General features: G+C 42.2%; 6 protein-coding genes across 8 annotated transcripts; 3 read left to right on the top strand and 3 right to left on the bottom strand.

Annotated features, from left to right (window-relative positions):
• Positions 1-8278: 8278 nt before the first annotated feature.
• LOC112254159 (beta-1,3-galactosyltransferase 6) lies at positions 8279-10531 on the top strand. Of its 2 annotated transcripts, none has more exons than XM_024426441.2 (3): positions 8279-8603; positions 8948-9488; positions 9665-10531. In XM_024426441.2, the coding sequence occupies exons 1-3, from the start codon at positions 8596-8598 to the stop codon at positions 10142-10144; spliced, it is 1029 nt and encodes a 342-aa protein (XP_024282209.1). In that variant the 5' UTR covers positions 8279-8595; the 3' UTR covers positions 10145-10531. The 2 variants fall into 2 exon arrangements, with proteins under 2 accessions (XP_024282209.1, XP_024282210.1); XM_024426442.2 differs by having other exon boundaries at positions 8280-8652.
• A 4385-nt stretch (positions 10532-14916) lies between these two features.
• On the bottom strand, positions 14917-17433 carry LOC112254158 (protein kish-B). Its single transcript, XM_024426440.2, has 3 exons — positions 17297-17433; positions 16528-16659; positions 14917-16212 (listed from the first exon to the last, which is right to left on the bottom strand). Exons 1-3 carry the CDS (start codon positions 17304-17306, stop codon positions 16130-16132), a joined length of 225 nt encoding a protein of 74 aa, XP_024282208.1. The 5' UTR covers positions 17307-17433; the 3' UTR covers positions 14917-16129.
• Positions 17434-19611: 2178 nt separating this feature from the next.
• On the top strand, positions 19612-65432 carry LOC112254157 (mitogen-activated protein kinase 14A). 2 transcript variants are annotated; one of them, XM_024426439.2, is made up of 12 exons: positions 19612-20165; positions 38658-38787; positions 42520-42578; positions 48037-48148; positions 48258-48287; positions 48755-48802; positions 57238-57352; positions 62227-62298; positions 63190-63269; positions 64361-64409; positions 64530-64703; positions 64846-65432. In XM_024426439.2, the coding sequence occupies exons 1-12, from the start codon at positions 20047-20049 to the stop codon at positions 64911-64913; spliced, it is 1056 nt and encodes a 351-aa protein (XP_024282207.1). In that variant the 5' UTR covers positions 19612-20046; the 3' UTR covers positions 64914-65432. The 2 variants fall into 2 exon arrangements, with proteins under 2 accessions (XP_024282207.1, XP_024282206.1); XM_024426438.2 differs by having other exon boundaries at positions 19614-20165; positions 64331-64409.
• A 15729-nt stretch (positions 65433-81161) lies between these two features.
• LOC112254155 (dnaJ homolog subfamily C member 16) lies at positions 81162-105624 on the top strand. Its single transcript, XM_024426436.2, has 16 exons — positions 81162-81280; positions 81957-82182; positions 86553-86619; positions 86952-87094; positions 87461-87639; positions 88060-88244; positions 91166-91270; positions 91358-91516; positions 91669-91799; positions 92857-93034; positions 93147-93329; positions 94036-94112; positions 100569-100649; positions 102672-102755; positions 102854-103024; positions 103294-105624. Exons 2-16 carry the CDS (start codon positions 82001-82003, stop codon positions 103859-103861), a joined length of 2493 nt encoding a protein of 830 aa, XP_024282204.1. The 5' UTR covers positions 81162-81280; positions 81957-82000; the 3' UTR covers positions 103862-105624.
• Positions 105553-111685, bottom strand: LOC112254156 (cytidine deaminase). The gene is made up of 4 exons (XM_024426437.2): positions 111392-111685; positions 110320-110431; positions 106274-106331; positions 105553-106089 (listed from the first exon to the last, which is right to left on the bottom strand). Exons 1-4 carry the CDS (start codon positions 111579-111581, stop codon positions 105949-105951), a joined length of 501 nt encoding a protein of 166 aa, XP_024282205.1. The 5' UTR covers positions 111582-111685; the 3' UTR covers positions 105553-105948.
• Positions 111686-113385: 1700 nt separating this feature from the next.
• Positions 113386-118714, bottom strand: LOC112255230 (trypsin-like). Its single transcript, XM_042325013.1, has 5 exons — positions 118660-118714; positions 118233-118383; positions 117694-117835; positions 117300-117599; positions 113386-114099 (listed from the first exon to the last, which is right to left on the bottom strand). Exons 1-5 carry the CDS (start codon positions 118712-118714, stop codon positions 113947-113949), a joined length of 801 nt encoding a protein of 266 aa, XP_042180947.1. The 3' UTR covers positions 113386-113946.
• Positions 118715-129729: the final 11015 nt, after the last annotated feature.

Genomic DNA, 129729 nt, shown 5'->3' with positions numbered 1-129729 from the left:
TGGTTAGCTTCTGGCTAGCTTCTGGTTAGCTTCTGGCTAGCTTCTGGTTAGCTTCTGGCTAGCTTCTGGTTAGCTTCTTGCTAGCTTCTGGCTAGCTTCTATTGTGGATTTCAGATTTGAGGTAAATAATACTTTTTTTAAATGATGATGCGGGTTGCAGGAGAGTGTTTTGAAGTTGAGTTTTTTTAAATATATAAACGATATGCGAAGAAATATGTAAATATATATACACGGGACACGACAAGACAAAGAAAAAGAACGTCTGACTGCTATGCTATTATGGTAAGAAGCAATACATTTGGGCAAGATAACTCACACCGGAATCTGCCCGAGACCCAAGTAATATATACACTTGGGCTAGATAACTCTCACCGGAATCGGCCCGAACTCACACCAGAATCGGCCCAAGCATCCTAGCCATAATTAATACTGCCAACATGACTTCGGCCAAGTCTGTCTCTCAGCCAAATGCCCTGACTCTCAGCCGGAATCCGGCCCAGATCCACTGTGTTAGCTGGGTCGGCTTTTGTGCGGCTGCTCAGCAATGGAAACTCGTTTCATGAAGCTCCCGACGACAAGTTATTGTGCTGACGTGGCTTCCAGAGTCAGTTTGTAACTCGGTAGTGAGTGTTAAAGCCAAGGACAGATGATTTTTACATGCTACATGCTTCAGCACTCGGCGGTCCCGTTCTGTGAGCTTGTGTGGCCTAACACTTCGCGGCTGAGCCGCTGTTGCTCCAAGACTTCTCCATTTCACAATAACAGCACTTACAGTTGACCGGTGCAGCTCTAGCAGGCCAGACATTTCATGAACTAACTTGTTGGAAAGGTGGCATCCCATGACGGTGCCATGTTGAAAGTCATTGAGCTTTTCAGTAAGGCCATTCTACAGCCAATGTTTGTTTGTGGTTGCATGGTTGTTAGCTCGATTTTACACACCTGTCAGCAACGGGTGTGGCTGAAATGGACGAATCCACACAAGGGAGGCCCACATACTTATGCATATATACTGTATATATCATTACCTGCTCACTGGCTCTGACCACTTTACCTAGAAAGAGGGGGTAGATTTCATCTTTCTCTTTAGTGATAGCCTTTAGTTCCTGTCTCATGATGAGTAGGTCCGCTGCATTCTGATGGGCTAGATCTCTTTCCTGCGCTGATTTCTTCTTGGTGGTTGGTGGAATGGGGAACAAACAAAAAGCTAAACATGCATATAAACTTCGGACAGACTCCGGGATTGAAGATTATGAAAGGTTGAATCAGGTGTGGTAGAGCAGGGCTGGATCGAAAGCAGGCACCCATTAGCTTGAGGAAGCTGTCAAAGTTCTTTGAGGTATTCCTTCATCTGGACCTCCCTCTCCTTCAGTTCTTTATCTCTGACACGCTGGGCCATCAGGGTCACGTTAAAGTCCTGGCAGAGACGGACAGACAGAGACAGACAGGAGAAGAGGGCAGAAGTCAGAGGTTTACAGGCCAGAGATTCAGACGTTATGGGGTAAGAACTATTATGTGTGTGCCTGCATGCGGGTGTGTGTGTCACCTCTTGAAGGGCCTCCATGACCTTGTGTATGTTCAGCTCCTGTCTTCCTAATAAGGCGAGGGAGCCAAGACATCAGTGGACGGGGCACGGGGCCGCCTTCCTGGTGGACAACAATAACAGGTCAGTGTGATTTATTTTTGACATTTACAACCTTGTTCAGTTTTTATGGGTAAGGAGCCCATCCCAAAGTAAAATGATCATCATGGAAGTCATGAGGTTATTTGTGACCTTACAGCAGTTTTATTTGAAGTTTGTTCCCAAAGTATGTTTTGAAGTCATCTGTCAGATCTTCTGCTGCCTTCTTATCGTCCATGTCTGACAGTCAGTCTGGCTGTGTCAGCTACTGGTAGCAACAAGACACCTACTGTGGACTACTCCTGTCACATCACTACATGCAATATCTAATGGGTGGTTTTGGCCATACCTGGTCAGGAAATACTTAGCAGCGGTGTCCTAGCAACCAACTAAAAGGGGCTATTCCTTTTCCATAGAGATAGAGCGGGAGTAGAAATTCTCTGTGGTTTCTTACCCACAAAACTAGTAAAGAACCAGAACAGAGTCGGGGGAGTTCTATAGAAATAGAATGAATAAAAAGGTTGTCTACATTCAAGTCAATGGTGGCATATTGGATGGACTGGCAGCCATTGTTGCTGATGTTGGAGAATTTTATCTCCCTCACCAACTTTAAACATCTACTATCTGAGCAGCTAACCGATCGCTGCAGCTGTACATAGCCAATCGGTAAATAGCCCACCCAATTTACCTACCTCATCCCCATACTGTTTTTATTTATTTACTTTTCTGCTCTTTTGCACACTAGTATCTCTACCTGCACATGACCATTTGATCATTTCACTCCAGTGTTAATCTGCTAAATTGTAATTATTCGCCTACCTCCTCATGCCTTTTGCACACAATGTATATAGACTCTTTTTTTTCCTACTGTGTTATTGACTTGTTTATTGTTTACTCCATGTGTAACTCTGTGTTGTTGTCTGTTCACACTGCTATGCTTTATCTTGGCCAGGTCGCAGTTGTAAATGAGAACTTGTTCTCAACTAGCCAACCTGGTTAAATAAAGGTGAAATAAAAAAAAATTGAGGGTGCCCATCCCAGGAAGTAAAAGCAGGAAGTGTACACTTCAATCTGTGCTGTGATTTGTTGAATCAACTCAACTGACATTACAAAGAAAATACATTCCATTGCATGAGACACATCAGATAGCAACATTTGAACGAACATTCTACGTTACCGTGGCGATCCAGCATCAGTTGATAGAACATTCCAAAATACCAATGGAAAGGATTGCGTCACAATACCAGGCAGCCATTGCGAGTGTACCAGTCATATTTCCAGGGTTAGAGCTTCCAAGACCGTTCTATTGATTCTATTTCTATGGTTCCACATTCTATTCCCACACAGTACATTTTCCATATAGAATTTAGAATCATTGCTGTAGCTTCAGTTTAGTTGTAATTATACGCTCACTCTAATTCTATCCACTGGGTGGCACAAAATGTGCCTGCAAAGACATACTGTCTTTGTATTCTCTTTATTGCCTTTCAGAAGTACTATCTCTCAGCATTTTAAACAACATTGAGTTCTAAATCAACTAAATCACAAGGATCACTATTGCTCTTAAGACAAAATCATCCTCTTCAGCTTCGGGTGTTGAACCATATAGTCGTTGAACATCTCAATGTCTCTCCAAGATGAAAGAAAACAACATCCATCTTGAATAACTTGCTACAGCGTGACCACTATTATTGAAAGTGTTTTATCTTCCAAATCAGAAGGTCTGTCACGTTGTCTACCCTGCTCTATCCCTATTTGTAGCAGATACAACCAGCAAGGATGTCAAAACTTTTCTAGATTTTATAAATCTGTAATATCAAACATAAAGAGCTGATTGTGGGCTTGACGTGTTAGATTTAATTTATATCAACACCTTTAAAATAAACAGGATAAAAAGATGCATGCTTTGCTCTTAATCTACATGGTACTTCATTTCTTGACATATTTTTAAGAAATTGTGTAGTCTTCAATTTTTGTGGAAGTGCAACTATTCTCCAGTAAAATATATCTAACGAGCCCTTTCAGCCTGTCCACAACTTCTCCCCCAGCAAAACACTTCTGCAGAACAAAGATATTCTCTAAATGGTTTGAAAAAATACATTTGTGCTTGATTTACTAGTTTATAAAGGGAATATACACTTATAGAAAGTTCTTAGAAACATAACTTCCTAATACATTAGAGCATGTAATTATATATGCAAAGCAACATTTACTCAATTCATGAAATCTCATATGTGTATCGGAGAACATTTCAAGAGATGTACAACTTGTTAGAAGGTTGTCCACTGCTACATAAAAAATATAATACTAAATTAATAAGGGAACTTTTTCATTTCAAGAACAAGATCTCTCCCAGAAGGAAATTAATCTGGAATTAATATATTAATTCTTACAAAATATAATCTTACAAAATATACCTATTCTACTTATCTAAATTCATGGACTTAGAGGATAAATGCGTATTTTGTGATAAAGAGGAAACTATTATTCACATTTATGAGTGCGACTGAAGTTATTTTGGAGGGAGATACGCTATACAAAAAAATAAATGCAACATGTCAAGTTTTAGTCCCATGTTTCATAAGCTGAAATATAAGATCCCAGAAACGGTCCACACGCACACAAAAAACGTATTTAAAACGTTGTGCACACACATCCCTGTCAGTGAGCATGCTTGGCTCATGTCTGTTATATTTCCATGTAGGCTATGTAACTATTTGTAGAAATCTTCCCATTATTGAAATTGGTGAAATTATTTCACTGAGCTTTAATTTGTATTACTCTTTTATTCACTTAGTTACTTACTTTTTCTATTGTTGTTGCATTGTCGAGAGGTTAACCTGCAAGTAAGCATTTCATTGCAGTGTACTCCATGCATATCATGTGTACACTGAGTATACAAAGAATACAGAACACCTGCTTTTTCCATGACATAGATAGACCAGGTGAATCCAGGTGAAAGCTATGATCCCTTGTTGATGTCACTTGTTAAATCCACGTCAATAAGTGTAGATGAAGGGGAGGAGACAGGATTTTTAAACCTTGAGACAATTGACACATGGATTGTATATCTTACCATTCAGGGGTTGAATGGGCAAGACAAAACATGTAAGTGCCTTTGAACGGGGTAGGATAGTAGGTGCCAGGCACACCGGATTGTGTCAAGAACTGCAACACAGCTGGGTTTTTCACACTCAACAGTTTCTCGTGTGCATCAAGAATGGTCAGACACCCAATGGACATCCAGCCAACTTGACACAACTGTGGGAAGCATTGTAGTGAACATGGGTCAGCATCCCTGTGGAATGCGTTCAACACCTTGTAGAGTCCAATGTTAGGAAGGTGTTCCTAATGTTTGGTATACTCTGTGTATATGACAAATAAACAAACTTGAACTTAAAAGGGAAGGAGGAGGGAAGCCAGAAAGAGAGGGGAAAAGATGGTGAGCTTTGTGGTTAGATTGTAGGTGAACAAAGCATTGAAAATACATAGGCCCTTAAGTTATGTGTCCTCAAAATGTAAAAATCACACATTAGCTGATAGAACTGACAAAATTAATAATAGAGGTCTTATAACTGATTTCATTCTATAGGTTTTTTTTGGCTCATGTCTCTTTATAGTCATATAGCCTAGGGACTATGTGGCTTCTTATCTGTCATGTTTGGAGTTGTGTTGCTCTGTTATGCGGACACTTGATTTTTCTTTACAGTTGATATGATTGTGGACTACAGGAAAAGGAGGACCGAGCGAACGGCCCACTACATCATTGGGGCTAAGGTGCCTGTCATCCAGGACCTCTACACCAGGCGGTGTCAGATGAAGGCCCTAAAAATTGTCAAAGACCCCAGCCACCCAAGTCATAGACTGTTCTCTCTGCTACTGCAAGGCAAGCGGTACCGGAGCGCCAAGTCTAGGTCCAAGAGGCATCTCAACAGCTTTTACCCCCAAACCATAAGACTCCTGAACCTCTAATCAAATGACTACCCAGACTATTTGCATAATAAATCAGAGACTTCTACAGATGCACAATCGAGAGCATCCTGTCGGGCTGTATCACCGCCTGGTACGGCAACTGCTCCACCCACAACCGTAAGGCTCTCTAGAGGGTAGTGAGGTCTGCACAACGCATTACTAGGGGAAAACTAACTGCCCTCCAGGCAGTGGTGTAAAGTACTTAAGTAAAAATACTTCAAAGTACTACTTAAGTAGTTTTTAAGGGGTATCTGTACTTTACTATTTATATTTTTTACTACTTTTACTTTTACTTCACTACATTCCTAAAAAAAAAGTATGTACTTTTTACTCCATCCATTTTCCCTGTCACCCAAATGTACTACTTTTCACTACAGGAAAAAGTTACAATTCACACACTTATCAAGAGAATGTCCCCGGTCATCCCTACTGCCTCTGATCTGGTGGACTCACTAAACATAAATGCTTCCTTTGTAAACTATGTCTGAGTGTTGGAGTTAGCCCTAGCTGTCAAAAAAAGTAATAAAAAATGAATTTGTGCTGTCTGGTTTGCTAAATATAAGGAATTTGATGTATAGCATTTACTTTTACTTTGTACTTTTACTTATGTCATGCAATAAAATGCAAATTAATTACTTAAAAATCATACAATGTGATTTTCTGGATTTTTGTTTTAGATTCTGTCTCTCACAGTTGAAGTGTACATATGATAAAAATTACAGACCTCTACATGCTTTGCAAGTAAGAAAACCTGCAAAATCGGCAGTGTATCAAATACTTGTTCTCCCCACTGTATGTTAACCGGGTGCTTTCTTGCCTAGTCTTAGCTACAGTAGACTACTGATGTTTTACAAACAAAAATACTAGCTAGCTCAATTAGCTACCAAATATGACATAGCTAGCTACCTCTACCCTAAGAGTTAGCTGACGGTAACGGAGAAACTGACGGTAACGGAGAAACAACTATGACCAGTCCAAAAATGAAGGTAGCTACAATGTCACAAACCAATTAACGACTGCTACAAAATACACTACAAATACAATAGCTACAATTACCTAGTTTGAACTTTTTGGTGTCTTCTACGGCTGGCCTCGACTGTTAACCAACGACCGTTGGAAAGTCAAGCAGCGAGGCCGGCTTGAGCTACAAGGCAGACGGCTCGAGCAGCACAGGCCACCACTGCTGGATCGTGTGTTTTTGGTTCCTTTATAGATAATGCTAGCTCCCTATTAAGGATACTTCAAGCATTGATGTTGGCAATAGACAATTTTGAAAATTACAATCACAGATTTGTAAAACAATGAGGTCTCAATCTTGAATTAAACTTAGTCTATGTTCCGGTTCAGCAAAAATGTGGCATGCAACCTTGGGTTATGACAAACACTATGACAAAGTTACACAGTTGGTGATACAATTCATAACTTACCTAGTTAAATAATAAATGTGACATTAATATTCTGTTCGTGGCCCCAGGGATTGAACCCACAATCATGGTCCTTATTTAGTTGATATATTTAACTAGGAAATTCAGTTAAGAACAAATTCTTATTTACAATGACAGCCTACCCCGGCCAAACCTGGATGACAGTGGGCCAATTGTGCACCGCCCTATGGGACTCCCAATCACAGCCGGATGTGATGCAGCCTGAATTTGAACCAGGGGCTTAATTACGCATCTTGCACTGAGATGCAGTGCCTTAGACCACTGCGCCACTCAGGAGCCCAATAGGCTATAGACTAAATATGTAACAGTTTAATAGGCTATTGCAATAATTCAACATGCATGGTTGTAGGCTGCATCACTCCTTCAGCCTAGGTAGCCGATTATCTAATGGAAAATATAGGCCTATGCGTTCCTCCAGGCTGTGCTCTGTGGTCCCAGGCATGCTCCACTATTGATATCATTAGGCCTACGGTTTTAGAAAATACAATTATTCTACCTTCTAGGCTACAACAACACAGTGCAATGAAGAATGTATTATTGTTAGTACACAATTATTGTCTTGGGTAAACTGCAGTGATGTAGACTAATTTGGATAAGAGCTCAAATGTCCTTTTGAATTTAATGCCGAAATAAAGCCCTGATTGTACAACCATTGGAACAGATACAATTTTGTGGTGTTTCCCCCCCAAAAATCTGGAGTAAAATCGAATTAATTTATATCATAGATTCTCTAGTGTCCTTCTCCATCTAATAGCCTAATGGACTGAATTTTAGCTTGCAAATTACCTTGCAAATTCGAGGTGAAATTATTACATTCATTTGTTTTTTATTCTTCCATCACCTTCCGAAGAAAAACCTCAGATGTCCCTACTTCTGAAAAAGTTAATCGGGCCAGATATGCTGAAGTTGAGTCGAGTACCATTAGCCTGAACCCGAGAGTAATATGATTCTGCCGGACTCGGGAAGAGTATGAAGCCCCCTGTGTACGAGTCGATGTCGAGTTCCCCGACTCTCAAATAGAATAGGCCCGAACCCACCATGTTGACTGGAAAATGTTCTAATTTCTCAATGTTCATTTCTGTTGAAATTCTGCTCTTTTTTTCCCCGTGGGAGGATGCCCCCGGACCCCCCTACTGGCTTTGGCCCTATATTTGCTTCTAATCCTAGAATTAGCCATGCTGGCAATTCATATCTAGTGATTTTTATATATATTTTTATTTTTATTATGTTTCATAAGAAGAAAGGATATTTGTAGTGATATCCTATGTTTATTTGCTATTGTATTGTAATTTGATATTTAAAAAAAAAATGATAATTTGACTGCGTGTGAACAGGGGCGAAATGAACGTAAAGGCTACACACAATGATTTGCTCGTTTGTTTCAGTTAACGATTTTATTCATTTCCACCGACCAAAGAGCTCAGGGAGTTATACTGAACCAAATGGCTCGCGTTGTATGTTAGCAAGCGAATTGTGAGCAGCAAATCATTGTTCCTCGATAGCTGTTGAGCTAGCCAGTCTGCTAACGTTTCGCATTTGTGTTAGCTACAGACAGAAGCAATGCCCAGGTAACTGTCATCAATGCATTCGACACCTAGCGTTGTGTGACACTGTCAGGTACTGTAGCCCATATTCCCTCCTTTGCTTTGTTCCTTGTTTTGATTTTGATTGAATAAGCATGCTTTCTCTCGGGCGCTTGGAATTAGATTGGTCAGGTAATGTTAGCCAGGTTGCAAGCTGTTGGTGGTCTGGTTAGCACAGATTAATAGCTAGCTGTTCAATACAGTTGCTCAACTCTAGAATGTCTACTTCTTTAGCTACTTTCTCTGGGAGACATTCATTGACTGCTGTTGTTCACAGACATGTTGTTTACAGATCTCTCTCTCCCCCTGTCTCTCTCTCCCCTTCTCAGTCTCCCCACCATGAAACTGGTTCGCCTCCTGTGTCGTCACAAGACGGCTCTGGCAATTGCAGGAGTCTGCCTATTTGCTGTAGTCGTCCTCTTCCTCGCCAAGTGTACCTCCGAGACCCTGAAACAGGGCCAGGTTGACCCTCCAGGCCTAGCACCCCACGCTGCCCACTCCCGGCCCAGAGCAGAGCCCCCCTCACGCCCCAAAGACCTCTCAGCCTTCCTTGTGGTCCTCATCACTACAGGACCCAAGTACACAGAGCGACGGAGCATTATCCGCAGCACATGGCTGACTAAGAAGGACCCGGAGGTTCTAGCTATGTTTGTGGTGGGAACAGAGGGTCTACCGGCCGAGGATATGCAGAACCTCAACACAGAGCAGGGCCGACACAAAGACCTGCTCTTACTCCCCGAGCTGCGGGACTCGTATGAGAACCTGACCCTGAAGCTGCTGCACATGTACACCTGGCTGGATCACAATGTAGACTTTAAGTTTGTTTTAAAAGCAGATGACGACACCTTCGCTCGCCTGGACCTGCTGAAGGTGTGTATTTTGATATGGGATGCGTCCCTGGTGTTGGTACGCAGCCCTGGGGTGTTGTATGTTATGTGATTTTCTTTACAGTTTTGCCTTTTTTTAAACGTTTCTATATTGTGTGATATGGATAGAAACACATTTCTGTGCAAACACACAATAACATAATCTCTTCTCATCTAAAGGAGGAGCTGAAGACTAAAGAACCCAGCCGGCTGTACTGGGGGTTCTTCTCAGGCTGCGGTCGTGTCAAAACTGCAGAGAAGTGGATGGAGTCTGCTTGGGAGCTGTGTGACTACTACCTACCCTACGCCCTGGGTGGAGGCTATCTGCTCTCCTGCGACCTAATCCACTACGTGCGCATCAACGCTGCCTTCCTCAAGGTGTGGCAGAGCGAGGACGTGTCGCTCGGGGCTTGGCTGGCCCCCGTGGACGTCAAACGGACGCACGACCCACGCTTCGACACGGAGTTCAAGTCAAGGGGCTGTAGTAATAAGTACCTGGTGACCCACAAGCAGAGCCTGGAGGATATGTTAGAGAAACAGCAGACACTGCAGAGAGATGGGAGGTTGTGTAAAGAAGAGGTTAAACTCAGACTGAGTTATGTATACGACTGGAGCGTCCCGCCATCCCAGTGCTGCCAGAGGAAGGATGGAGTACCCTGATAACCCCTGACCCTATCCATCCTCACCAATGTTTCCCCAGGCAGTATGGTGTTCTCCCTCAGCCTTGCTCTGCCGTCGTCCCCCACCTCCCCTCTTGTTCTGTTGCCCCTCCTCAACTAAAACATTTGTTGCCTTCAGTTGACATCCATAGAAGGTGTATGTTATGGCAGCCCGCCTATGAAAATACCTGAGGAAAACACTGTTCCCTTTATATGTTTACTTGTTTATTTATTCTGGAGCCCTCACGGACTAAACTGAAGCAAACTGGTACCACAGAATAGGACAGGAGTCGATGTATTTATTATTAACAGCATGTTGGGAGTGAGTGTACTTAAAGGAACTGGTATTCAGCTTACTGGTAGGACAATAAAGAGACCCAAGATTGTTTATTTTTTACATATCCATAATCAACGTTTCAGTGAAAGTGCCGATTTTATCCATTTTTAGCTAATTTTCCACCGCAGTCCCTGGGCAGGTTATTCAAAACAATAACAATACAGACAATCATTGAGCAGTAAACACATGCAGAGCAACATAGGACAAGCAACACATAGCATGCAGACAGAGCAATAGCACAAAAAGCAACAAAATACATAATAGCAACAAAGTGTTTTCACACCTCAAAAGCTACAAATAACATGGAAAGCAGCCATACACAGCTAGTGATTATGTTCACAAGTGTGATTGGCCTTGAGCAATGTCTTCATGTTTTTTGTGTGAAGTTGCGATAGGTGCAGTTGTGTGTGTCTGATGGCAGTGTATTCCAGACATGGGAAGCTCTCACAGAAAAAGCAGATTGACGAAAGGTGTTTTTCCTTCAACTGTAGTCACCTCTCATGGCAGACCTTGTGGATCTTCTGCCATGGGTTTGGGTTTTCTGAATTAACAAAAGTCCTGAGTGGAGGGGGAGCCAGGCCATTTAGGATCTTGAATACAAGACGTGTCGTTGTATTGCACAAGATTTTTCCAACTCAGGAGCTCATGCTTTCTGAGGATATGACAGTGATGATGGCTATTGGGCTTCCTATGAAGCACTTTGAGAGGCTGTTTGTAGATAGACAATGGGTTTTAATGTTGTACAGCAAGCTTGGGCCCAACTAGTCAAGCAGTATGTTAAGTGGGGGAGTATCATAGTACAGTTTTGCTACCTCAGTAGTCACAATTTCATATGAATCGGAAAATAGCTAGGTTGAGTTACCTTTTTCACCTGCTTTTTAAAAGAGAGTTTGGAATCAAGTATGATGCCAATGTACTTAATCGGACACCACTTGGAGCTTCTCCCGACACATAGATCTGGTTCAGTAGCATCAGTTGCCCTCTTTGTGAAGAACATGCAGACTGTTTTTTTTCTTCACATTGAGATGCAAACATGAGTCACTGAGTAACCTGGACCATTACAGTAGTAAGTTCTTGTGCAGCTTGTTGTTTGCAGGCACATATCACTATATCATCTGCATACATTTGAACTTCAGACCAAGTACAGACAGAAGGCAGATCATTAATGTACATCATAATGTGGGCGACAGCTCATTGACACACTTCGTTCTGTCTTCAAGGTATAATTTCATCCACCTCATTCTTGTCTATATTTACAAATTCCTGGGTCTGTCTTTGAGTGAAAGTGGACCTATTGGTGAATGTGATGAAAGTGATTATCTTGATATGAATATGGTGCTTGTTACCTATTGATGAGGAACAATGGCCCAGAATTATACATTCAGAGCTTGATGGTGTTTTTTATTTTTTTATTTTAATTTGACCTTTATTTTACTAGGCAAGTCAGTTAAGAACAAATTCTTATTTCAATGACGGCCTAGGAACAGTGGGTTAACTGCCTGTTCAGGGGCAGAATGACAGATTTTGTACCTTGTCAGCTCGGGGATTTGAACTTGCAACCTTTCGGTTACTAGTCCAATGCTCTAACCACTAGGCTACCCTGCCGCCCCGGAGTTGTATTGATGTTAAAAATGTATAATGTTGGCCTCTCTCCTCCCCTGATTATTGAGAGCCTGTTCTGTTCTGCTGGGAGATTTAACCCACCTGCTGTCTGTGTTTGGTAGACGTATTTGCAAAGCCCAGTGATGCCCAACAGAGCTGTGTGTGTTTTCAGCTGAGCTTCTGTATTGGCAATTTTCCAGCTGGCATTTGGTTACTTTTCAACAAACGAAAAAATAACTGCTTCCATTAAAGATGTTGAAAGAAATTGTATGACTGTCCTCTCCTCATCGTTTGTTTAAAACATTTTGACCTATTGAGAATTTCATTAAAATGCTTTTGAAAAGTGTATTTTTGTAATAAAATCTTTATTAAGCAGTTATTTGTTGGAATAAAATGCCATCTACCTTTGTTACTAAGACAAAAGCCAACAGACAGCAGGCTGTTTTGGCACAGTTTTCCGGAACTGAGATGGTACTCATATCAATATGTATACACCTATACTTATTGGTACTGTATATCTGTAATTTAGGAATAAATAGTATTATTCTACTACTCTAAGCTATATAACAACATTGTCTCAGCGGGCCTAATATGACAATTAAATCTGGTCTCCCATTATAACCTGGTCGTGTTGACTGTTAACTGTTTCCACCATCTGTGACTGAGCATCAGCTCGCACTGGTGGTCACGGTGTAGGGGAGATTCCAGGACGGGATTGGTCGGATTCCAGGATGGATGAGGTCATGGATAATGTCATCGTGGCCCTTGACAGACAGAGACGATTAAATGGGCCTTTTCGACAGACGTAGCTCCCCGACAGAGGAAGAGGAGATTGTTACATTTTTTATAGGGCTGTCAAACGATAAATGCAATCGGATTAATCGCAGGATTTGCTGTTATTAATCCCGATTTATTGCAAATTCAGAATTTGCTTAAAAGTAAGCTGTAATTTAAGATTGAAAATCATTGCAATCATTTGTCTTGATTTGGTCCAAAATCAGGTACATTGATAAAGCACACTTTATTTAACCTCAACGTCAACTGTTTTTAGCTCTAAATGATGTTTAGTGTATTTAAAATGCTTTCAGACAATACGATTATTCACGGCAAAAAAATATGTTGCACTAAAATGACATAAAAGGTTAACTCAAGTTGACTGGTTAACTCTGACAGCCCTATTTTTTTGTTAACCATAATTGCCTTAGTATTTACTGAAGATTACAAAGTAAATGGTTTTTATGTAGTAATTGCTGGGGAAAGGAATAGGACACTTCATTGAGGTATTGTACGAGTCATCTTTAATGTAATAAATGATTGTTTTCCATTACTATTCATGCTCTTTGGCAAGATTAAATGTTATTGCCAACAAAATGCACAATAAAGAACTCACCTCTTCTGTGGCTTCTGATATCCATTTCCTGTAAACACCTGTTGAGAGTGGAAGATAAGCAATATATAGGAATTCACACAACAGTAGGGAAATCACAATAACTCTCGCAGTAATGTCAAAACATTTATCTTATAGTGAAGTCAACTTTATAACTCTCCTTGAAACACACTCACTGTATCATGATAAACCCCCACTTCACAAAAAAAAAAACTGCCTTACCTGTGCAAGGATAGTCACAGTAACAGCTGAACTGCTGCTCTGAAGAAAGAGGGAAGCTTGTGCTCTCTCGGGATGAATCTTGATTGAGGGAGAAGCTCTCGCACACACACAGACATGCACGCCAAAGTAAAATCTTGGTCTTGTTTCCAGGTCAAGCTATCCCATCACTCGGAGTTGAATCAGCAGCGGTGTAAGTGAATGTGGTGTTATGTTGAACAGGTGCATCTTACAGCTCTATGCAGGTCAAATCTGATTCCCTGTCTAATTGTCGCTCCCTCCCACTCTCCCTCCGGCAGGAGAAACTGGTGTCACAGCTGCTCAGCTCAAGAGAGAGCGGGGGAGGGTGAGAGCAGATGGGGAAATATCCACCTGAGAACGCAGACAGCAGTTAACATCTATTTCAAGAGGGTTAACCAAATATGGATATTGAGATTCTTGGAGAAACCCTGGCCTACATAAGGTAATATTCCCGCGTTTGCGGAGACTGCATTCACGGTAAACGCTGCATATGTCAGCTCAATCGTAAATTACCTTTAAATTGCAAACGCACAATAACGCGCAATTTCGGCGATACGGATTGAATCAAGCCCTAGGTTTGTTTCGTTTGAGGAGTGTGAACATAATTCTGTAAAACAATCAGAAATAAACAAAGATCTTTCATTGGACCTTTTTTTGAAATCCCAGTCAATGGATCATCAACACCAGTTAACATAATAATTTCTAAAGTATACAAAACATAATGGTGAAAACAATGAAAAGGGATATTGTCAGTCTATTCTACCCTCATCCACAATTTAACCCACCATTATCATACAAGAGTGCTTTAAGGGTTGCTATCTCTCCAACAAAGGGCTCCCGAGTGACGCAGCGGTCTAAGGCACTGCATCCGAGTACTAGAGGCGTCACCCTAGTTTGAATCCAGGCTGTATCACAAACAGCCGTGATTGGGTGTCCCATAGGGCGGCGCACAATTGGCCCAGCGTCGTCCGGGTTTGGCCGGTGTAGACCGTCATTGTAAATAAGAATTGGTTCTTAACTGACTTGCTTAGTTAAATAAAGGTTTAAAAAAAAAATATATATATACACATGTCTACTACTTACTGTAGATTAAGACAACGCCACAATGTACATGTTATTGAGCTGTGGTCATGAGTTGCACACTTTCATTGACAGAGGTTCTCATTGCATCTTTCACTAAAATGTAACATACTGCACTGTTAATTTGTTTTAAGTCATTTTTTAAAATTTATTTTCCCCAAAGATGACGAGCGCTATTGTCACACAACATACAGCAGGCCAGTCACAAAGCACTGGTGCAGAAATCTGTCGTGGTTTTTCCAAACAGGGAAATCATACATAAATTACAGAGCAAAAAAAGGAAGAACAGAGGTTGAAAGAAAATAAGAGGTTAAGCTGGACACCAAGACATTTCTCCTATATTAGTTTTGTTTGTGAAAATTTGGCAAGGAACCAAGAGTTTACCTGAACATGTGACCTTATAGCTTTTAACTATGGCCCAGGGTTATTCCTGGTTGTTGAAAAATGATAGTGACAATAATCATGACAACGTACAACCACTTTAACGTTAAAAAATACCTTTGAATAAACAAAGAGATATTTAGACTTAACAACAATGCATGTGATGCTCTTCTCTAAGGTGCTCTACAGAAAACAGCTTTTTCAAATCTATTATACTGACTTTCCCCCCTAAATATATACAACCGAAGGCTGACTTTAAACAGGAATTAATATTTTCCACATTATTTTAGGCTATTCCTTTATACCAGTCCTTTCCCCAGAATAAACCGTTGAGAATGGTAATTAGATGATACTAAAAATAATAAAAAACCTATTTCTGCTAACAACAGTATTAAATAAAGATACTACTCAACACATGAGCGTGCTGAGTACATCAGCATGCTGACACTACTTAGCATGCTGACATCTCTATCAATGTGATCCCTAATCCATTCCAGGTGGACCACGTTTTTGTTTCAGCCCAGAGCTAACACACCCGATTCAACTAATCAATGGCTTGGTGACTGGTTGAGCAATTGAACAGTAGAATCAGATGTGTTAGTGTTGAGCTAGAACAAAGAATGTGCACCTCAAGAATAGAAACACTGTTCTATAAGATCTGTACAGGAAACTCAGGGTAAACTGGATGACAGTTGTGTCATGCAGGGATGGATGATGTCAGGTTCAGAAGAGTGCAGTGAGCTACAGGGATCTTATTTACCTAATGTGGGGCACTATTGGCTTATCCTTATCCTTTACAGGTCCTGGGTGAATAAATTGGGAGTGTTGGGCACACATTGTCCAAACAGTGTCCATGGGTGGCAAACCAGCACAGGCCAATCCAGCCCAGCCAAGCCTGGCCTTGTCCGGTCCACTCCAGTCCATCCTAGTCCAGTCTGGTCCAACCCAGCCTGACACTGTCACTTTAAGGAGACCAGGTACAATGCCATCGTCAGACAGGTTATCGCCACAGCATGGTGGAGTCTAGTCCCAATCACTGCAGCTGAGAGACGAAAGAGAGAGAGAGAGAAAGAGAGAGAGCGAGAGCAAAAGAGACAAAGGAAGACAGAAGGGAGACAGAGAATGGGGGTGCAAGACAGAGAGAGATGGAGGGATACAGAGAGGGGAGGGATGGACAGATAGGGGAGGAAATAGAATGGGGGAATGAGGGAGAGAAAAAACAGTACCTCTCTGCTTCAGACTATGATGAAACTGTAGCATAGCTTTTTGGCTGTAGTTAGAAACACAAACCCAGTATTTATATCCCATTCTTCTATTACATAGATGGAAATTACTACTTGCTTGATTGATGGCTTACCTTTATAGAACACTCCCCACACACCTTTCTTTTCTGAGAGTAGCCAGCTGTTGAGGCGAGGCACCTTCTTGAGGTATGCACATGTACAGATGAACAGAATCCCAAATACCACAATCCCATCCAACGAGTACACTGAGGAGAGGAGAAAAAAACATCATTTGGTCTGAAGATGACATCTGGAGATATGGATGGTGGTTCAATTTTCGATGATGAACTACCATTGCCTTGGATATTTGAATATTTTATTGACAACAATAGATTGACAGATTGTATCTTGTTGAAGCTAGCACACAATCACTTCTTGATGTCTACAGCAATGGTAAAATACCATTGCCAGTGAAACCAGTTTGACAGCTAGGCTACACTTGATACCTGTGTGATTAGCGTGCTAGATACCTAGCTATGTCAACATCAATTACAAAAGCAGGGTTGATGCCAGTAATTTATAAACGTCCCACCAAACATGTCACAACATAGATAGCTAGCTACTAGATGGACGTATTAGAATGCAAATTGACGATGCACTTTTCAGTTCAGAAATCAAAATGTTAGCAAATTGATGTTGGCTAGCTACAGTACGGTCTGTAGCCACGTCTACAGAACCATATGGTAGCTAGCTAGCAAAGTAGCTGGCACAATTATAATTAATCGAATCACAAAGGGAGAGCTAGCTAACTAAAGCTATAGTATATCGCTAACGTCTGCTTCTTTACTTTGAAAACAGTGCATCTCCTGTAAGATGACCTATAAAACGTCACATCAAACTTACCATTTGTCATGTTTGCAGTTTTCTGTTGTCCAAGACTGTGTTGAAATCTCAGTTATTTTCAAAGGTCCATGTTGTTGTCAAATGTTGTCCTCCTTCCCTGTGTTAGTCAGCAGCCAGCATGACCAATCGAGCGACAACTAATGGATGTAAAACAAATGACATATCCGGGTTCATCAGGACAGAGCAATGGAACTCAGATATTGTGAGTAACAAAGTCAAACCAAAGATGGTTTAGAAACTCTGTGGACAAACTGGGTTAGTAATGTATTTTTCTTAAATGTTTAAATGTTTGTATTTTTAATCTACGGTCTCCTCCACATGAAAGGGACAATTCACACCAAAATCAAAGTTGGTCAGGTGATCTTTGTCCCAGCCAATTGTGTATCAAGGAGAGATACAGTATATTGAAAAATCTTGGAGGGTTATGGAGCTTCACAGTGGAGTGTCTGTAAGAACACTAGGATCTCAGTTCTCAGTTGACTAACTATTGTTGCACCCATAAAAATCTGTCAATTTAAGCTAGAGATATCTGTTTTGTTGCATGGGCTGCGTCTCAATCCACTTAATCAGCCTATGTCGGCCTTCCACATATGTGGTGGATGTTTTGGCCTACTAACTAATATGACCCCTCTATGGAAAGATGAGACTCTCACAAAGCCCAGTAAGGACTGGCATGAAGGTAACCTGGTACCGGTTTAAAAAATGAATGGAAGTATGGAGGTTAAATATCTGTTAAAAAAACTAAAATATTTCCTCATCTTTCTTATATCTCCTAGATATAGGACAGACACTTCCAAACCTTATTCCTTATGATACATTTTTTTTCTCTGTTTTTCCATATCTTAGCTTAGTAGAACCCATAAAGATGGATGGATGATTTTTAAGCAATAATGCATCCAGGTGAAACAGGGGATGAACTTCAGAAGGTAAGGACTATGATCTATATTACACATTCAACATGTTCAAACACTACATGCTTCCAGTCTATGAGGTTGCCAGACTGATTGATTGGAAGTAGTGATGTGCAGTTCGCAAACGATTTGTTATTTTTGAACTACTCTTTTTACTCACTCGAGAGTCGTGATGCGTTTTTCTGAGTGACTTGTTATTTTTTGTCGTTAGTTTGACCTTGTGGTTGCAATGAATTCAACAGCAGCATTAATATGCTCTCCTCCGGCTCAGTGGCTCAGGATACAGCACTTGCTCTGACCCACTGTCTATCCGACCAACTATGCGCACAGAAAAATAAATCATGCTGCAGGCAACGTAGAGAAGAAAAAGACATGTTTAGAACTGATAATTGATCGCATTTTGCAATAATTAATGCAATGAATTGATTTATCGATGGACACAGCTTTGTAGAAAGCTATCTTATCAAGATAGTAAGGCCATCATACCACTGTGATATGTTAAATAGCCCAACGGGTCAACCACTATTGCATACATGATTCTTTTTCAAAATTTCGACACAGTTTCGAAACCTGTCTTTGATTTCAACATGTAGCCTACAATAAAAGGCAAAGGATATTAGGAATTACTACATATTTCAGTGGGATTTCCCTGTTGGCCAAACTCAAATCACGTGAGATGTGTGAATAAGGACGGGGTAGCACTTCAGGGGCTTATTAAAACCGATTCTGTTACAAAACGTTTCTTAAACGGAAGCAACCTGAAAAAAACGGGTAGGGCCCTACCTGAGTTTGTTCAATAGAAAAACATATATATTTTTTCAACTGTTTGGACTAAGGATTACACCCAGCTCACGGTCCCTCTCAACACAGTCAAGGGGCGCGTTTGAGTGGCTGAAGCAAACGACAGTAGACAAATGTCGAGGAGTAAAGTTGGGGAAGGTGCAGCGGTGACAGCCGCAGTCAGACACTAATGTGGTTTTTCAACATGGCAGTGTTGCAATTGTTTATAAAAGTGTTTTACATTGTACAGTCAATTAGTGAGAGAGAAACCCAAATATCACCGTTATTTGTATATATCCACTGTTCGACATGAATGGCAGCAACGTTGGTTAATTAATAATGCAGGGGTGGCTACAGGATGAAGTTGGTGAAGAGCATAGAGATAGAGGACTTATCTTTATATTTGTATATATTTACTTTTTGTATATATACTTTAAAATGGCAGAAGCATGGTGGAAGCCCTCAATGTAGGCCGTCATTGTAAATACGAATTTGTTCTGACTTGCCTCGTTAAATAAAGGTTCAATAAAACAAAATTGGGGCTGACAATGCCAAAGGGTCCCTTTGGCCACTAGAGGACTCTATTATTCTCTATGGTGAAGAGCAACTGCAAAAACATGCAGTTGACTGCAGTCAAAACGTCATGACCTTTGATCGCATAATTTTTGTGAAGTTCATGTTGTCCACATGTAGGCGCAAATCGGACAGTTTTTAACCACTTAATGCAATGCATTTTGAAAGTCGATTTGACAAAAGTGATCCGCTGAACGTACCCATGAACAGGATCGCAATCTGCAGAGAGGAGAAATCAATCATAGCTCACTGTGTTTCAGGCTCTGCTGTTCAGTCATAGCTCACTGTGTTCAGGCTCTGCTATTCTCATGTAGTGCACCGGATAAAGTTTGCACGGTCCGGAATGCGCGAGACCAAATTCGTCTATTGGTTGGGACAACAATAGTTATCGTTGTATTGAGTTTTAGGCACCACCAGCATCTCTAGTACCACGCAAACGAGGAAACCGAAGTTACGACGGGCTTGTTTGTCTGCATTCTGCAGGGAATGTTTCACAAGGAGAGACCCACTTTCTACCGACAGGAGCTCAACAAGACGATATGGGAGGTCCCGGAGCGGTACCAGACCCTGTCCCCGGTCGGCTCGGGAGCCTACGGGTCCGTCTGGTAGGTACCTTTCCAGTAAATCAACTATATCTACGAGAACTAGAGCCTGCTTAGTGAACTCTGCTCCGTCCTACGAAATATATTCCATCCATATTACAAGTATATAAACTAGAGCTACTATAGAGTTACCCCGTTCATAGACTCTAAATGCTTATGTCCCTATTGACGGTATAAATATTTTGACGAAGGTTTGCTTTCCCTTGCGGTACGGTTTTGGAGAGATAAGGAACATCATTTTCATATCAGTTAAAAAAAAAAGGTTAAATTACTACGCACTCGAGCCTTTTAGGGGCGTAAGTAAGATTGTGTTGGGGGCTCCCACCTTGTAGCAAAACATTTTTAGTGACCCCCCCTGTCAGTAGAGAGAAATTGAATTTTTAAAGTTAATTTCCTGCAATTCTACACATTTTACCATGACTTACAGTGCCTTGCAAAAGTATTCATCCATCTGGGCGTTTTTCCTATTTTGTTGCATGACAACCTCTAATTTAAATATATTTTTATTTGGATTTCATGTAATGGACATACACAAGAGTCCAAATTGGTGAAGTGAAATTTAAAAAATAACACGGTACACAGCGTTGTACGAGATCTTCAGTTTCTTGGCAATTTCTCACTTGGAATATCCTTCATTTCTCAGAACAAGAATAGACTGACAAGTTTCAGAAGAAAGGCCTTTGTTTCTGGCCATTTTGAGCCTGTAATCGAATCCACAAATGCTGATGATCCAGATACTCAACTAGTCTAAAGAAGGCCAGTTTTATTGCATCTTTAATCAGAACAACAGTTTTCAGCTGTGCTAACATAATTGCAAAAGGGTTTTCTAATGATCAATTAGCCTTTTGAAATGATAAACTTGGATTAGCTAACACAACGTGCGATTGGAACACAGGAGTGATGGTTGCTGATAATGGGCCTCTGTATGCCTAAATAGATATTCCATTAAAAAAAATCTTTCTTTCCAGATACAATAGTAATTCACAACATTTAGCAATATCTACACTGTATTTCTGATCTATTTGATGTTTTTTAATGGACAAAAAAATTGCTTTTCTTTCAAAAACAAGGACATATCTAAAGTGACCCCAAACTTTTGAACAGTAGTGTGTGTACATGCATACATACATAAACTCAGGGGAAAAAAGAAACGCCCCTTTTTCAGGACCCTGTCTTTCAAAGATAATTCGTAAAAAGTGTAAAGGGTTTAAACACTGTTCCCCATACTTGTTCAATGAACCATAAACAACGGTCATTAAGACACTAAAAGCTTACAGACGGTAGGCAATTAAGGTCACAGTTATGAAAACTTAGGACACTAAAGAGGCCTTTCTACAGATTCTGTAAAAACACCAAAAGAAAGATGCCCAGGTCACTGCTCATCTGCGTGAATGTGCCTTAGGCATGCTGAAGGAGGCATGAGGACTGCAGATGTGGCCAGGGAAATAAATTGCAATGTCCTTATTGTGAGACGCCTAAGACAGCGCTACATGGAGACAGCTGATCGACCTCGCAGTGGCAGACCACATGTAACACCACCTGCACAGGATCGGTACATCCGAACAGCACACCTGCGGGCGAGACAGGTACAGGATGGCAACAACAACTGCCCGAGTTACACCAGGAATGCACAATCCTTCCATCAGTGCTCAGACGTTCCGCAACAGGCTGAGAGAGGCTGGACTGAGGGCTTGTAGGCCTGTTGTAAGGCAGGTCCTCACCAGACATCACCGGCAACAACGTCACCTATGGGCACAAACCCACCGTCGCTGGACCAGACAGGACTGGCAAAAAGTGCTCTTTACTGACGTGCCGCGGTTTTGTTTCACCAGGGGTGATGGTCGGATTTGCGTTTATCGTCAAAGAAATGAGCGTTACACCGAGGCCTGTACTCTGGAGCGGGATCGATTTGGATGTGGAGGGTCCGTCATGGTCTGGGGCGGTGTGTCACAGCATCATCGGAATGAACTTGTTGTCATTGCAGGCAATCTCAATGCTATGCGTTGCAAGAAAGACGTCCTCCTCCCTCATGTGGTACCCTTCCTGCAGGCTCATCCTGACATGACCCTCCAGCATGACAACGCCGCCAGCCATACTGCTCGTTCTGCGTGTGATTTCCTGCAAGACCATGTTCTGCCATGGCCAGCGAAGAGCCCGGATCTCAATCCCATTGAGCACGTCTGGGACCTGTTGGATCGGAGGGTGAGGTCTTGGGCCATTCTCCCCCAGAAATGTCCGGGAACTTTCAGGTGCCTTGGTGGAAGAGCGGCAAAGGAAGAACTGGCAAATCTGGTGTCGTCCACGAGGAGGAGATGCACTGCACTATCTAATGCAGCTGGTGGCCACACCAGATACTGACTGTTACTTTTAATTTGCCCCCCCCCCCTTTGTTCAGGGACACATTATTCCATTTCTGTTAGTCACATGTCTGTGGAACTTGTTCAGTTTATGGCTGTTGTTGAATCTTGTTATGTAAATACAAATATTTACACATGTTCAGTTTGGTGAAAAATAAACTCAGTTGACATGGAGAGGACATTTCTCTTTTTGCTGAGTTTACATGCACAGTACCAGTCAAAAGTTTGGACACACCTACTCATTCAAGTGTTTTTCTTTATTTTTTTGACTATTTTCTGCATTGTAGAATGATAGTGAAGACATCAACTATTAAATAACACATGGAATCATGTAGTAACCAAAAAAGGTTAAACAAGTCAAAAAATATATTTTAAACTTGAGATTCTTCAAAGAAGCCACCCTTTGCCTTGATGACAGCATTGCACACTCTTGTTCGAGCTAGAAACACAAGCATTTCGCTACACCCGCGATACACATGTTTAGCAGATGTTATGTGACAAATAAAATTGTATTCAATTTTTTTATGACCTATTGCAGGGTGTAGCAATCTGCAATGTTTCAAATCACAAAATCAGGCCAGGGGATAATTTGCTTCTCAGCATTTTACGATAGCTGCCTACGAAGTGTCAGTCAGTGTAAAAATGAAGTTACTGTAACCAGATTGCTGTGCTACGTACTCTTCTGAGTGACTTGGGTCTGACTGTCTTTCAAACATCAGATTATCTTTGTTTTTGTGCAGATAGAAAAGAAAATGTGCCTACCTGGATGGTTTTCCTGGTGAACATCATCCTGTATACAAAAATAGATTAGCTAGCTTTTTCATTTACGAGAATTTAACAGTCTAGACGAAAGACTTCAGTCGCCTATTCACTACTGCCTCTCAACTAAACAGCACATATACAACAACGTTAATGCATCATCTGTCAGTTGTAGAAACCCGACTGTGTATGGTTCTTGTGCCTATCCCAAATGAAAATGTGACGTCTTTGGCATGCATGGTCATGATTAGGCTACTGAATGAAAAACATTTTATGCATGATGATAACAATGTAGGCTAGGCATACGGGGTGGGTATTCCAATGGCCCCACATGATGTTGCTTGAACTTGGCTGAATCATTATGCTTACATCTGAATGTAATCAGAAAGTGACTAAAACTGTACGGAAGTTTCTAGTTACATCACCTTGTGCCCAATAGCCCCTTGCTCCCTTTACATCCCTGCATGTTCTAGTAGCGCACTCTAACCCAGGCCAGCAGGCAGTGTGACGGATAGAAAGTCACGTGGTTGCCGGGCAGAAAGCAGCCCCACCTCCCCAGGCAGAGTAATGAGCGTTCTATTCTATAGGCATCTGCTGCCCTACCGGTGATGAGCCTGGAATGATGTCATCTTTTCCCATTGTGTGTGTACACTGATGAGTCATAACGGCGAGATTAGGTAGCCTAGTCTCTTCAGCTCTGTTTCGATTGAGTCATCCTGCTGTAGTCTCCTCAAGGTCCCTTTGACAAGAAGACTTCATTATAATGTAATTATAACACAGCCGCGCCTGTCCTGTGAGAATAGTTATTCTTCTGAACATGTTAAGTGTGTGTCTCACTGTTAAGTTGTTTTGTACAGTAGCAGCTGTTGATGCATCATTTTGCTTTCAGTTGGAAAGTGATGAATTGATCCTTTTGTCACTAGATGGCCATGCTAGAAAGGACAAAGGTGACAATGGCAATATCATCAGCAGTGGTGGGGAAAGTACCCAATTGTCTTACTTGGAAGTCACCCAGTAAAATACTACTTGAGTAAATGTCTACAAGTATAAATAATTTCAAATTCCTTATATTAAGCAAACCAGACAGCATCGTTGTTTTTGATTTTTTTTTTAACGGATAGCAAAGGGCAAACTCCAACACTTGACAAGATTTACAATTGAAGAATTTGTGTTTAGTGAGTCTGCCAGATCAGAGGAAATAGGGATGACCAAGGTTGTTCTCTTGATAAGTGCATGAATTTGACCATTTTCCTTTCCTGCTAGCCATACAAAATGTAATGAGTACTTTTGGGTGTCAGGGAAAATTGTGTAAAAAGTACCTTATTTTGTTTAGTAATGTAGTATTAGTAATGTAGTAAAGTAAAGGTTACCCCAAAAAAATACTTAAGTAAAAAATACTTTAAAGTATTACTTAAGTACTTTATACCACTGATCATCAGAAAGTGAGCAGAAAATATATGAGCTATTTGTACTTTAATTTGCGTTTAGGGTTAGTGGTAAGGGTAGCGGTAAGGGTTAATGTTAAGTTAGTGTCGGCGGTTGAAAGCTCTGAACTTCTGTCTCTGTATTATAGCCAAATATTGATGAGCTGCTGCGTCTCACTGGTCTCCTAGACAGTGCAGTTGCAGTAAATTGTGGGACACTGCACTAGGCTAAATTAGACTTATAGTGCTGGCAGGCGTGAGCTAAAACGTTGTCATAGGACTTCAGTGCTCTCAGAGCCTCAGAGTATACTCTATAGGCCTAAGTACTGTACCTTCTTGGGCGATGCAGTGAAACATACTTTGAGAGTGCGTTGACATTGTTGAGAGAAAAGCAACGTTGAGAGAGCGTGGCAGTGCAGTACTCTATAATGGGAGAGTAGGGTGGTATTCATAGACTAGATATGTGCCTAAATGGCACTATAGATGGTGCACTACTTTTGACCAGAGTCACATGGTCAAGTAGTGCGCTATGTAGGGAATAGGGTGCCATTTGGGACACAGTCCGTCCTTCCAGTTGTCTTGGCTATTCCATGAGTCAGTTCCTGTAGTCCTGTATGCAGTCAGTCAGTTGGTTGCCCGGGCCAGTCAGGCCAATCAGACCGTTGTTCAGGGAAGTCAGTCAATCAGTGGCTGCGTTTCTTGGTTTTATTTTTTGCAGTCCCGCTACTCAGATCTCACATCGCCCGGAGAAATGTCTAGCATATCATGTTAAAGTGGTTCCTGATACGGCGAATGGATCTTATCATATGCCCAGCAGGACTGCAAAGAAAGACAAGCTTGGATGCCAACCTTTTAGTCAGTCGGTTTCGAGTTAATGTATGTATTTGTTCCTGCCACCAGGCGGTCCCTCCCTCCCAGTCCTCAGTGTGAACTCTGCCTAATAAAGGATTGTAAGCACCATGTTTGGGATTCTAGATTCTACCCCATCTGTCATTCCAAGCCTTTTTGAGAAAACCACTCCCATCACAGACCTCACTCTATTCCTGCTCTGTTCCTAGAATTGGTTCTTAGAATGGAAGCCATCCAGGAGTTCCATGCTAAGAGTGTTTATGCAAAGAGTGTTCCGAGTTATTAATAATATATATTGGTAAGACTTTACTTTAAGACATTTTAAGAGGTGGGTTGTAAATGTTTTATTGAAGGTAGTTCATAGACAGTTAATAATTGGTTAAATATGAAGTTTATAAAAACAAATGTGTAAACAGATATGGCCTCAGCCTCATTAGAGTAGATTGCTGGTGTTGGTACAGTCGGGAGTGCTATGGTATCCAGTGCCCTCAGAGCCAGCCACTAAGCTAAGCTTACACAAACACAAATGCATTTAGAATACATAACAAAACAATGGTACTAAGATGACCACTGAAAAGTTTGCCTTCTTTGATAAGGCAATATGTAGTTGTGGTAACAAGTTTACTCTGAGGGGAAACCAGCTTCTATACTTATCTGACTTCGTAGGAACTTGCTTCCTTATTCCTTGGTGTTTAGAGGGCAAACTCTACACATAGTAGTTTAGTTTATCAGGATCCCATTTAGCTACTGCACATGCAGCAGCTACTCTTATGGTCCACATAAAATGTACAAATACATTACAGAACAGTAATAGACAAGAACAACGTAAGATAATAATACATTAAATAATTATACCATTTTTAAAAAGTGTATATATAGGGAAGACAAAATATTTACACACTTCATTTATACAGTACCAGTCAAGTTTGGACACACCTACTCATTCAAGGGTTTTGATTTGTTTAACACTTTTTGGTTACTACTTGATTCCATATGTGTTATTTCATAGTTTGATATATTCACTATTATTCTACAATGTAGAAAATAAAGAAAAACCCTTGAATGAGTAGGTGTGTAAACATTTGACTGGTACTGTACATATTCTTATATACAGTACAGTTAAATTAGGTCTTTAGAAAGAGGAGAGGCACTGTGATACAATATATTTTTGTTTTTTAAGCTAAACTAGCTGTTTTCCTGAGTAACCACTGGTGTCAGAGCATTCCACGATGACATGACTATATATAATGTGACGCATTAAATCTGTTTTTGGTTTGGGTACTGTGAAGAAACCGATAGTGGCGGGTCTAGTGGGGTATGTATGCCTGAAGTGTATGCAAATAGACTATACAACTGGTTAGGCATTTTCAACACACAAATGTTCCTTAAAAATACTAGAAGGGAAGCAGTCAATTTCTCCTCGACCATGAAAGACTATCATGCATGTTGTTGATGTTAGTTCTGTGTGTGTGGTTAAGGGCAAGGCGTGTTGCTTTGTTTTGAGCCCGCTGTGGCTTTCTTTGGTCTTACTTTGCTGCACCTGATCATATTACCGGACATTAATCACGTTGTGATCAAAGCCTGAACAACTAGTACAGGTGTGTTAAAAAAAAAACCCACATAACTAAATTTTATAACAGGCATGCCTCTCCCCATCTTCACAACAACTTTGTCAATATGACTTGACCATATTAACTGAACAGCCAGTGTTACTTCTAGGTGTTCAGATTCTTCAACTTGTTCCATGGTCACACCTTTTATACACAACTCCAGTTGAGGTTTAGGTCTAAGAGTTATGCTTTGAGCCAAATGTAATGCTTTTAGTTTTAAATGTATTTAAGGCCAGTTTATTGTTCATTGCTCATTCTAACACTGACTGTAACTCCTTGCTAAGAGTTTCAGTGAGCTCACTGGCTCTAAGTGCTGATGTGTAGTGTGCAATCATCAGCATATATAGTCATTTTAGCATGTAAGACAAGTGGCAAATAATTTGTAAATATAGAGAAGAGTAATGGCCCAAGGCAATTGCCCTGGGGAATACCGTACTGTACATTTCTGATGTTAGAGAAGCTTCCATTAAAGAATACTCTCTGAGTTCAATTGGATAAATAACTCTCCAACCATGTGATGACGGGTGACGTAATGCCATAAGTATTTTTTTCAATAATAAGTGCTGATCAATAGTCTCAAAAGCTGCACTAAAATCTAACAATACAGCTCCAACTATCATCTGATTATCCATTTATTTTAGCCAATCATCAGTCATCTAAGTCAGTGCAGTACAAGTTGAGTGCCCTTCCCTATATGCATGCTGAAAGTCAGTAACTAACTTGTTCTTTAAAAAATGCCCTTGTATTTGTTCAAACACAATTCTCTCCATCAGTTTACTAAGAAAAGTCAGCTTTACTGATTGAGCTGCTGTTAGAGCCAGCAGAGGGTGCTTTACTATTTTTAGGTAGTGGAATTACTTTCGCTTCCTTCCGCTCCTGTGGACACACACAATCCTTTAGGCTTTGGTTAAATATATGGCAAATGGGGTGGCAATACAGTCCGCTACCATTCTCAATAACTTCCCAACTAGGTTGTCTATACCAGGTGGCTTATCATTATTGATGGATAACAACTGTTTTTCCACCTCTTCCACCCAAATTCAATACGGCAATCCTTCCCTTTCATTATTAGATCTTAAATAATCAAATATAATGGTTCATTGGTCAATGTTGTCATTTCACTTCTGTTTGTCCACTTAACCAGTGAAATATTAATTCAAATGATTGGATATGTCAATAGGTTTTGTTATAAAAGACCCATCAACTTCAATGAACGATGGAGATTAAATGATTTTCTGCCCATAGTATAAGGTGCTCAAGTTTTCCCATTTATATTGTTTTGGTTATTATTATTATATGTATATTTTTTTTGTCACAATTTTTCAATTGACAAAATGTCAAACAATCAGCTGAGCAGCCTGAATTTTTTTGCCACTTTGCTCTTTTTTTCCTTCATCCTTTGAACCATGCAATTTTTAAATTCATCATCGATCCAGGGGGGCTCTAACAGTTCTCAGTGAGTTTTTTTTAGCAGCTGCATGTTTGTCAACATTTTGTCAAGAATAATTTTACAAATACTTAAAGTGCTGCATTGTTGGTCTGAATAATGTGGGAGGGGCACATCTCCACATGGCAACAGGGTGGACATAGTGATTTTGGTGTTAGGGATCTCCCTGCTGCTCTCTGGCTGCCACTTGCTGCATTGCAGGAGCTACACACCCTCTCATTGCCATCAAATCAGTAGTACCTGTGTGAATTATAATATGTTTAGTAGGTCTGTTTTAGGCTAGTGCTGTTTATTAATACTGGTATTTTAGTACCGTATTGTACTAAATACCTGTATTTATGCACGGACCAGTTTGGGTTTTTACTTGACCTTATATAACAGTATTTCAATGTTTGATTTGTTAAATATGTTAAACCACTCCGCCGCATGTAAATGTCAGTTTTTATGCTACTTGACTCGTCTCTCTTCTTCCACACACAAGGAGAGCAGTTTTTCTGCTCGACCAGGAGTCACAACCACTTGCAATCTGCATGGTCAATTCTGAAGATGCAACAAGGTGTTGGTAACACGGATGCTGCTTTCCATTTTGCTTCTTAATATAAATCCACAAGAGGTCTATAATTACAATATTAGTTTTTGTATCTTACTGTCTGCAAACAGCTAGTTTGTCTTTTCTCAGTTAAGTTGTGGCTAAAATAAATTGTGTTAGCCGTTAATGCTAACCGCTAGTTAGCTAGCTAAATGTACTTAGTCAGAGCAAACATACTCAGCAAAAAAAACAATATCGCTTTTTCAGGACCCTGTCTTTTAAAGATAATTTGTAAAAATCCAAATAACTTCACAGATCGTCAGTGTCAAGGGTTTAAACACTGTTCCCACGGTCATTAAGACACTTTATTTTACCTTTATTTAACTAGGCAAGTCAGTTAAGAACAAATTCTTATTTTCAATGACGGCCTAGGAACAGTGGGTTAACTGCCTGTTCAGGGGCAGAACGACAGATTTGTACCTTGTCAGCTCGGGGGTTTGAACTTGCAACCTTGCGGTTACTAGTCCAACGCTCTAACCACTAGGCTACCCTGCTGCCACACTAACAGCCTACAGACGGTAAGCAATTAAGGTCACAGTTATGAAAACTAAGGACACTAAAGAGGCCTTTCTACTGACTCTGAAAAACACCAAAAGAAAGATGCCCAGGGTCACTGCGCATCTGCGTGAACGTGCCTTAGGAGGCATGAGGACTGCAGATGTGGCCAGGGCAATAAATTGCAATGTCTGTACTGAGACGCCTAAGACAGCACTACAGGGAGACAGGACGGACAGCTGATCGCCCTCGCAGTGGCAGGCCATGTGTAACAACACCTGCACAGGATCGGTACATCCGAACAGCACACCTGCGGGACAGGTACAGGATGGCAACAACAACAACTGCCCGAGTTACACCAGGAACGAACAATCCCTCCATCAGTCATCAGACTGTCCACACTAGGCTAAGAGAGGCTGGACTGAGGGTTTGTAGGCCTGTTGTAAGGCAGGTCCTCACCAGACATCACTGGCAACAATGTCGCCTATGGGCACAAACCCACCGTCGCTGGACCAGACAGGACTGGCAAAAAGTGCTCTTTACTGACGAGTCACGTTTTTTTCTCACCAGGGGTGATCGTCAGCTTTGCGTTTATCGTCTAAGAAATTAGCGTTACACCGAGGCCTGTACTCTGGAGCGGGATCGATTTTGAGGTGGAGGGTCCGTCATGGTCTGGGGCAGTGTGTCAGAGCATCATCAGACTGAGCTTGCTGTCAGTGCAGGCAATCTCAACGCTGTGCATTACAGGGAAGACATCCTCCTCCATGTGGTACCCTTCCTGCAGGCTCATCCTGACATGACCCTCCAGCATGACAATGCCACCAGCCATACTGCTCGTTCTGTACGTGATTTCCTGCAAGACAGGGATGTCAGTGTTCTGCCATGGCCAGTGAAGAGCCCGGATCTCAATCCCATTGAGCACGTCTGGGACCTGTTGAATCGGAGGGTGAGGGCTAGGGCCATTTCCCCCCAGAAATGTCCAGAAACTTGCAGGTGCCTTGGTGGAAGAGTGGGGTAACATCTCACAGCAAGAACTGGCAAATCTGGTGCAGTCCATGAGGAGGAGACGCACTGCAGTACTTAATGCAGCTGGTGACAACACCAGATACTGACTGTTACTTTTGATTTTGATCCCCCCCCTTTTGTTCAGGGACACATTATTCCATTTCTGTTAGTCACATGTCTGTGGAACCTGTTCAGTTTATTTCTCAGTTGTTGAATCTTATGTTCATACAAATATTTACACATGTTAAGTTTGCTGAAGATAAACGCAACTGACAGTGAGAGGACATTTCTTTTTTTGCTGAGTTTAGCTAGCTAATACAGCCTGACACCAGTTCTGGTCTAGGCCTAGATCAGCATGTTGTTTGTGCAATGGTATATTCTAAATCAGAGAACAATTAGGTGAGCATTAATATTTTAGCTACATCCAAGCTAGCTAAATGAGAGGATAAAAAAATGAGAGAAATATTGTGATATGATATTTTGGTCACATTGCTCAGTCCTACTTTAAGCTACATGGTATATGTAATGTATAGGGAAATGTTTGTCGGGAAATGCCATAGCAGTCACTGCAGCAATAGGCTATGTCACTGATAAACATTGTGTGTGTGTGTGTGTGTGTGTGTGTGTGACTCAGATAGGGCTAGGCAGAGAAGGGCAGGGAATGTTCAACACCCACTGCTCTCCATGTTCTTTGTTCTGTATCAGGGTGTGGACATGGCATGTGCTGCTGAGGAATCACTGTAGTATGGATGTGTCACTGCGTGCGTGTGGATGTGTCACAGCCAAGCCATTTTACTGTTATACATGTGGACACAGCAGCTCAAGGACTACCACTTGATGAAGCTGACTCACTATCATACACATCATCCCCTTAGCTCCATACAGACAGACAGTAACATGAGGTGAGTCCTAAGTCATGCATTGCTGTCAATGGGAGACTAATTATATGACTTGAAGGACAACTCCACCACTTATAACATTTGGGTTGTTATTATGAAGGATTTAGTGTCCTACACAGTTTGTGTAATTTTATGATTTCATGTCTATTGACTGTTTAGTGATTTGTGAAACTGCAAATTGCTTCTCTGTTGCGTTTTCAAGTAGGATCCCTGTGATGACTAATACAAAAAAATACAGCGGTCTATATTTTTTTTATTTGACCTTTATTTAACTAGGCAAGTCAGTTAAGAACAAATTCTTATTTTCAATGATGGCCTAGGAACAGTGGGTTAACTGCCTGTTCAGGGGCAGAACAACAGATTTGTACCTTGTCAGCTCAGGGATTTGAACTTGCAACCTTCTGGTTGCTAGTCCAACACTCTAACCACTAGGCTACCCTGCCGCCTGTAGATGGTTTTTATCATATTGGAACTCCGTGCTAGATGCATAGCATTTGTTAAGTATTCAGTCCCCTTGACTTTTTCCTTATTGTGTTACGTTACCACAGTATTCTCAAACGGATTCCATAGTTTTTTTCCCTCCTCAATCTACACACAATTCCCCATAATGCCAAAGCAAAACCAGGTTTTAGAAATGTGTGCAAATGTATAAAAATAAAAAAAATAAAAAACTGATTTCACATTTGCATAAGTATTCAGACCCTTTACTCAGTACTTTGTTGAAGCACATTTGGCAGCGATTACTGCCTCACCCAAAAAGAGTTATGACACTAAAAGCTTGGCACACCTGTATTTGGGGAGTTTCTCACATTCTTCTCTGCAGATCCTCTCAAGCTCTGTCAGGTTGGATGGGGAGCATCGGTGCACAGCTATTTTCAGGTCTCTCCAGAAACGTTTGATTGGGTTCAAGTTGGGTTGGGCCACTCAGAGACTTGTCCCAAAGCCACTCCTGCATTGTCTTGGCTGTGTGCTATGGGTTGTTGTCCTGTTGGAAGTTGAACCTTCGCCCAGCCTGAGGTTCTGAGCGCTCTGGAGCAGGTTTTCATCAAGGATCTCCCTGTACTTTGCTCTGTTCATCTTTCCCTCAATCCTGACTAGTCTCCCAGTCCATACCGCTGCAAAACATCCCCACGGCGTGATGCTGCCACCATCGTGCTTCACCGTAGGGATGGTGCCAGGTTTTCTCCAGACGTGACGCTTCGCATTCAGGCCAAAAAGTTAAATCTTGGTTTCATCAGACCAGAGAATCTTGGTCTGAGAGTCTTCAGGTGCCTTTTGGCAAACTCCAAGCAGTCTTTTACTGATGAGCAGCTTCCGTCTGGCCACTCTACAATAAAGGCCTGATTGGTGGAGTGCTGCAGAGATGGTTGTCCTTCTGGAATGTTCTCCCATCTCCACAGAGGAACACTGGAGCTTTATCAGAGAGACCGTCAGGTTCTTGGTCAGCTCCCAAGGCCCTTCTCCCCCGATTGCTCAATGTTGGCCGGGCAGCCAGCTTGAGGAAGAGTCTAGGTGGTTCCAAACTTCTTCCATTTAAGAATGATCAAGGCCACTGTGGTCTTAGGGACCTTCAATGCTGCAGAAATATTTTGTTACCCTTCCCCAGATCTTTGCCTTAACACAATCCTGTCTCGGAGCTCTACGGACAATTCCTTTGCCCTCATAGCTTGTTTTTTGCTCTGACATGACCTGTCAACTGTGGGACCTTATATAGACCGGTGTGTGCCTTTCCAAATCATGTCCAATCAATAGAATTTACCACAGGTGGACTCCAATCAAGTTGTAGAAACATCTCAAGGATGATCAATGGAAACAGAGTCTCAAAGCAAAGGGTCTGAATTAGAGGTCGACCGATTATGATTTTTCAACGCCGATACCGATTATTGGAGGCCCAAAAAAAGCAGATACCGATTTAATCTGACAATTTTTTAAATGTAACATTTTTATATATACACTTTTGTAATAATGACAATTGCAACAATACTGAATTAACATTTATTTTAACTTAATATAATACATTATGGGCTTTTGGATGGGTGTTCTTAAGGTGATTCTACAGGTTGGTGGTATTTTATGATTTAGCCGTTGCTGACCCCATGCTTACATCTTTATCACAAATAAGACCTTGCTTTCCCTGGTGCCAATTCCATGTAACAGTCCCACACTGGTGCTCTGCTTTTCTCTGCCATCTGTAAAACACACACACAGCTCTGAAGTGACAATGATACTGAAGAGTCTGCTTTGGAGACAAATACTCTCAAGTTACCTGTTTTTAAGTTCCCTGTGATGAATGTTGAAAACAAAAACTGTACTTTCTATATGCAGGAAATCCTATTTTAATAATGGGCATGGTAAGAATTGACTACCAAAGTGCGAGTCATAATTCCCATGACACCTTCTAGCAAAATCTGAAAAGCGGTTTCTTCATTCATTTATTCCATAGGATGTTTTTAGATTCACTTAAATCAAGGTCTGTGTTTCATGTAGGCTTACACCACCTTGCCAATTTTATAACTGTGTAGATATCCATAGGACAAGGTAACTCTGATCAATATTGTCTAATTATAAGCGAAGATCGTTTTTTTTGTAGAGTGGATTTATGAAAATATGTTGACAAACGTTACCTTATCCTAGTGAGATTTACATGGGTATCAAAATGCCGAGACACAGACCTTATTGGAAGTTGATCAAGACATTCTCTATGGAAGACATGAACGGTAAAATAACGAAGGAACCCCTTTCAAGTTCAGCCGCAAGTTATTACAGGAATTATAACGCGTCGACTATTTCTCTCTAAACCACATACCTTTGACTATTACGAGCCTGCTGCTGCCTACCACCCCTCAGTCAGACTGCTCTATCAAATCATAGACTTAACTATAATAAACACACAGAAATACGAGCCTTAGTTTCCGGATTTGACCTATCACCCCTGAAAACAAAACGTTTATTCCGTTCTGTATTTTGGGTGGCATCCATGAACGGGTGGCATCCATGAATCTAAATATTCCTGTTACATTGCACAACTTTCAATGTTATGTCATAATTATGTAAAATTCTGGCAAATTAGTTCGCAATGAGCCAGGCTGCCCAAACTGTTGCATATACCCTGACTTTGCGTGCAATGAACGCAAGTGGCACAATTTCACCTGGTTAATATTGCCTGCTAACCTGGATTTCTTTTAGCTAAATATGCAGGTTTAAAAATACATACAGTGGGGCAAAAAAGTATTTAGTCAGCCACCAATTGTGCATGTTCTCCCACTTAAGATGAGAGGCCTGTAATTTTCATCATAGGTTGCATCCAAAGAACACCATACCTACTGTGAATACTTATTTTCCACCATAATTTGCAAATTAATTAATTAAAAATCCTACAATGTGATTTTTATGGATTTTTTTTTCTCATTTTGTCTGTCATAGTTGAAGTGTACCTATGATGAAAATTACAGGCCTCATCTTTTTAAATGGGAGAACTTGCACAATTTGGTGGCTGACTAAATACTTTTTTGCCCCACTGTGTAAGGCTTCAGTGATTTTTTTGCAATTCGTTCTTGTCATTGGCAGCAGAGAACTGGAAGGAAAGGCAGCCAAACGGGGTGTTTGCTTTGGGGATGACCAGTGAAATATACCTGCTGGAGCGCATGCTACAGGTGGGTGTTGCTGTGGTGACCAGTGAGCTGAGATAAGGCGGGGCTTTACCTAGCAAAGACTTGTAGATGACCTGGAGCCAGTGGGTTTGGCAACAAATATGTAGTGAGGGCCAGCCAACGAGAGCATACAGGTCGCAGTGGTGGGTGACAAAACCGATGGCACTGTGATGGACTACATCCAATTTGCTGAGTGTTGGAGGCTATTTTGTAAATTACATCGCTGATGTCAAGGATTGGTAGGATAGTCAGTTTTACGAGGGTATGTTCTGCAGCATGAGTGAAGGAGGCTTTGTTGTGAAATAGGAAGCTGATTCTAGATTTCATTTTGGATTGGAGATGCTTAATGTAAGTCTGGAAGGAGAGTTTACAGTCTAACCAGACACCTAGGTATTTGTAGTTGTCCACATATTCTAAATCGGAACCGTCCAGAGTAGTGATGCTAGTCGGGTGGACGGGTGCGGGCAGCGATTGGTTGAAGCAATGTTTTTTTACTAGCATTTATGAGCAGATGGAGGTCACGGAAGAAGTGGCCGCATGGTGCTGTCATTTATTTTACACTTTGGATGGTGTATCAATACACCCAGTCACTACAAAGATACAGGCACCCTTACTAACTCCGTTGCCGGAGAGGAAGGACACCACCGAAGGATTTCAGCCATGAGGCCAATGGTGTCTTTTAAAACAGTTAGAGTTTAATGGCTGTGATAGGTGATTGCAATAAGGCACTTATAAGTAGTTCTGCAAAACAATTGGAGTGTAAAAAAACAAAAAAAAATCCCCAAATACAAAGCAATTTGTTTGTGGCGAATCCAACACAACACATCACTGAGTACCACTCTTCATATTTTTAAGAATGGCGGTGGCTGCATCATGTTTTGTGTATGCTTGTCATCGGCAAGGACTAAGGAGTTTTTTAAGATGAATAGTAAAGGAGTAGAGCTAAGCAAAGGCAAAGTCCTAGAGGAAAACCTGGTTGTCTAATCGTTTTCAACAGACACTGGGAAACAAATTCACCTTTCAATAGGACAATAACCTAAAACACAACGCCAAATATACACTGCAATTGCTTACCAGATGACATTGAATGTTCCTGAGTGGCCTAGTTACAGTTTGGACTTAAATCTAGTTGAAAATCTATTGTGAGACTTGAAAATGGCTGTCTAGCAATGATAAAAAACCAACTTGACAGAGCTTGCCAAATGTTTTGAAGAATAATGGGCAAATATAGTAAAACCCAGGGGTGCAAAGTTCTTACCATTACCCAGAAAGACGCACAGCTCTAATCACTGCCAAAGGTGATTCTGGCATGTATTGACTCAGTGGTGTGAATACTTATGTGAATGAGATATTTTAGTGTTTTTGTTCCCATTCATAAAAAATATAGAAAAATGTTCTTCCACTTTAACGTTCAAGTATTTTGTGTAGATCGTTGACAAAAAAATTACTATATATACAGCCCCTCATGAGTAAAACGTTTCCCATAAGAAAACCAAATGAATAGTGTTGCACGGTATACTGAAACTTTTGTACTTTTTCAATACCAGAACTTGAAACGGTTCGGTAACAGAATTTGTTACTTTCAGTAATTCTGTCAAATGTGTCTGACGTCTTCTACTGATTTGAGAGGATCAAGTCTGTCTATCAGCGCAGCGGATGTCCCCTTTTATATAGCGAACGCACCGTGCCTGCTACTCTTACTCAATGCTAGCTCTAGCCTGTCCTGAGCAACTGCTGCACTCACTGGGGTGTGTGTGCTGCAACATGTTAGCTCCCTCCTCATGCTGCACAGAAGTTAACACACTTCGACACATGCGACACATCATGTAGAAATGTTGCAACTGTTTATTACTGTTCTCAAAACAATGTCCATTACAGGCTAGAACACTTTACAATGCAAAATACAGGTAGCTTCCAGCTTTGTAGGATAACTTTCCTGGCTAGCTCACAGCTGAAGCTAACATCAATTCACTACCCTAGTACTTTGTCATAAAATGCAAACAATAATACAAAATATCCTTATTTCAAAGCTGAGTCTCACCAAAAACCATAGTCATTGCCAAAACTTGAATAATTCACTTTGTCTCCCTCGCATCAGTCACATCTCTCTGTCCGTGTGTGTGAATGACATCATTAGGGCTGAGACAGCGTGCACTTTTCTAAAAGAGATTGCTTCTTCAATTCAAATGTTGCTGATCAGTACAATAAAATAAGTCTCAAATGGAAGGGAAACAGATTTGTTTTTCATCTGTAGCACCATGAAATCAGCCAAAACAAGCTCCATATACCTCAGTGCATGCACACATTCCTATTGTCACACCCTGGTCGAGGTATTTTGTGTTTATCTTCATTTATTAAGTCTATGGCTGTTTGAAGTGGTTCTCAGTCAGAGGCAGGTGTTTATCGTTATCTCTGATTGGGAACCATATTTAGGCAGCCATATTCTTTGAGTGTTTCGTGGGTGATTGTCCTTAGTGTCCTTGTTCCTGTCTCTGTGTTAGTTTACACAAGTATAGGCTGTTTCGGTTTTCGTTACGTTCATTACGTTCTTTGTTTTGTAGTGTTTATAATTGATTCGTGTTTTACGTTTGTTTATTAAACATGGATCGAAATCTACACGCTGCATTTTGGTCCTACTCTCCTTCACCACAAGAGAACCGTTACACCTATTGAATACGCATTCACCTCTATTGTGAATTGGCCTAGGCTACATCTTGATTTACCCAGTTTATCAATAGAGACTTAACAGTTATAATTTACTTTAAATGTTATGTTTTTATGTAGATTGGTTAGAACAAAGACAAATTGGTTGTATCTCAGAAAAAATTGACATCAAACATTTAAAATGTAATGATATATTGATCTCAAAGGATCTGTCTGGATCAAGTGCCATTTTGACTGTGACTTTGGCTAATACGCCTTTTTTTTGCTGTGGTAACCGAGTATCGTGATACTAAGACTGGTATCGAAGTCAAATGATGCGCTGCATCATTCGTGGGGGACGACGTGTACTGTTGCCTTGCTGTAGATTTGCCCTAACTATGCTGTGCTACATGCGGCAGGAAGGGAGGGCTACTGCATTGATACGGAGTACTGCAAAATTACCGAGGCTACAACAATCATGATGTTCGAAAATAAAACACCTTTGTGTACAGCGCCTCTCCAGGTCCCAAGGACCACTTCACACAATATTACATTTAATAATGGTTTATTTAAATGTCTGGTTGAAAGTAGCATGCAATCGAAATAAGAGGAATGTAGTGTTGAATTATTGATGTAACGTCATTACTGTGATAACAGGAATGTTATGTTATATCAGTAATATTATACATGTGACATGAATGTTATAATTACCAAGGTGTGTGTGTGTGTGTGTGTGTGTGTGTGTGTGTGGTCTTTGACACTGCGCAGCTCGTCGTATGACGTGAAGTCGGGGCTGAAGATAGCGGTGAAGAAGCTGTCGAGGCCGTTCCAGTCCGTCATTCACGCTAAGAGGACCTACAGAGAACTACGACTCCTCAAACACATGAAACACGAGAACGTGAGTTAACCCGTCCCCACACACACCTCCCGGAGCAGGTGAGTTAACCTTTCCTTGACCTTTTTACTGATTGATTCAGTCCAACTTTGCAGAAGTTACCGGATTTTTCACGAGTCCCAGTTTGAGCCTAGAGGATTCCCTCGCTGCTTATTCAAGTTCCAATAATCCTCCAACTCCGATTTCTGAAAAATCTTGTGTGTGTGTGTGCACGCGCCCATGCATGTGTGTGTTGCCGCCATCTGCCTCCACTCTGGGGAAAGCTGACCTGACCTCAAGAGTGAGAGTTACTGACTGTGGTGCTGTATCTGTGTGCTATGAAAGGCTATTGATTGCCATCTCTTAATGGATGGAGTAGACGTGTCTGTTTTTGTGTGCGCTCACGAGTGCGTGTGAAGGGAGTCAAGTGGACGAAGTATGTGTTTTTATATGATCCTCCGGCTCCTGTGGTAAGTGTACTGGAGCTTCTTTCTGAAGGGATCAACAGGTCAGTGTCACATCCATAGAACGACATTCACTTGAACAGGCAAAAGGCCTCTGGCCCTTTGGACCATGACATTCAATGTCAAGTCAAATTGTATTGGTCACATACACGTATTTAGCAGATGTTATTGCGGGTGTAGCGAAATGCTTGTGTTCCTAGCTCCAACAGTGCAGTAGTATCTAACAAGTCACAACAATACACACACATCTAAAAGTAAAAGAATGGAATTAAGAAATGTATAAATATTAGGACGAGCAATGTCGGCGTGGCATTGACTAAATAAGGTAGAATAGATTACAGTAGATACTGCTTTACTCATCTCATATGTATGTAAAAAGTATTAAAGTGCCTAGTGTTCCATTATTTAAAATGGCCAGTTTATGTATATAGTGCAACAGCCTCTAAGGTGCAGGGTTGTGTAGCCAGGTGGTAGCCGGCTAGTATGGCTATTTAACATTATGGCCCTGATATAGAAGCTGTTTTTAAGTCTCTCGGTCCCTGCTTTGATGCACCTTTACTGACCTTGCCTTCTGGATGATAGCGGGGTGAAGAGGCGGTGGTTTAGGACCTTGATGATCAGCCTTCCTGTGACATCGGGTGCTGGATGACCTGAAGGGCAGGCAGTGTGTCCCCGGTGATGCGTTGGGCAGACCGTACCCCCCTCTGGAGAGCCCTGCGGTTGCGGCCGGTGCAGTTGCCGTACAGGCGGTGATATTGCCTGGCAGGATGCTCTCAATTTGGCATTGGTGTAAGTTTCTGAGGGTCATAGGGGCCAAGCTGAATTTCTGCAGCCTTCTGAGGTTGAAGAGGTACTTTTGCACTGCCTTCGCCACATTGTCTATGTGGGTGGACCATTTCAGATTGTCAGTGATGTGTACGCCGAGGAACTTGAAGCTTTCCACCTTCTCTACTGCGGACCCGTCGATGTGGACAGGAGCGTTCTCCCTCTGCTGTTTCCTGAAGTCCATGATCAGCTCCTTAGTTTTGTTGACGTTGAGAGAGAGTTTATTTTCCTGGCCCCACTCTGCCAGGGCCCTCACTTCCTCCCTGTAGGCTGTCTCGTCATTATTGGTAATCAGGCCTACTACTGTTGTGTCGTCTGCAAACTTGATGATTGAGTTGGAGGCATGCGTGGCCACCCAGTCATGGGTGAACAGGGAGAACAGAAGGTGGCTGAGCACACACCCTTGTGGGGCCCCTGTGTTAAGGATCAGCGAAGTGGAAGGGTTGTTTCCTACCTTCACCACCTGGGGGAGGCCCGTCAGGAAGTCCAGGACCCAGTTGCACAGGGTGAGGTTCAGACCCAGGGCCCTGAGCTTAATGATGAGCTTGTAGGGTACTAGGGTGTTGAATGATGAGCTTTAGTCAATGAACAGCATTCTGACGTAGGTATTCCTCTTGTCCAGATGGTATAGGGCAATGTGCAGTGTGATGGCTATTGTATCGTCTGTGGATCTATTGGGGCGGAAAGCAAATTGAAGTGGGTGTCGGGTAAGGTAGAGGTGATATGATCTTTAACTAGCCTCTCAAAGCGCTTCATGATGACAGCAGTGAGTGCTACGGAGTACCTTGACTTAAGTGGAAATGTTAGAATTAGAACGACTAGAATATTCTATGGTCACATCCCCTCTCTAACATTGAGTCACCATAGGAGAGCTAAGTTGTAGGACGTGAAGAGGCCCCTCAGCGCTTATTCAAACATCAGTCCTGCTCACTGATTTCACTCTCACGGTGGTATGGTGCTGCAAACCCCAACACTTCACCTTTACAACCCCTGGTTACATCCAATATTATGCCTGTTATGCTTGTGGTGTGAAGGGAGGTTAACTCTGCATAAACCAGTGGTGTAAACAACACTGGAGCAAATTTCTTCCTTCAGGGGTGTGGGGTTTCACTGAATGATTCAGTGGTGGTGAAGCTGAACACACTAGGTCAACTGCTGTGTTTCATCGTCAAGTTGAAGATGATAGGGGGTTTGACCCAGAGCCCAACTTAAGAGTCGCCATGCTGCTGCACCGTAAGCAAATACCACCAAACTGTGGTTGTGTGTGGCAAATGGCAATAAATTCATATTTATCGGACAAGACTGACTGTGGTGATTGTGCACAAGGTCTTTTTTCGAAAACTAAATGTTATCCCTCTGTGACTTTAGGTAACGCTCAGGCAACAGCAGGATCCACCTGCCACAGGGAGTGTGTGGGTTTGAGTTGTTTAAACTTCTCTTTTGAGTTCAGGTAACAATTAGCGCTTAGCAGCAGGTAAGGGAACAGTTGAGTAGATACACGTGTCAGTTTGATCACAGCTCTTGAGTCTTGACCCACTTATTCTCTGAGTGAATTTCCCCACTGTTGCCTGGTTACACTGCAGGCTATGTTTTTTTGGAAAGCCTGAGTCAGCCAATCACTTTTTGTTTTGGCTCGAGTCCACCAATCGCAGAGGGCTCTGCCCTGCGTGGACGGTGTCGAGTCGTGTTGTTATGACACCCACCCACATCAGTCAGTTTCTCTAGAGGGGGGCACACTGGGTCTGGCACCGATGTCCGCTTCCTCCCTCTGTCCGCTCTCCTCAACTCCTCTCTAGCCACCCACACAGTGCCTGCATGCTAGCTCTTCTTTCTCTCTCCTTTTCCCTCTCATTCCCTTGTTCTCTCTCCCTCTGGCTCTCTCTTTCTGTTTATTGTATTCTGCATGATTTCCTGTAAGGAGTTAAGTCATCACTTTCTCCTGTGTTAACAGCAACACATACACACACACTATGAGTGCATTAGCCTGTGTCACAGAGCCCCGACTGTCACTGTGTACTCTCTGTCCTGTGTTGAGAGCAGAACAGTGGTTTGGGCTCTGTTCCAAAGCTTTAGAACTACCTGCCATGGCTGCATCCAAAAATCCCTAAACTTTGTTTGATGAAACGTGATGTTTGTTGTCAAAGCGACTTTTATCTGATGGTTATTAAAACAGTGAAAGACCATGTCAAGGACGACGGGCGGTAGCACAGTCTCACACTAAGAAGGCTCTACTTTTCTTTGCACAATGACAAATGCATAAACCATTCTCCTCTGTTTGTGCACTCTGCACATTGCCTCAATCCCCCTGAGGGATTTTAGCAGTTGGAAGAAGACCACATGTTGTGGTGTTTGTTATTGTTTTGTCTGTAGTGTGAGCTTTTTTTGTAGTATGAGTTATGTTTGCAATGTGAGTTGTGTCTGTTGTATTTAGAATGTTGTCTAACCTTTGACCTCCTCTTTCTGTCAGGTGATCGGCCTGTTGGATGTGTTTACGCCCGCTACCAGCCTAGAGGAGTTCAACGATGTGTGAGTAACATCTTTCTTGTTCTCTCTCTTGCTCGCCATTTCTAAACCCCTCGCTCTGGCATTTCAAATAGCTGTTGTATAGGAGTTTAAGTTGCTTAGCAGAACACATGCAAATGTATATGTTATAGGGATGGGGGGGGGGGTCGATACAGTAGGCTTGGGCGGTTCCAGATTTTAATATTGTTGTACTGTCCTTCTCTCATACCAGAATTTGTGGTATTACCAGCATAGTACACAAGTGGGCACTAAAAACACAGTAAAAGCCCATTGGGCCTCCGTTACCAGAATGTTAACAAACTTGGCACAAACTAATAACGAAATCACATAGACGCTGTTAGCTAAATGCTAACGAGCGAAAACTAACAAACAAATTGCAAAGATGGGCAAATCCAGCTCCATAAAGTTATACAAGCATAGCTACACGCGAAAGTGAATGAGATAAATTGTGCAAATGAACAAATGAAGTTGTGACGCATGCTTTTTCTGAAGGAAGTGCAGCATGTGTACATGGAGAAGAACTGAGGCGGGGGGGGGACGCTAGTAGGAAACACACAGGGGAAAAATAACTCATCCAGAACTCTTTGTCTTCTGGCAGGAAGCCGTTATAAGATATCTGATGGCAAACATTTAGTTGTGAATTCAGTACAAGTATAACTTTATCACCTCGTGTGCGCCACACAGAGAGACTCTCCAATAAATTTCGAACGCTATGGACTCAGCAGCTCACTTTCTCCCGTTGTGCTATTTACAAACAAGCACAGTGACTGGCTCAACTGTTTTGGGGATCCACAGTAAGCTTAATCATTTAAAATAATGTGACAGGTGAAATGAAGAACGCAATTATCTCCTTAAGGTATTGCACAAGTTGACTGCAAGGTAATAACTTAAGTAGCTACAAATATTCAAATATATTGGAAAACTTTGGACTGGATTGAAAAACCATTCCGTGGCTTTTCCCAAATACCCCGGTATACGGTTTATACAGTATACCACCCAAGCTAACAGTAGAGTATTGCGATATTATTTTTGATGATTTTATGTCGATACTCTGGGCTCCATTTGAACAAACTTAACGCAATGGTACATGTAAGCGCGGGTGGTAGTGCCATAGGTTCGGGGGTGTGTCAAATATTTTTGCTATTTTCACAACCGGAATTATGGGAACAGATGCTGGCGGTATGCTGTCAGTGTGCAAGTGCTGGGTTTTGATGAATATAAAGTTGTAGATGTTTCGAGGGTTGACCACCTCACTGGCCAATCAGAACGTGCTCCGTGGCTAAATATTTGGTTGCTTCAAGTTGTGTATTTACAGTATTTTATGAATTGCGTTGTCAACTCCAATTCGAATGTTAGTCCATTGTAGCCTAATTTGTTTAATAACCTACAGAAACAAAAATAACAAAATGTTTGTAAGCCTATCCCATCTTTGCTAAATCCACATTGTAAGATGTCTAATTGCATGACTTCAATATGGAAATATATTGTTAAACACAGCATTTGCTGTGATCTAGAGGCTAGGCCTACTGTAACAGTGCATTCGGAAAGTATTCAGACCCCTTGACTTTTTCCACATTTTGTTACAGCCTTATTCTAAAATGGATTAAATAAACAATCCTCAGCAATCTACACACAATACCCCATAATGACAAAGCAAAAACAGTTTTTTGGAAATTTCGCAAGTTATTTAAAATAAAAAGCTGAAATCGCACATTTACCTAAGTATTTAGTCCCTTTACTCAGTACTTTGTTGGAGCACCTTTGGCAGCAAATACAGCTTAGTCTTCTTGGTTATGACTCTACAAGCTTGGCACACCTGTATTTGGGGAGTTTCTCCCATTCTTCTCTGCAGATTCTCTCAATCTCTGTTAGGTTGGATGTGGAGCGTCACTGTACAGCTATTTTCAGGTCACTCCAGAGATGTTTGATTGGATTCAATTCCAGGCTCTGGCTGGGCCACTCAAGGACATTCAGAGACTTGTCCCAAAGCCATTCCTGCATGGTCTTGGCTGTGTGCTTAGGGTCCTTGTCCTCTTGGAAGGTAAACCTTCCCCAGTCTGAGCACTATGGAGCAGGTGTTCGTCAAGGATCTTTGCTCCATCCATTTCCCTCGATCTTGACTAGTCTCCCAATCCCTGCCGCTGAAAAACATCCCCACAGCACCATAGGGATGGTGCCAGGTTTCCTCCAGGTGTGACGCTTGGCATTCAGGCCAGAGAGTTCAATCTTTGTTTCATCAGACCAGACAATCTTGTTTCTCATGGTCTGAGAGTCTTTAGGGGCCTTTTGGCAAAGTCCAAGCTGGCTGTTATGTGCCTTTTACTGAGGAGTGTCTTCCGTCTGGCCATTCTACCATAAAGGCCTGATTTGTGGAGTTCTGCAGAGATGGTTGTCCTTCTGGAATGTTCTCCCATCTCCACGGAGGAACACTGGAGCTCTTTGAGAGAGACCATTGGGATCTTGGTCAGCTCCCGACGCCAAGGCCCTTCTCCCCCGATTGCTCAGTTTTGGCCGGGCAGCTAGCTACAGGAAGAGTCATTGTGGTTCCAAACGTCTTCTGTTTAAGAATGATGGAGTTTCTTGGGAACCTTCGATGCTGTTTTGATGTCCTTCCCCAGATCTATGCCTCGACACAATCATGTCCGTAGAGCTCCGAAAAACTTCCTTCCACCTCATGGCTTGGTTTTTGCTCTGACATGCACTGTCAACTGTGGGACCTTTATATAGACAGGCGTGTGCCTTTCCAAATCATGTCCAATCAATTAAATTTAGGTGGACTCCAATCAAGTTGTAGAAACATCTCAAGGATGATCAACTGGAACAGAAGCTCAAGTTTCATAGCAAAAGGTCTGAATACTAATGTAAATAAGGTATGTTTTTTTTTATTTTGAATACTTTTGCGAGAAAGTCTTAACCTGTTTTCGCTTTGTCGTTATGGGTTGTTGTGCGTAGATTGAGGAGGAAAAAAATTTATGTAATCCATTTTAGAATAAGGCTGTAACGTAACAAAATGTGGAATAAGTAAAAGGGTCTGAATACTTTCCGAATTCACTTGAAATTGCATTATGTCTTTAAAGTCTGAGCCATGGATATGCCAAACGTTGTGAATAAGCAAGATTAAATGCACTATAGATGAGGCTTAAAATGAGAGTTAATAATTTGAATGAAATTCTAATCAAAATAAAACAACTTCTTTTAAATGGTCTATGTTTAAATACAGTTACAGGCACAATAATTTCTCCCTGTGGGCATATAAAATTAAGACTATTGAGGCTTTTACGCACATCAAAAATAAATAATAATAGGAGCCGACTAAAATAATTATAAAAAGGGGAGGTCCACTCACTGTTTTGCTGCTCCCAAACTTGATCTTTCACTAAAGCTTTGGTGATTGATAGTTATTTCAAAGCACTCTCACGAGCCAAACCCTTTATTGAGCATGACAAAAAAAAACAGCCTTCATTGAGGGGAGGCTATGATTTCTTGTTTTTCGTTTCATTTGATAAAATGACAATATTTCAAAATCGGATGGAGTCAGAACCATGATATCTTAAATAACCTCTCTTGTTCCATGGCACTGTGTGCACACAGTCCTAAAATGTCTATACGTACAACATTTGCACGTCTATACAATTGACAGGAGAGTCGTAATTTGTGTCATTCCGAGGCACATTCTCAAAAAACTTTGGCTATTGATATGGCATTATAGGGAGACTGAATAGTTTGGAGGAGCGCATCTTTGGTAATCGGACGAGGGGTGCTCTTTGAAAATGGGGATGGGATTGCCTACTTGAACAAGCAAAATAAAGTATGCAGATATGTGAATTGTGAATCATGAAACCTCAAATATTTCAGGGCACTCTCACTAAGCCATTGAAAACCCTGTTAACTCGTAGGCTACTTGGCTAATGCATGGTCAGGATAAAATGACGCACCCATGCAAAGCTGCTGAACCTGCCTTGATTAAAAGGGGGGTAGGATATGCTTGGTTTTAATCAAATTAAACAAAACGGGGGGTCAGGCAATCGTTTTTTAAATGTTTTTAAATACGAGATTCCATGGGCACTGTATGTCACGGCTGGATAGGTTGCACTTCCGCTCTTAAAATCCATGCCATTACCAAATACGTTACCTGCTTTTGATGGGTCTTAAAACTTTCATTTTGCGCTGTATGAAATTGCCACTTTTGCACTTTTTTTTTTTAAGGACACACATCAAATCTTGCCACCCCTCCCACCTCTGTGCAAGTGAGCTGATATTGGACAGGTAAATTGCAGAACCTTAGTGTAAGGGGTGAAAATGCCAGTGTGCCAGATTTTACATCACAAATTTGCAAACTAAGGTGCATTCAACACTTGCACCTATTTATAGAGCCCTGTGACTCTTTAAGTGTCGATTTGCAAAACATTGTATTTTCTACTTTTTTTCGTTAGCTAGCGCGAGTCTGCTGTACCTGCTCCAACACTCTGTTATTTTTCATCCTATAGCTTGTTCTATAGGATGTTCCAATATGTTTGGAACATCAAATCACAATCAAATGCCGTATCGACTCACGATACATATAGAATCGTGATAATATAGAAACGCAATATCATATCTATGCATAAGTATCGTGATAATATCGTATTGTGAGGTCCCTGGCAAATCCCAGCCGTATTATATTTAAACAAACCTGTTTCTGCAGGTCTCGATTTAATGTGTTTGGTCGTGTGATTTATCTCATTGAGACACATGCAGGTTTACCACTGCACACATGCTGCACATTATTCCTTATTTCCATGGTAACAAGCATTCCACTGTCTATGTGGCTTCCAGTATAAATGTGTGTAGAATACTGAAGTACTAACCTTCATTTCTCATTGGGCTAGGATAGGATCTCTCTCACTCTCTCTCACTCTCTCTCTCACTCTCTCACTCTCTCACTCACTACCTACCATCGAAAAGTTTGGGGTCACTTAAAAAAATGCTCTTGTTTATAAAAGATAATAATTGATAATTGATCAAAAATACAGTGTAGACATAGTTAATGTTGTAAATGACTATTGTAGCTGGAAACGTCAGATTTTTAATGGAATATCTACAGAGGCCCATTATCAGCAACCATCACTATTGTGTTCCAATATGCCATGTTGTTAGCTATTCCAAGTTTATCATTTTAAAAGGCAGCTGAAAACTGTTATTCTGATTTAAAGAACCAACCTTCTTTAGACTTGCCTTCTCTATCCCTGGTTCACCCTAAATGAGCTGTAAAGCACTTAGCGGTGTTTACTGCTTGTAATTTGTAGTTTAATTTGAGACCTCTCTCTCTACACCTATTGTGTTTCCCCTAGGATTTTTTTCAGCAGCGGTGTGGGGTTGTGGGTGGCCAATGGTGCGGTCTCTGACCACACCACTGTTTTAAAGCACATTTCCTGCAATGATACAAATTTTCCCATTACCTTTTTTGGGTTGTGATTGGCAGGTACCTGGTGACCCACCTGATGGGGGCGGACCTCAACAATATCGTCAAGTGTCAGAAACTGACGGACGACCACGTTCAGTTCCTCATATACCAGATCCTCCGGGGTCTCAAGGTGTGTGTGTGTGTATGTGTGTGTGTGTGTGTGTGTGTGTTTTCATAGGTGCAGCTATAGGTTTTCATAGCTATGCAGTTGTAAATAGTTGTCTGTTTTTGTTTTGCAGTATATCCATTCAGCAGACATCATCCACAGAGTAAGTTACATCAAACTTACAGTACCAGTCAAAAGTTTGGACACACCTACTCATTCAAGTTAAAAAAACAAACATTTATTTAGTATTTTCTACATTGTAGAATAATAATGTCAATAGTGTGCAAAGATGTCATCAAGGCAAAGGGTGGCTACTTTGAAGAATCTCAAATCTCAAATATATTTTGATTTGTTTAACACTTTGTTGGTTACTACATGATTCCATCTGTGTTATGTTATAGTTTTGATGCGTTTCACTATTATTCTACATTGTAGAAAATATATATATTAAAAATTATATTTTTTAAACCCTTGAATGAGTAGGTGTGTCCAAACTTTTGACTGGTACTTTACATCATTCTTTACGTCAAGATGCTTGCATTTGGTGGAGGGTGGAAATTGGAATACCTGACAGTGTTAATGTATACTCAATACCTGCCTTATTCTCCCTTCTCTCCTTCCCCTCTGCAGGATCTGAAGCCCAGTAACTTGGCAGTGAATGAGGACTGTGAGCTCAAGGTGAGAAAGTTTTTCGATTTATTAAACCAGTCTGCCTAACTAAAAGGGATAGTTCAACTACCCTGAACTGCTTCTCCTCTCCAGCTAGTAAGAGTTTTGATTTTATACAGTATTTTCAACACGACGGTCACGAACATGAAACATACAGTAAAGCTCAGTCATTTACAGCTGTTAGATATTTCGTTCAGACTGGTGAAAAATGCACGCCTGAAGTGGTGGGCTGTTCATGAAGTTGCAACGTGCAGAATGCTACAGTCTGCCCACTGTATTTAGTTATTTTCTGCATTTGCATTGTTCTTTCGAAGGCCAAACCCACCATTTGTGTGCGTGGCCAAAGGGCTTTATTTTCATGTCATCTAAGCATAGCACCGCTTGGAGTTTGCTAAACGGCATTGGCACTTGGATTGGAACCAGTGTTATGGTCATATGACATGAAAATATACGTATTTGGCCACGTACACCGGTGGTGGGTTTGGCCTTCGAAGGAACAATGCATATGCAGAAAATACTCATCCATACTGTAAAATATGGTGGTGGATCTTTGCTGTTATGGGGTTATTTTGCGCCCACTGGTCCTGGGGCCCTTGTTAAGGGCAATTGCATCATGAACTTTACCAAGTATCAGTGTACATTTTAGCCAAAAACCTGGTTACCTATACCAGGAGAATTAAACTTGGGCGCATTGACTCAACACACCTGCAGGCTGTGTAAGGGCTTTTTGACCAAGAAAGAGAGTGATGGAGTGCTGCATCAGATGACCTCTGGCCTCCACAATCCCCCGACCTCAACCAAATTGAGATGGTTTGGGATGAGTCGGACTGCAGAGTTAAGGAAAAGCAACCAACAAGTGCTCAGCATATGTGGGAACTCCTTCAAGACTGTTGTAAAAGCATTCAAGGTGAAGCTGGTTTAGAGAATGCCAAGAGTGTGCAAAGCTGTCATCAAGGCAAAGGGTGACTACTTTGAAGATTCTCAAATATAAATATATTTTGATTCGTTGAACACTTTTTTGTGTTCCATAGTTTTGATATCTTCACTATTAGTCTACTATGTAGAAAATAGTAAAAAATTAAGAAAAACCCTTGAATGAGTTGGTGTCACGCCCTGGTCAAAGTATATGGTGTTTGTCTTTATTTATTTGGTCAGGCCAGGGTGTGGCATGGGTTTTTGTATGTGGTGTGTATGCATTGGGATTGTAGCTTAGTGGGGTGTTCTAGTTATGTCTATGGCTGTCTGAAGTGGTTCTCAATCAGAGGCAGGTGTTTATCGTTGTCTCTGATTGGGAACCATATTTAGGCAGCCATATTCTTTGAGTGTTTCGTGGGTGATTGTCCTTAGTGTCGTTGTTCCTGTCTTTGTTAGTTTTCACAAGTATAGGCTGTTTCGGTTTTCGTTACGTTCATTACGTTCTTTGTTTTTGTAGTGTTTGTATTGATTCGTTTTTTACGTTGGTTTATTAAACATGGATCGCAATCTACACGCCGCATTTTGGTCCGACTCTCCTTCACTACAAGAGAACCGTTACAGAATCACCAACCAAGGACCAAGCGGCGTGGTAAACAGAGGCAGCAGCAACAGCAGCAGCAGGAGAAGCGACAGGTGCAGCAGGAGCAGCAGCAGCAAAGGCAGCAGCAGGAGAAGCAACAGAGGCAGCAGCAGCAGCAGTGGGAGAGGCTGCACTATTTGGATAAATGGACTTGGGAGGAGATCCTTGACGGGAAAGGACCCTGGGCAGAGCCAGGGGAATATTGCCGCCACAAAGCCGAGCTGGAGGCAGCGAAAGCAGAGAGGCGGCATTATGAGGAGCTAGGGAGAGTGTGGCAGAGTCAGGAGTCAGACCTGAGCCAACTACCCCTGTTTACCGTAAGGAGCCATGGATGGAATTGGAGCTGTCGGCGAAGCTGAGTGCTGAGTCTGAGAGTGTTGAGGATGTATTGGACAGAGTAGAGAGAAAGCTGTTGGTTTGGCATAGTATGCACGGCATTCGCCCTGAGGAGCGTGTTAGCTGTCCGATGTCACCCGTGTCAGTTCCTCGTACTCAGCCTGAAACGTGTGTTGGAGTTCTGGGGGAATTGATGCCGGCTATACACACCAGGTCTCCAGTACACCTTCACAACCCGGTGTGTCCTGTTCCTTGCACTCACCCGGAGGTGCGTGGCCCGGTACCAATAGTGCCAGCTCTCCACACCAGGCTTCCTGTGCGTGTCCTCGGCCCAGTACCACCAGTGCCAGCACCACGCATCAGGCCTACAGTGCGCCCCGCCTGTTCAGCGCTGCCAGAGCCTTCCTCTCCAGCGTTACCGGAGCTTCCAGTCTTGGTCCTGCCCAGCGCCGCCAGTGCCGTCAGTCTGCCCAGCACCGCCAGTCTGCCCAGCGCCGCCAGTGCTGCCCAGCGCAGCCAGTCTGCCCAGCGCCTCCAGTGCCGCCAGTCTGCCCAGCACCGCAAATGCCGCCAGTCTGCCCAGCGCCGCAAGTGCCGCCAGTCTGCCCAGCGTAGCCAGTGCCGCCAGTCTGCCCAGTGCCGCCAGTCTGCCCAGTGCCGCCAGTCTGCCCAGCGCCGCCAGTCTGCCCAGCAGTCTGCCCAGCGCCGCCAGTCTGCCCAGTGCCGCCAGTCTGCCCAGCGCCGCAAATGCCGCCAGTCTGCCCAGCGCCGCAAGTGCTGCCAGTCTGCCCAGCGCCGCCAGTCTGCCCAGCGCAGCCAGTCTGCCCAGCGCCGCCAGTGCCGCCAGTCTGCCCAGTGCCGCCAGTCTGCCCAGCGCCGCAAATGCCGCCAGTCTGCCCAGCGCCACAAGTGCCGCCAGTCTGCCCAGCGCCGCCAGTCTGCCCAGCGCCGCCATTGCCGCCAGTCTGCCCAGCGCAGCCAGTCTGCCCAGCGCTGCCAGAGCCTTTCGCCTCTCCAGCGCTGCCGGAGTCTCCCGCCTATCTAGCACTGCCAGAGCCTTCCTCATCTCCAACGCTGTCGGAGTTTCCCGCTTGTTCAGCGCTGCAGGAGCCTTTCTCCTCTCCTGCGCTGCCGGAGTCTCCCGCCTGTTCATCGCTGCCAGAGCCTTCCTCCTCTACAGCGCTGCTGGAGTCTCCTGCCTGTTCAGCGCAGCCAGAGCTGCCAGCCTATATGAAGCAGCCAGATCTGCCAGTCTGCATGGAGCAGCCAGAGCTGTCAGTCTGCAAGGAGCTGTCAGTCTGCAAGGAGCTGCCAGTCTGCAAGGAGCTGCCAGTCTGCAAGGAGGTTTTTGTAGTGTTTGTATTGATTCGTGTTTTACGTTGGTTTATTAAACATGGATCGCAATCTACACGCCTCATTTTGGTCCGACTCTCCTTCACCACAAGAGAACCGTTACAGTAGGTGTGTCAACTTTTGACTGGTTATTTATATATATATATATATACAGTTGAAGTTGGAAGTTTACATGCACTTAGGTTGGAATCATTAAAACTCATTTTTCAACCACTCCACAAATTTCTTGTTAACAAACTATAGTTTTGGCAAGTTGGTTATGACATCTACTTTGTGCATGACACAAGTAATATTTCCAGCAATTGTTTACAGACAGATTATTTCAGTTATAATTCAATGTATCACAATTCCAGTGGGTCAGAAGTTTACATACACTAAGTTGACTGTGCCTTTAAACAGCTTGGAAAATTACAGAAAATGATGTCATGGCTTTAGACGCTTCTGTTAGTCTAATTGGCATAATTTAATTGGAGGTGTAATTGTGGATGTATTTCAAGGCCTACCTTCAAACTCAGTGCCTCTGCTTGACATCATGGGAAAATCAAAAGAAATCAGCCAATACCTCAGAAAATAAATTATAGACCCCCACAAGCCTGGTTCATCCTTGGGTGCAATATCCAAATGCCTGAAGGTACCACGTTCATTTGTACAAACAATAGTATGTAAGTATAAACACCATGGGACCACGCAGTCATCATACCACTGAGGAAGGAGATGCGTTCTGTCTCCTAGAGAGGAATGTACTTTGGTGTGAAAAGTGCAAATCAATCCCAGAACAACAGCAAAGGACCTTGTGAAGATGCTGGAGGAAACCGGTACAAAAGTATCTATATCCACAGTAAAACGAGTCCTATATAGACATAACCTGAAAGGCCGCTCTGCAAGTAAGAAACCACTGTTCCAAAACCGCCAGAAAAGCCAGACTACGGTTTGCAGCTGCCCATGGGGAAAAAGATCATACTTTTGGAGACACGTCTTCTGGTCTGATGAAACAAAAATAGAACTGTTTGGCCATAATGACCATCGTTATGTTTGGAGGAAAAAGGGGGAGGTTTGCAAGCTGAAGAACACCATCCCAACCGTAAAGCACGGGGGTTTCAGCATCATGTTGTGGGGGTGCTTTGCTGCAGGAGGGACTGGTGTACTTAACAAAATAGATGGCATCATGAGGTAGGAAAATTATGTGGATATATTGAAGGAACATCTCAAGACATTAGTCAGGAAGTTAAAGCTTGGTCGCAAATGGGTCTTCCAAATGGACAATGACCCCAAGCATACTTCCATAGTTGTGGCAAAATGGCATGAGGACAACAAAGTCAAGGTATTGGGGTGGCCATCACATAGCCCTGACCTCAATCATTTAGAAAATGTGTGGGTTTAACTGAAACTGAAAAAGCGTGTGTGAGCAAGGAGGCCTACAAACACGACTCAGTTACACCAGCTCTGTCAGGAGGAATGGGCCTTAATTCACCCAACTTATTGTGGGAAGCTTGTGGAAGGCTAACTGAAACATTTGACCCAAATTAAACAATTTAAAGGCAATGCTACCAAATAGTAATTGAGTGTATGTAAACTTCTGACCCACTGGGAATGTGATGAAAGAAAATAAAGCTGAAATAAATCATTCTCTCTACTATTATTCTGATATTTCACATTCTTAAAATAAAGTGGTGATATTAAATGACCTAACAAAGGGAATTTTTTACTAGGATTAATGTCAAGAATTGTGAAAAACTGAGTTTTAAATGTATTTGACTAAGGTGTATGTAAACTTCCGACTTCAACTGTATAGAACAGTGGGTTAACTGTCTTGCTCAGGGGCAGAACGACAGATGTTTACCTTGTCAGTTCGGGGATTCGATCCAGTAGCCTTTCAGTAACTGACCCAATGAAGCCACTCCTGCGTGTTCTTGGCTGTGTGCTTAGTGTTGTTGTCCTGTTGGAAGTTGAACCTTCGCCCCAGTCTGAGGTCCTGAGCGCTGTGGAGCAGGTTTTCATCAAAGATGCCTCTGTACTTTGCTCCCTTCATCTTTGCTTCAATCCTGACTAGTCTCCCAGTCCCTGCTTCTGAAAAACATCCCCACAGCATTTTAATGGCAAGCCTAAATAAGTTCAGGAGTAAAAATGTTCATATCTAGTCACATGCAATAATGGTGTTTAACATGATTTTTGAATGACTACCTCATCTCTGTACTAGAGGTCGACCGATTTATGATTTTTCAACTCCGATTATTATTGGAGGACCAGAAAAAGCTGATACTGATTAATCAGCCATTTTTATTTATATATATATTTGTAATAATGACAATCACAACAATACTGAATGAACAATGAAACTTATGTTTTAACTTAATATAATACATAAATAAAATCTATTTTGTCTCAAATAAATAATGAAACATGCTCAATTTGGTTTAAATAATGCAAAAACACAGTGTTGGAGAAGAAAGTAAAAGTGCAAATTTTGTGCCATGTATAAAAGCGTAACGTTTAAGTTGCTTGCTCAGAACATGAGAACATATGAAAGCTGGTGGTTCAATATTACCAGTTCTTCAATATTCCCAGTTAAGACATTTTAGGTTGTAGTTATTATAGGAATTATGACACGTTGACTATTTTTCTCGATACCATTTGTATTTCATATACCTTTTACTATTGGATGTTCTAATAGGCACTTTAGTATTGCCAGCCTAATCTCAGGAGTTGGCTTGAAGTCATAAACAGCACTGTGAAGCAAGCATTGCTAAGAGCTGCTGGCAAACGCAGTAAAATTTGAATGAATGCTTACGAGCCTGCAGCTGCCTACCACAGCTCAGTCAGACTGCTCTATCAAATCATAGACTTATTATAATATAATAAACAGAAATACGAGCCGTTGGTCATTAATATGGTCAAATCCAGAAACTTATCATTTTGAAAACAAAAGTTTATTCTTTCAGTGAAATATGGAAGCGTTCCGTATTTTATCGAACGGGTGACAACCCTAAGTCTAAATATTGCTGTTACATTGCACAACTTTCAATGTTATGTCATAATTATGTAAAATTCTGGCAAATGAGTTCGCAACGAGCCAGGCGACCCAAACTGTTGCATATACCCTGACTGCGTGCAATGAACGCAAGAGAAGTGACAAAATTTCCCTAGTTATTATTGCCTGCTAACAATTTATTTTTACTAAATATACAGGTTTAAAAATATATACTTCTGTGTATTGATTTTAAGAAAGGCATTGATGTTTATAGTTAGGTACATTCATGCAACGATTGTGCTTTTTTCACAAATGCGCTTTTGTCAATCATCCCCCGGCAATGTAGGCTGTGATTCGATGATAAATTGAATTGATTATATGCAACGCAGGACAAGCTAGTTAACCTAGTAATATCATCAGCCATGTGTAGTTTGTTTGTTTTTTTGATAAGATAAGTTTAATGCTAGCTAGCAACATACCTTGGCTCCTTTCTGCACTCGCGTAACAGTTTCCTCGTGGAATGCATTGTAATCGGCCTTAATCAGCGTCCAAAAATGCCGATTGCCATGCCGATTAATCGGTCGACCTCTACTCTATACCTCACATACCATTATCTGTAACGTCCCTCAGTCGAGCAGTGAATTTCCAACACAGATTCAACCACAAAGACCAGGGAGGTTTTCCAAGGTCTTTCAAAGAAGAGCACCTATTGGTTGATGGATAAAAATACATGCAAACATTGAGTACCCTTTTGAGCATGGTGAAGTCATTAATTACACTTTGGATGGTGTATACCCAGCCACTACAAAGTACAGTAGTCCTTCCTAACTCATATGCCAGAGAGGAAGGAAACCGCTCAGGGATTTCACCATGAGGCCAATGGTGACTTTAAAACAGTGAAGAGTTTAATGGCTATGATAGGAGAAAACTGAGGATAAATCAACAACATAGTTACTCCACAATATTAACCTAATTGGCCGAGTGAAAAGAAGGAACCCTGTACAGAATACAAATATTAAACAACATGCATCCTGTTTTGCAACAAGGTACTGAAGTAATAACAAAATAAATATGGTAAAGAAATTAAAATGTTGTCCTGAATGCAAACTGTTAGGGGCAAATCCAATACAACAAATTACTGAGTAACACAACATATTTTCAAGTGTGGTGGTGGCTGCATCATGTTATGCTTGTAATCATTAAGGACAGGGGAGTTTTCAGGATAGGAAAGAAACACAATTGAGCTAAGCAAATGCGAAATCCAGAGGAAACCTGGTTGTCTGCATTCGACCAGACACTGGGAGATGAATTCACCTTTCAGCAGGACAATAACCTAAAACCCAAGGCCAAATCTACACTGGAGTTTCTTACCAATAAGACATTGAATATTCCTGAGTGGCTGTTAGATTTTCAAGCTGATTTAAGTCAAAACTGTATGTCAAGACCTGAAAATGGTTGTCTAGCCATTATCACCAACCAATTTAACAGAGCTTGAAGCAAATGTTGCATAAGCCAGGTGTGGAAAGCTCATAGAGACTTACCCAGAAAGACTCACAGCTGTAATCTCTACCAAAAGTGCTTCTACAAAGTATTGACTCGGGTGTGAATACAAAACAAACAACAACAATAAATACATGTTTTCACTATGTCATTATGGGGTATTGTGTGAAGATTCAGCCTCTAACACAACAAAATGTGGAATAAGCCAACTGGTATGAACACTTTTTCTAAAGGCACTGTAAATACCAGAGGTGGGACGAAGTCACTATTATTCGAGTCACAAGCAAGGTCCGAGTCCCAAGTATACCTGGTTGAGTCTCAGGTCAAGGCCAAGCCATGCATTTATAAGAGCAAGTTGAGTCATAACTTTTATTACTTGACTTGAAAAAAAAACGTATCTATACATGCAATGTGTTGTTCCCTGTGTATTTATACCTGTGTTCTCTGTTTGTCTGTTGCCAATTCAAGTCGAGTCCCGAGTCTTTAGGCTCCAAGTTCAAGTCAAGTCATTTTATTTTCTATCAAGTTAAGTCTTGAAGTTATGAAATTTGTAACTCAAATTCCAGGTCCAGGTCACTCGAGTCTGACTTGAGTTACAAATTATGAATTACAAAAAGTCTGTGACTTGAGTCCACACCTTTTGATACACACAACCATCTCTCTTTCTCTCTCTTGCACACACATGCATACACACACACTCACTTTTGCCCTCTCTCTCTTTCTACCCGTCAGATCCTGGACTTTGGTTTGGCGAGACACACTGATGATGAGATGACGGGTTACGTAGCAACCAGGTGGTACCGCGCCCCAGAGATCATGCTTAACTGGATGCACTACAACATGACAGGTAATATTATACTGTAATAGAGTGCATTCAGAATGTATTCAGACCCCTTCATTTTTTCCCACATTTTGTTACATTACAGCCTTATTCTAAAATAGATCAAACAAAAAAATGTTCCTCATCAATCTACACACAATACCCCATAATGACAGTGAAAACTGGTTTTTAGAATTTTTTATATATATATATTTTTGAATGTACATAAGTATTCTGACCCTTTGCTATGAGGCTCAGGTGCATCCTGTTTCCACTGATCATCCTTGAGAGGTTTCTACAACTTGATTGTCAATTGATTGGACAGGATTTGGAAAGGCGCACACACCTGTCTATATAAGGTTCCACAGTTGGCAGTGCATGGCAGAGCAAAAACCAATCCATGAGGTCGAAGGAATTGTCCGTAGAGCTCCGAGACAGGATTGTGTCGAGGCACATGTGGTGAAGGTAGGAAACAACATCTCCACTTCGCTGACCCTCAACACTGGGGCCCACAAGGGTGCGTGCTCAGCCCCCTCCTGCACTCCCTGTTCACCCACGATTGCGTGGCCATGCACGCCTCCTACTCAATCATCAAGTTTGCAGATGACACAACAGTAGTGGGCTTGATTACCAAGAACGACGAGACAGCCTACAGGGAGGAGGTGAGGGCACTCAGAGTGTGGTGTCAGGAAAACAACCTCTCACTCAATGTCAACAAAACAAAGGAGATTATTGTGGACTTCAGGAAACCGCAGAGTGAGCACCCCCCTATCCACATCGAAGGGTCAGCAGTTGAGAAGGTGTAAAGTTAAGTTCCTCGGCGTACACATCACAGACAAACTGAAATGGTCCACCCATACAGACAGTGTGGCGAAGAAGGCATAACAGCGCCAACCTCAGGAATGCTGAAGAAATTTGGCTTGTTACCCAAAACCCTTACAAACACTTACAGATGCACAATCGAGAGCATCTTGTCTGACTGTATCACAGCCTGGTACGGCAACTGCACCGCCCTCAACCGCAAGGCTTTCCAGAGGGTGGTGCGGTCTGCACAACGCATCACCGGGGGAAAACTACCTGCCCTCCATGACTCCTACAGCACCCAATGTCACAGGAAGGCCAAAAAGATCATCAAGGACATCAACCACCCGAGCCACTGCCTGTTCACACCGCTACCATCCAGAAGGTGAGGTCAGGACGGGTGCACCGAAGCTGGGACTGAGAGAAAGAAGCTGTTTTTCAATCTCAAGACCATCAGACTGCTAAACAGCCATCACTAACTCAGAGAGGCTGCAGCCTACATTGAGACCCAGTCACTCGCCACTTTAATAAATGGATCACTAGTCACTTTAAACAATGCCACTTTAAATAATACCACTTTAATAATGTTTACATATCTTACATCACTCATATCATATGTATATACTGTATTTTATACCATCTATTGCAACTTGCCTATGCCGCTCAGCATAGCTCATCCAGTAATTTATCTGTACATATTCTCATTCACTCCTTTTTAGATCTGTGTATATTAGGTTGTTGTTGGGGAATTGTTAGATTACTTGTTAGATATTACTGCACTGTCGGAACTAGAAGCACAAGCATTTCACTACACTCGCATTAACATCTGCTAACCATTTGTATGTGACCAATAAAAGTTGATTTGATTTGGGAAGGGTACCAAAAAGTTTCTGCAGCATTGAACTTTCCCAAGAACACCGTCACCTCCATCATTCTTAAGTTTGGAACCACCAAGAATCTTTCTAGAGCCGGCCAAACTGAGCAATTGGGGGAGAAGGGCCAAGTTCAGGGAGGTGACCAAGAACCCAATGGTCACTCTGACCAGAGCTCCAGAGTTCCCCTGTGGAGACTGTTGTCCTTATGGAAGTTTTTATTTTATTTCACCTTTTATTTAACCAGGTAGGCAAGTTGAGAACAAGTTCTCATTTACAACTGTGACCTGGCCAAGATAAAGCAAAGCAGTGCGGCACAAACAACAGGGAATAAACAAATGTACAGTCAATAACACAATAGAAAAAGTCTATATACAGTGTGTGCAAATGGCGTAAGGAGGTAAGGCAATAAATAGACCATAGTAGCGAAGTAATTACAATTTAGCAAATTATCACTGGAGTGATAGATGTGCAGATGATGATGTGAAAGTAGAAATACTGGGGTGCAAAAGAGCAAAAAAAGTACAATATGGGGATGAGGTAGTTGGATGGGCTATTTACAGATGGGCTGTGTACAGCAGCAGCGATCGGTTCGCTGCTCAGATAGCTGATGCTTAAAGTTAGTGAGGGAGATATGTCTCCAACTTCAGCGATTTTTGCAATTTGTTCCAGTCATTGGCAGCAGAGAACTGGAAGGAAAGGCGGCCAAAGGAGGTGTTGGCTTTGGGGATGACCAGTGAGATATACCTGCTGGAGCGTGTGCTACGGTTGGGTGTTGTTATGGTGACCAGTGAGCTGAGATGAGGCAGAGCTTTACCTAGAAAAGTCTTATAGATGACCTGGAGCCAGGGGGTCTGGCGACGAATATGCAGCGAGCGCCAGCCGACTAGAGCATACAGGTCGCAGTCGTGGGTGGCATATGGGGCTTTGGTGACAAAACGGATGGCACTGTGATCGACTGCATCCAATTTGCCTGAGTATAGTGTTGGAGGCTATTTTGTAAATGAAATCGCCAAAGTCGAGGATGGGTAGGGTAGTAGGTTTTATGAGGGTATGTTTGGCAGGGTGAGTGAAGGAGTCTTTGTTGCAAAATAGGAAGCCGATTCTAGATTTAATTTTGGATTGAAGATGTTCAATATGAGTCTGGAAGGAGAGTTTACAGTCTAGCCAGACACCTAGGTATTTGTAGTTGTCCACATGTTCTAAGCCAGAACCGTCCAGAGTAGTGATGCGGGTGCGGGCAGCGATCGGTTGAAGAGCCTGCATTTAGTTTTACTAGCGTTTAAGAGCAGTTGGAGGCCACAGAAGGAGTGTTGTATGGCATTGAAGCTCGATTGGAGGTTTGTTAACACAGTGTCCAAAGAAGGGCCAGGTGTATACAACAGAATGGTGTCGTCTGCATAGAGGTGGATCAAGGAATCACCCGCATCAAGAGTGACGTTGTTGATATATACAGAGAAAAGAGTTGGCCCAAGAATTGAACCCTGTGGTACCCCCCCATAGAGACGGCCAGAGGTCCAGACAACAGGCTCTCCGATTTGACACACTGAACTCTGTCTGAGAAGTAGTTGGTGAACCAGGCGAGGCAGTCATTTGAGAAACCAAGGCTATTGAGTCTGCCGATAAGAATACAGTGATTGACAGAGTCGAAAGCCTTGGCCAGGTCGATGAAGACGGCCACACAGTACTGTCTTTTATCAATGGTGGTTATGATACCGTTTAGTACCTTGAGCGTGGTTGAGGTGCACCCGTGACCAGCTCGGAAACCAGATTGCACAGTGGAGAAAGTACGGTGGGATTCGAAATGGTCGGAGATCTGTTTGGCTTTCGAAGACTTTAGAAAGGCAGGGCAGGATGGATATAGGTCTAACAGTTTGGGTCTGGAGTGTCACCCCCTTTTGAAGAGGGGGATGACCGCCGTAGCTTTCCAATCTTTAGGGATCTCGGACGATACGAAAGAGAGGTTGAACAGACTGCTAATAGGGTTAGCAAACATGGCAGCGGATCATTTTAGAAAGAGAGGGTCCAGATTGTCTAGCCCAGCTGACTTGTACGGGTCCAGCTTTTGCAGTTCTTTCAGAACATCTGCTATCTGGATTTGGGTGAAGGAGAAGCTGAGGAGGCTTGGGCAAGTAGCTGCGGGGCTGTTTGTTGGGACAGCCAGGAGGAAAGCATGGCCAGCCGTAGAGAAATGCTTATTGAAATTCTCGATTATCGTGGATTTATCAGTGGTGAGTGTTTCCTAGCCTCAGTGCAGTGGTCAGCTGGGAGGAGGTGCTCTTATTCTCCATGGACTTTAGTGTCCCAAAACTTTTTACTACAGGATGCAAATTTATGTTTGAAAAAGCTAGTTGAAGTTTCTCCCATCACTGCAGCACTCCACTAATCAGGCCTTTATGGTAGAGTGGCCAGACAAATACCAAGATTGAACTCTTTGGCCCTAATGCCAAGCGTCACGTCTAGAGGAAACCTAGCACCATCCCTACGGTGAAGCATGGTGGTGGCAGCATCATGCTTTGGGGATGTTTTTCAATGGTAGGGACTGGGAGACTAGTGAGGATCAGGGGAAAGATGAACAGAGCAAAGTACAGAGAGATCCTTGATTAAAACCTGCTCCAGAGTGCTCTGGATCTCTGACTGGGGCGAAGGATCACCTTCCACAACGACAACAACCCTAAGCACACAACCAAGACAATGCAGAAGTGGATTTTGAGAGGATCTGCAGAGAAGAATGGGAGAAACTCCTCAAATACAGGTGTGCCAAGCTTGTAGCGTCATACCCAAGAAGACTCAAGGCTGTAATCGCTGCCAAAGGTGCTTCAACTCAGTAGAGTAAAGTGTCTGAAAACTTATGTAAATGTGATATCTCAGTTTTTTATTTTTAATAAATTTGCCAACATTTCTAAAAAACTGTTATTGCTTTGTCATTATGGGGTAGTGTTTGAGAAATGAACTTTTTTAATCCATTTTAGAATAAGACTGTAATGTAACAAAATGTTGAAAAAGTGAAGCGGTCTGAATACTTTCTGAATCCACTGTATATTACACTATCTCTGCAATATGACAGGTATGACCTATAAGTAATATACGGTATATTCTATAGGCCAGGTTTAATTGTATTTTTTACACCCCAAAAAATAATTTTGCAGGTGTAAATGGTTATACCAAATTATTTTACGGATATGTGTTTCTAGCTGAACACTAACAGTGTTGTTTTTGTTGTTGTAGTTGACATCTGGTCGGTGGGCTGCATAATGGCGGAGCTGCTAACCGGAAGGACGTTATTCCCCGGCACCGACCGTATCCTTTCACTGTTGTTACGGTGACATAGAAAAGTGTAGCACTTGTTGTCATGGCCCAATTCCATATTGACCCCTATCCCCTACACCCAGTTGAAGTGTGCACTTAGCTAAATAACTAACTACATGCATGGGCAAACTAGGTAGTATATGTCTGAGGTTCTCATAGAAGTATCCCTCCTCCTACTTCTCCCTCCATCTTTCCCTCCTACTTTTCCCTACCCTCCCATCCCTTCTTTCTCACCCTCCTTCCATCCCATTCCTCAGTTTTCCCTTGATGTTGGTATGGTATAGACATTGGTCAGTTGAAGCTTATAATGCTCCTCATGGGAACCCTGGAACCTGAGCTCTTGATGAAAAATCTCCTGAGTCTGTGAGTGTTCCGTCGTGTTCCACCATGTTCTGTTCCAATCCGTCCTCGCCCGTCTGCCTGCCTGCGTTTGGGTTGTGCTTCTGCGTTTCTATAACAGCCTCCTTAGTGAGATGCTACTACTACTATACTCTCTTCCTGTCCTTCCATTTATATAGCCACTGTAACTCAACACCACTTCCTGTGTACTTACAGCTACATGGGCTGCTGTTTCAGAAGCCAAGAGAACCTTGACCTAGTTGTCATTGAGTAGAGCTGCCCCCTTGAGCCCTCTCGTCTTGAGATGCTCTGTTCTTCTGTCACTCGTTCCTCTGCTGGCTTTGTTCTAAAAGCATGTTGTTGTGTGTCTATGCAATAATACCTCATACAGCATGTCAACTTTTACCCTTCCCTCTCATCCACCTTATCTTCTCCCCATGAAACAAAATTATTCAATATTTAGTTTAGGGACACTTTGACATCCCTGTGACCCTCTCACGTGTGACAGTATGACCTATGACCCTTGACCCTGGGCTGCTGTAGATATTAACCAGCTGCAGCAGATCATGAGGCTGACAGGTACACCCCCGGCCTCTGTCATTAGCCGGATGCCCAGCCACGAGGTGAGACGCTATGAAATGTCCTTCCCAGGGTCGCCCAAATTATAAATGCAACAAGTACTGATATTGTATTATATAATAGCACTCACAGTTTTCCAGGAAAACAAATGTAGACATTTATGGTCATTGACTCATATTTTAGATACTATTTATACAGAAAATGCATATAAAACCGTATGAACTGTATTTATGATTGTATGACAATATTTTCGTTCAAGTTCTATTACACAGTTTCTGATATCACATGTCTTACTTTATTTTCCTGCATAAGTAAAATCAGGATAATGTCTATACTGCCATCCTTTCCGATTAGATTGGTTTGGATTTCTCCCTGACCATTATGGCTACCCCATCCTGGAATTTTGAGGGTTTATGACATAGCCCCTCTAGTAATTTAATAGGATCTCTATGATGCCCCCAGTCTTTTGTTAGGCCCTACAGAGCTCTTCCAACCCTCCCCTACTCTCTGCACCCGATTGTTTTTTGTCTGACATGCATCTCTGACGTAATCTAACCACTTCCCAGAGTGCCTTGCAATCCCTAATTCCTGACTGCTTTTTATGGCCTTGCCCCTCTGATCTGGAGTGTTCTGATGGTATATGATGTGTTTTGTCGTTGTGTACAGTGGTTCTCTTCCAAACTACAGACTGCTGCATTCTTCATAACCCTTTAGATGTGCTCTATGGGATTCCTATCTTGAGATCTGGGGCCATTTCTCAAGCGTCTCAGAGTAGGCGTGCTGATCTAGGATCAGGTTCCCCCTGACCATGTAATCCTATTCAATGTGATGTAAAAGGCTAAACTGATCATAAATTGGCACTCCTACACTGAGCCGCTTGATACATAAGTCCACAGAGCACGTAACTGAGTCTCCTATTGGCATCAATGCGGGATTTACACATTCTGATCTCAAGTTAGGATTCGAGCCCTAAGTGTACAGAAATAATCTGTCTTCACTGCCGAAATGGGGTATCGCTTGATTTCAGAAGCAGTTCAAGTGTTGTAGTCACCTGTGTGTTCCCCGTCCAATGTGTGTTGAACCGTTCTGTGTATCTCTCGAACAGGCCAGAAACTACATTAATTCCCTTCCCCAGATGCCCAAGAGGAACTTTGCTGATGTGTTCATTGGCGCTAACCCACTAGGTAATAATGGCTAGTCTACTAGGTAATAATGGGGTAGTCTGTCTAGTGTCTCACAAACACACACATTCACACTGTCTTAACAGACACTCTGTTTACAATCTCTCTCTCTCCCCCTTCCAGCGGTGGATCTGTTAGAGAAGATGTTGGTTCTGGACACTGATCAGCGGATCACAGCGTCAGAGGCCCTGGCCCACTCCTACTTCTCCCAGTACCACGACCCAGGCGATGAACCAGAGTCTGAGCCATACGACCAGAGCTTTGAGAGCCGTGAGCTGGAGATAGAGGAGTGGAAAAGTATGTGATGGGGGAGAGAGGGAAATGGCTCCGTGTGTGGAGGGAGGATGATAAAATCATTTAGGTTTAACATAACATGGTACTCACACTAAACTAGGTAGATGTCTACTCCGGCCACTTCTGATCTCTCTCTTTCTCTCAGGGTTGACCTATGAGGAGGTTTGCAGCTTCGAGCCCCTGCCATTCGACGGAGACGAGATGGAGTCCTGAGGGAACTAGGGTGATGTCATTGATAATCTTGCTGCCTTCTCCTTCTCTTATGGAATTGTGTTGAGGAGGAAGTGGCATGTAGACATTGAACTCGGACCAGTTATGCGTTTCCTCCCCTAATGGTTTAGGTTAGGATCTGGGAGTAGGTTGAGCTTATCTTAGATAAGAATTTAGAGGCAACTTCCTCCCAGAGTACACAACCTTGTGTGAGGACTATCAACTCTCCGGACTATTTAACAAACAGACAAATGGGAAACCACGACATTCAAGTGTCTGTCGTCGTTCATTTCTGGGGTCATTCTCGGGTTAGAGATCAAGGGTTAAAGGTGACCGACCCCACCCTCCCGCTTGCTGTATTATATTATATTGTCTATGTTTTGGTCTCTGGGCCGAACTGGGGAAATGACTTTGTAATATTGTATCTACTGTTTGTGTGTTTAGAATATCTGTTAAGTTAGCTTCAGATTTTCACATGATTTGCTAAAAAGTATCTTATTTAATAAATTCCTGGAAATGGTGCTCAGTTCAATATGGCAAAAACAATCAACCACATTATTTAATTTAACAAACCACTGGTACCTTCAAACAGTTATTTATGATTTTAGGTTGGTAGTGTATAGCCAGATGTTATTTTACCTCCTTTTGGATCGAATTCAGTAGGAAACCCAACAGTGTAAATCACCTCTGCCCTTCTCTGACAAAAGTTCTGTCTCCACAGTCAAACTGTACTCTGTTGTTATGCCTGCCAGTGTTTTACATATGTAAATAAGGCTGCACTCTTGTAAATAAATGGTACTATGCATACAGTAATACTGCCGAGAAGTCGCTATTATAATCGAGCACATAGCCCCACCCACCCTTCTCTCACTGATTAGAACACTGGCCCTAGTAACAGGAACCGTTTAGGAATGACTGGCAGGTTCATGCCCAATCAGGTGGATTTTTCTTAGAATGGTGTGTCCCTTATGAGAATGACGATACAACCGTTTGATGTCCATATTTTCTCTCTAATTCAATCACACAGAAGGGCTGGGGAGTTTTGTATTTGCTTATCCTACCCCTTTTAACTTATTTAATCTCTTTTTTTTCTACCCATCTCTGTGTTTCTTTTTCATTCCATCATTGTATCATTGCCTCCTCGAACACTTGTTACGCTGTCCTGTCCTCTGTTCTGTGTGTAGTCTATTAGAAGCGAGGGGAGGGATCTTATGTCACTGTCACAAAAGGATATTTGTTAAATCAAATCAAATTTTATTTGTCACATACACATGGTTAGCAGATGTTAATGCGAGTGTAGCGAAATGCTTGTGCTTCTAGTTCCGACAATGCAGTAATAACCAACGAGTAATCTAACCTAACAATTCCACAACTACTACTTTATACACACAAGTGTAAGGGGATAAAGAATATGTACATAAAGATATATGAATGAGTGATGGTACAGAACGACATAGGCAAGATGCAGTGGATGGTATCGAGTACAGTATATACATATGAGATGAGTAATGTAGGGTATGTAAACAAGGTGGCATAGTTTAAAGTGGCTAGTGATGCATGAATTACATAAAGATGCAGTAGATGATATAGAGTACAGTATATACATATGAGATGAGTAATGTAGGGTATGTAAACATATTATATTAAGTGGCATTGTTTAAAGGGCTATTGTTACATTTTTACAGTAATTTCCATCAATTTCCATTATTAAAGTGGCTGGAGTTGAGTCAGTATGTTGGCAGCAGCCACTTAATGTTAGTGGTGGCTGTTTAACAGTCTGATGGCCTTGAGATAGAAGCTGTTTTTCAGTCTCGGTCCCTGCTTTGATGCACCTGTACTGACCTCGCCTTCTGGATGGTAAGCAGGGTGAACAGGCAGTGGCTCGGGTGGTTGTTGTCCTTGATGATCTTTTTGACCTTCCTGTGACATCGGGTGATGTAGGTATCCTGGAGGACAGGCAGTTTTCCCCCAGTGATGCGTTGTGCAGACCTCACTTCCCTCTGGAGAGCCCTGCAGTTGTGGGCGGTGCCGTAACGGTACCAGGCGGTGATACAGCCTGAAAGGATGCTCTCAATTGTGCATCTGTAAAAGTATGTGAGGGTTTTAGGTGACAAGCCAAATGTCCTTGTAGACCCATAACTCCATCCTGTACATTTAATATGGACTGAAGCTGTCTGGTGAGGCTTGCTATGAGCACCAGCTGCCTGATAATGTTTTGCAGCTTTTTGGCACATCAGCTGCTTACTCATTTAAGTCAGCTCCCTCAGTTGCTGAACCTGCTCTAGAGAGCCTTGACCAAAATGACAATGACCCACTCTTTCTGTGAGCCAGCACAGCCTGTGTGTGTGTGTGGAGGGCGGTCTGGGAAATGAACCTGAACATTCTGTAATGTTCACAACCACATATACTTTGAACTTGCGAGAAGTGGGAGATGCGGTGAAGAAACACTGGCATATTTTATCATCGGACCCAGCTTTGCCGGCTGAATTTAAAAATCCACCCCTTATTTGTGTATAGGAGAGGTCACAATTTACGCGATAAATTGGTTCATGCCAACTGCATGCCAACTGCCAGTCACAAAAGAAAATCAGCCAGGCTCTTTTACGCCCTCTTCCAAATGGTAGCTATAGATGCAGAGGATGTGCACAGTGTAACAATATGATGAAGTGTGAATATTTCTGACACCCACATACTTGAAAATGGTTCCAAATAAATTACATTATTATGGGTTCCACCACCCATGTTATTTACATTATTAAATGTCCATGTGGGCTGTGCTATGTCGGGAAAACCTCTCGTTCAATCAAACAGAGAATCAGTGAACATAAAAGTTCAATCAGGAGAAACGACAAGGATTATCCAGTCGCAGTACATTTTAAAGCATGACATTTCTACCTTTTTTTAGATTTTGTGGCATAGAGAAAGTTAAGATATCAGACAGGGGAGGTGACATTAATAATACTCTGAGAAAAAGAGAATGTTTTGGGATTTTCACCCTCCAGACATTATTTCCTCAAGGTCTTAATGATGAAATGCCTATGTTGTGAATTTGAACATGAATTATGCCCCTATTTAAGATTACTTTGATGTTTATCATACGATGTACCCAATGATTTTTTTAAAAACTTGCTCGGTAGGTCTATGTCCTCATTGTGGTTTTACAGACGTGTTTAAAACGTCTTATTTACACACTTTATTTGAATATTTATGAAATGCATATTGTTATATTTGGTAGCACTTACTTATTTTCCTTTGCCTCCAACCCCCTGCGATGCATGTGGGGCTAGGTCTAACCCCCTGCGGATGTGGGTGGGGCTAGGTCTAAATAAAGGTGCTAATTTGAAAAAAAAACTCACAAAAGCTCTGACGAAGGCCGTGAGGCTGATACGTACGCTTATTAAAGATCAGTGATACTATCAAGAGCAGTGTGTGGTTTCCTTGTTCCTTCATCTTGTGTCAGTAATTGGACGTTGTTCTTAGGGGGGGTTAGTTACCCCACGTTACCCTGCTTGTTGCATTTACTTATCCTATCATGAAGTGATTTCAACCAGTGTATGGCTGTGGATTGACTGCATTGTTTGAATGGAATGTTGATGTATTGGCAGTTAATAAAGAATAATATGGAATATAAAACTGTCTGAATGGTTGCTAAAAAACATACAGTGCAGATGAATTTTTAAAATTCATTATTTTACACAATATCTTATCACAGCACTGGCAAACTATGGTTGACTCCCTGACCAAAATGGCTGACCATTATAGTATTACATTTTTTAATTCTATGGTGCCGAAGAGGTGGATTTGGTGCATGCACGCTTGGTCAAAAACAATATATACAGGTGAAGTCGGAAGTTTACATATACTTTAGCCAAATACTGTACATTTAAACGTTTTTCACAATTCCTGACATTTAATCCTAGCAAAGAAATTCCCTGTCTTAGGTCAATTAGGATCACCACTTTATGCTAAGAATGTGAAATGTCAGAATAATAGTAGAGAGTGATTTATTTCAGCTTTAATTTCTTTCATCACATGCCCAGTGGGTCAGAAGTTTACATACACTCAATTAGTATTTGGTAGCATTGCCTTTAAATTGTTTAACTTGGGCAAACATTTCGGGTAGCTTTCCACAAACTTCCCACAATAAGTTGGGTGAATATTGGCCCATTCCTCCTAACAGAGCTGGTGTAACTGAGTCGGGTTTGTTGGCCTCCTTGCTCGCACACGCAATTTCAGTTCTGCCCATTGTCTAAGGGATTGAGGTCAGGGCTTTGTGATGGCCACTCCAATACCTTGATATTGTTGTCCTTAAGCCATTTTGCCACAACTTTGGAGTATGCTTTGGGTCATTGTCCATTTGGAAGACGCATTTGCGACCAAGCTTTAACTTCCTGACTGATGTCTTAAGATGTTGCTTCAATATATCCACATAATTGTCCTCCCTCATGATGCCATCTATTTTGTGAAGTGGCTTCTTCCTTGCTGAGTGGCCTTTCAGGTTATGTCAATGTAGGACTCGTTTTACTGTGGATATAGATACTTTTGTGCCCGTTTCCTCCTCTTTGCACACTCTTGGCATTCTCTTAACCAGCTTCATGAGGTAGCCACCTGGAATGCATTTCAATTAACAGGTGTACCTTGTTAAAAGTTAATTTGTGGAATTTCTTTCCTTCTTAATGCGTTTCAGCCAATCAGTTGTGTTGTGACAAGGTAAGGGTGGTATACAGAAGATAGCCATATTATGGCAAGAACAGTTCAAATAAGAAAAGCGAAATGACAGTCCATCATTACTTTAAAAACTTCTTCAGGATTGGTGGGTCCCCTGCGGGACGGTTGAGCTAATGTAAGCTAATACAATTAGGTTGTAAGAAACAAGAACATTTCCCAGGACATAGACATATCTGATATTGGCGGAAAACTTAAATTATTGTTAATCTAACAGCACTGTCCAATTTACAGTAGCTATTACAGCGAAAGAATACCATGCTATTGTTTGAGGAGAGTGCATAGTTTTGAACCTGAAAAAGTTATTAATAAACAAATTAGGCACATTTGGTCAGTCTTGATACAACATTTTGGATCAGTCTGAAACTTTGCACACACACTTCTGCCATCTAGCCGACAACATCTAAATTGCAACTGGGCTGGAATAATATATTACGGCCTTTCTCATGCATTTCAAAGATGATGGTACAAAAACAATACAAAAAAAAGGTTGTTTTTGTCTTTTTATTATCTTTCACTAGATCTAATATGTTATATTCTCCTACATTCCTTTCACATTTCCACAAACTTCAAAATGTTTCCTTTCAAATGGTACCAAGGAAATGTGTATCCTTGCTTCAGGGCCTGAACTACAGGCAGTTAGATTTGGGTATGACATTTTAGGCGAAAATTGAAAAAAAGGGCCCAATCCTTAAACCCATTTAGGTATAAAAGAAGGTGAAGCATGCGTTGGGGAAAGAGTGACCAGGAGTGGGCTTGTTCTAGTTAATTGTGTTTCTGAAGAGCAGAAGAAAGCATTGGGAATCACAATAATTGCAAATTCCAAAGTGTCATGCTTTGAACTGCAGAATAGCAGTCATCGACTGGGTGTCGATGGATGTTGAGATTGAATACTTCAAGAGAATCCAAGGTGTGGTTGGTGGCCTTCGCCTAAACTGAATAGTGAATAGAAAAAAGGAAGAAAGTCTGTCAGTTCTTTTGTTTTTTGATTAAGAGCACATCCCTAGAGTGCATCCCTATGCATGTAAAGCTAGCTTATGTAAAGTACTTAGCAAGAGCATTTGTCCACTAAACACTACAATGCAAAAACTGTGAAGGATTTGCCCATGTTGCAAATGTTTGCAAACGGAGGGAGCATATTGAAGATCGTAGTTAGTATGAATATTTTAATCCAAAACGTCTTATTTTTGGGGGGATATTTTATTACCTTGCACAGTATGTGACGGCAATACACCTTATAGGTTTTAGTCTGCCAATAAACCTTAAAGAGGTTAAAGAAGGATTTGGGAAGGTGGCGGGAACGGCTGTTCTGTTCGAAACTGATGCTGGGTCGGGTGAAGATGAGATTGAAAATGATTGGGCTACAGTCGTGAAAAAGAAAGGAATCAAAAGAAGCAAGGTGGTGATGGAAAGATTTTGTTTACAGTCAGAGTGAGGGTGTGAGGGTTTTAGATCCTCAGAAACCCACCTTTCTGTATCCCTGTCCCAATATTCATCTTCTCCTGACTTTGCTTTCATCTCATAATCGTCCTGCTCACCTTGGAAACATGTATTCTCCGGGCGCCGACATTTTGAGAGCATGAGCAGAGGCACGACCTCTCTCCCTTCTGTCTTTCTCCTCCACACTCGTCAATCATTACTGTAAAAAAATATATATATATATGTAAAAACGGTCGGCCATCCTATTAATCTATTTCTGTTATCTAGCCCTGTGTTTCTGCCTACTGTTCTGGAATGTGAATTCATTACACTTTGTAACATAAAAAGGGAAGGGATGGAGAAAAGGGAAGACAAAACAACCATTAAAAATGTCACCACTATTCCACTGGTCCTATCTGATCCTACACCAGTCCGGCGGCCTGGGAGGACAGGACACGATCGTTCAGCACACCCTGTAACTATTCTGCAGTAAAATCCCGTACACCCAAGTACTTATCTACAGCTGACACCACAACAAATCAATTTTTTCTGATTTTTACGCTCCAGTTCTACGGTACAGTTGAGAACCATTGTAGGAAAAACCGACATCATACGAAATATAAAAATAGACACTCCTTCAGTCACATTGCCATTCAAATCACATCCCTACACAGACTCGGGGGATTGTGAGGGCGGAACGTCCTTTGACAGGATTTCTTGCAATGCCCCGGCTGTAAACTCACTGAGTCCCAAAAAGCGTACTGCTGACCAGTAATTCAAATGTTCTCTGATTTCTTATTTGTTTGTGCTGTGCAGTTTGTGACCATTAAAATAAATGCTACAAAGTCCACCTTTTTCACCTGTAACATATTAGAATCCCTTGATTACCGAGAAACATTCACTTGTGCAGTCCCAAATACCATTGTGTCTTCAATGCCACTCGCTCCTTCCACTCTTCTCACCACCTCCAAATAGGAGACATGTTGGACAGCCCTTAAACTGTGGTGTTGAGTGTTCAACACCACAGTTGGAGCATATAACCTCAGCTGGCATACGATATTCTTCCCATCTGCATACACTTGATACATGCCCAAATACTTTGAATTCATAACACTGGAGGGGCTTGTGCACAAGAGCTCTTACAGGGTATCTCACAAAGTTCAGCTTTACATGAGAAGGGAGAGACTCATAAAAAAAAACAATCATACATTGCATTCGGATAGAATTCAGACCCCTTTACTTTTTCCACATTTTGTTCCGTTACAGTTCTATATTTCTTTCGTCATCAATCTACACACAATACACCATAATGAAAAAGCGAAAACAGGTTTAATTATTTGTAAAAAATATATATATATATATATATATAAAAAATTTAAAAACAGAAATGCCTTATTTACATAAGTATTCAGACCCTTTGCTATGAAACTCGAAATTGAGCTTAGGTTTATCCTGTTTCCAATGATAATCCTTGAGATTTTTCTACAACTTGATTGGAGTCCACCTGTGGTAAATTATATTGTTTGGACATGATTTGGAAAGGCACACACCTGTCTATATAAGGTCCCACAGTTGACAGTGCATATCAGAGCAAAAACCAAGCCATGAGGTCAAAGGTATTGTCCGTAGAGCTCCCAGACAGGATTGTGTCGAGGCACAGATCTGGGGAAGTGTACCAAAACACTTCTGCAGAATTTAAGCTCCCAAAGAACACAGCGGCATCCATCATTCTCAAAATGTAAGAAGTTTAGAACCACCAAGACTCTTCCTAGAGCTGGCCACCCGGCTAAACTGAGCAATCAGGGGAGAAGGGCCTTGATCAGGGGGGTGACCAAGAACCCGAAGGTCACTCTGACAGAGCTCCAGAGTTCCTCCGTGGAGATGGGAGACCCTTCCAGAAGGACAACCATCTCTGCAGCACTCCACCAATCAGGCCTTTATGGTAGAGTGGCCAGACGGAAGCCACTCCTCAGTAAAAGACACATGACAGCATACAAAAGGCACCTAAAGGACTCTCAGACCATGAGAAACAAAATTATCTGGTCTGATGAAACCAAGATTGAACTCTTTGGCCTGAATGCCAAGCGTCACATCTGGAGGAAACCTGGCACCATCCCTACGGTGAAGCATGGTGGTGGCAGCATCATGCTGTGGGGATGTTTTTCAGCGGCAGGGACTAGGAGACGAGTCAGGATAGAGGGAAAGATGAAGGGAGCAAAGTACAGAGAGATCCTTGATGAAAACCTGCTACAGAGTGCTCAGGACCACAGACTTGGGCGAAGGTTCACCTTCCAACAGGACAACGATGCTAAGCACCCTCAAGACAATGCAGGAGTGGCTTCGGGACAAGTCTATGAATGTCCTTGAGTGGCCCAGCCAGAGCCCGGACTTGAACCCGATCTAATATCTCTGGAGAGACCTGAAAATAGCTGTGCAGAGACGCCCCCATCCAACTTGACAGAGCTTGAGAGGATCTGCATAGAAGAATGGAAGAAACTCCCCATATACAGGTGTGCCAAGCTTGTAGCGTCATACCCAAGAAAACTCGAGGCTGTAATCGCTGCCAAAGGTGCTTCAACAAAGTACTGAGTAAAGGGAAAATGTGATATTTTTATAAGTTAGCAAAACAATTCTAAACTTGTCTTTGCTTTGTCATTTTTGTGTCTAGATTGATAAGGAATTGTATTTTTTCATCAATTTTAGAATAAGGCTGTAATGTAAGAACATGTAGAAAAAGTCAAAGGGTCTGAATACTTTCCAAAGGCAATGCTTCAGTAAGGTTATCTTTTTAGCATTCATTGCAATGGTTATCAACTGTACCGCAAAAATGGAATGTAAATCATAGAAAATAGATGTTGTGGTGGCAGCTGCAGAGAAGTATTTGGGTATACCAGATTTGACTTCAGGTTGTGTTGAGTGGTGGTGTGCTGTCCTCCCAGGCCATTGGCTTTGTGCAGGAGTAGATAGGGTCAAAGTAGTGGAATGGGGTAGTGGGTTTTTAATCAGAGTAGGTTTAATTGGAAGGGTGTATTCTTTTTATAATTATGTTTTTTTCTTCCCTTTTACCATTTTGTATCACAAAGTATAATGGTTAAAACAGTATACATACATATGCAAACAGACAATGATAACATATGCTAGGGGGTACAACAAATGACAGATTATACAAAGACCTTAAAAGAAACACACATTGATTGTTTTAACAGCTTTCTTATTAGAAGAATGTAGAATGGTCTTAATGTACTGCTCAAATTCCTTATAGGAAACACCGATGAGTGTTTTTTTATTAGTGAATTTACATTTATGAATATGACATATTCCCATTAGCACAATTAGATTTATGAGGTAAAATTGTTTTTCTTTTTCTTTATTATAGTTAAGGAAACCGAGCAGCACATTCTCCCATTTAAAAAAAACAAATGTCATCAAGAATATTAACAATTATAAAACAATGAATACCTTTCCATAATTTCTTTACATGTAAACAATGCCAAAATAAATGCTAAACTGTTTATGGATGGTCAACACAAAAAGTACAGTTAATGTTAATGTCTTTTTTGAGTTTCTTCAGGTAATGATTCTCAGGGTAATACTTGTGGATCATTCTGAAGGAGACCTCTTTGACTTTGTTAACAAGCAGGTATTTGTGTGGTAATAACCAGACTTTTTTTCCAACAGACATTATTGACAAATGTATTCCAGTAAGTTGTGACATAAGGAATGGATACAATATCCCTTTGAAATAAAGCATGTATAGATCTGTTGTTCTGAGGGAGCAAGGATAAACAATGTTTTCCTATTGGAGAGTCAACTGGATTAAGGAGGGTAGGCCAAGAAGGTGAGGTCTGGTTATACCTCTAAACAACATGAGAGTTCCAGATGGAATAGCATCAAAGACTATGGCGAACTCTCTAGGTGTAACAGGGATATTGTAATGAGATAAAAATTCCTCATAATTGAGTAACAATCCTACTGCATTAAAAGGTTGGCTCACCAGCAGGATATGATTATTACAAAATATCCTTATTGTTCCAAATGAAATACCTACATGGGGAAAAATTATGTTTATATACAGTATTTTAACAACCACGCAAATAATAATTGTCTATGAAAAGCAGATAATTTTGTAGGAATCTTATCAATGTTATAGTTACAAAGTAACAAGATTGAAGCCACCAAAACAAGAGAAGACATAATGAGGGATAAAATTCCAAATTGAAGCGCGATTCTTTGAGAAATGTTCAGGCCAATGTATCTTTAAAGTATTATTCAAAGTAGGAAAATCCCAAAAATTGAGACCACCATATTCATGTGTTCATAATGACAGATTTCCTAATATAATGTGTACGATTTTTCCAAATGAAGTTGAAAAATATCTGGTCAACCACTTTACCTATTTTGTTGTCAAGATTGACTGGGCTGCATAAGTCTGGAGATACCTTCAGCTTTAGAAAGCAATACCCAACCTTTCAAGGACAAATTAATAATAGGTATGAAATTTAATGAGCATCTACCCTGCTGATCCTTAGATATGGTAATCCCAAGGTATGTTGCATATAGAGGGTATCACACAGTATTTAACAGCAAACAATTCTCAGAAACTCATATTCCACTGTATCAAAGGCTTTATAAAAGTCTACGTTGTATTGTCTTCTATCTTAAAAGATTAGATCAGAACAGTCAATAAGGTCAAGCACCAGTTGGATATTATTAGACATACACTACCGTTCAAAAGTGTGGGGTCACTTAGAAATATTGTTGTTTTTGAAAGAAAAGCACTTTTTTTGTCCATTAAAATAACATCAAATTGATCAGAAATACAGTGTAGACATTGTTAATGTTGTAAATGACTATTGTAGCTGCAAACGGCAGATTTTTTTATGGATTATCTACATAGGCATGCAGAGCCCCATTATCAGCAACCATTACTCCTGTGTTCCAATAGCACGTTGTGTTAGCTAATCAAAGTTTATCATTTTTAAAGGCTAATTGATCATTAGAAAACCCTTTTGCAATTATGTTAGCACAGCTGGAAACTGTAGTTCTGATTAAAGAAGCAATAAAACTGGCCTTCTTGAGACTAGTTGAGTATCTGGAGCGTCAGCATTTGTGGGTTCGAATAACAGGCTCAAAATGGCCAGAAACAAATAACTATCTTCTTAAACTCATCAGTCTGTTATTGTTCTGAAAAATGAAGGCTATTCCATGCGAGAAATTGCCAAGAAACTGAAGATCTCGTACAACGCTGTGTATTACTTCCTTCACAGAACAGCGCAAACTGTCTCTAACCAGAATAGAAAGAGGAGTGGGAGGCCCCGGTGCACAACTGAGCAAGAGGACAAGTACAATAGAGTGTCTAGTTGAGTCCAATACTGCCTTCATTCTTTTTGCAAATATAGAGGCTAATATTTTGTAGTTGTTATTGAGCAGACAGATTAGACGCTAATTATCGAGGAGAAGCTTGTCTTTCTTGGGCTTTCTTATTAATGTAATCAGACCTTGAGTCAAACTGGGAGGGTGTGCATTATTTGAAATTATTTCAGAAAAGACTTCCAACAGAAATGGGTCTGACTGTTGAGAAAAAGGTTAGTAAAACTCAGCAGATATACCATCAGTCACAGGAGACTTATTTATTTTGAATGTGTACAACAGAAAAAATTCTACACTAGGTAGCCTAGTGGTTAGAGCGTTGGACTAGTAACCGAAAGGTTGCAAGATTGAATCCCCTTGCTGACAAGGTAGAAATCTGTCGTTCTGCCCCTGAACAAGGCAATTAACCCACTGTTCCTAGGCCGTCATTGAAAATAAGATTTTGTTCTTAACTGACTTGCCTAGTTAAATAAAGGTAAAATAAAATAAAAATCACACTGTTCCCTTTCAGCCTCCCCAATTGATTTCACATCACACAGAGAGTAAAAAAAAAGACTTGAGGAAACCTCACAATACTTAGAACCATATCAATTCCTGTAGAAGTTGCAACTAAAGTTAGAGATTAATTTGGGATCACCTGTGATGAGACCATTAATATTTAATTGTTGAATTGTATTATTTTTTAGAGCAGTATTTTCTAACCTGAAAAAACAAGTTGAATTTTGTTCACCCTCCTCTAGCCACTTGTTCCTAGATCTGACAAAGGCTCCCTCTCTGCTTTCAGTTTGTACATATCATCCAACTTGTGTTGAAGCTCACACAGAACAGATTTGTCCTCCTCTGAGAGACTTTCAACAGGCTTTTGAACAAGAGAGGTGGTCTTTGTAATTACACTTTCTTCTTCAGCTCTCCTCGTCTTGGCAAGAATACTCCCATATTTTCTTAAATATGTTCCAATCTTATATTTGAAAAGCTCCCAGTTATTACTGTGTGAATTGTCATTTATAGCTTTGTTCCAGAAGTGTGTAATTAAATTGTTTATCTCCCTCTTGACCAACTCGTGTTTTAATATGGAGCTATTAAGCTTCCAGTAGGATGCTCTGCAAAGGCCATTATCAGAGATAAACAGTTTAATGTCAATATAAATAGCTCTATGATCAATCAGTAAGGGGAGTGGCAAAGGATGTTAATAGAAATACCCTGTTTATCAAAACATTTAGACACCAGACAAAAATCTACGTGTGATTCAAATCAAATCAAATGTATTTATAAAGCCCTTCTTATATCAGCTGAATTCTCAAAGCGCTGTACAGAAAACCAGCCTAAAACCCCAAACAGCAAGCAATGCAGGTGTAGAAGCACGGTGGCTAGGAAAAACTCCCTAGAAAGGCCAGAACCTAGGAAAAAACCTAGAGAGGAACCAGGCTATGAGGGGTGGCCAGTCCTCTTCTGGCTATGCCGGGTGGCGATTACAACAGAACATGGCCAAGATGTTTAAATGTTCATAGATGACCAGCAGGGTCAAATAATAATAATCGCAGTGGTTGTCGAGGGTGCACCTCAGGAGTAAATGTCAGTTGGCTTTTCATAGCCGATCATTCAGAGTATCTCTACCGCTCCTGCTGTCTCTAGAGAGTTGAAAACAGCAGGTCTGGGACAGGTAGCACATCCGGTGAACAGGTCAGGGTTCCATAGCCGCAGGCAGAACAGTTGAAACTGGAGCAGCAGCATGGCCAGGTGGACTGGGGACAGCAAGGAGTCATCAGGCCAGGTAGTCCTGAGGCATGGTCCTAGGGCTCAGGTCCTCCGAGAGAGAGAAAGAAAGACAGAAAGAAAGAGAGAACATACTTAAATTCACACAGGACACCGGATAAGACAGGAGAAATACTCCAGATGTAACAGACTGACCCTAGCCCCCGACACATAAACTACTGCAGCATAAATACTGGAGGCTGAGACAGGAGGGGTCGGGAGACACTGTGGCCCCATTTGACGATACCCCCAGACAGGGCCAAACAGGCAGGATATAACCCCACCCACCTTGCCAAAGCACAGCCCCCACACCACTAGAGGGATATCTAGGATCATCTGGAGCATGCCTTATTACTCGAAGTGAAAGACTTGTCATTGGGAAACTCTACTCTCCAAATATCTGTAATATCAAACCTTTCCATAAACTGAGAAATATTAAAATCCCCACCTACTATAAGTAAATCATTAGAGAACTTGGTTAGCCAATAGAGAATACGCTTTTCCAAAGATTCAAGTAACTGATAATTTTCACGTTTGGAATTGTACCCATAAATGTTGGTAATAATAATAATGATGTTGTTGTTACAGTTGATAACAAGACAAAGAAAGTGACCAAAGGGGTCACAGTCGGAGTGCAAAATACTTCCATTTAAATGATTCTCCAGAGTGATGACTCCAGCAGAGCATTCAGAACCATGAGAGAGCCATACATCATTACCCTACTGAGATCTCCAGAAGTTGACGTCGGTAGAAAATGAATGAGACTCTTGAAAAAAATATTATTCTGTTTTAAGCTGTTTGCCAAATAAAAATAATGCTTTGCGCTTGACATTATTTCTTAACCCCCTAGCATTCACTGAAATTATAGACAACGACAAAGTGGAATATAGAACAGAAAGCACTACCTGCTAAACAGCAATCGAAAATCGAGTAAGAATGAAAAGAAACCAGCGTTGCACACCATATAGATATAAATGATTCAGTTAGAAGTTTACCTTAGCAAAGATAACTGCCAGAACAAGAAACAACAAAGAGCTTGCTCACTGCCTATACTGCAGGTAAAAATAGCAGAAGTGAGATTTCAACAACAAAAAAGTAAATATCCGGAAGTGAGATCTGCTCACATCAGAGGTAGCTATCTAGGTGGCCTATGTTGACCACCAGGCACAGTCTATGACAGTCCTCAGGGAGGAAGGTTGATTTCAGATCTGTTGATGAATGTGCGCACTCCAATGAAAAGTAAGCCGCTTTCCCCTATTTTCGTGCTTTTTCCACAACTGGCCAAAGTTTCTCTCTCTTTTCGAGAGGTCTTCAAAACACCAACCAGGTTGTCACTAGGAAGGTAGATGCATTGTCTGCTTTCCAAGTGGCATCCCTTTAGATCTGTAATGTGAACTGGAGAATGACACCTCTGGGCTTGGAGTCACCCTGCCTTCTGTTAGGGTTGCGTCAATTCGAATCTGGTATCAGGATAAATATGACATTGAGTCACCGATTGTATACTATGTATTTTTTATTAGCTAAGCAATAAGTGGTAAATGCAATTTTCGTATATACGGGCTCTCTGTCCCACCTCGCAGGGCAAACAGAGAACTGACTTGTTCCTTACAAAGATATTATAATATTCTCTTGACAGAAATAGTTCCTGCTTCTGAGCCGGCCTGTCAGAGTAGAGACTGGGCGTGGTTTAGACTCACCCAGCCTATCATTGATTGTTGGCGCAGAGCTGATCCCATCCCCCGGGCGCTCCAGCAGTCAGTCGTTGTAGTTGTGTAGAATATACAGTTATCAGGCACCTGGCTCCTGTTAACTAACAAAATACTGTTTGTTCTCGCAACACTACGTTCTAAATGTGCCCCCCCAACTCATTTCACAGTTCCTGTCTTCATGTCATTCTGTATTTTTCCATCATGAGAAAGGCCCATGGCCCTGAAACTGTTAACAATGTCCCAAGTCAGCAATGTTGCATAACACATACATCCACACAAGCCAACAGCAGATAATATTCAATCACATATATGGTAACGGGCTATAGTGTATAACACAGAACCTCACACTTCTCGTGTCGAGGCGATGTACGGTGTCGACCACATCTGCAAGCTTAGACTTCTCCTTGGGTAGGATAGTTTGGCAGAGTTTGATGATCTCTGGCCGCACGTTCTCCCCATCTGCCTTGGAGAACTCCATAGTCTCAGATTCCACCGCCTGGAGTAGCTTTCGAGTTCTGCGATTCTTCTTTGGCACAAATCCGTCTCTCCCTCCTCTTTTTTTTGAAACGCCTTTCGATGTGGGCGACCTTCTTAACATCCTTGATTTCCATGCATGCAAAGTCAATATTTTTATTGCGTTGTCGCTGACCATTTTCTCTGGCATCAGACCTTGTATTGATGAGCCTGGAAAGAGTGGCGATAGCATCATTATTGGCAGCAGCATCTGGGCCCAGTTCAAACAGTCCTTTCTTGGAAAGGAAAATCCTCGTCTGACACTGTAAGAGTCATAGAGTCTGTCAGGCCAGTATAGTTGTGGCAGTTGTCAATCAAAGCATTTGCCTCCTGTGTAACGACATTGGATGATGCCTGAGCATTGCTAGCTGAGGAGGTATTAGATTTCTCTTTCTATCAGCGTGCTATGACATTTAGAAAAATATAATATTAAATCATCAATAACCTGGGCGAACCCCACCTTCAGCGGCCCCGTGCTGTCCCCGGTAAGATGCCGCCCATGTCGCCCGTACCTCTATGTTTAATATAACACACATACATTCATTATTAATTTCGGTTGCCTATCCTGACGTGAAGTTTGTTCTATAGAACAAATGTGTGTGCCACATAAGTATTTGATTCTAGCCACAAAATTAAGGAAATTAGAAGGGGGGGGGGGATTCTTTTAGGAGGAAGATTTTCTGCACAACACCTGTCAGGCAACATATTGGATGTCACCCGTCGTTAACCCCAAAGAAGAAGAACAAGAACTCACACTCCAGTACAGTAGGTGGCGCTGTATACAAATGTGAAGAAGCAGCAGCATCTGTAAACGTTAACTAGTATCCAAAATCAAATTATATCAGTCGACATGATGACAAGTTGATTTTGTGACTGATTCAGGTTTAGTATTTTTTACAACATATTTTGTAGCTATTTAGCAATATATTTTCATGTTGCATCGCTGTCTAGATAAATAGGTACTGTAGACATGACTTGGCCTTCTAACGTTGGCTAGCCAGAGTAAAGGTAAAAACTGCTAATACAGATGAAATATTTGCTGCTAGCTGGGCAAAGAGCTGAAATAGCCAGCCAGCGAGCTAGCTAGCCACATTCATTATCTTTCACTCTGCCTTATTTAGTTAGCTAGCAGAGTAATGTGTATAGCTAACTAGTTATAAAAGCTACACACGTTATCTAGCAAAACATCGACCAAATGCAGCTAGCTATATTAGCTGTAGTAGCTAATGTTGATCATGTCAATAATTATACCTAGCTAACTTTGGCTAGATAGATTGGTACTAGCTGCTAGCCAGGTGGGGTCATTTATGCCAGCCTTAGCAAAACGTTTTGATTGTTGTTCAGTGCCACTCCGTGGCTCATTAGAGAAACTCATTGACCGACTTGATGCAGGTGAAGTGTCTCAACGACACAACTGAAACCATTTAACAACACCGCAGAACTGCACCGCTGTATTGAAATGAAAGTGATTACAAATATTTTCAGTTAGAGTTCCAACAGAACTGAGTCATATGATATGAATGTATCTTTTTACTTTCATTTCTTCCTCCTGGCTCAGGTTGCAGATTTAGAGACGTTGGGACAGGGAGGAGAGGAGAGGAGATGGGGGGATTGTGTAGGCCACTCCAGGTCTCTATGGTCTGGCTGGCCGTTCTCCTCCTTCTGCTGCTGGGGGAGACGGTGAACACAGCCCAGGAGTTTGACCCCTACAGAGTCCTGGGGCTCACCAAGAGCGCCGGTCAAGCAGAGGTCAAGAAGGTGTACAAGAGGCTGGTCAGAGAATGGTGAGTTGGAAACACCCTGCTACTTTTTTCTATCATACTATGAATAGGTTTGGGGAATGTGTGCGTGTGGGGCCTCTTACGGATGGATGTGTGTTTGTCTCTAGTAATGTCTGTCAATTGGGTAGGGAGAACTTACCAGACCAATTGTCGGTCTGCATAGTAGGGACCATTATCTTGCTTTCTGTCGGCACAGAGTGTTATAGGGACCACTAAGTATTTTCGGCCGGCAGATGCACAATTCTACACTGACCTTTTTTACAAGCAGCGTGTGTGCGCCTAAGTTGGAAAAACGTACACACAAAGAAATGTAGGAGCACAATGAAAAATATTGAAGGTAATAAAGCTGGAATCCTTAATTTTTCTAGGCGCACTGTTCCTAAACTAAATATTTTGGAACATATGGGACCAAAATGGAAGCACTGTAGAGCCCTGTATTTCTTTGTCTTGAAATATCACATTTACATAAGTATTCAGACCCTTTAATCAGTACTTTTGTTGAAGCACTTTTGGCAGCGATTACTGCCTTCTTGGGTTCAGTCTTCTTGGGTATGACGCTGCAAGTTTGGCAAACCTGTGTTTGGGGACTTTCTTCCATTCTCTGCAGATCCTCTCAAGCTTTGCCAGGTTGGATGGGGAGCGTCGCTGCACAGTTATTTTCGGGTCTCTCCAGAGATGTTCGATCGGGTTCAAGTCTGGGCTCTGGCTGGGCCACTCAAGGACTGTTGGAGACTTGTCCTGAAGCCACTTCTGCATTGTCTTGGCTGTGTGCTTAGGGTCATTGTCCTGTTGGAAGGTGAACCTTCACCCCATTCTGAGGTCATGAGCGCTCTGGAGCAGGTTTTCATCCAGGATGTCTCTGTACTTGCACCGTTCATCTTGCCCTCGATCCTGACTAGTCTCCCAGTCCCTGCTGCTGAAAAACATCCCCACAGCATGATCCTACCACCACCATACTTCACCGTAGGGAAGGTATTGGCATATTGATGAGCGGTGCCTGGTTTCCTCCAGACATGACACTTGGCATTCAGGCAGAGCGTTAAATCTTGATTTCATCGGACCAGGGAATCTTGTTTCTCATGGTCTAGGAGTCATTTAGGTGTCTGTCATTTGCCTTTTAGCGGGCTGTCATTTGCCTTTTACTGAGGAGTGGCTACCGTCTGGCCACTCTACCATAAAGGCCTGATTGGTGGAGTGCTGCAGAGATGGTTGTCCTTCTGGAAGTTTCTTCCATTTCCACAGAGGAACTCTGGAGCTCTGTCAGAGTGACGATCGGGTTCTTGGTCACCTTCCTTATCTTCCGATTGCTCAGTTTGACCAGGCACCCAGCTCTAGGAAGAGTCTTGGTGGTTACAAACTTCTTCCATTTAAGAATGATGTAGGCCACTGTGTTCTTGGGTACCTCCAATGCTGCAGACATTTTTGGGTACCCTTCTACAGATCTGTTCCTCGACACAATCCTGTCTGGGAGCTCTACTGACAATTCCTTCAACCTCTTGGGTTGGTTTTTGGTCTGACATGCACTGTCAACTGTGGGACCTTATATAGACAGGTGTGTGCCTTTCCAAATCCTGTCCAATCAATTGAATTTATCACAGGTGGACTCCAGTCAAGTTGTAGAAACATGTTAAGGATCATCAATGGAAACAGGATGCACCTAATCTCAATTTCGAGTCTCATAGCAAAGTATCTGAATGCTTATGTAATTTGACATTTTTTTATTTCACCTTTATTTAGGCTAGTTGAGAACAAGTTCTCATTTACGACTGCGACCTGGCCAAGATAAAGCAAAGCAGTGCGACACAAACAACAACACAGAGTTAGACATGGAATAAACAAGCGTACAGTCAATAACACAATAGGAAAAAAAAGTTTGCAAATGGCGTGAGGAGGTAAAGCAATAAATTGGCCATAGTAGCGAAGTAATTACAATTTAGCAAATTAACACGAGTGATAGATGAGCAGATGGTGATGTGCAAGTAGAAATACTGGTGTGCAAAAGAGCAGAAAAGTAAATAAAAAACTATATGGGGATGGGGTAGGTAAATTGGGTGGGCTATTTACAGATGGGCTATGTACAGCTGCAGCGATCGGTTAGCTGCTTAGATAGCTGATGTTTAATGTTAGTGAGGGAAATATGTCTCCAGCATCAGCGATTTTTGCAATTCGTTCCAGTCATTGGCAACAGAGAACTGGAAGGAAAGGCGGCCAAAGAGGTGTTGGCTTTGGGGATGACCAGTGAGATATACCTGCTGGAGCGCGTGCTACGGGTGGGTGATGTTATTGTGACCAGTGAGCTGAGTTAAGGCGGAGCTTTACCTAGCATAGACTTATAGATGACCTGGAGCCAGTGGGTCTGGCGACGAATATGTAGCGAGGGCCAGCCGACTAAAGGAGTATTTTTAGAGTATTTTGTAAATGACATCGCCGAAGTCGAGGATCGATAGGATAGTCTGTTTTACGAGGGTATGTTTGGCGGCGTGAGTGAAGGAGGCTTTTTTGCGAAATAGGTAGCCGATTCTAGATTTAATTTTGGATTGGAGATGTTAAATATGAGTCTGGAAGGAGAGTTTACAGTCTAGCCAGACACCTAGGTATTTGTAGTTGTCCACATGTTCTAAGTCAGAACCGTCCAGAGTAGTGATGGTAGTCGGGCGGGCGGGTGCAGGCAGCGAACGGTTGAAGAGTATGCATGTGGTTTTACATGCGTTTAAGAGCAGTTGGAGGCCACGGAAGGAATGTGTTATGGCATTGAAGCTCGTTTGGAGGTTAGTTAACACAGGTTAGTTAACACACAGTTAAACTTATCTAAATATATTTTAGATTTTACGTTCTTCAAAGTCGCCACCCTTTGCCTTGATGACAGCTTTGCACACTTGGCATTCTCTCAACCAGCTTCACCTGGAATGCTTTCCAACAGTCTTGAAGGAGTTCCCACATATGCTGAGCACTTGTTGGCTTCTTTTCCTAACCTCTGCAGGTTAACTCATCCCCAAACCATCTCAATTGGGTTGAGGTCGGGTGATTTGTGGCGGTCAGGTCATCTGATGCAGCATTCCATCACTTTCCTTCTTGGTCACATAGCCCTTACACAGCCTGGTGTGTTCTTGAAAAAACAAAACAAATTGTATCCCACTAAGCGCAAACCAGATGGGATGGCGTATCGCTGCAGAATGCTGTGGTAGCCATGCTGGTTAAGTGTGCCTTGAATTCTAAATAAATCACTGACAGTTTCACCAGAAAATCACCATCGCACCACCTCCTCCATGCTTCACGGTGGGACCTACACATGCGGCAGTCATCCGTTCACCTAATCTGCATCTCATAAAGACATGGCGGTAGGAACCAAAAATCTCAAATTTGGACACATCAGACCAAAGGAGAGATTTCCACTGGTCTAATGTCCATTGATCTTGTTTCTTGGCTCAAGCAAGTCTCTTCTTATTGGTGTCCTTTAGCAGTGGTTTCTTTGCAGCAATTTGACTATGAAGCCCTGATTCACGCAGTCTCTTCTGAACAGTTGTTGAGATGTGTCTGTTACTTGAACTCTGAAGCATTTATTTGGGCTGTAATTTCTGAGGCTGGTAACTATAATGAACTTATCCTCTGCAGCAGAGGTAACTCCTTTCTTTCCTGTGGCAGTCCTCATGAGAGGCAGTTTCATCATAGTGCTTAATGGTTTTTGCAAATGCACCTTAAAAAAAACATTCAATGTTCTTGAAGTGTTCCTGGTTGACTGATCTTCATGTCTTAAGGTAATGGACTGTCATTTCTCTTTGCTTATATGAGCTGTTCTTGACGTTATATGGACTTGGTATTTTACCAAATAGGGCTATCTTCTGTATACTACCCCTACCTTGTTACAACACAACATATTGGCTCAAACACATTAAGAAGGAAATCACTTTTAACAAGGCACACCTGTTAATTAAAATGCATTCCAGATGACTACCTCATGAAGCTGGTTGAGAGAATGCCACGAGTGTGCAAAGCTGTCATCAAGGCAAGGGGTGTTTTACTTTGAAGAATCTCTAATATTTTAATTAGTTGAACACTTTTTTGCTTACTACATGATTCCATATGTGTTATTTCATAGTTTTGATGTCTTCACTATTATTATACAATGTTGAAAATAGTCAAATAAAGAAACTCTTGAATGAGTAGGTGTGTCACAACCAGTCAAGTGTGATGTATGGTATGTAATAATATGTATGTCATATCATAGGAAAAGTCACCGGATTCACATGGATTTGCAAGCCTAAAAATAGCATACTTTGACTAAAACAATGACTTATTGTATTTCAGTATTTCTACTGGTATGGGCGTTTTTAAGTGTCCTTCTGCTATAAGTGTCTCTTTGCTCTGTGTTCAAGGCACCCAGATAAGAACAATGATCCTGGGGCTGAAGATATGTTCATCAAGATCACTAAATCTTATGAGGTATACTAGTTTCACTTACCAGACACACATGCAGACAAAAATCTTAAATGTTTAGATTCATGTTTATTCAACTAACGTGGCTACATGGCATGCACTGGGTGTGTGCACTACAGATTTTAACACAGCACAAATCTAACACCTGGTGCAACTAATCAAGAGCTCGACTATGCTGGTGCTGAAGTGTTGTGTAAATGCTGGGCTTGTACAAAAGCCTGCACATCCTGACCCTGTGGGTCTCCAAGGATCTGAATTGTAGAACACTGCTCTATTTAAACTCTAGTCAGGAGGAGGAGAGGAGTTCATAACAAAGTTTGATTGGATCCCTCCCTCAGATCCTGGGGAATGTGGAGCGGCGTGCTAACTACGACCGCTACGGACAGATGGAGGAGAACAAGCAGGGTCAGCACCAGCAGGGCTTCAACCGACACTTCCACAACAGCTTCTATTTCGACGAGTCATTCTTCAATTTCCCTAGGTCAGTGCAAAGGAAAAGATACCACGCAATTCTTGCAACTCATTTGCCAATCATGTTGTCTTGTATCCCTTGCAATGACTGTGATATGTGCTGGTTTTTACATACCTTAATTGCACTGTCGGTCTGGGTAAGAGCATCTGCTGAATGACCAAAACGTAAATATATTCCCACTTTGAGGGGTCCCTGAATTGATTGGTCCCTGAGGCCATTTTGAAAGATACCGTATCAAAGCCTCCTTTATTTTTCTGTCTGGGGTATCCATGACGAAGGCTACGTGCAAAACACGCATTGGGTTTAGTAGTTAAGAAGCATATTTAATCAACTTCCATTGTCCTCCAAGAGTGGCTAAATCTTCTCTTCCCCCAGGTCAGGCCGGGACTTCTCAGACAGCAAGTATCTGCTCGACCACGCAGGGTTCAACAGTAAGGTGCTGCCCGACAGCTTCAAGCGGCCCTACCTGATCAAGATCACCTCCGAGTGGTGCTTCGCCTGCGTTCACATCGAGCCAGTCTGGAGGGAGGCAGTACAGGAGCTAGAGCCACTGGGTACGAAGTCGGCAGACTTCCAGGAAGTCCAATGGCTGTGTCCCAAATGGCACCTTATTCGCTATATACTGCACTACTTCTGACCAGGGACAATAGGGCTATGGTCATAAGTAGTGGACTCTGTAGGAAAAGTGTGCCATTTGGGATGCAGTACATGTCTTTCACTAAGAATCCGTTGGGGTCGAATCATGATTTGAAGGTTGTTAAATTCATTCACTGTTGTGTGGTTTGTAACAGGTGGAGAAACTAACCATTGACAAGAGAACAACAGGGGAAATGGGCTCAAACCTATTAGTCAGTGGTGACTCAAATGAATCAAAACATACAGTACATTGTAATCTGTTTAATACAACTGTCTCTTTGCTTCCCTCTACTGTCCACTGGTATGTAACAACATAATGAATGGTGTCCATCACTCAGGTGTGGGTATCGGCATTGTTGACATTGGTTACGAGCGTCGCCTAGCCAACCAGCTGGGTGTCCATCGCACGCCATCCATCCTGGGTGTGGTCAATGGTAGAGTGACCGTGTTCCACTACTCCGTGGTCAGAGAACACCTGCGACAGTTTGTAGAAGACCTGCTGCCTCAGAGGCTGGTGGAAAAGGTAGGCCTACTGTTAACAATATTGCAACGTATCCAGTATGATTTATAGTAATAATAATGGGTGCTAGCAAACATGCTAGGTATCAACAGCCAATCCAGTAGAGGCTAGAAGCTATAGTAGGCTTTGATTGGTCAATCCTGATGCGATATCGCTGGAAATTCAGCTTTCCCCAAATTAGGTCCCGCCCTATTCACACTCTCTTGCCCATGTTCGGATCGCCCAACAGTCTCCTGCCCATTTCACTTCCCTCCATTGAAAATTAATGGCTTCCGATGTTTTTTTGCCACCTATCGTGTTCAGTTAATCAGCACCATTATAATAAATAGTCAGAAACACCTCAGACAGTTTGTAGTGGACCTGTTGCCTCCGAGGCAAACATCATTATCTTCAGCACCAAACCAATGTCTACATATACTGTTTGTTTCTTTGATCTGTGTTAAAAGATAAGGTCCTAAAAAATGCTTCTCTGTGACGTCACAGGGTAAGGTTAAGTAATAAGCATTTTCAGAACCTGCAATGAGTTTCTAGCAAGAGGGAGGGTATTTCCTTGTTCCCCACGTCACTGTGAATCTCATAGTGTTTGAAAATACATTTTTTTTGTTACTTTTGATGTCATCGAGTAACTTTTTAACGTAGTTTTTTTCTACAAAGCACATACACTACCGTTCAAAAGTTTGGGGTCACTAAAATGTTGTTTTTGAAAGAAAAGCAAAAACAATTGTCCATTTTTAAAATAGCATAAAATTGATCAGAAATACAGTGTAGACATTGTTAATGTTGTAAATGACTACTGTAGCTGGAAATGGCTGATTAAAAAAAAAATAATAATAATGGAATAGGTGTACATAGAAAGCCAGCATCCCGGAGTCGCCTCTTCACTGTTGACGTTGAGACTGGTGTTTTTTGCGGGTACTATTTAATGAAGCTGCCAGTTGAGGACTTGTGAGGTGTCTGCTTCTCAAATTAGTCACTCTAATGTACTTGTCCTCTTGCTCAGTTGTGCACCGGGGCCTCCCACTCCTCTTTCTATTCTGGTTAGAGCCAGTTTGAGCTGTTCTGTGAAGGGAGTAGTACACAGCATTGTACGAGATCTTCAGTTTCTTGGCAAGTTCTCGCATGGAATAGCCTTCATTTCTCAACAAGAATAGACTGAGTTTCAGAAGAAAGTGCTTTGTTTCTGGCCATTTTTGAGCCTGTAATCGAACCCACAAATGCTTGATGCTCCAGATACTCAACTCATCTAAGGAAAGCCGGTGTTATTGCTTCTTTAATCAGCACTGCAGTTTTCAGCTGTGCTAACATGGCTGACGGTTTTCTAATGATCAATTAGCCTTTAAAAATGATAAACTTGGATTAGCTATCACAATGTGCCATTGGAACACAGAAGTGATGGTTGCTGATAATGGGCCTCTGTATGCCTATGTAGATATTCCATATACCAGCCGTTTCCAGCTACAGTAGTCATTTACAACATTAACAATGTCTACACTGTGTTTCTGATCAATTTATGTTATTTTAATGGACAAAAAATGTTATATTCTTTCAAAAACAAGGACATTTCTATGTGACCCCACATTTTTGAACGTATATGCTCCATCTTGACATATGTAGACACTGGTTTGGTACTGGAGATGATGAATATGAGATTGAAAAGTGGTACAGTTGCTCTTTAATAAGCTACGGTGCTTTTCATTCCAAAGTTATGCAAAGGGATATGTGAATACTTTACTCATATATTGTGTATAATTGCTACAATTACGCAGTATCTGTAATACGTATTTTAGGTTTTCTTTTTTGCACTGCATGCCATAAAATACAGTGCATTTGCAAAGTATTCAGACCCCTTGACTTTTTCCACAATTTGTTATGTTACAGCCATATTCTAAAATGGATTAAATCGTTTTTTCCCCTTCATCAATCTACACACAATACGCGATAATGACAAAGTTAAAACAGGTTTTTAGACATTTTTGTAAATGTATTAAACATTTTAAACTGACATTTACATAAGTATTCAGACCCTTCACTCTGTTTTTTTTTAAGCACCTTTAGCAGCGATTACAGCCTCAAGTCTTCTTGGGTATAACGCTTGGCACACCTGTATTTGGGGAGTTTCTCCCAATTTTCTCTGCAGATCCTCTCAAGGTCTGTCAGGTTGGATGGGAGCGTTGCTGCACAGCTATTTTCAGGTCTCTTCAGAGATGTTTGATCGGGTTCAAATCCGGGCTCTGGCTGGGCCACTCAAGGACATTCAGAGACTTGTCCTGAAGCCACTCCTGCGTTGTCTTGGCTGTGTGCTTAGGGTCGTTGTCCTGTTGGAAGGTGAATTTTTGCTCCAATCTGAGGTTCTGAGCGTTCTGGAACAGGTTTTCATCAAGGATTGTTTGTACTTTGCTCTGTTCTTCCCCTCAATCCTGACTAGTCTCACAGTCCCTGACTCTGGAAAAACATGACATGGACTGCCAACTGTGGGACCTTATATAGACAGGTGTGTGCCTTTGCAAATCATGTCCAATCAATTGAATTTACCACAGGTGGACTCTGATGGATTTATCATCATTAGTCATTTAGGTCAACATTGGATCATTCAGAGATCCTCACTGAATTTCTTGGGAGAGTTTGCTGCACTGAAAGTAAAGGGGCTGAATAATTTTGCACGCCCAATTTTTCAGTTTTTGATTTGTTAAAAAAGTTTGAAATATCCAATAAATGTCGTTCCACTTCATGATTATGTCCCACTTGTTGTTGATTCTTCACAAAAAAATACAGTTTTATATCTTTATGTTTGAAGCCTGAAATGTGGCAAAAGGTCGCAAAGTTCAAGGGGGCCGAATACTTTCGCAAGGCACTGTAAAGCATTTTAATCTCTCCTGAACTTAATAAGTTGTTCCATTTGATCTTGTTTTATTTTTCTTTGTCAGGTAACAGATAAGAACTATGTGTCCTTCCTGGGCAGCTGGCATGTTGAGAACAATCCCAGTGTGTTGCTGTTTGACCAAGTGCCTGCAGTGCCCCTGCTCTACAAGGTAACACACACCGAGTGTGTCTGTGGAAAATGGTTATCTATCTAGTCATCAGTCCAACAGCTTACCCTTCTCTCTCCCTCTCTTCAGCTCACAGCGTTTGCCTTTAAGGACTATGTGCGGTTTGGTTACGTGGACCAGGGACTGACAGAGACATCCAGACTACTGCATCAGTTCAACATCAACAGCTATGCTCCCACAATGCTGCTGTTCAAGGAGAACACTGAGCAACCTGCTGATATTATACAGGTAAACTCATGGACCAGTATTAAAATAGTTGCATGCGCTGGCTCTAGATGACTTATTCTGTTTTGGTGTCAGATGTATGGGTCAGAACCACAAGACTGCCAGTTGAATACCTGATCATTGCTCTCTCTCTATCCCCCCCTCCCGCCCTCCAGGCTAAAGGGATGAAGAGACAGATCATGGAGGAGTTTGTGTCCAACAACAAGTACCTGTGTGTCCCTCGGTTGGTCAACCAGCATCTGTTCGATGAGCTCTGCCCCATCAAGCAGTTCCACCGGCGCAGGAAGTAAGAACCAACTAAAATCTTAAAGGTCCAATGCAGCCGTTTCTATCTCCATATCAAATCATTTCTGGATAACAATTTAGTACCTTATTGTGATTTCTATTAAAATGGTCAAAAATGAACAAGAATAGCTTCTTAGCGAAGCGCAATTTCTCAACCAATAATCTTGCGAGGACTATATGGGAGTAGTCTGAGGGGGAAACTAAAAACTAGCTGTTATTCGCAGAGAGGTTTGGAACTCTCTTTCTTATTGGTCTATTAATTAACTTACCGCCTGGTGATGTCACCAGGCTTGGCCCAAAACTCCATCCCTTCAAAACTGGGTGAAACTTTAGGATTAGCTTTATCAAAGAAAAGGAAAGTAGACAATGAATGTAGGGTGTTTTTACTATTTGTAACTGTTACGTGTGTCAGTCACTGTCGGTCCTCGTGCAGTTGTTATTTATACGTGCCTTCAAGATAAATGTCCCACAAGCCATGGTAGTTAAATCATTACACAAAGGTGAGTTTTCATTGGGCTTCTAATTTGAATAACAACTACTTTTTTCAAAGCTTTACTATCACAAATTCTTTGATCTGAGCAGGATTCCACTGGCTGTATTGAATCAGGTCGCGGGCCGCATATGGCCCAAGGGCCATCGTTTGCCCAGGCCTGACTTAGAATGAACTCATGTTTTGGGCATGTATTCTTAATTCTAAGTGGTATGCTAATGTGGACAGAGCTCGCCTCTGTCTTAGGTCGTTTTTCAGCCTCACTGCACTGCACATAGCAGAAGATTTCTATGTAACTTTTTTTGTGGTTCCTGAGATGTTCACTTCTATACGTGTTGTGAGATCTTATCATCTTTGCAGTGTGACTGCAATAAAGACTCTCGGATATACTGTATGTCTGCGTTGGGATAATCCTAAGAATTAAGTATTGTATTGTATTGGCATGCATTCTGAGTTCTAAGTGGTATGCTAGTGTGGTTATTGGAACAAAGCAGAAAGACACGTTTCTGATCCTTAAGGAAAATAAAGTAAACCTTCTTCCTTCTCTTTCTCTCTCTCTCTCACTCAGGTACTGTGTGCTGCTGATCACAGGTGAGGAGCCAGGGTTTGTCCCTGGTAACCAGGCCTTCCTGACCTTCGCCTCATCCAACACTAAAGACGTCCTGCGCTTCACATATGTCTACCAGAGACAGCAACAACCACTGTGTCAGGCCTTGCTCCACAACCAGGCCCCACTGTTCGCACAGGTTAGTAATAAACACATGCTTTGCTTACAATACACACCCACACAAATGGGCAATAAGGTGTATCGTACAGTACGCACACATTATGCGCTCGTGTTTGATTGCACCATGACAGGTGGTGGTACTGGAGAGGCGGAGCCCGGGAGGTAAGGCTGTGTACCGGTCTGTGATTGGTGGATGGAACGGCAGTGACGATGATAAGACCCGCCTCCATGAGCAGCTGGAGCTCCTGCAGAGAGACCCCTCCTACCTGAGCTATGACGCCACGCTACCTGAACTAAACAACGAATTGTCCCCTGTGAGTCTCGCACTGACACACCTGGTACACACACACACACACCTGCCTACCTGAGCTACAGGTAACTGCCAAAATAAAGGAAATAGGACGTTGGGCCACTACGAGCCAGAACGGTTTCAATGCACCTTGGCATAGATGCTACAAGTATCTGGGATGCGATACCCATTATTCCACGAGCAATTCCATAATTTGGTGTTTTTGTTGATCAAAGGTAGGAAACGCTGTCTTGGGCGCCCCTCCAGAATCTCCCATAAGTGTTCACTTGGGTTGTGATCTGGTGACTGAGACGGCATGGCATATGGTTTATATAATTTCATGCTCATCAAACCATTCAGTGACTTTGTGCCCTGTGGGTGGGCGCATTGTCATCCTATGGGGGCATAGCCATGGTAGCCAAAATAATGGTTTGCCCAGAATTTGTATACATGACCCTAAGCATGATGGATTATAATTGCTTAATTAACTCAGGAACCACACATGTGGAATCACCTGCTTTCAATATTCTGTGTACCTTTTTTACTCAAGTGTTAACCATTATTTTGACAGTTAATTGTAGGATGCTACACTACCTGAACTAAACAATGAACTGACCCCTGTGAGTCACACACACATGCACACCTGGTACACACACACACCTACCTACCTGAACTATGACGGCACTCTACCTGAACTAAACCGCAATTTCTCTCTTCTTCCCCAACTCTAGATGTTTCTGATTCAGTGGATCAATGCAGCTTACGATTATTTCCTTCAAATCTATGATGACCTTCTCTTCTCCAACTGGTAAGATATTTCTGTATTTGATCCGTTTTCAATTGGGTTAGGTCAGCGGTTCCAAAAACTAGGGGATGTGACCCCGTACGGCAGTTGCCTGATATGAAAATGGGGTCACGGGAAAATGTCCAAAAGCCGGATGAAATTTTAAAATATATTTAATATTGTCTTTGTATCTCAAAGTCATTGTAATGTGGTTCACCTTAGAAATCCAAATTTAAAATGATTCAAATCTAAAATACATAATTCAACCACTGAGAGCACCCTTAGATCATGGGAGAAGGCGGCACATGTATCATCCCAACAGTGAATGGCTAGGTCCGCTACGTTGCTGCAAAATGGACTGTTTCCTTACACCACCATCTTCCGTTAGTTCGGTGGCTACTATATTAAGTGAAGCCGAGGCAACTCGCCAGCACAAAAGCAGAAATCGTGCTCGAAAAATGATGAAACCTACCTCGAATAAACCTACCTCACTAGCATAATAATAGTAGAGAGATTTATTTCAGCTTTTATTTCTTTCATCACATTCCCAGTGTGTCAGGAGTTTACATACACTCAGTTAGTATTTGGTAGCATTGCCTTTAAATTGTTTAACTTGGGTCAAACGTTTTGGGGAGCCTTCCACAAGCTTCCCACAATAAGTTGGGTGAATTTTGGCCCATTCCTCCTAACAGAGCTGGTGTAACTTAGTCAGGTTTGTAGGCCTCCTTGCTCGCACATGTAATTTCAGTTCTGCCCACACATTTTCTATAGGATTGAGGTCAGGGCTTTGTGATGGCCACTCCAATACCTTGACTTTGTTGTCCTTAAGCCATTTTGCCACAACTTTGGAAGGATGCTTGGGATCTTTGTCCATTTGGAAGACCCATTTGCGATCAAGCTTTAACTTCCTGACTGATGTCTTGATGTTGCTTCACTATATCCACATAATTTTCCTGTCTCATAATGCCATCTATTTTGAGAAGTGCACCAGTCCCTCCTGCAGCAAAGCACCCCCACAACATGATTCTGCCACCCCTGTGCTTCACGGTTGGGATGGTGTTCTTCGGCTTGCAAGCTTCCCCCTTTTTCCTTTTATACTTGCGTACTATTGTTTGTACAGATGAACGTGGTACCTTCAGTCGTTTGGAAATTGCTCCCAAGGATGAACCAGACTTGTGGAGGTCTACAATCTTTTCTGAGGTCTTGGCTGATTTCTTTATATTTTCCCATGATGTCAAGCAAAGAGGCACTGAGTTTGAAGGTAGACCTTGAAATACATCCACAAATACACCTTCAATTGACTCAAATGATGTCAATTAGCCTATCAGAAGCTTCTAAAGCCATGACATCATTTTCTGGAATTTTCCAAGCTGTTTTAAGGCACAGTCAACTTCTGACCCACTGGAGTTGTAATTAACTGAAATAATCTGTCTGTAAACAATTGTTGGAAAAATGACTTGTCATGCACAAAATAGATGTTCTAACCGACTTGCCAAGACTACAGTTTGTTAACAAGAAATGTGCGGAGTGGTTGAAAAACGAGTTTTAATGAATCCAACCTAAGTGTATGTAAACTTCCAACTTCAACTGTAGCCTACTGCATATTAGAAAGTGTAGCCCTAGTCGATGCTGTTGGTTCATTGATTATGCAGGGCGGCTTACAGTGAGCTTACAATTGTAGTGAATTTGTATCTGATTCTGAATAGCCTAGTAATGAGTTTTTGTAATATTTTCATAATCAATAGGCTGACATGAGATGTAGCTACAGAATATCTCACCGCCATGCGTTTCCAACTCCTCTCTTTTATTCCTTTCTCAAGGGCACAGAGGGTCTGTCAACAGTGAAATGTGCCTTGTTGTGCAAAACATGTTACTATCGATGTTCCCAAACAGATTTTTACTTGGTTTCACAAATTAAGCACGGGGTAGCTACAGGAGCAAGGTTGGAGAGCCCATGGCATACGGAGTTTGGGCGGTATGTCACCTGTCTTACAGTGAGTGCATGCTCCTCAAAGCGGTTGACGCATGGAGTGAAATGAATGTTCTATTATTTCTCAGCTGCTCATATTATCCACAGCTCAACTAATATACCGAAGTAGCCCATCGAGCATCATTGGAAAACGGACAGTCAGAAAAGCCCGCGGCCTCCATTCGCTATTTGAGTGCATACAGATGACATGTCTTTTTTCCCCCTGTTCCTGCCAATTTGATAATGGGTCATTTCTAAATCTAGACTAATTTGACATATTAGTAAAGACAAAATTCAATTGAGAGTAGTCTGACGGGTGAAAATATCATCACTTGATGAGAGGAGCAGCCTGAGGCAAGCAACCAAGCCCCCCCCCTGACTTTCTCAAATCATCAATAGCATATGCAGCTGTGGTGGAATATTCGAATCAAGTGAGCGAGACTTTGTCATTTCTCAAGCAATCATCTTGATTTAATATAAATTATTGCAATAATGAAACCGGCGACCCCACACGCCGAAGTGTGTGTTGCCGAGTGCTTAAAATCATACATATAGTATACAGGGTCTTTTTTATATAGGGGACCTCAAAATGCTTTAATCATGGCTGAACCCCCCTATGCAGATTGGGCACCATAAACCATTCTGGGTTCATCCTGTCGTTTATCTGAACAGGGGTGTTAATTTACTCCTCGAAGTTTCCCATGAGCAAGGATAAGAGCCAACACTGAAATGTGTGTTCTATTCCTTCAGGCTATCTCGGGTCACACACACATCTTATCTATGAACGCAGGCTTAGTCCGACCAGAGACATATGTCTCACATGCACCACTGATCACAGAATGGAATGTGGCTGGAAAGTTTATCACCAAGCCATCACTTAATCAGTTGCCAATCAAAGCTTCAAAGTCTCCTCTCAGTTCAATCAGAATGTTGAGAGTTCTATGAAAGCTACTCCATTGCATGAAAACAACCATGAATTAAAACGGTATCATAATATTGTAATTTTGCTACCACACAGCCCATATATGTTTTGATGTCTAAGACATTCTGTTTGTATCATTTGCAACCAATGTTCCCTCAAACAACCAATGCTGAGTGCAAACTCGAACGTTGTGAAAATTCCAGCATGCGTTGACTGTCAACACTGAGGCTGTACCCGCTTTAAGTTAGTTTTAACAGTGGCCAAGTAGGCTACTATGGCTTTTTGATCATAATGTAGGCCTACCAGAGTGGCCTACCATCAAAAACAGTGTAGAAAATGCATCCCATAACATTTTAACATGGCTGTACTATCATTCAGCCTACAGCAGCAGCCAATGTGTGGTGTTCAATGTAGGCCTATGAGACTTTTAAAAACAACACGCAGGACTTGACACTTACCTATTTATCTACTTCAGATAAGGTGACTGAAAATGTTGTTTGACGCAAGAAACCACTTTACAAAATAAAATGCATTATTATTCCCATACCATTATTACAGAGAATCAGACAAATTATGCTACCCTCTGCCTATTGGCTACTTAGCTTATTCAAGCCTGTCTCAAAATACAACACTGCCCCTTTAAGACAAAAAAAAGGCTCTTTACTTGACCCGCTTTTCAAAGATGTCTAGAAATCTACACCTTTTTTGTTCTTGTAGGAAGCAATCACTCCCCTATTGCTGACTACAAATGTTCTATAACTGGGCTAATAACTCTTCGCTGGCAAAGGATATGAACAAAATGTGCACACATGGCTACATTTAGCTCTTGCTTTGATCTCAAAACAAGTGCATCTATTCACAACCACCGCTGTAAACACAGTCCAGTTCAAAGTAAATGACACAGATCCATATATGCCTATTGCTTATTTGCATATAGGCAAATGGATTGGTTATGAAAAAAATGTTGTTATGCCACACTGGTCTGTGTAGAGGACGGCCTGAGTCGTGGGCAATAGAATCCTACTCCGATGCCTTCTGCCAAAAACAAAATCTCTTACGTAGTTTGTTTTGGTATGTTGCATTGAAACTGGCTAATAATGCGTTCAATCGATAACATTTATATTAACTGACAGGGAAAACTCTAGAAAGTTGAGGTAAATCTCGTGCTTCTCTCCGTGGGCTGATATTTCTTCTGCACTCTGCTCTGCAGTCCCTGGGAGCTGCGCTGCAGTCTCGGGGCTCCTGCGTGTCCGCGCAAGTGCGCAGCTTAGAGGGAACATTGTTCAGAACTAAGTTGCCAAATAACTCTAAATCTAGCTTACAGGACCTGTTTCAAATTATCACTTTTACACTCAACATAGTCACTTCATATGCGGTCTTGCTCCAGAATGGGGGAAATATCCTTTCTATTATATTCTTCTTATTAAAAAATCATATGAAATAATGGCACGGGACTTATAGGCATACAGTGGAAAGTGAAAAGTATTCAGACCCCTTGACTTTTCAATTTTCCCACATTTTGTTACGTTACAGCCTTTATCTAAAATTGATAATGTTTTCTTTCCCTTGTCAATCTACACACAATATCCCATAATGACAAAGCAAATAGTTTTTTTTGTCATTTTTACAAATGTATTAAAAAATAAACTGAAATATCACATTTACATAAGTATTCAGACCCTTTACTCAGTACTTTGTTGGAACACCTTTGGCAGTGATCACAGCCTCGGGTCTTTTTGGGTATGACGCTATAAGCTTGGCACACCTGTATTTGGGGAGTTTCTCCCATTCTCTGCAGATCCTCTCAAGCTCTGTTAGGTTGGATGGGAAGTGTCGCACAGCTAGTTTCAGGTCTCTCCAGAGATGCTTGATCAGGTTCCAGTCCGGGCTCTGACTGGGCCACTCAAGGACATCCAGAGACTTGTCCCGAAGCCAATCCTGTGTTGTCTTGGCTGTGTGCTTAGGGTCGTTGTCCTGTTAGGTGAACCTTCGCCTCAGAGATCCTGAGCGCTCTGGAGCAGGTTTTCATCGAGGATCTTTCTGTACTTTTTCTCAGTTAATCTTTCCCTCGATCCTGACTAGTCCCTGCCGCTGAAAAACATTCCCACAGCATGATTCTGCCACCACCGTGCTTCACCGTAGGGATAGCGGGCTGTCAAGTGCCTTTTACTGAGGGATGGATTCTGCCTGGCCACTACCATAAAGGCCTGATTTGGTGGAGTGCTTCAGAGATGGTTGTTCTTCTGGAAGTTTCTCCCATCTCCACAGAGGAACTCTATAGCTCTGTCAGATTGACCATGGGGTTCTTGGTCACCTCCCTGACCAATGTCTTTCTCCCCCGATTGCTAAGTTTGGCCGGGCGGCCAGTTCTACTAAGAGTCTTGGTTGTTCCAAACTTCTTCCATTTAAAAATGGAGACTGTTCTAGGGGACCTGCAATGCTGCAGAAATATTTTGGTACCCTTCCCCAGATCTGTGCTTCGACACAATCCTGTCTCTGAGCTCTATGGACAATTCCTTCAACCTCATGGCTTGGTTATTGCTCTGACATGCACTGTCGACTGTGGGACCTTGTCTATACAAGTTTGTGCCTTTCCAAATGATGTCCAATCAATTTAATTTACCACAGGTGGACTCCAATCAAGTTGTAGAAACATCTCAAGGATGTTCAATAGAAACAGGATGCACCTGAGCTCAATTTCGAGTCTCACAGCAAAGGATCTGAATAATTATGTAAATAAGAGAAGAGAATATGTAACCTGTTTTCGCTTCATCATTATGGGGTATTGTGTAGATTGATGAGGAAAAAAATACATGTAATCAATTTTAAAATAAGGCTGTTACGTAACAAAATGTGGAAAAAGTCAAGGGGTCTGAGTACTTTCTGAGTGCACTGGTATCTTGTTAGCTAAATGAACAATCATACAGCCCTATGGCATGGAGTTTAGCCAGATAACATACAGTAGGCCAACTCCATTTTCTGTTCTTCTGAAATAAATGTTCTTCATATCATATTGTTTCTTTAGACCTGGCTAAAAATAAATTATGGAATTATTGTGATGGTGTACAGTATATTAAATTGATTTATGAGGCTTTTTAAATGTAGATGTTCCAAAGGAGCACATCAGCTCAGCGGCTTGAATGCAGCTTCTATGCGTGGTGGCCTGGATATGCTAAAGGTTTTTATGTTAATTAATGGTCAATTACAGTGAGACCGGCAGACTTTTGCATGACAGTAACTGGCTGAGACATTTTTATGACCTCCACAGCCCTAATCATAGTTGCAAATGTAAAAGTATGAGAGCGAGTGAGTTGAGACAATCAGAAATACTGGCAATGTTTTGCAGTTGACTGTCATAGCCCAAAACAAATATAAGTAAACATTGGCTGTTGATTATAGTTTTTTTTTCACATGGTTGTTGATGTGGGCCAAAAAAGTTTATCTACCTCTGGGTTAGATGGTGATTGACACAATTCTGCAACAAATGTATTAAACCTTTTGTTGGTGTTTTATGGTAGAACAAAATTGAGAGTGAAGTATCATATACTAATAAATCTATCATCTAAACTTGTTGATGTTTGTCTTCTAGGCGGGAGATGATGCCCATCCTGTCTCTCATCTTTTCTGCTCTGTTCATCCTCTTTGGTACTGTCATCATCCAGGCCTTCAGGTGAGCATGGGAGCCTCCGCCTCTGGGGCTGGGAATCAAAGTTAGTATACATACCGTAGGACTACTAACTGGCTTAAATATGTAAATATATACATGAAAAATAAGCTTGAAATAGTTATGGTCAAAATGACTTAACCAAAAACGCATACAGTACCAGTCAAAAGCTTGGACACACCTGCTTATTCCAGGGCTTTTCTTTTTTATTACTATTTTCTACATTGTAGAATAATAGTGAAGACATAAAAACTATGAAATAACACATGGAATCATGTAGTAACCAAAAAAGTGTTCATCAAAATCAAAATATATTTGAGATTCTTCAAAGTAGCCACCCTTTGCCTTGAGGACAGCTTTGCACACTCTTGGCATTCTCTCAACCAGCTCCATGAGGTAGTCACCTGGAATGCATTTCAATTAACAGGTGTGCCTTGTTAAAAGTTCATTTGTGGAATTTCTTTCCTTAATGCGTTTCAGCCAATCAGTTGTGTTGTGACAAGGTAAGGGTGGTATACAGAAGACAGCCCTATTTGGTAAAAGACCAAGTCCATATTATGGCAAGAACAGGTCAAATAAGCAAAGAGAAACCACAGTCCATCATTACTTTAAGACATGAAGGTCAGTGAATCCGGAGAATTTCAAGAACTTTGAAAGTTTCTTGAAGTGCAGTCGCAAAAACCATCATGCTCTATCTATGGTGAAACTATCTCATGAGGACCGCCACAGGAATGGAAGACCCAGAGTTACTTCTGCTGCAGAGGATAAGTTCAGTAGAGTTAACTGCACATCAGATTGCAGCTCAAATAAATGCTTCAGAGTTCAAGTAACAGACACATCTCAACATCAACTGTTCTGAGGAAACTGCGTGAATCAGGCCTTCCTTCATGGTCGAATTGCTGCAAAGAAACCACTACTAAAGAACACCAGTAAGAAGAGACTTGCTTGGGCCAGGAAACACGAGCGATGGACATTATACCAGTGGAATTCTGTCATTTGGTCTGATGAGTCCAAATGTAAGATTTTTGGTTCCAACCGCCGTGTCTTTGTTAGACGCAGGTGAACGGATGATCTCCGCATGTGTGGTTTCCACCATGAAGCATGGAGGAGGAGGTGTGATGGTGTGGGGTGCTTTGCTGTTGACAACTGTCTGGGATTTATTTCAAATTCAAGGCACACGTAACCAATATGGCTAACACAGCATTCTGAGGCGATACGCCATCCCATCTGGTTTGCGCTTAGGGGGACTATCATTTGTTTTTCAACAGGACAATGACCCAAACACACCTCCAGGTTGTGTAAGGTCTATTTGACCAGGAAGGAGAGTGAGGCATCAGATGACCTGGGCTCCACAATCACCCGTACTCAACCCAATTGAGATGGTTTGGGATGAGTTAGACCGCAGAGGTAAGGAAACAAGTGCTCATGATATGTGGGAACTCCTTCAAGACTGTTGGAAAAGCATTCTTCATGCAGCTCGTTGAGAGAATGCCAAGCCTGTGCAAAGCTGTCCTCAAGGCAAAAGGTGGCTACTTTGAAGAATCTCACATATAAAATATGTTTTGATTTGTCTGACACCTTTTTGATTACTACATGATTCCGTATGTGTTATTTCATAGTTTTGATGTCTTCACTGTTATTCTACAATGTAGAAAATAGTAAAAATAAAAACTCTTGAATGAGTAGGTGTGTCCAAACTTGACTAACTATATCTAAATTGAGCTTTTTTTGTGAACCAGGAAATCAATAGCTAACTCATTAATTCTTCTTTGTAGGCTCCACAAGCCCGACATATATTATTTTATCAGGATTTGTTGAGACAGTATTTACAATAGAAACATGTAGAATCCCATTTGTCTTTCTGAAATATACTTGGAAAGCACCTGATGCTGCATATTTGTATGTTTGGAGAGTTAACTCAACCTTAAACAGACTTTTCAGTCAGTGTCAGTAGTCGAGCGATAAGTCATATGTCTTCTGATAGCGGACAGACATACAGCTGTTCTCTCACCGTTTCTTCGTCACTAGTGACTCGGGTGAAGAGAAGCCTCCCCAAAAACCAAAGAACCCACCAAAGACTGAAGACTCACCTGGTAGAGCCAATACTTCCAGGTAACAATAAAATAAAATAATGCGTGCATGCATGCGCAAGGATATTTCTCTTCGGTAACATAACGAGTATTCACTCTCCTCTCTCCCCACCCTGCCAGTCGTCCTCCTAAGAAGGACTTTGTGGAGGTGACGGAGCTGACAAACATCACCTACATCAGTAACTTGGTCAAGCTGAGACCTGGTCACATCAACGTGGTCCTAGTCCTCACTGACACTTCCAAGAATGCTCTGCTCAGGAAGTACGCCAAAGAGGTTTTCTCCTTCTCCGGGTAAGATGCTACACACTGCTTAGCCTCTCGTGCAAAATATATACATTTTTGTCATTATATAAATTGATGAGACAAAAATGTATAAATAATGGTTACAGAAAATGTACTGCTTTAGAAAATAACCAACACTTTATTTTGTGTCAGAAATTAAATGCATTCTGTGTTATATTGTATTATGCCACACTTGCGCAAGTGATTAGTGTATTTTTGTGCCACACCCACTCTGTCTCTGTCTGTGATTGTGTCTGTCTCTCTATGCCCACCCTCAGGACCCAGACCCTACACTTCTCCTTCCTGAATGCAGACAAACACAGCCAGTGGATGCCATCTCTCTTGGAGTCTTGTCCTACTGCAGCCCGGGTCCTGACCCATGGAGAGGAGGAGGAAGGGGGAGGAGGAGAGGGGGATGAATACTCCTCTCCCTTCTCAGGTCGTCCCAGAGACTTCACAGGCCATGTTCTGGCACTCAATGGACACAAGAAGTACTTCTGTCTCTTCAGACCTGTCTTCACTGGGGACACGGACACTGGCGGAGAGAGCTCAAGCTCATCATCTTCATCATTTGACGAAGGCTCCAGGAGAAAGTCTCGGTCAAGGTCGCGATCCCAGTCGAGCTCACGTTCAAGGTCCAGGGAGGAGGGGGGTTTGTCGGGTAGGGGTGGGAGGGGTGGTGGGCGGGCCTCCAGGGCTACCAGTCTGGAGGTGCACCATAAGCTGGACAGGCTGGGGCTGTGGATGGAGAGGCTGATGGAGGGGACTCTGCCCAGGCACAGTGTCCCTGGCTGGCCTGGGTTGGACACCACCTCCCCAAGCTCCAGCCCCGCTCCCCAGAACTGAGGAACCACACTGGACTGGACCCGACCGGACCCATATGAAGTGTAAATGAGATTTCTGCAGCTTAAACGTAGCCAGTAGTCATTATGCAAAGCCAATGAATAATACAGAAGATTAATATAACCCTATAAAGTATACTAACCTTGTCCCAGATCTGTTTGTGCTTTCTTGCGAATGCCAACTTCAGGCGTGACAATGGTCATAGGAGTTGGCCAGACGGCACAAACTGATCCGGGATCAGGCAAGAAACTGAAGCTCCATTTACCCTATCACAACAATCATTTTTTTACTTTAGCTTTAGGGTCTGTAGTAGGTGAAGCTTCAAATGCACTGATCTTGCCATTGTCTTTCATAGGAAGCTGTTAACCCGGAATTAGGGCTTGAGACAATTGACGTGTTGCACTGTAAAGCACTGACTACTGTATGTTTGGATATTTTGTTGTAAATAAACACCAAGGACCCTATTCAATAACCACCGGCTCTTAGGATTTAAAGAAAAGGGGTATATTATGTGCAATTCAGAGGAGGCTGGTGGGGGGTGAGCTATAGGAGGACAGGCTCATTGTGATGGTTGGAATGGAATCAATGGAATGGAGTCAAACGTTGTTTCCATGTGTTTGGTACCATTCCGTTGATTCCATTCCAGCCATCACAATGAACCCTTCCTCCGATAGCTCCTCTCACCAGCTGCCTCTGGTTCAATTATGGGGGGGGGGGGAATTACGTAGGTTAGGATCCATGTACTGAACAGAATGATGTGAAGCAACAAAAAAAATCTCATGTACAGTTTTAAACTAGGGTCCTGTTCAAAGGAATACATGTTTGAAACAGGAAAAGAGAACTTGTTTTTGTAGCACAAATTCAGGTATGACCTCCCTTTTCACGACATTTCCTCCTATTTCATGCTTACTGAACTTTTACCACAGTAACACTGGACTAAGGTCAGTTTGGCTTATTCTTTCCTAATGGTTAGGACTTGGGAGTGATAAACTGTTCCTAGCTGGTTGAATAGAGCCCTTGGTGTTCTCTGCTGCTGCTCAGGGCCAGGTCCCCAAGCTGGAGATCTCCGTACAACTCTTTTATAAATATTTATTTCCCTTTGCAGATCAGGCAGAAAGGTTGAATCATCCTTTTGTCTCGTTTCTTTTCTTTTACTTTCGTTTTGAGTCCGTGCCCTTAAATATACCGCTATGGATTTTATTGCATGTCTTTGTCAGAAGAATATTCGGTGTTTTGTCACTGTGAGATTTGCAACGCTCCATCAACTTTATTCCACAACTCTTTCCTTCCTGTACCTCATGATGTGCTTGTGAACCAGGCTTGTGTGATGGTGAGTGACCTTGCCTGAGACCTGAAGGCTTTAGCTTAGCGAGCTAAACGGTCTGTGCTTGAAACCGTATGGTCCATGGTTCAAGCCCAGCCGGTCACACTTGCACACAAGGTTTGCATAAGATGTCCTTTACTTGCATTCTTGCTACAGAATGATTTCCCGCTCGCTAAGTTAATAGATATAAACTACGTAGATATTTCACTTTGCCTGCCTTTTCATTTGAATGCGTTTCTCATGTCCATGTCCAATATTGGTGCTGAGAGGTTTAATCCAACGTAAGTTTGAGGAGTTGAACTGTTTGGGAGAGTCGGTAGTACTGTAGTCCATTTTAAACGATTAGTATGAAATGATGTGAAATATAGAATTATTTGATGTGCTGTTATTTATTTGATGTAACTATGCTTCCTAACATTAATAAACATTTTCTAAATCTTTATCACTCACAGTAATAGATTGATGTGGAATAAAGATACCAGCAAAGTGTGACAAAATATTATACATGGATACAAATTGATCAATGTACTGTCAATAACATACTGAAATCTCGATTACACATGAACAATGAAAATGCATAAATATACATCGTTGACATAGCCCTACTGTCCAGTCCTCACGTGCTACATAAAATGTCATTTTTCTGGATTGGAGTTCTCCATCCCGTTACCCCCAATCTACTTTATATCAAAGATTTGTGTAAAATATATAGATAATTTAAAACTTAAGTGTATTTATCCCCCACTCCAGTGGTTGTTATAACGGGTTAATACTCGTTGGGGATCTTGACGACTTTCTTCATGGATAGGTCTTCTGGACCGAAGGAGACAGGAAGCAGCTCGCTGACTTTCATCTCTATGTATGAGCCGTCTGGCTTGGTCAGGTACACGTCCCAGTTGGCCCCAAACTGGAGAAAAACACGTTGTATATGGAGCATCAGCAAAACTTTAGATTAAGTTTCCTGCTCTCTAACTACTTTGGTCATCAAAATGTAGGCATTGTAACAGAAGTAGACCTACTACACCTACACTATAGATGAATGACAGACAATTTCTCTTCCTCCTAGGATGCAAGGCTTGAATGATGCTTACCTCTCTCATGAACTGTCTGCAGCCACCGCATGGTGAGATGAACTGGTCATGTAAGTCACTGCAAACAAATTGATATGAAGACATTTTACAACACCGTCAATGAGAAGAATGCTATTGTCCTTGCACTGCACTATGCAACACGCAGGTTGGCATTTATTGGCTCATGACTCATACTGGAGGCAGCTCTGCAGAGTGGTCACTAGCTGGCACAACCGCAAAGTCATATATAATCTCATTTTAAACCCAACTGTAACCTTAACCACACTGTTAACCCTAAATGTCAACCAATTTGTTTTTTTTCTTAAATGAATTTTTACAATATAGCCAATTTTGACTGCAGCTGGCCCATCTAGCGGAAACTGCTCAGTTCTGCCTCCAGGGCGAGACTCGTGACGATAAACGTCAACCTGCTTCGAACACATTTGTATAAGAACATTGATAGTTACCAAGATGATATAACACTATCCTGACACTAGGAGTCAGCATTAGACTTGAATTATTGAGATGAGGAATGTACACATATCAAAATGTATTTATCACATCCGCCGCATACAAGTCTTTGTATGTGTGAAATGCTGGCTTATTAACCTTACCAACGATGCAGAGTTGTAATTTTAAAAAAAATCTAAAATAGTAACTAACATAAGGAATAAAATACTCAAGAATGGAGCTACATACAGGGAGTACCAGTATCGGGTCAATGTGCAGAGGTACTCGAGGGAGATCCATGATACAGTGCATTCGGAACATATTTAGACCCCTTGAATTTTTCCACATTTGGTGATGTTACAGCCTTACTCTAAAATGGATTAAACACATTTTTTCCTCATCAATCTACCCAAAACCCCATAATGACAAAGCAAAAACTGTTAAAAAAAATTGTTGCGAATTTTTAAATCATGTAAATATCACATTTACATAAGTATTCAGACTCTTTACTCTGTACTTTGTTGAAGGGCCTTTGGCAGCGATTACAGCCTTTGGTCTTCTTGGGTATGACGCCACAAGCTTGGCACACCTGTGTTTGGGGAGTATCTCACATTCTTCTCTGCAGATCCTCTCAAGCTCTGTCAGGTTGGATGTGGAGAGTCGCTTCACAGCTATTTTCAGGTCTCCAGAGATGTTTGATCGGGTTCAAGTCCTGGCTCTGGCTGGGCCACTCAAGGACATTCAGAGACTTATCCCGAAGCCACTCCTGCATTGTCTTGGCTGTGTGCTTAGGGTCGTTGTCCTGTTGGAAGGTGAACCTTCCTGGTCCTGAGCACTCTGGAGCAGGTTTTCATCAAGGATATCTCTGTACTTTTCCCATTCATCTTTCCCTCCATCCTGAATAGTCTCCAAGTCCCTACTGCTGAAAAACATCCCCACAGCATGATGCTGCCACCACCATGCTTCACCGTAGTGATGGTGCCAGGTTTCCTCCAGACGTGACGCTTGGCATTCAGGCCAAAGAGTTCAATCTTGATTTCATCAGACCAGAGAATCTTGTTTCTCATGTTCTGAGAGTCCTTTAGGTGCCTTTTTGGCAAACTCCAAGCGTGCTGTCATGTGCCTTTTTACTTAGGAGTGGCATCCGTCTGGCCACTCTACCATAAAGGCCTGATTGGTGGAGTGCTGCAGAGACGGTTGTCTTTCTGGAAGTTTCTCCCATTTCAACAGAACTCTGGAGCTCTGTTAGAGACCATCAGGTTCTTCCCTGACACCTCCCTGACCAAGGCCTTTCTCCCCTGATTGCTCACTTTGGTTGGTCGGCCAGCTCTAGGGAGAGACTCGGTTGTTCTAAACTTCCATTTTGAGAATGATTGATGTCACTGTGTTCTTGTGCCACAATGCTACAGAAATGTTTTGGTACCCTTCCCCAGATCTGTGCCTTGACACAGTCCTGTCTCGGAGCTCTAATTGCGTCGACCTCATTGCTTGGTTTTTGCTCTGACGTGCACTGTCAACTGTGAGACCTTTCCAAATCATGTCCAATCAATTGAATTTAGGTGGACTCCAAGTTGTAGAAACATCTCAAGGACGATCAATGGAATCCGGATGCACCTGAGCTCAATTTCGAGTCTCATAGCAACGGGTCTGAATAGTTGCGTAAATAATGTATTTATATTTCTGGTTTTTGCTTTGTCATTATGCGGTATTGTGTGTAGATTGATGAGGAATTATTTTTTAAATCCATTTTAGAATAAGGCTGTAACATAACATCTGGATAAAGTCTAAGGGTCTATATACGTTCTGAATGCACTGTATATACACAGGTATGTGGACACCCCCTTCAAATGAGTGGATTTATCTGTTTCAGTCACACCCATTGCTGACAGGTGTATAAAATCGAGCACACAGCCACGCAATCTCCATTGATAAATATTGGCATTAGAATGGCCTGACTGAAGACTTTTAACATGGCACCATCATAGGATGCCACTTTTTTAACAAGTCAATTCGTCAAATTTCTGCCATGCTAGAAGCTCCCGCGGTAAACTGTAAGTGCTGTTATTGTGAAGTGGAAACGTCTAGGAGCAACAGCCACCAAGTGGTAGGTCACACAAGCTCATAGAACAGGACCGCCAAGTGCAGAAGCGCGTGGTGCGTAAAAATCTTCTCAATTGCAACACTCACTACCGAGTTCCAAACTGCCTCTGGAAACGACGTCAGCACAATAACTGTTTGTCGGGAGCTTCATGAAATAGGTTTCCATGGCTGAGCAGCTGCACACAAGCCTAAGATCACAATGTCAAACGTCGGCTGGAGTGGTGTAAAGCTCGCCACCATTGGACTCTGGAGCAGTGGAAACGCTTCATATGGAGTGATGAGTCACGCTTCAGCATCTGGCAGTCTGACGGACAAATCTGAGTTTGGTGGATGCCAGGAGAACGCTACCTGCCCCAATGCAGAGCGCTAACTGTAAAGTTTCGTGGATGAGGAATAATGGTCTGGGGCTATTTTTCAAGGTTCGGGCTAGGCCCCTTAGTTCCAGTGAAGAGAAATATTAACGCTACAATGACATTCTAGACAATTCTGTGCTTCCAACTTTGTGGCAACAGTTTGGGTAAGGCCCTTTTCTGTTTCAGCGTGACAGTGCCCCTCTGTGCAAAGCGAGGTCCTTACAGAAATGGATTGTTGAGATTGACTCTAGAAGAACTTGACTGGCCTGCACAGAGCCCTGACCTCAACCCCATTGAACACCTTTGGGATGAATTGGAATGCCAACTGAGAGCCAGGTCTAATTGCCCAACATCAGTGCCAGACCTCACTAATGCTCTTGTGGTTGAATGAAAGCATGTCCCTGTAGCATTGTAAGTGGTAGCTCTAGGCTTTAGCTCAGAGCGGATGTTGCCTGCAACAAATGCTTTTTGGTTAGGACACGTTCTTATAGTCACTGTGGGGGACGACATCGTCTATGCACTTATTGATGAAGCCTGTGACTGTTGTGGTAAATGGCTCAATGTTATTGGATTAATTCCAAAACATATCCCAGTCTGTACTAGTAAACAGTCTTGTAGCCTCGCGTCTGCTTCGCCTGACCACTTCCGTATTTAGTCTATCACTGCTACTTCCTGTTTGAGCTTTTGTTTGTATTCAGGAAGCAGGAGAATGGAGTCATGGTCAAATTTGCCGAAGGAAGGACAAGGGAGGGTCTTGTATGCGTTTCTGTGGGAGAATAAAAGTGGTCTAGAGTTTTATCCCGCGCCAATAGGGGAGCTAAGTGAGGTAGGATTGATTTTAAGTCTCCCTGTGTTATTCACCACCCACCAGAAACGCTGAGGTGAGCGGTTTCTTGTTTGTTTATTGCCCCATACAGTTTGTTGAGTGCCAGAGTGGTGTTGGCTTGTGGAGGAATGTAGACAGCCGTGTAATTATGGATGAGATCTCTCTTGGTAGATAAGTCTACAGTTTACCATGAGATATTCTTTATCAGGTGAGCAAAAGCTTGAGACCAGTTGTTATTTATGAAAAAAAACACATACGGTCTCCTTTCGTTTTCTGTTAAGTCTGTCATAGGAAAGAGCAGGTGTTCTTAATCATTTGTACACTCAATGTAGAACTACCTGGCGATAGCGATGGCCTTGAAGCTACGGCGTCCCTCTGACACTGCTTTAGCGATGGCGTTCCTCTCTGCACACACACCCAGGTTGTTACACGCGTTCTCCACATTGCAACCTGAAGAGACGACATCACATTTACTGTCATACACAGCGCTTTTCACTTGGTTTCAAAGGGCTTAAAACAAAGGCAAAGCAGACAGAGCTGAAGACGTCTCCCCTGTTCCCTCTAAAGATCTTATATGATTGGTCAATTGATGGATTGGTTGATTTGAAAATACCAAGCATCCTCTTGCAAAAAATGTGTTTTTATTCCAAGGAGATTACTTGGTTTCGATAGTTTTCCCCTAATTAATCATTAATAGGTTATGCAAAACCAGTCAGTCGAGAGCACAGTGTACTCAACAAAGTTAATGAAGTCCTTTGAATTTACTGACTGTTCATGTATTGTTAAATAACCTAGTTATGCTTGTGCACAAAAAGGCTTCTTGCCCACTTGAGCTAAATTCCTTTCTGACTAGATTCTAACGGACTAACTGATTAATTTCTGACTGAGTAAATTCCAACGCTGAGGGAACAAGTGTGAATAATCTACAGAACGGTAGAACACAGACAGTTACATCATTCTGAACATCACAGGCCTGCTTCATTATGTGGTTATTCCTTGGTTCAGGAACGTTGAAACATTGGATTTTACACACGTACATATTCCTGCTCGTGATTAGAAGCAATCTTTGTCACACATTTTACAGTGTAAACGTCACAGGGTAATAATGTATTTTTCAGAGTGTGGGATATGCCTATTTCCTGGTTATCAATCTATTCTAAAATTCTTGATTAAAATGTAGACGTTCTGTACATTTTTTACTTTACTGTAACGCGTGCATCGAACGTCGGATCCTTCTCCACTAAGTCTTCCCAGTTCAATGTTGTAGCTAAACGACAACGCGTTCCCAGTCAATTTACCTGGTCAAATAGATCGAACTAAACGTATACTGATTGTCAGCTGTAGGTATTTTCTTTTAATAAGATCAAGTAAACTCAATCAATAGATTTGAAGTGATGGATGATATCTCACCTGTGAACACTCTGTCGTCGTGGGCCAGGAGGGCAGCCCCGACCCTGAAATTGCTGTAGGGACAGTAGGAAAACTCCTTGGCCTCCAGGGACTGATGGATAAGCCCTTCTACCGTTACCCTGTCTGGGTGGTGGAGGAGCTGCGACTCCTGGTCCTTACCATGGAGCATCTCGATCTGCAGGTCTCCCATACTGGCTCTGAGTCTGTCTGTGGTGTGAATCTGTGGGTGTTGGTGCCTGTGTCTGTTCTTGTTGAGTTTCTCTGACTTTCTGTGGATGTATGAGTATGTCTTGTACTGTAATAAATCGGGGGAGGGTAGCTGGGGGGTGGTTTATTTCTTTATAGCCAATCCCTGTTACTTGTGTATCCTCCCCCTCTCTGATGAATCTGGGTGGGTACGGTGTGTGTGTAGCGGGAAGGGGGTGAGTCAGCTGCGTGCTGAGCTGAGTGAACTCTTGTTGCACAACCAGTAGGATGTTGCATATTGTTGCCTTAGCTTACTGTAAATGTTTTCTTTGTGGCAGTGTATAAAGTTCACTGAAGGAGGTTTGTTGTGCTGGTAAAATATATATTTTTTTGTAGATGAGTAGCTAGTGATTAGTGTAGAGACAGCTTGGTAAAAATAATTATCTTTATTGTTTTACTGGGAAAACACAGGGAGAACCCCAAATAACCTTACAAACGTTATTTATCCACAGATGAAATGGATAAGAAGTACAGTGAGGGGGAAAAAAGAATTGGATCCCCTGTTGATTTTGTACATTTGCCCACTGACAAAGAAATGATCAGTCTATAATGTTAATGGTAGGTTTATTTAAACAGAATAACAACAACAAAAAATCCAGAAAAACGCATGTCAAAAATGTTATAAATTGATTTGCATTTTAATGAGGGAAATAAGTATTTGACCCTCCCTCTGCAAAACATGACTCAGTACTTGGTGGCAAAACCCTTGTTGGCAATCAGAGGTCAGACGTTTCTTGTAGTTCAGGAGGATTTTTTTTTGTTTTGGGGTTGTTTTTTTTGGTTTGAATTTGATCCCTTTTTCTCCCCAATTTTGTGGTATCCAATTGTTAGCAGCTACTATCTTGTCTCATCGCTACAACTCCCGGACGGGCTCGGGAGAGACTAAGGTTGAAAGTCATGCGTCCTCCGATACACAAACCAACCATGCCGCACTGCTTCTTAACACAGCGCGCATCCAACCCGGAAGCCGGCCACACCAATGTGTCGGAGGAAACACTGTGCACCTGGCAACCTTAGTTTAGCGAGCACTGCGCGATGAGACAAGGATATCCCTAACCAGCCAAGCCCTCCCTAACCCGGATCTCGCTAGGCCAATTGTGCATCGCCCCACGGACCTCCCGGTCGCGGCCGGTTGTTTTCTTGGTGACTGGTCCCAGCTGCCTTGAGATCATTGACAAGATCCTCCCGTGTAGTTCTGGGCTGATTCCTAACCGTTCTCATGATCATTGCAACTCCACGAGGTGAGATCTTGCATGGAGCCCCAGGCAGAGGGAGATTGACAGTTATTTTGTGTTTCTTCCATTTGCGAATAATTGCACCAACTGTTGTCACCTTCTCACCAAGCTGCTTGGCGATGGTCTTGTAGCCCATTCCAGCCTGCAATCTTGTCCCTGACATCCTTGGAAAGCTCTTTGGTCTTGGCCATGGTGGAGAGTTTGGAATCTGATTGATTGATTGATTGCTTCTGTGGACAGGTGTCTTTTATACAAATAACAAACTGATATTAGGAGCACTCCCTTTAAGAGTGTGCTCCTAATCTCAGCTCATTACCTGTAGAAAAGACACCTGGGAGCCAGAAATCTTTCTGATTGAGAGGGGGTCAAATACTTATTTCCTTCATTAAAATGCAAATCAATTTATAACATTTTTGACATGCGTTTTTCTGGATTTTTTTGTTATTCTGTCTCTCACTGTTCAAATAAACCTACCATGAAAATGATAGACTGATCATTTCTCTGTCAGTGGGCAAACGTACAAAATCAGCAGGGATCAAATACTTTTTTCCCCTCACTGTATGTGTTTGACAAGACATACAAAATAACATATTAATGCAAATATGATATAGAGGGAAATATGTCAACTAACAGTGCAGACACAGATGCTTTAGTGTGTCTTAAACTCTCTTTCTGTTTTGGTGACCGGACAAAAGAAATTATGTTTTTCAATCGCTGTAAAGTGTACGTGGGTTTTTCTTCTTCAACAAATGATTACATGGGCTGTAAGTTTGATCACATCTATACAGTAAATCCATCTGTCTGCTGATAACACTATTACCTAGATGCTTTCTATCAGCAAAAAGACTATCACTCACTTTTGACATATTCAGTACAGCATTCAGTACAGCATTCAGTAGCCATAAGAGAGATGATAGACCTGAGTGTATTTTTTTTCGTGTTTTCTATGTAGTAAAGAAAACTGGTGGTAATGGTTTACAGTGGGTAGTTCGGTATCTATGTCCATATCGATACACTAACAGTTTCTGTACATGGTATCCCATTGTGATCCTTACAAAGGAGGAGATGGTGTCGCTAGCTGTCGTTCTGCATGATCCACTTGATCCAGCTGATGTACTTCCTGACCTTGGTGTAAACGCCAGGGAAGTAGGGGTTGGCACAGCTGATGCCCCAGGACACGATGCCCTCAAAGTGCCCATTACAGATCAGAGGGCCGCCTGAGTCACCCTGATAGAAGTGATGTGCTTTAATATCCGCATCAAAAAATGTGCTTGCCGTACAGATATACTTGGCATACGCACATCACAACATATGTCCAGACCTGGGTTCAAATACATGTGTTTTTTATATAATTATTTATGGTCACACTTTATTTGGATAGTCTGGATTTTTGTCTGTAGATGCTCTACAGATGGTCATACTATCAAAAAACTATCTGTTGATAAGCAACTGCTTGCTAAGGTTAGGGTTAGCTTTAGAATAAGGGTTAAGGTTCAGGCGAGGGTTAGGGTTAGGGTTAGAATAAGGGCAAGGGTTAAGGCTAGGGGTAGAGCTAGGGTTCGTGGATAGGGGCGGTCGGTGCCGTTTACTATGAGGGAGGAACATGAACATGGCCTTATTTCTATAACACCATATTGGATGACTGTCGTTCATATTCCATTCACCCAGCTCAATGTAACATCGATAGGTTCAGGCTACTACATGATACTCATATTTTCCCTCTATCCATCATGAGGTTGCTACAACCTAGCCGATGAATTAAAGTTTACATGAGTGCACAGGTTGAGTAATCAAGGTGTCAGACAGTGACACATTCAATAAAACTTTGCACACTTACCTGCGTCTAACTGGTCAAGGGTGTAACCATTAGTCATCTCATAGTCAACATAGCTACTAAAACTAACACGTTAGTAAACCCTCTACAGTCAGAAAGCAGTTTAGCAGTTACTCTGGCGCGTCCCAGTAGCAAAAAATGGATTAAACCGAAAGCTGACTCGGAAGAGTTCCAGTGTTGTATAGCCAGCTAGTTAACATAGCATCCCTCTCTGTTTAAGCTCTCTTTGAGTAGGCTAAACTAGCTAGCTGCATTGATGCTAGCTAAGTGAAGGTGGAAAACAAATATACTACGAAATATAGCTAGCATTCTCTCTATCTTGCTTCTCCTTAATTTTGGAAGAAATGAACTTGTTCAAAGCTGTTCAACTATTGTCTTTCTCTTTGATTCAACTAAACTCAGCAAAAAAATAAATGTCCTCACTGTCAACTGTTTATTTTCAGCAAACTTAACATGTGTAAATATTTGTAGGAACATAAGATCCAGCAACTGAGACACAAACCAAACAATTTCCACAGACATGTGACTAACAGAAATTGAATAATGTGTCCCTGAACAAAGGGTGGGTCAAAATCAAAATAACAGTTAGTATCTGGTGTGGCCACCAGCTGCATTAATTACTGCAGTGCATCTCCTCCTCATGGACTGCACCAGATTTGCCAGTTCTTGCTGTGAGATATTACCCCACTCTTCCACCAAGGCACCTGTGAGTTCCCGGACATTTCTGGGGGGAATGGCCCTAGCCCTCACCCTCCGATCCAACAGGTCCCAGACGTGCTCAATGGGATTGAGATCCGGGCTCTTCGCTGGCCATGGCAGAACACTGACATTCCTGTCTTGCAGGAAATCACGTACAGAACGAGCAGTATGGCTGGTGGCATTGTCATGCTGGAGGGTCATGTCAGGATGAGCCTGCAGGAAGGGTACTACATGAGGTAGGGGGATCTCTTCCCTGTAACGCACAGCGTTGAGAGAGCCTGCAATGACGACAAGCTCAGTCCGATGATGCTGTGACACACTGCCCCAGACCATGACGGACCCTCCACCTCCAAATCGATCCTGCTCCAGAGTACAGGCCTCGGTACAACGCTCATTCCTTCGACAACAAACGCAATCCGACCATCACCCCTGGTGAGACAAAACCGTGACTCGTCAGAGAAGAGCACTTTTTGCCAGTCCTGTCTGGTCCAGCGACGGTGGGTTTGTGCCCATAGGCGACGTTGTTGCCGGTGTTGTCTGGTGAGGACCTGCCTTACAACAGGCCTACAAGCCCTCAGTCCAGCATCTCTCAGCCTATTGCGGACAGTCTGAGCACTGATGGAAGGATTGTGCATTCCTGGTGTAACTCGGGCAATTGTTGTTGTTGCCATCCTGTACCTGTCCCGCAGGTGTGCTGTTCGGATGTACCGATCCTGTGCAGGTGTTGTTACACGTGGTCTGCCACTGCGAGGGCGATCAGCTGTCCGTCCTCTCTCCCTGTAGCGCTGTTTTAGGCGTCTCACAGTATGGACATTGCCATTTATTGCCCTGGCCACATCTGCAGTCCTCATGCCTCCTTGCAGCATGCCTAAGGTACGTTCACGCAGATGAGCAGGGACCCTGGGCATCTTTCTTTTGGTGTTTTTCAGTGTCAGTAGAAAAGCCTCTTTAGTGTCCTAAGTTTTCATAACTGTGACCTTAATTGCCTACCGTCTGTAAGCTGTGTCTTAACGACCGTTCCACAGGTGCATGTTCATTAATTGTTTATGGTTCATTGAACAAGCATGGGAAACAGTGTTTAAACCCTTTACAATGATCTGTGAAGTTATTTGTTTTTTTACGAATTATCTTTGAAAAACTGGGTACTGAAAAAGGGACGTTTCTTTTATTGCTGAGTTTACTCACCACACTTTATGCAGTGCTAGCTAGCTGTAACTTATGCTTTCAGTACTACATTAATTCTCTGATCCTTTGATTGGGTGGACAACATGTCAGTTCATGCTGCAAGAGATCTGATGGGTTGGAGGATGTCCTCCGGAAGTTGTCATAATTACTGTGTAAATATGGAAGGGGGTGAGAACCATGAGCCTCCTAGGTTTTCTATTGAAGTCAATGTACCCAGAGGAGGACAGACTGCTAGCTATCCTCCGGCTACACCATGGTGCTACGCTACAGAGTGCTGCTAAGGCTGCTGTAGACCATTGCAAAACAGTGTGTTTTAATAAATTATTTATTTGGTCACGTGAAAATATTTACTATAGTTTTTTCTTAAAGGGTAACTTCTTAATGTTTTTTTTTTTTATACTATTTTAAATTACCTGTATTAATTGCATGAGAGTGTATTTGAGTATTTTCAAATACTTTCCAAGTGTATTTTCAAATACATTCCCATATTCAACTACTTAATAATTGAAATACCTTATAGTATTTGAACCCAGGTCTGCATACGTCACGACATAAAGTACCTTACAGTTTGACATTCAGAGACAGGCTACACATTCCTGTCTCCATACTAGCATTATACTTAGAATTAAGTAATCTATCGGCATTCTAAGTAGTATAGTAGTGTGTATTATGGACACTGAAATAGAGCCACAGATCTCTTCTCTCTCACCTGACAGGAGTCCTTCCCTCCGAAGGGAGAGCCGGCACAGAGCATGTTGTCTGTGATCCTGAAGTAGTAGTAGTTCTGGCAGTTGGTGATAACGTCAACATCCACAGCTTGGAGCACGGGGGACAGGTAGTAGCTGAAGATATTGGTGACCCCCCAGCCGCTTACCGTACAGGTCATTCCCTGTTGTAACAAGGGCATGTCCACTCTGGGCAGGATGGCGGGCTTGATGTTGGCGTTGAGATTCACGGGCCTCTCCAGCTGATGGAGGGATGGAGAGGGAGAGAGAATTGATTCACTTGTTCATTAATTTATCCATCAATTAATCAGACCAATAGATAATCTACAGAGAGGGAGTACAGGGAAACCAAAGCTACTGTCCATCGTATCAGCTTACTTTGAGCAGCATGATGTCGTTGTCGAACGTCCTGTAGTTATACATGTAGTTGACCAGAACATTGGAGACGTTGAACTCCTGCTCAAGGCCTTCCACTCTGGATAGACTGTGCTCACTCAGTACCACTTTGATCAGGTATGCCCTGTGGATCGAGAGAAACGGAAGTTAGGACTCCAATCTGGCAACTAGTATGAATCATTCCACTTAATTCTAAAAACACACTCTGTAAGATGTCCTGCTGTTCAATGGTTATTTCAATAAATAGTATATATATTGATTATTGAAGAATATACATTAGAAATGCCCTACTCTATCCCATCATAACCCCAAATCTAGTGGGTGTAGTACAAGAGGTTGTCTCACTTGCCAGAGGACTCTAACCCCGTCCCCAGGCTCAATTGTTACTGCTTATGTTCGGAGAGAGAGCCAGCTGGTGGACTAGATTAGCCAGACTCACAGAGCTCCAGACACAGTGGCTGTGGGAAGCTACTGTCTATCAAAAAAACTGTACAAGGTGAAATAGAAGTTGAATTACTCACGGTCTCCAGCAGTGGGCAGCAGACACCACCCACTGAGGGTGTATGAGGGTCCCTCCACAGTAGTGTAATTTGTTGTACTGGATGGAGGCTTGGTAGGTTATAGAGTAGGGTGTTACCTCCAGACCCCCAATGATCCTCTGGCCCAGTACTCCTAAAAGGAGAGGGGGAGGGATGGTGGAGGAGGGGCAAAGGAAAGGGGGCAAGAGAGAGTGGTGGTGGGGAGGGGGGGAGAGGTAGTGAGGGAGGGGTAGGTGGTCGGAAGGAGAGGTGGGGGGAGGGAGGAAGAGAGGATAGGGGGTGAGGAGGGAAGAGAGGTGGAGCGAGAGTGGGAGATGTAGGAGGGGGGAGAGAGAGAGGAGGTTCTTAAAGGTAAGATTGACATCTGCCGAACAATTTCTATGCCCAGTATCATACATTGGTTCTATACCTCTGATTGTGAGGATGACCAGTAGGATCAGTGATACATGACATGATTCTGCCATGGTTGTCTGGTCTGATCTGGCTTGTCTGGTCTATTTGGACTGGATTGGTCGGTTCTAAAGCAGACAGAAAAGCACACTGGGAAATATTTTACTCCATATTTTTACTGCCATTAAACATTCAGGAACATGCCACATTAAAGACTATAGATTTCTAAATGTACTACTAATGTAGACATAACATATTTGTGCAATTCGGTAGCACGTAATAAAAACTCCACGTATTAAAGCATTTATATTTGGTTTGTAAATAGTTTATTTATTTATGGACCATTTAATTGTAAACATTAGTAACCTTATTCACACATTTATAGTATAAACAGCTTTTAAAGTATTTAATAATGATTCACAAGTTCATTCATAAGATGTTTAATATAGGTCCTTTTGCTAATCATTGGTAAAGTACTTTTGGGTAGCCTCATCTAAAGTGTGGGCTATTTATACTTTGGTCACTTTGGTCACAAAATAATTTATAATGTAATTTCTTACAAAAAGATGGACATTGCATTGCTAAACGTTCCAGCAGTACTTTATGCTCCTAGAACATATCAATGGTTAAACAATAAGCACACAATACAGAGGATGTTTTAAGAAAATATATTGAACTTTTTTTTTCTCCAAAATAGTCACGCTGTTGTAATAGTGGGATGTGTAACTTCAGACACCCTCTTTGCTGAGTAAAATAGCGTTTTTTTTTGTCCGAAAAGGCTAACATAAGCAGTCACTCTTTAGAGCAGTGTAATCTTGGTTAACCCAGAACTAAAATTGTGTGTAAAGTTCAGAATCCATAAGTGAAATCATAGTTTATCAAACTACCAATTACTTCACACTAGAAGAAGTTAAGATACACCAAAGCGACTCTTAAGAAAAATATATTTAGAGCTACTTTTAAAAAAGTAGTACACTACATCCTAGCTACTTCGGGAAAAATTCAGTCGAGGCTGCTGAAGCGAGGACGGCTCGTAGTAATGACTGGAACTGAGCAAACAGAATGGCATCAAAACACATGTAAACCATGTGTTTTATGTATTTGATACCATTCCACCTATTCTGCTCTAGTCATTACCACGAGCCAGTCCTCCCCAATTAAGGTGCCACCAACCTCCTGTGAAAAATGTATCATATCTTAGTCAGAAATGTCAGACTGCAAATTGAATGAACAGATCACTCTGGAGTCAGATGTTAAGCGAATGTGTCTATTAAACACAAAAACTATGTTCCAGTGAGGATTTAGGCATGCCGAAAAAGAGAGATGCCGAAAAAGAAAGGAAATTCTTGCCTATTTCACCCTTCTCTTAGTGTGTAGTTCCAGTAGTTAGCTACCCCGCTACATAGCAACAACAAAAAAACGATTAACTACTGAAAACACTACCAAGATTTGAATTAAGTTCAACTACCACTAAGCTTCTGCAAAATAGTTTAAGTTTAATTGCTAGTTGAACAACATGTAGTTCACTACTTCCCAACACTGGTTGGGAGTTGGCGTCTCCACCCTCGCAAAAGGGAACTCTGTCAAAGCCGCCCCCCACTTTCGCTAATTTCACCACACATGCGAAGCACCTCCCTCGCCAATTAATATATCCAATTAATCAGTGATAATAAACCCAGGTTTGGGGTTAATGAAGAGATGGCTGGAAGTAGGTTACGTGTTTTCAGATGAAGCTAGCGGTAATGACAGAGATGTGGGGCGTCGAGGAAGATTGACTTCAAGCCCAAACAGAATGAGCTCTTCTCCAGTAGCTCTGGAGGTGAATTAGAAGAGAATGAGGATGAAGTACTTGAGGTGCTGTGAAGAATCTGGTCCGGCAGGAGTTTTTTTTCCAAGTTGACCTCTGCCTTTTGGCTGACCCATACGTGGTTTCAGGTTGGGTGAAAAAGGATTTGGGCACTGTTGAATCGGTGAAGGTAACCCGAAGTGGACTGTTTCTTCCACCCAGAGGAAGCAGGTGCTCTGCGCCACGTAAATTGTGAAAATACCTGTTACTTACTTTGCTTTCAGCAAAAAGGGCGCTATTGGAAGGAGCGATTTACTGGGGTGTGGGTGGAGGTTGAGCAACTCAATTTGAAGATTCTCGGTGTCAGTGACGCCTGCCATTTGGTGCGATGCAGGCCCGGTGGCAGAGTGGTTGATGAAATATTAGTGTTCATTGCCATGGCTATGAACTGTACCACCGCAATGGAACATAAATCGCAGGAAATAGGTGTGGTGGTGGCGGCAGCTGTGAGAGGTACTTGGGATTACGAGATTTTACTGCAGAGGAAGTTACAAGGAGTGTTGAATTGTAGTATCCCGTCCTCCCAGGCTGTTGGCCTGGTGTAGGATCAGAAAGGGTCAAAGTAGTGGAATGAGGTGGTGGGTTTTATTTAGTTTATTTAATACGTGAAAGGTTAGTTGGCAGGTTAATTGTTTATGCATTTATTTGTTTTTTTGTATCACAAAGTGTAATAGATTTACACTCCAGTCCAGTTGGTGGCAGTAATGCAAATTTTGGTTGCCAACCTGCATTTAAAACAAAGCAGAATAAGAGGAGAATATGCACAGAATCTGTCCACAAGACATTAAGAGCAGTCCATATACTGCTTACCTGGTATGTTTTAAAGAGCTTGTACCTTTATAAAGGTCCAGTAAATGTGCTGCCAAACAAAGCCACGTGTGAAAATAGTCTGTGGTTAAACGACTGAAGCACTGGAAGCGTCTAAATGTTACCCATGTAACATTTCTATCATCTGTTTTGTGTCGGCTACATCTTCCTTTTTTTATGATCAGTTTGCCTTCGAGGTTCACAACATCATCATGACTGTTCTGAGACCTTAACGTGCATCAGGTGCTGCTGGAATGTCTACAAATGTCCATCTTTTTTTGTGAGAAATGACACCCGGGTCGCTCAAAACATTTCTGAAGCATAAATAGCCCACACTTTAGATGAGGCCATGCAACACGACTTAATGAGTAGTCAATTGTTCATAAGGACCTATATTAAACATATTATGACTGGAGTAATGAGCAATAATGTATTTACATTATAAATGGTTTATTACATGGAGTTATTACAGTGTGCTACCTGCAATTCTCATATCCATAAAACCATACGACCACATCCATAAAGTATCACATTTTGGAGATAATAGAACATTCTGGGCATGCTCAGACTCCGTGCATCTAGAAAATACAGTAATTGGGATCTATCTGTGGTGCATTCAATATTATATCAATAATGTGTTCAGTATTCTACAATTCTGTAAGATTTCACCCAAGACCAAACAACAGAAGTTATATTGTCTTCAAGCCTACTCACCTTTACGAGATTAAGCCAAGCACTGCAGACAGGTTCATGCACACTCCTCTCACACCCCAGACACAACACCTGAAAAACCTCCACCGCCTTTTATATTGTAACCACACCTGCTCCCCCCTATTGTTAGTGCTTTTGTCCACCTTACACCATATCTACCTACCTTACACCGTATCTATCTACCTGTCCTGTTCATCGGGGCACACCGTAGCAAAACGTTTTGCAACGATAAACAAACGTTTTTGTTTCCTATTAGACAAGTGCAGGTAGGTCCTCCCTGTTTCAGTCTGTTTTCTCCCGTTTGGTGCCTAATGAAAATGCCCCTGTGTCTGAGATGGTTATGTGACAGGCACAAAACGGAGACTGACCTAGTACATCACAAAGACAGCCATATTCTCCTTTTATTATTCCTCCCTGTCCTTTCTTAGGAACTCACCTTTGATTGTTTGTGTTCTGTCATTCATTGTCTGCTATTAGTGAGGAGAAAAATAGATTCTTTAGAGAGGTGGAACTGAATACGTCGCCTCAGTCTCCAGGCTTGTTTGTTTATTGTGTTGTTTGGTCGGATGTATGAGTGTCAGTGTGAGAGAGAGGAGGGGAAAAGGACAGTGGCATTATTGGGTTAATGAATTGCTGTTATCACGTTTGCACGCCCCTCATTTTGATCCAAGGAGGAGGTTGAGTTGTCACGAATCTGGAAAGACGTGGAGAGGGACCACCTGAACTATTTGTATCTTCTACAAATGTATTTGACATCTCAATCTTCTGTCTTTTAGTCCCTCCTTTGCTCAATCCATTCCACCCACTGTATTGTCTTCTTTTCATCCTTCCTTAGATTGCCTATGATCTGAAAGGTAATAGTGTTACGGTTGAAATTGTATACAAATTCCACACAAGTCACTTAAGTCCAGGCAAATATGTGACATTTTTTTTCTTTCCATTTTTAAAGTAAAAGTGTTACGTTTTTATGCAGAAGGTGGTTTTATTTTGTGTCTGTGCTCTGTGGGTCCCCATATTTCTCTCCCATGTCCTGTTCCCATCTTGGGTCAATACAATACAAACTAGCTGGCTGTGTGCAAGCCGTGTCGTGTCCCAAGTGTCTTCCTTACAGTGAAGGTGTGTCCCCCTCTCCTCAGAGAACTTCGCTACAGGCAAAAACAGGGTGTGTGTGTATGTGTCACGTGCTACCCTCCCTTGTTTTTCCCCCAATCGGAAACGAGCCCCCTTTTTGTGTGTTTATTACTTATTTTGAGTTTTCAGTGATCTTTTATTATGTCTACCTTATTCTAATTTGCATGAATTTCTATGGTGTGCTGTGCCTCTCCCTCCTTTTGTGTTTTTAATAGATTTTTTGTAGACTCCTCTGTCTTGGCTTGAAGACGGGAGTTTGCCCAGGTCTGCCTGAGAATCTTAAAATGGAGCATCCAGTTCACTCTTGGCCTGAGAAGCTGAACTAGAGAGAGATCATGGCGGAAGTTGATGTCGAGGGTGAAATGAGTTTCGTGTGTGTCGGACCAAGGATACGTTTGGATAAGGATGTTTACCAGGGAGATCTGTTTGGAGGTGAATCTTGTGTTGGGAAAAGTGGGATCAATCAGAGTGACCAAGAGTGGACTTGAGTTGATTCAATTGTGTGTCTGAGGGAAAGAGGAAGAAGGCAGTGGGCATCACGAGACTCGTGTCATCCAAAGTATCGTGTTTCCAACTCTGGACTAAGGCACCTGCTAAGGGAGTCATCTGTGGGTTGTTGGTGGAAATGAAGAAGGGATTTCCTGTGACGAGAGTGTGTGGTGTGGTTAGTGCCCGTCGCATGACCCGCATGGAGAAAAATAAGAAAGTTTGTCTGGGCTATTTAAAAACATATATATATATATATAGTGAACACCTCCCTATGCATGTGAAGATAGGATATATGAGGTACTAAGTATGAGGATTTATCCCCAAACCACTGCAATGCAAAAACTGTAAAGAATTTGGCCATGTTTCAAATGTGTGCAGACGGAAGGTGTATACTGAAGATAAGAGTGAAGAGTGGCCGTGTTGTAATTGTAGTGGGGACCATGACCCAGTCTTTGTGGGAGTGCCCTGCAAGGATGACGGGGGTTGAGCTGGGGCAGCGCACAATTGGCCCAGCGTCGTTAGGGTTTGGCCGGGGTAGGCCGTCATTGTAAATAAGAATTTGTTCTTAACTGACTTGACTAGTTAAATAAAATAAATAAAGGGTGGCAAAAGTGAGGGCGGTCCATCGGATCTCTTATGCGGAGACAATTAACAGAGTTGAGGGAGCTAGTGACACTCGTGTTGAAGATAATGGTTGGGGATGCACTACAGCCTTTAGTGAATGTGTCAACCAAAAGAACAGGACAAGCTGTATGTAAAGAAAGTGGATTTTGTGGTGTTCATTGCAACTGCGATAAACTGCACGGCTCAAGTATCAAGGAAGTGCAACAAAATTGGTCATCGTTTTGGCTGCGGCAGAAAAGCATCTGGGGCTCTCAGGAATTCAGACCGGAAGATTCGCAAGGGATATTGGCCACGGAAGATGTGACGCCCTCCCAGTCTCCTGAGTCTGTGTAGGGATTATTCATGGAGTATTGTTTTAACCGAGGAAGTAGGGGAGCATTTTGATTAGTGTGTTTTCAGGTAGTTAATTAGTATTTTTATCCTTATTTATCCTTATCCTTATTTTCATCCTGCACAGTTGGGATGTCGTCCGCCATAAAACCCCAACGTAAAAGAAGACTCTTGGTCTGCTGTTGTAGGGATAACACCAACTCCGAACTCCATACTGCTGCTACTGTAGCCCCGTCCCCGAAGTCACTCATCAGCTGCATGCAAGGATTCCTTTGTGTTGTCTTAGGAATGCCTCATCATCTCACCACCCTCATTGTCTCGCCTCTGGGTAGCAGAGGTTCTGTTGTCATTGCATCCTTTAGGTCTGATATCTGATTAGAGGTTAACTTTAAAGTAATGCTATTGGTCAGCAACTCAGATTTGGAATATTCAGATATTATAAAGGGTCTCATTGTCTGTTTCTCTTTGTTCCTGAGCTGCTGAAATCAGATACATCTCTCGCTCTCCCTTTCTGTCTCTCTCCTACCCCTTGTAACGCTTGTTAATGCTTCATTTTACAAAGTAATTAAATACACTTTTTAGAATTCCATTCAGACATTTCTTTTACCTTCCAACTTCCTGTAACTCAACTATAGTCTCTTGCATGTTGCTAAATCATCTTTATGGAGTCAGATAAACATTTTAATAGGCTAATTGCATAGTCTTATTACGAGTTGCATGTGAGGTGTACATATCAAAGATTACCTCACCACACTACTGCCGCTACCATCACTGGGACCACATAACAACCAGCCGACGATGACCTTGCAGCCAGAGGGGGACCAAACGTGTGCGAGTGTGGTCGAATACTTCTGTTCAGAATGGTTCCCTGCTCTAGAGGAGGCTGGTGGGAGGAACTATAGGAGGACTGGCTCATTGTAATAGCTGGAATTGTATAATTGGAACAGAGTCTTATGTGGTTTCCATGTGTTTGATGTGTTTGACTTCGTTCTATTTATGGCATTCCAGCTATTACAATGAGCATGTCCTCCTATAGCTCCTCCCAGCAGCCTCTACACTGCTCTCGTCCTCTGTCGCCTTCACAGGACCAGACCATGGGCTGGGAGCTAACCGACTGTTGAGAACAACAGATGGCGAGGAACGACTGGCCACCGACTACCAATGGGTGAATGTTGGATGGCCAACGAGCGACTGATGGGTGGTGGACCTCCAGCAGCATGAACTTATCACTGGGACTGAGCGTTTGGACGTTGTGGAGTGTGTGGGTGAATGTTGTGAACCTGATATTCTATACATTAAACATCTTTGAATAGCCTTGAACCTTTATTACCTTGTCTGTGTGGTGGCCTGGGATGCGTACGTGTGTCCAACACTATTTCAAATCAAACTTTTGTTGGTTACAGTTTTGAAGATATCACAGGTGCAGCGAAATGCTTATGTTTCTAGCTCAAACAATGCAGCAATATCTCAATACAATACCCACATAATCCCAAAATGTGTATAAAAGAAAAACAACGATATTAAGACAAATATATACAGTGGGGAGAACAAGTATTTGATACACTGCCGATTTTGCAGGTTTTCCTACTTACAAAGCATGTAGAGGTCTGTAATTTTTTATCGTAGGTACACTTCAACTGCGAGAGACAGAATCTAAAACAAATGTCCAGAAAATCACATTGTATGATTAAGTCATTCCTTTGCATTTTATTGCATGACATAAGTATTTGATACATCAGAAAAGTAGAACCTAATATTTGGTACAGAAACCTTGGTTTGCAATTACAGAGATCATACGTTTCCTGTAGTTCTCCAGAACCTTCAGGTTTCAGGTGTGTCACTGAGCAATACGGACTTTCAGCTCCCTCCAAAGATTTTCTATTGGGTTCAGGTCTGGAGACTGGCTAGGCCACTCCAGGACCTTGAGATGCTTCTTACGGAGCCACTCCCTAGTTGCACTGGCTGTGTGTTTCGGGTTGTTGTCATGCTGGAAGACCCAGCCACGACCCATCTTCAATGCTCTTACTGAGGGAAGGAGGTTGTTGGCCAAGATCTCGCGATACATGGCCCCATCCATCCTCCCCTCAATACGGTGCAGTCGTCCTGTCCCCTTTGCAGAAAAGCATCCCCAAAGAATGATGTTTCCACCTCCATGCTTCATGGTTGGGATGGTGTTCTTGGGGTTGTACTCATCCTTCTTCTTCCTCCTAACACGGCGAGTGGAGTTTAAACCAAAAAGCTATTTTTTTGTCTCATCAGACCACATGACCTTCTCCCATTCCTCCTCTGGATCATCCAGATGGTCATTGGCAAACTTCAGACAGGCCTGGACATGCGCTGGCTTGAGCAGGGGGACCTTGCGTGCGCTGCAGGATTTTAATCCATGACTGCGTAGTGTGTTACTAATGGTTTTCTTTGAGACTGTGGTCCCAGCTTTCTTCAGGTCATTGACCAAGTCCTGCCGTGTAGTTCTAGGCTGATCCCTCACCTTCCTCATGATCATTGATGCCCCAAGAGGTGAGATATTGCATGGAGCCCCAGACCGAGGGTGATTGACCATCATCTTGAACTGCTTCCATTTTCTAATAATTGCGCCAACAGTTGTTGCCTTCTCACCAACCTGCTTGCCTATTGTCCTGTAGCCCATCCCAGCCTTGTGCAGGACTACAATTTAACCCTGATGTCCTTACACAGCTCTTTGGTCTTGGCCATTGTGGAGAGGTTGGAGTCTGTTTGATTGAGTGTGTGGACAGGTGTCTTTTATACAGGTAACAAGTTCAAACAGGTGCAGTTAATACAGGTAATGAGTGGAGAACAGGAGGTTTTCTGATGACTGCCTTGCTTGGTTCACCAACTACTTTGCAGACAGAGTTCAGTGTGTGAAATCGGAGGGCATGCTGTCTGGTCCTCTGGCAGTCTCTATGGGGGTGCCACAGGGTTCAATTCTCAGGCCGACTCTTTTCTCTGTATATATCAATGATGTTGCTCTTGCTGCGGGCGATTCCCTGATCCACCTCTACGCAGACGACACCATTCTATATACTTCCGTCCCGTCCTTGGACACTGTGCTATCTAACCTCCAAACGAGCTTCAATGCCATACAACACTCCTTCCGTGGCCTCCAACTGCTCTTAAACGCTAGTAAAACCAAATGCATGCTTTTCAACCGTTCGCTGCCTGCACCCGCACGCCTGACTAGCATCACCACCCTGGATGGTTCCGAGCTTGAATATGTGGACATCTATAAGTACCTAGGTGTCTGGCTAGACTGTAAACTCTCCTTCCAGACTCATACCAAACATCTCCAATCGAAAATCAAATCTAGAGTCGGCTTTCTATTCCGCAACAAAGCCTCCTTCACTCACGCCGCCAAACTTACCCTAGTAAAACTGACTATCCTACCGATCCTCGACTTTGGCGATGTCATGTACAAAATTGCTTCCAACACTCTACTCAGCAAACTGGATGCAGTTTATCACAGTGCCATCCGTTTTGTCACTAAAGCACCTTATACCACCCACCACTGCGACCTGTATGCTCTAGTCGGCTGGCCCTCGCTACATATTCGTCGCCAGACCCACTGGCTCCAGGTCATCTACAAGTCCATGCTAGGTAAAGCTCCGCCTTATCTCAGTTCACTGGTCACGATGGCAACACCCACCCGTAGCACGCGCTCCAGCAGGTGTATCTCACTGATCATCCCTAAAGCCAACACCTCATTTGGCCGCCTTTCGTTCCAGTTCTCTGCTGCCTGTGACTGGAACGAATTGCAAAAATCGCTGAAGTTGAAGACTTTTATCTCCCTCACCAACTTCAAACATCTGCTATCTGAGCAGCTAACCGATCGCTGCAGCTGTACATAGTCTATCGGTAAATAGCCCACCCATTTTTACCTACCTCATCCCCATACTGTTTTCATTTATTTACTTTTCTGCTCTTTTGCACACCAATATCTCTACCTGTACATGACCATCTGATCATTTATCACTCCAGTGTTAATCTGCAAAATTGTAATTATTCGCCTACCTCCTCATGCCTTTTGCACACACTGTATATAGACTCCCTTTTTTTCTACTGTGTTATTGACTTGTTAATTGTTTACTCCATGTGTAACTCTGTGTTGGCTGTTCACACTGCTATGCTTTATCTTGGCCAGGTCGCAGTTGCAAATGAGAACTTGTTCTCAACTAGCCTACCTGGTTAAATAAAGGTGAAATAAATAAAAAAAATACAAATTTAAAAAAAAGTCTTCTTAAAGAAAAACGGACAGGTCTGTGAGAGCCGGAATTCTTACTGGTTGGTAGGTGATCAAATACTTGTCATGCAATAAAATGCAAATGAATTACTTAAAAATCATACAATGTGATTTTCTGGATTTTTGATTTAGATTCCGTCTCTCACAGTTGAAGTGTACCTATGATAAAAATGACAGACCTCTACATGCTTTGTAAGTAGGAAAACCTGCAAAATCGGCAGTGTATCAAATACTTGTTCTCCCCACTGTAGTGCCTTCAGAAAGTATTCACACGCTGTGCACTGCTGCTCATGCTCCCAGGTGATATTTATAACAACGTTTCGACCCTTAGGTCTTCTTCAGGGATTTTTTTATTATGCTAAGTAGATTTCCGTGGGGGCGCGGACATCGACCTAAGGGGGTTAACATGATTTTTGAATGGCTATATCATCTCTGTACCCGACACATCTGTAAGGTCCCTCAGTCGAGCAGTGCATTTCAAACAGATTCAACCAGAAAGACCAGGGAGGTTTTCCAGTGCCTCTCAAAGAAGGGTACATCCCTTTTGAGCAGGGCGAAGTTAATAATTACACTTTGGATGGTGTACCAATACACCCAGTCACTACAAAGATACAGGCATCCTTCCTAACTCATTTGCCAGAGAGGAAGGAAACCGCTCAGGAATTTCACCATGGGTGACTTTAAAAAGTTTAAACAGAGTTCAATGGATGTGATTGGAGAAAAATTAGGATGGATCAGCATTGTAGTTACTTCACAATACTAACGTAATTGACAGTGAAAATAATTAAGCCTGTACAGAATAAAAAATCTTCCAAAATATGCATCCTGTTTGTAACAAGGCACTAAAGTAATACTGCAATGAAATGTGGCACAGCAGTTAACACTTTGTGGTCAGG

The sequence above is a fragment of the Oncorhynchus tshawytscha genome, linkage group LG07 (assembly GCF_018296145.1).
Source record: "Oncorhynchus tshawytscha isolate Ot180627B linkage group LG07, Otsh_v2.0, whole genome shotgun sequence".
Classification (NCBI taxonomy): Eukaryota; Metazoa; Chordata; class Actinopteri; order Salmoniformes; family Salmonidae; genus Oncorhynchus; species Oncorhynchus tshawytscha.
Note: the sequence above shows the minus strand (reverse complement) of the source record. Positions and strands in the feature narration are given on the sequence as shown.

Bases quoted from the DNA above. Each gene is read 5' to 3' on its own strand.
- LOC112254157 (XM_024426438.2), top strand. From the start codon at position 20,047: ATGTTTCACAAGGAGAGACCCACTTTCTACCGACAGGAGCTCAACAAG. The intron at 38,788-42,519 runs GTGAGTTAACCC...TCTTTCTGTCAG, and splicing joins AACACATGAAACACGAGAAC to GTGATCGGCCTGTTGGATGT. The intron at 62,299-63,189 runs GTATCCTTTCAC...GGGCTGCTGTAG, and splicing joins GTTATTCCCCGGCACCGACC to ATATTAACCAGCTGCAGCAG.
- LOC112254156 (XM_024426437.2), bottom strand. From the start codon at position 111,581: ATGGGAGACCTGCAGATCGAGATGCTCCATGGTAAGGACCAGGAGTCG. The intron at 110,432-111,391 runs GTGAGATATCAT...TCGTCTCTTCAG, and splicing joins CGACGACAGAGTGTTCACAG to GTTGCAATGTGGAGAACGCG. The intron at 106,332-110,319 runs GTAGTTCTACAT...ATTTGTTTGCAG, and splicing joins AAGGCCATCGCTATCGCCAG to TGACTTACATGACCAGTTCA.
- LOC112255230 (XM_042325013.1), bottom strand. From the start codon at position 118,714: ATGGCAGAATCATGTCATGTATCACTGATCCTACTGGTCATCCTCACA. The intron at 117,836-118,232 runs GTGAGTAATTCA...CTCGATCCACAG, and splicing joins GCTGCCCACTGCTGGAGACC to GGCATACCTGATCAAAGTGG. The intron at 114,100-117,299 runs GTGAGAGAGAAG...CACTTCTATCAG, and splicing joins GAGGGAAGGACTCCTGTCAG to GGTGACTCAGGCGGCCCTCT.
- LOC112254159 (XM_024426441.2), top strand. The intron at 9,489-9,664 runs GTGTGTATTTTG...TCTCATCTAAAG, and splicing joins CTCGCCTGGACCTGCTGAAG to GAGGAGCTGAAGACTAAAGA.
- LOC112254158 (XM_024426440.2), bottom strand. The intron at 16,213-16,527 runs GTAAGCCATCAA...TTCGTCTCTCAG, and splicing joins GTGGGGAGTGTTCTATAAAG to CTGCAGTGATTGGGACTAGA.
- LOC112254155 (XM_024426436.2), top strand. From the start codon at position 82,001: ATGGGGGGATTGTGTAGGCCACTCCAGGTCTCTATGGTCTGGCTGGCC. The intron at 93,035-93,146 runs GTTAGTAATAAA...GCACCATGACAG, and splicing joins AGGCCCCACTGTTCGCACAG to GTGGTGGTACTGGAGAGGCG. The intron at 93,330-94,035 runs GTGAGTCTCGCA...CCCCAACTCTAG, and splicing joins TAAACAACGAATTGTCCCCT to ATGTTTCTGATTCAGTGGAT.